The sequence below is a fragment of the Haliotis rubra genome, unplaced genomic scaffold, assembly GCF_003918875.1.
Source record: "Haliotis rubra isolate DU_JTF1 unplaced genomic scaffold, ASM391887v1 Scf1161, whole genome shotgun sequence".
NCBI classification, from domain to species: Eukaryota; Metazoa; Mollusca; class Gastropoda; order Lepetellida; family Haliotidae; genus Haliotis; species Haliotis rubra.
In genome coordinates, this window is record NW_025765072.1 from 140,414 (window position 1) to 274,046 (window position 133,633).

A 133,633-nucleotide genomic window follows, 5' to 3' on the forward strand; every position below is an offset into this window, starting at 1 on the left:
GAATCATTGTTTGGGAGTTTTCCGGCCTTGCTGCAGGCCTACCTTTTGCTGAAATAAATACAACCAAAGTGTTGGTGTTGTTAAGCCAGTTTTAATCTTTGCATGTCACTCTCTACCTACAGAGTCTCCGGCGTCACATTCTATGACATCACCCACACAACCAGTGTTAACAAACCTTAAATTCTGTTGATTCAAATATATGCCAATAGAGTATTAAAGGGGCACTGATGCAGAGCAATTTCCGTGGACTGGTTTTGATTTTTGTTATTGTTTTTTTCCTGATACCACCCGGATGATATCACATAATTTCGTGACAGGTAGTAATCTCTGCTGCGCCACCCGCAAGTGCAATTGGTGGTATAAGAGTGTATCCTTACAATGATCAACAAGGTTGAAATCAAGTTTCGCCTTCAAATTAATTGGAACATGTAGTCATCTTTTGTACCCATTAATATTTCCATCTTCAGTATCATGGCAACAAATGAAAACCATTTTGAAGTTTAACTTTATCTGCCAGTGGTAAAAAATGTTAGGACTGAAAGAAAACAAAGTCATTGTATGTTTTGTATTTTTGCCTTATAATCCTAGCATAATTAATTTAATATTATTATTATATTTTTATGCAATTTGGAACTTCATAATAAAGTACATGATCTGTTTTCTTAGTACTTATCTTAGTACTTAGTACTTAGTGAATCATATGTCAGACACACCCTAATTGTGACCTAGTGCATGTTGTCTGTCTCGCATCGAAGAACTTCACTGCAAAAAAAATGTAGTGGAATGATTTTGTTGAATGTATAAAAACAAAATACAACTATCAAAATTAGACTATAGCAATATCAGGCTATTACCTTGGGAAAATGGGGTAAATGGGAACCATTGTCGGGTAATCTGAGTGGTGTTACCACTAATTATACCTGTTATAAATTCATTAATTGACCATCTAGTGAATGATGAAAAATAAACAGGCATAGGTTTATACCACCAAACATGGGTTACAGCATGGGAGTATAGTAATTGCTGTATCACATGCAATTTTTATTCCCTAGAAACTGTGGGGTCAACACTGTTTCGAGGATATGAACTTCATTGTTACATAAAATATACATACATGTATAAGCATTTGCTGTGTACTAAAGTTTAAAACTGTACATACCTATTTACCTACATAAAATTTTAGATTTTTCTAGCAATGTCAATATGACATACATATTAAAAGAATCAAATATGTTTCATTATCCTAGGTAAAAAAATGACGTTGTTACATGATTACATATCGAGGTAAATACCACAGAAATATTATCAAATTGGATTAGTTGTCAGAACATCTGCAATCTGAAATTCTGCCAAGGTGGGCAGTTGCCCAGTCTGTCCGTCACGGTTGAGGGACCACCTGGCAGCTGGACATCGTGATGAAGATTGTTGGTGCTAAACAAGAATCGCTCTGGATCAGTGCCCCTTTAACAGAGGGTGTGCATGTGTGTGTGTGTGTGTGTGTGTGTGTGGGGGTTAAAGAGTGATTGGGTTTGTTACTGGGGGCTTGTGCATTGGGGTTTGTGTATCGGGGGTGTCTATTATCTTCTACAGTTTTGTTGATGTTGAACCGGGTTCTCCGGTCTCACTATGCTTTTCAAGACTTTGGTTTTACAGCACATAAATTAGGACAAGAAGGGTCGCATATGTTTCCATTCAAAGATGACTGTCACTTTGACACAGCTTGTCGAATATCAGCTGCAGACTTATATATAGTTAGTCAGTGGTAAGCCAGGTTAGTAACTGAGTCATGTTGGCAATTCAGTGTTACCACGAAACCCGATTTCCTCCGGAATTACACTTAAAACGGCAACTAAATAGCTGTGCCGGTACATCTGCCAACCCAGAACTTTCAATAAACTAGTGAATGTTTACGAGTTGGCAAACATAATGAATCAGGGATTGCACATCGACACACAATGCCTCGTTTAGGTATTATGAACTAGCATCAACCTTGCAAAGGTGCTTCGATGACGTCGTCTTTGTGAGTGTGTAAAAGGTCGTTGTTCCCACTGTAACGAACACTGTTTTCGACATGTTTGCCAACAGGAGCACACGCGGAGATACTATGAGAAATAAAACTCCTTCTGTTATACTTGCACGAAAGGTGAATTTGTAATAGAATATATCATTAGAATAGCTTAAAAACATATTTGTAGATATTAAACATATATCACCAATAAATAATGATTTTTTTATATGAGCCCAAAACAAACACAATGCAGTGAGTAGATTTCAATCTTTTTATTATAATAAGTTGTATATCATATGGAATTTTTGTGTAAATGCGGAACTGATGTTTTTATCTATGCAACTGAAATTATTGCTAGTATAACTACTGACCATTGATTTACAACGAATATAAATCACAAATCATTATCCATTAACCCTAAAATAGTTTGCTTGATAAAAGTGTTATTGAAAATTGACCAATGAGCATCGTTCGCTATATTCCATGCGTTGCAAAGATGGCTGTCAGTTTATCGAAAGAACAGAAGAAAACAACATAAAATATTTTGTCTGAAGTAAGTCTTATTTCCCATCTTTAATTGTAACTTGTGTCATCTGTGGGTAATGTTTGTGTTTGTGAACACTAATTAGCTATTTCTGCATGAGGCGAGTTGATAACATCGAGAAAATGGCAAGACTGAATACGGCGCACCCACCCAAATCACGTTCACGTAAACCAGAAAAATACTGCTCAGAACAATTTTAAAAATCATTCGGTAGTACACGAGTTGGATTGCAAATTGCGTTCAGAATGACACCAAAACGGCAGTGTTTTTAAGCTAATACTGAAAAGTTGTTCCGTTCTCTCTCGGATACAAACACACCCAATCTGAAAAGAAGGATTACCATCCCAAGCAGAAATACACTAAAACTAGTCACCATGGTAGCGTTAATATGTAAAAAGCAGATCTGTTCTGTGTCCAGATGTCCCTATGCTGACTTGGCGTGGAATGCATGAAGAATGACTTTGTATGGGAAAGTACATATTCACCCATGCCTCTCTGATGTTAGTTTTGGTTGTGTAAAATCTGTCCTCATCCCCAGTGTTATTCACTGAAAATAGGGTAGTCACATTTGGCATCACAGCTCCTTTGGGAAACCATGCAAAATTAACCCTCAACAAAATATGCAGGTCAGAAGAGGGGACTAAATGGATTGATTGAGTGACCATGCTTAGTGACTTCTTAATTGGAACTGAACAGCTGTGTTGTGGTTAAGTTTGTTTGTATAACTTGTCATTGACATCAACAAAGGGGCGGTGAGGTAGCTGAGTGGGTAAATTGTTTGCTTGTCATGTCGAAGGCCCGGGTTCTATTCCCCACATGGGTACAGTGTGTGAAGACCATTTCTGGTGTCTTCTGATGTGATGTTTCTAGAATGTTGCTAAAATTGACATAAAACCCAACTTACTCACTCACTGACATCAACAAATCAGTGTTTGTGATGTTTTCTTCTGAAAAAAGTGTTTTGACTGAGAATTTGACCAATTTAAGGTAAAGTGTGTTATCTGGGTTTTGATACAATGTCTGCATTATCTGACAATTGGACAGGTGTTATCCTATAGTAGTTTGCAATCTACTTTCAAGTTAAAGACCCAAAATCTCCCCTAGATTTTGAATTTTGCCATTCGCTTGCTCACTCATCCTTGTATGTTTCAGCATCTGCAGCCAGCAACGCACGAGATGGAGGACCGCCTCCTCTCACTCGGACCCGGAGCCAGCGAGACAAGTGGCATGTCCTGGCAGACACCCGTCGCACTACCCGTCGCTATTAAGGAGGTGCGTCAGTCTGTCATGATTAACAAATGGCGTGGTCCTGAAAGAGAGTTAGGCACTTTGACACCAGATTTTGCTGATGTGCTTCAGTCTGTGGTACTTGACACATGGCTAGGTCCCTAAAGATAGCTTGTCACTTAATGTCACCAGATGTTGCTGTTTGAATGGATGTTAACTGTTAAATATATATGTTGAGCAAACCTTGGTTCGTGTTTCTCTTCTTACTAAAACATGTTACATGTTTTGAAGGTTAAAAAAGAAATCAAAAGAAATAGTGGATGATTAATTTCTGTATGAGCCAAATATGTAATTAGTTGGAAGTCTTCAAGACCTTCGATTCAAGAGGAAGAACTAATTTCTTCCACTTTAATCCTTGCGATAGTGGTGATGTTGTCATTGTGACCAAGACATCTTAATGCCTCCTCAAGAACCTTGTGACCAAGATGATGCTTATGTTGTCGATGATAATGTGTGATGTGGTGTCACCATGACCCTGATGTCGCATGGTGTTGTCACCGTGACCCTGATGACACATGATGTTGTCACCATGACCCTGATGACACATGATGTTGTCAGCATGACCCTGATGACAGGTGATGTTGTCATCATGACCCTGATGTCGCATGATGTTGTCACCATGACCCTGGTGACATATGATTATGTCACCATGACCCTGATGACAGGTGATAATGTCGCCATGATCCCGATGACACGTTGTCACCATGACCCTGATGTCGCATGATGTTGTCACCATGACCCTGATGACACATGATGTTGTCATAATGACCCTGATGACACATGATGTTGTCACCATGACCCTGGTGACAAATGATTATGTCGACATGACCCTGGTGACATATGATAATGTCAACATGACCCTGATGACACATGTTGTCACTATGACCCTGATGTCGCATGATGTTGTTACCATGAACCTGGTGACACATGATGTTGTCACCATGACCCTGTAGACACATAATGTTGTCACCATGACCCTGTAGACACATAATGTTGTCACCATGACCGTAATGACACATGATGTTGTAACCATGACCCTGATGTTGCATGATGTTGTCACAATGACCCTGATGACACATGATGTTGTCACCATGACCCTGGTGACATATGATTATGTCAACATGACCCTGGTGACATATGGTTATGTCAACATGACCCTGATGACACATGATGTTGTCAACATGACCCTGATGACAAATGTTGTCACCATGACCCTGATGACACATGATGTTGTCAACATGACCCTGATGACACATGATGTTGTCACCATGACCCTGATGACACATGATGTTGTCACCATGACCCTGGTGACATATGATTATGTCAACATGACCCTGATGACACATGATATTGTCAACATGACCCTGATGACAAATGTTGTCAACATGACCCTGATGACAAATGTTGTCACCATGACCCTGATGACACATGATGTTGTCACCCTGACCCTGGTGAAATATGAATACGTCAACATGACCCTGATGACACATGATGTTGTCAACATGACCCTGATGACACATGATGTTGTCACCATGACCCTGGTGACATATGGTTATGTCAACATGACCCTGATGACACATGATGTTGTCAACATGACCCTGATGACAAATGTTGTCACCATGACCCTGATGACACATGATGTTGTCACCCTGACCCTGGTGAAATATGAATACGTCAACATGACCCTGATGACACATGATGTTGTCAACATGACCCTGATGACACATGATGTAGTCACCATGACCCTGATGACACATGATGTCACCATGACCCTGGTGACATATGATTATGTCAACATGACCCTGATGACACATGATATTGTAACCATGACCGTAATGACACATGATGTTGTAACCATGACCCCGACGACACATGATGTTGTAACCATGACCCTGGTGACATATGATTATGTCAACATGACCCTGATGTTGTCAACATGATCGTGATGTTGCATGATGTTGTCACCATGATCCTGATGACACATGATGTTGTCACCATGACCCTGATAACACAAGATGTTGTCACCATGACCGTAATGACACATGATGTTGTAACCATGACCCCGATGACACATGATGTTGTCACCATGACCCTGGTGACATATGATTATGTCAACATGACCCTGATGTTGCATGATGTTGTCAACATGATCGTGATGTTGCATGATGTTGTCACCATGATCCTGATGACACATGATGTTGTCACCATGACCCTGATGACAAATGTTGTCACCATGACCCTGATGACACATGATGTTGTCACCCTGACCCTGGTGAAATATGATTACGTCAACATGACCCTGATGACACATGATGTTGTCAACATGACCCTGATGACACATGATGTTGTCACCATGACCCTGATGACACATGATGTTGTCACCATGACCCTGGTGACATATGATTATGTCAACATGACCCTGATGACACTTGATATTGTCAACATGACCCTGATGACAAATGTTGTCAACATGACCCTGATGACAAATGTTGTCACCATGACCCTGATGACACATGATGTTGTCACCATGACCCTGGTGAAATATGATTACGTCAACATGACCCTGATGACACATGATGTTGTCACCATGACCCTGATGACACATGATGTTGTCACCATGACCCTCGTGACATATGATTATGTCAACATGACCCTGATGGCACATGTTGTTGTCAACATGACCCTGATGACGAAATGTTGTCACCATTATCCTGATGACACATGATGTTGTCACCCTGACCCTGGTGAAATATGATTACGTCAACATGACCCTGATGACACATGATGTTGTCACCATGACCCTGATGACACATGATGTTGTCACCCTGACCCCGATGACACATGATGTTGTAACCATGACCCTGGTGACATATGATTATGTCAACATGACCCTGATGTTGTCAACATGATCGTGATGTTGCATGATGTTGTCACCATGATCCTGATGACACATGATGTTGTCACCATGACCCTGATAACACAAGATGTTGTCACCATGACCGTAATGACACATGATGTTGTAACCATGACCCCGATGACACATGATGTTGTCACCATGACCCTGGTGACATATGATTATGTCAACATGACCCTGATGTTGCATGATGTTGTCAACATGATCGTGATGTTGCATGATGTTGTCACCATGATCCTGATGACACATGATGTTGTCACCATGACCCTGATGACAAATGTTGTCACCATGACCCTGATGACACATGATGTTGTCACCCTGACCCTGGTGAAATATGATTACGTCAACATGACCCTGATGACACATGATGTTGTCAACATGACCCTGATGACACATGATGTTGTCACCATGACCCTGATGACACATGATGTTGTCACCATGACCCTGGTGACATATGATTATGTCAAGCATGACCCTGATGACACTTGATATTGTCAACATGACCCTGATGACAAATGTTGTCAACATGACCCTGATGACAAATGTTGTCACCATGACCCTGATGACACATGATGTTGTCACCCTGACCCTGGTGAAATATGATTACGTCAACATGACCCTGATGACACATGATGTTGTCACCATGACCCTGATGACACATGATGTTGTCACCATGACCCTCGTGACATATGATTATGTCAACATGACCCTGATGGCACATGTTGTTGTCAACATGACCCTGATGACAAATGTTGTCACCATTATCCTGATGACACATGATGTTGTCACCCTGACCCTGGTGAAATATGATTACGTCAACATGACCCTGATGACACATGATGTTGTCACCATGACCCTGATGACACATGATGTTGTCACCCTGACCCTGATGACACATGATGTTGTCACCATGACCCTGGTGACATATGATTATGTCAACATGACCCTGATGTTGTCAACATGATCGTGATGTTGCATGATGTTGTCACCATGATCCTGATGACACATGATGTTGTCACCATGACCCTGATAACACAAGATGTTGTCACCATGACCGTAATGACACATGATGTTGTAACCATGACCCCGATGACACATGATGTTGTCACCATGACCCTGGTGACATATGATTATGTCAACATGACCCTGATGTTGCATGATGTTGTCAACATGATCGTGATGTTGCATGATGTTGTCACCATGATCCTGATGACACATGATGTTGTCACCATGACCCTGATGACAAATGTTGTCACCATGACCCTGATGACACATGATGTTGTCACCCTGACCCTGGTGAAATATGATTACGTCAACATGACCCTGATGACACATGATGTTGTCAACATGACCCTGATGACACATGATGTTGTCACCATGACCCTGATGACACATGATGTTGTCACCATGACCCTGGTGACATATGATTATGTCAACATGACCCTGATGACACTTGATATTGTCAACATGACCCTGATGACAAATGTTGTCAACATGACCCTGATGACAAATGTTGTCACCATGACCCTGATGACACATGATGTTGTCACCCTGACCCTGGTGAAATATGATTACGTCAACATGACCCTGATGACACATGATGTTGTCACCATGACCCTGATGACACATGATGTTGTCACCATGACCCTGGTGACATATGATTATGTCAACATGACCCTGATGACACATGCTGTTGTCAACATGACCCTGATGACAAATGTTGTCACCATTATCCTGATGACACATGATGTTGTCACCCTGACCCTGGTGAAATATGATTACGTCAACATGACCCTGATGACACATGATGTTGTCACCATGACCCTGATGACACATGATGTTGTCACCATGACCCTGATGACACATGATGTTGTCACCATGACCCTGGTGACATATGATTATGTCAACATGACCCTGATGACACATGATGTTGTTACCATGACCGTAATGACACATGATGTTGTAACCATGACCCCGGTGACACATGATATTGTAACCATGACCCTGGTGACATATGATTATGTCAACATGACCCTGATGTTGCATGATGTTGTCAACATGATCGTGATGTTGCATGATGTTGTCACCATGATCCTGATGACACATGATGTTGTCACCATGACCCTGATGACACATGATGTTGTCACCATGACCGTAATGACACATGATGTTGTAACCATGACCCCGATGACACATGATGTTGTCACCATGACCCTGGTGACATATGATTATGTCAACATGACCCTGATGTTGCATGATGTTGTCAACATGATCGTGATGTTGCATGATGTTGTCACCATGATCCTGATGACACATGATGTTGTCACCATGACCCTGATAACACAAGATGTTGTCACCTTGACCCTTATGACATTTCATTTTATCTGACCTCACACATAAATGTCGCTTCTGACCTTCCGCTCTCCGGGCGGACGCTCAAACCACTACACCACAGAAGCGGTATATGTCAGCATGACCCTGATGACACATGATGTTGTCACCTTGACCCTGATGACATTTGATGTTGAATGATGTTATCCATAACATGTCATGAAGACAGTGTGACCCTCATGGCATGTGATGTTGAACGATGTTATCCATGATGACATGTCATGAAGACAGTGTGACCCTCATGACATGTGATGTTGAACGATGTTATCCATGATGACATGTCATGAAGACAGTGTGACCCTCATGGCATGTGATGTTGAACGATGTTATCCATGATGACATGTCATGAAGACAGTGTGACCCTCATGGCATCTGATGTTCACAGATGAATATACTTGTGTTGGGAATTGGTAGAAATCTCGCAATTCTGTTCTGTACGCTGTTCTGGTTCATTACCATCGAGCAATCATCTAAAAAAAGATTGTTTAAGCGTCATTTTTCAACTTTCCTGTTCTGGGTATTCATATAGATAAGTATAAAGTTTTTTGTTTTATATAGAAACTGCGCAAATTTCACATCCAATGTAAAATGATGCAACTTGATCCTTTAAAGTGATGACTGGCAGATCATGAAACTTAACTTCCCAGAGTCTTCTAGAAATATTCATTCATGACCTTTCAGTAAGTGAAGTGATTTTTCAGGCCCCGACAACTTCTAAGATATGTTCCATCGCCAAGTGTTTCAAACACAGTAAACAGTAGTTCCAAAATCGTTTGTGTTCGATTATGAGAAAATGTGATTGATTGCTTGGTTGTTTGGTCACTGTGACCAATGTTCGATTATTTCAATTGGAACACCACAACAATATACATAATCAGTTTTGTATTTTGAAATAAAATTGTGGACCTTACTCTGATCTATGACAGAGTAAATATCTTTTTCTGGGAACTTTATGCGGGAACCTCCATGTTTTTCAGGATTCTGATGAAGGTGATGAGGAGATTGTCGTTGACGGCAGAGACAAGCCACTGGGTGCCCTCATAACTGAGGGTATAGCTGCTGGGCCCTCTCATGTATCGCCCCCGGCCATCCCTGGACCAACTCCTGTCAACCAGAACTTCGTGGCTGAGCTGAACGCCAGAGCTGAAGCAATAGTGGAAAGGACGATGGGTGAGTCCATCCACTCACTCACTTCCACTCACTCACTCAGGCTCACTGACGTGTTTGACACGTCATTGTATCCCAATTGCGTAGATTGATGCTCATGATATTGATCATTGGATTGTCTGATCCAGACTCGATTATTTACAGACTGACACCACACAGCTGGAATATTGCTGAGTGCGGCGTTAAACAGCAAACTAACTAAATACAACTCACTGTGGGGTTCGATTCCACACGTTGGTACAGTGTGTGAAGCACATTTCTAGTGTCCCATGTCGTTAGATGACTGGAATCTAACTGAAAGGTGTAAGTGTTGCTCACTCACTCACTCACTCACTCACTCACTCACTCACTCACTCACTCACTCACTCACTCACTCACTCACTCACTCACTCACTCACTCACTCACTCACTCACTCACTCACTCACTCACTCACTCACTCACTCACTGATGTCTTCTCTTAAATCCTTGATTTTAAACATTTTATGAAACAGTAGTCCCTAGTATTGTTTTTGGATATCTTACCTTATATGCTTTGTCAATCATATGCCAATCATTGCATGGGATTTAATTATTCAGGATTAACCGGTGGGGAGGATGACATGTGGCACTCAGCGGAAGAGGACATCGATGTTGTATCTGTTGACACTGCCGCTGCTGCTGCTGGTGTCCGATCTGGGCCTAGCACACGGAGTAAGTCATCATTACAGAAATAACAGTCTGCAAAAATGTTTAGATGAACATTGTTTAATGAATGAATAACAAAGTGAAAGTAAATTTTTAGAAAGGAAAGGAAATGGTTGTAATGCCAATGTCCCATTGAAACATCTGTTTGAAACTTTGAAGTGTTGAATGAATACACAATGCAATTTAGAAAGTACAGATTCTAGTTGTAGAATCCCCTGTGGCTGAGCCGATTAGGAGGCTGAATTTGTGTGCTAGTGATTAGGTGCCTGAAACTGAAGGTGTGGGTTTGAATCCAGGAAACGACTCAAACCAACAAACTACTAGAATTGGTACTTTGGTGAAAAAGTGAATTCCCAAATAGAACATAAGTCACTTTGAAGTATTGTTTGACTTTTGTCATTGTATTTTCTCTGACCACCAATTTTGTGTGTTCATCTGTGCAAGGATTGTCAGGAACATTTGCTCACTGTGCCAGTGGTGCCGTTGCTATTCTATGGATTTTATGTATGAAACCCATTCTTGTCATCATATCTCTTCAATATTGCTAAAAGCAGATTTAGAACAAAGTCACTTAAGACGTGTCAAGTCATTTCACCCAGTGGGGATTCCAGGTTAGCAAGAAGGGGGTACCAAGCAACCTATGCTTTGTGTAAAATGCAAATAAATGTATTGTCTGGTGCAGACTCAAGCATTTACATACCACTGTCATATAGCTTGAATATTGTTCTGTCCAGTGTTAAACCACTCAGCAATCTGAAGTCATTCAGAGTTTTACTCTTTTCTTATCTAGGTGCTGCTGGGAATTCTGTTCAACCTAGAGATGGGCACAGTGGCACTCTAAGTGAGAATTTCCGCAGCTATCTTGGTCATTTGTCCAATCTGACTGAAGATTCACACCAAGGACAAGTCTTCTACCCAGACTCTCAACCAGGGCTTGGTATCTGCTCCTCAGATGATGAGAACCATGGCAACCGTGAATCTTGGCTGAACCCTCAACACAAGCACCGCTCCCATCCGCCCGCCTCCGACATGCATGTTGGGGGAAAACAGCCAGGAGCATCCTGTCATTAGGGACGTGCTCTTCAACTGCGAGTCCATGGACGATTCTGAGTCGGATGATGTGTTTCAACCATCCTCCTCCAGTGACATGTTCGAGCCCACGAACCCCTACTCATTGTTTAACCTCCCGAGACCCCAGGTTCTACGGTGTATGAAGGAAAAGGAGAATGGGAAGAAAGGTGATATGTGTAGAAACAGTTCTGCTAGAAGAATTGGATGTGATTCACGACAGCCTGAGTCAGCCATGACACAGAGTACTGCCAGTCACGTGACAGAAGTAGACAGTATCAGTGATGGCGACTCGGATGTGGACATCGTGTCCTTGCCGTGTTCCGAGAATGCCCAGAGGTCTCTGCCAGCAAACGACGAGTGCAGGATTTCTAAAGTTACTCTGTCAGATCAGAGAGATCATGTGACTCTTTCGGAAGATGGTGGTGTTGCAACGTCAGGTGTATCACCATCGCCTGTTATCACCCAAAACATCGACATGGCATCTGTTGGAGAGAGCCATAGCTACCTCAGTAACGGTGTGTCTCAGGATCAGCGAAAGAGAAAGTGTGTGTCCTTGAAACGCGGGTGTCAGGAAAACGTGGCTGGCCACACCAGTGCAGACAGATCAGGGGAGGCTGCAGCCAGCGGGTACAGACAAACAGCTGCTCCTAATGGTGCTCTCTTCGTTGACCCTGACCCCACCGGATTTCGACGTTACCATGGTGATCGGCAGCAGAGGACGTCGCCGATTATCCCTGATGTGCATCTGACAGATGGATCAGATGATAGTGATGTTGAGGTTGTCAAGATAGAGCCAAGGTACCAATATTATCTTTTACCTGTTGTCAGTTTAATGGAGGATCTATTATCACGTCAATTGAGTTATTTAATCACAGTTCTGCAGACAATCCTCACTTTTACATTGTGTCAGAGATCACGGTGTGGAATAAGTTTCCTTTATTCCACACACTTGTCATAATCAGTGAGGTCACATCCAATGATTGCACAGCTGGCTGTATACTTGTACTTGACAGGTAGCATTGTACAGGGTTGCATCCCTTGGCCATCCAAGGAACCATTGATTTCGGGTTCAATTATCTTATTAGCATTGATCATGATTTAGGGCTGGCTAAAATTATCGATAATCAGAAATATCATCGATAGAAAAATTTATTAATGATTATTGATAAGAAAATTGTGTTATCGATAATATCATACATTAACATTTGTGATAAAATTGTTTTTAATTTACTGACACAATCTACAAAGTTAGGTCTTTATTCATAGACTATATCTAAATTATGTTCAGTGATCCGTGAAAAACATACCCACCAATGAATCTGAGTGATGTGAAATATATACATCTTTTTCATTTTTGCTCAAAGTCACTTCTCCTATATTTATCGATTATGTTTATCACTATTTTAGCATATATTTTATTTTGTTCATCATTGTCACTGTTTATCACTGTTCTTGATTGTTTATCATGTTTGTAATGGTCACTGTTTGTCATGGTCTGTCATTGTGTATCATGTTTTTAAGAACTGTGATTATCATATTACTAAAGATCACTGTTTATTATTGTTTATCATTGTGACTTATATATGTCATGTTTATTATGTTTATCATTGTGTTTTATATATTTCTTTTTCCATGATAAACCTTGTATTGATGTTTATGAAAGTCTGATTTTCTTCCAGACCCAGGAAGAGACTTGAATCATCAGGAAGAGCCACAGTTGTTGTTGATCTCACAGAATCAGATGATGGTACAACATATTTTTGTCAAACAAATTCTTTTCCTGCAGAAATGATTGATACTGACATCTTGTAAGCAAGTTCTTCTATCCTTCATGCATATAGCTGGAATATTGCGGAGTGCGGCGTAAAACTAAACTCACTCACTCACTATCCTTCATGCCTTCTACAGGCCTGGTCACCCAGTGTAGGTTACATGGCATTAAACTCAGATGGCCTTGTCATGTAGGGTTGTAAGTCACTGGATCTCGCCATAGCATTGATTGGAGTACCTTATTTCTAGACCCGAGAAGATCCAGGGTTGAGTTGGTCTTCACCAACCCATGCTTGTCCTAAGAGGTGACTAATGCTTGTCCTAAGAGGTGACTAACGGGATCGGGTGGTCAGACTCACTGACTTGCTTGACACACGTCATCGTATCCCGCCATATAGCTAGAATATTGCTGAGTGCAGCATTAAACAACAAACCAACCAACAACCTCTCAGGATGCAGTATTTGGAAAAACATTACATTTTGAGCATTATGCATTGTTTCATACTGCATGATATCACTTCCGGTGAAAGAGGTTGTGGCAGGTTACATAGTGTGGATACTATGTAGGGGAGAATTAAGTGCACCCTGCTCAACACGGGGTTTTTTTTTGTGAGAGGTAACCATGGTTTTGTGTGAGGTAACCATGGTTTTGAGAGAGGTAACCATGGTTTTGTGTGAGGTAACCATGGTTTTGTGAGGGGTTACCATGGTTTTGTGTAAGGTAACCATGGTTTTGTGTGGTGTTTCAGAGACCAGTGCTTCCCAATCTTGTAAGGTGGTTGCCCAGGCCGGGCCAGAACCCAGTACATCTAGTCAGCCAGGGACGTCCTCACAGGCCCTCCCCAACGCCGCTCAACAAACACCAAGTGTTGCTGTCACCCAGCCCTCGCCACATGCTCAAGTTCCACGATCTTACTCCGCCAGCAGTCATCACCATTTCCACCCCCGGCCCCCACCTGCCCATTCCCAGCACGTCCATCACCCCCAGCCAGCACACACATGCCGACTCCATGACCACACCCCCTGCCAGGACCACACCTATACATGCAATGGGGTGAGTACATGTGCACTTCGAAGCAAATTTGTGTTGAATAATTTAGGAAATGCAAAAAAAGCTTGTTCATTTTATGTATTTTGCAAAGGTCTGTTTCATACTGGGATTATAGACTATAGTTACCACTTTTTGACTTGACTATAGTTTCAATGTGCATTCTGATGAACCTTTGAATCAGAATGAGACCTGTGTGAAGCCCATTTATGGAGTCCTCTGTCGTAATATTGTTGGAATATGGCAAAAAGCGTCATAAAAACTAACTCAGTCACTCGAATCCGACCTTTTAGTAAATAAACTATAAAATTGACCATAACTGCCTCCAACTTGGCATGGTTGGCTCAATAACCTAAGGTCATGTTATTCGCTGTGCAGAGTTGCATCCCTTGGGCTTGCCAAAAACCTATGGGAGTGGGTTCGACTCACTGTTGATCCATATGATTTAGATTTGTCAGCATCATACCTGTGGTACAGAGTTTCAGCAGTGTGGTAGACAATTGGGTAAAGAGCATATATGTGACAAATCTGCTGAAGTTAGGCAACTGAATAGTTGGATTCGTGATCTTGTCCGGCAGTTTGGCTTCCAAGAGCGTCTGGGCTCTGTCCCACAGTGAAGCACATGTAGCACAATGTTGAAATATTCCAAAGTCCACCCAGCAGTGAAAAGCAATTGGTTGTATGCTCCTCATGGAACTGAGAATGAAAATAGAATACACACTGAGCCACTGACTAGGGTAATCATCATCATCATCATCATCATCATCATCATCATCCTTACTGCCTTTTCCACAGTTAGAAGGGCTGTTAGGAAGCCTGGTGGTTAAAGCGTCAGTCATCACACTGATTACCTCAGTTCGATTTTGTTACATGGGTGCAGTGTTTGAAGCCCATTTCTAGTGTCCCCTGTCATGATGTTGCTATGATATTGTTGAAAGCAGTTTAAAAGCAAACTCACTCAGTCCCAGTTAGACTTGTTGAACATTGTGTCTGACATGTGAATGTCTGTGTATGTTGCAGCACCAGACAGTGCCAGAGTGCAGTGAGCGGGGTTCCTGTGGACTGCACCACCATGAGCGTGGTCACTGCCGCCTCCACGCCATGACCCCCCACAGCCATGGCCACCATGGCCACACCCATTCCCCACACCAGACTCACCGGGGTTTGCATGGACCATGTGTTGGTAAGTGTTTCACATTGCAAACTGGAGAGTGTTTCACATTACAAACTAGATAGTGTTTCATATTGCAAACAATTGAGTGTTTCACCTTGCAAACTGGTGAATGTTTAAGGAAAACCAGGTTCTATGGATAGTCAACTTCTTTATTACAATGAATGTGACATTTTGGTGTAGATACTAACACCATTATGACGCAGGTGATACTAACACCGTTATCATCACTTGCTTGATAATGGTGTTAGTATCTACACCGAAACGTTGCGTTCATTGCAATAAAGTTGACTATCCATAGAACCTGGTTTTCCTTCATCTTTACAATTTCTAAAATGCCTCTCAAAGAAGTAGTGAGTGTTTGACATTGCAAACTGGAGTGAGTTTCACATGGCAAACTAGTGTTTCACATTGCAAAATCGAGATTGTTTCACATAGCAAACAAGAGAGTGTTTCAAATTACAAGCTAGAGCGTGTTTCACATTGCAATCAAGTGTTTTGTAGTGCATATTTTCTGTTTCTTTTATTAAGCTCTCTGATGATATTCAGTGTGATATTCTGAGACTGAGTTTAATGTCTATCAATCTGAAGTTGTCTGTACAAGAAACAGTTACATTATGTCAGTGTATGAAATAAGCCCAAACCCATCCAGACATCTGGGCTAGTAACTTCAAAAACTCACCAGCCCAGAAGAGGTTTAACAAGTCAGTGCCAGTGGGCATGTTATCAGAATATCTTTTGTTCACCCGTCCATCGGGCTGGCTAGCTGTACAATTAGACCATCGGGTAGAAATCTATCCTGTCTCAGCGGTCGGACGGGTCTTATTTCATACACTGATTATGTGCCTCGTATTGAATTGAGGGACAGTGGGGCAGTGCTTAAAGTGTTTGAAGCACACTGAAGACCTAGGTTTGATTCCACACATTTGTATGAAGCCCACTGTGATAATGCTTGAATATTGTTAAAACTTTTACTAAAACTTACTGTCTCTCTCACTCCCGTATGGAAAATGGGGTGCTTGGATGATCAAATCTCTCTGGGATCCAGGGCAAAATGTGCCCCCTTCACCCGATTCTGAGTCAAAAGAGGTGCTTAGAGTGAATTTCTGTGGTGAATGTTGGTTAGAACTGGCAACCTGTTCTGTATGGAAGATGTGTATTAGTGGATATCAGGCTCAGTCACTTGATAGATGGACTGTACTTGTAGCCCAAAGACATGGATTGTTGCTAATAACATCAATCGACAGATTATGGTTGGTTGTTTGTTTGTTTAATGCCACACGCAGCAATATTACAGCTATATGGCGGTGGCCTGTAAATAATCGAGTCTAGACCAGACAATGCAGTGACCAACAGCATAAGCATTGATCTACGCAATTGGGATGTGATGACATTTGTCAACCAAGTCAGCCTCTCGTAGGTCGCCTCTTACGACAAGCATGGGTTGCTGAAGACCAATTTTAACCCAGATTGTATGGTCATGACTTGTTTGTTTACAGTCAGGCATCATTGAGCCTAAATAACACACACATATATGCACACATACTTCCAATTGGTTGGCTCTGCAGAATCTCTGTGATATTGTTTCTTTGTTGGTCAGAACCATACAGATGCTTATGGTGTTGACAATCTTCCCGGGGCGAAGGAGTTAACTCTCTGACTGGGATTGACACTGACCGTATATCTTACTTTCTACATACTAAAGTACATATTCATGAGTGTGGAGCCCATTTCTGGTGTCCCCTGCCGTGATATTGCTGGAATTTTGCTAGCATCAAAGCGGCATCAAACCATACTCACTCACTCACTCACTCACATATGCATGCTGAGGAACTGCCATTTGTAGTCATGGATAACAATGTAAAACAAAAACTACTTCTATGTTTAGGTCATTATTTCAATCAATTTTAAATTTAGACATAATTTATCTGTGAATTTCTGTGTAGGTTTTACATTTCAAACATTAATTGGACTAGTTACTTATGTTTTTCGAGTATACCTGAACACAGAAGAAATATGGCAATAGCCGGTGTTTGAAAAGCATATTGCAGTTTATGCAATACTCAAACACTGTCGCATCAAGTTTGTTGAATAAAAATTTAGTTTTTCTCAAAAGTGAAAGTTTGGTCCCTCAGTTGTGTCAATCCTTGGACAGTTTGAAGTATTTACCCAAGTCTCTTCAGGTTTGACACAAGAGTATGTGACTGTACTGTGCAGTCCTGACAGATATTTTGATACTAATGTGTTGTTATTGTCCTTCCAGGGTCCTGCAACCACGTGAACCATGTCCACCGCCCCACTCCCCAACCCCCGCGTGCCCATATACACCATCACCACTACCACCCAGCAGCATTTGCCATGCAACCTCACAACGTAGCCATGCCCATTGCTGCTGCTCACCCCCCTCCCCACCACCACCCCCCACCCCCATCAACGCCTGCTCCATCACCACCAAGTGCCTGACCTCGCCTGTGAACCTGGTCCCCCTGGTCCCATGGGAGTCTACAGCCACAGGGACATGCCAACACCCAACCACATGCACCCTGCCCCGCCCCCGCATCAACCAATGCCTGAGGGTATGGGAATGCACCCTTCAGGGGCTCGGAACTCTTGTGCTATGAGTGTCAACACGGTGCCCCCTCACACGGAAGTAGTCGTGCAGACAAACCAAAGGTGAGTCGCAGCATTTTTCCTTATCCTGACTCATGCTAATTATGCTTGTCTCCTTCCTCTTGCGAATGATAGTGGAACACTTGAAATCCCTTGAAGTTCCCTTTTAAAAAAGTGGACGTAAAATAGGCTGTTGCAAACTTGCATCATATGATGTTGTCTTCCGAATATTCTGATAATATTGTACGTGAACTATTGTAATGAAATGATTGTTGAATTTACTCAGAAAGCTCAATGTTAGGTCTTTATTCATGGGCTGCCCCCAAAGTATGTTCAGGACGGCGTTTTGTTGGTATTCCAAAAAATACATATGTATCCACTCATCACTGTTGATTTTCTTTCAGATTTTTTAGTCAGTTTTGCTCAAAGTTACTTCTCAGATATTTATTGATAATCGATAGATATTCATCTGACAATAATCAATCTCTATGATCGATAGCCTGCCCTATCAATTATGTGATGTCAATCAGAGGTACAAATAAGCTGCGTATCTGCATAAATTGCGCAATCTTTTATGTGAAAACTCAATTCCTATTAAGTCTATTGCGAAAAGTACGCTTAAATTTTGGTAAATGCTCGATAAATGTGATCTTAAATGCATACACACGAAAATGTCAAATCTTAGCTTGCGTACCGGTGGATAGATAACATAACTGAGGTATACTAAGAGGTTCTATTTCAGGACATGAACTTGACAACTTGACAATCTTTCTTATCGTTGCTCATACTACAGATCAAATATAAATAAGAAACACTTACATTTAAACTTTTTTGATATTTTTAAAATTAATGGAAAACGGCAAAATACCCAATTGAGTTTGAGTGAGGTGAGAACAAGTTATTTGGTTACTCAAAGTAAAATTGGGATACCCAATGGAGATGAAGGAAAGCGAGTACATAACTCAATGACTCAAAAAGTTACTGTACCTCTTGTCTCTGATGCAGACACTTTTTAGCGAAGGACTCACACAGACACTGTTTTAACATATGTTGTATTTGGGATTACACTTTCTTAGTAAAGTGGGGCGGTGGGGTAGCCTAATGGTTAAAGTGTTGGCTCGTCACGCTGAAGACCTGAGTTCGATTCCCCACATGGGTACAATGTGTGAAGCCCATTTCTGGTGTCCCCCGCCGTGATGTTGCTGGAATATTGCTAAAAGCGGCGTAAAACCCAATTCAGTCAATAAGTCAGTTCTTAGTAAAGTACAGATTCTAGTTCTTTAGGTTTTTTTTCTAGTACTTCATCTAGGATTGGAACCCACCCACTCAGCTGCGGTGGCAAAGTAGGTTAGGAAGCTGACTTTGTGTGTTGGCGATTAGGTGCCTGACATCGAGGATGTAGGTTCGAATCTTGGATAGGACTCGACCCTCCAAAAGTACCAAAATCTGTAGGTTACTAAGAAAGTGTAGTCCCAAGTATAACATGTTAGATTTGACCACTTTCTAAATGGCATTGTGTATTTCTAGACACTGTTTTGTCTGACACTAACACATACTGTTGTTGTTGTTGTCAGTGGTGGCCACACATCTGGTGCAGCTGGCCCAACACCGCCCCAGCATCAACACCTGCACCACCATCTTCACCACTACCACCTGAACCCAACAACTCGAGGAGGGGCTGCCCACAACCCGTGCTGGCCCATCAGGGTACCGTCATTTCTTATGGTGAGATGTCTACAGGAGATTTTTGCTGCATTTTATTTGATGAATACCTTTGGAGATCCTTACCTGTTAACTGGTTGCGTCAAAGTCGCTGCAGAGTAATCTCCCTTTAGTGATTTCAATTAACATGTCAACATGTTTGATTTTGTTCTGCTCTTGACAACATATGTGATTTTGTTCTGCTCTTGACAACATATGTGATTTTGTTCTGCTCTTGACAACATATGTGATTTTGTTCTGCTCTTGACAACATATGTGATTTTGTTCTGCTCTTGACAACATATGTGATTTTGTTCTGCTCTGTTTTAGCCTCCTATGCCAGAAATGCCACCTTTCCCCCCATTTCCTGCATTTCCACGGTTACCAAGAAATATGCAAATGAGGCTTGGTGGTATGGTGTACCATGGACCTATTGTTGAGGTAGGTTCAGCATTCCTCATTAAATCTGTCTTTACAAGTCCTCTGTGTTGCCAGTTATTGAAATGGATATGTATCAAAATACTGACATATTAAAGTTTTTGTGTTACTTGTTGGATATGCTTACATGAGTGACAAGTATTAAGTATGAGTATTAAGAAATTTAGAAAGTAGCAACTGGTTTCTTCGAATGAAAAAGCGAAATTATTTTTCCTTATCCTGACTCATGCTAATTATGCTACTCATGCTAATCAATCTAATTATGCTTGTCTCCGTCCTCTTGCAAATGATAGTGGAACACTTGAAATCCCTTGAAGTTCCCTTTTAAAAAAGCGGACGTAAAATCACTCACCCAAGAGTAGCGTCCCTTTCCGCCCCTTTCCTCACATCTCTCCTTCTTGTCACTCTTTCCTTCTTTGAGAGGACGGTTGTGAGAGCACCTTGGTCCCTATACGGCACATATCCTTTTATATTTTCGGACCTTACATCAAAATTATTGCTGTATACGGTGGTTTTTAGGATTATATTCTACATTATGGTTTGAAATTTGATCTAAATTTTCCGTTGTTTGCCATGTGTTTTCGTCATGTTACAATTGATGAGTGTCTGCGGCTGACCCTTATTTATTATGTCCTAATTGCACTGTTTCATGTTCTTTCAGCTCTCGCTGTGACTTTTGTGTAACTTTAAATTCGGTTGAATTTACTAATTACCTTTTTTCCAACCAAAGACGTTATAAGGACTGGGTACGTAGGTATTCATAAATAAGTCATGTCTAAATCGGGTGATTGCGCTGATAATGTGTAAGCCACATTCTGATAACCGCTGGTGTTAACCACTGCTGCAGATATTCATTTGAGTGAATTGCTGAAGTTTCTTAGGAGCAGGTCGATGTACGAGGTGAACGCCAGAGGCCATAAGAGATCGTCTACTGAGCTGACCTCATCGCAGATAAAGAAGGCCAAATCTTCAGCTTCACAGAAAAAGAAGGCTACTACTATGAAGACTTCAGCGAAGTCTAAGATCAGCTCTACTCAGAAGATGAGGTCTTTCTCAGCCGAGATTGTTCTTCCGGAAGAAGCAGATGTTTATGATGATCAACCAATCCTCATACCTGAAGTCACCATCGTCAGCAAGAAGACAAAGCCTGCTTCTACAGCTACATCGGCATTGGTATCAGTGCAGACATTGACAGAAGACCTACTATCAACGCAGACATTGACTGAAGACTTTCAACGCAGACATCAGGTACCAGAGATAGCAGCAGCGTCAACTCTTCACGAGTGCAGCGAGCCTCAGATGACATCTCTTCAGTATCAGATGCATCATCCCTGCAACAGTCTCTTCAGACAACGCAGAACTTCAACCCGGGACTGTTCATGCAACAGTTTACAGACCAGATGATGTTGATGATGGAACGTTGCTTCGCTCAAGAGAAGGCTGCTATGAAGACCACTACAACGTATACTAGCCTGCATGAAGGCTCTACAGTCTCCCCACCACATCTGGATGAAGAAGGAAGCCTACGTGAAGGCTCTTGGACACGACAGTCTTTCCCATCTGAAGTAGACGCCCCAGAGAGTGTTGCTAAGAAGTCTCCACGCAGGAAGGAATCAAGGGGTTCTCCGAACCCTACAGACGTTGCAGATATGAGTCGTCATCTCCATAGGACTCTGACGCCCATCAAGAGCCTGCACGAAGACACTCCTACAGAGGGGAAACTACGTCCAGGAATCCATCTTCGCGAAGATCTAGGGAAATATCTCAAATCTCCAGGAAAGATTAAAGATTACATCGGGATCGTTCGCCTGCGCAAAGCTCATCTTATAGAACAACCTATAGAGACTCAAATCGTCGTGCATCCTTAGAGTGAGAAATGTCTAAATCAGAGGATGAAGGTGAAGGCGTCTTCTCCGATAATTCCTGGATCGCCAATGGCTTGGACGTTATCATCACATTCTAAGGACACAGATGAGGCGTTTACCTACAAGATGTCCAAAGATGATTTCGACACACTCACCTCTCCACCGACCAACCCGATCTCTCAGGTACCAGACAACCTTAATGCAGGTTTTGATAAAGCCACCAAGTCGCAGAGTCAGCACATCCCGACATTCAACGCCAGGAAATTCCCTCTACATAGGGTGGAACCCTTCCTGAAGGCTCCAGAGGGTGATGATGACAATAGGATTACCACCGATTCCCGTCAAAGAACTTACAAGATTGAAGATAAGAAGTTAGTGCAGCTGGATACAACCACCAGACGTACTTTCTTCAGATTAGCCAGATCGAGGGCTATCAAAGAAACTCTCATCTCGAAGTTCCAGAATTCCTCGTCCGAAGAAGACCGGATGATATACTCCGCTCTACTTATGCAGAAGAGAGACCATCAATTTGTGTCGGAGCACCTAGCATCCACCTCAGCGCGCTAGACTTTCCTGAGAAGACAAGGCTTATTGTCAGCATGCAGTTGGAGTGAACGCTTGACCAAGTCTCTATACAGAACACCATGGTCAGCATCTTACATCTTCGGAGGAGGAATTGAAGAAGTCACCAGAGAAGTCTCTCACGACTCTGGGGAAGCTATGATGACTAAATCCAGCTAATGTGATTCGTCAGACGCCCCAACGCTACTCCAACAAATCTAAGTTTGCAGGAGTCCGGAGAGCCAGAGAAAAGAAGTATTCTAGTATGAAAGGAGGAAGAGGCTCCTAGAGGTAACCCCGGAAGAGGCCGAACACCCAGGGGTGCAAGAGGAAGCAAGCATTGAAGGCCAGATTCAGAACAATTGGAGTCTTCAGCCGTTCCTGTACAACCTTCGACAGTGGGTGGACGTCTTCAACGGTACTGGGAGAATTGGGGGATACTACAGACGACTACGTATCCCAGATACTGCGCAGAGAGTACAAGATACAGTTGGAAGCCACTCGGCCGCTCACAAGCAACCCCGTGGCCTTCAACTACGCAACCGACCAGATAGAGAAACTGGACAATGCTATCAAGACCCTACTCGACAAAGAGGCAGTAGAAGAGATAGATCAAGATCTCATCACGCCCGGGTTCTACTCCCCAATTTTCCTGGTACCGAAGAAGAATTCCAAGGAGAAATTTCGGCTCATCTACAACATGAGGAAGTTCAACTGGGATTATCTACGCAGACCAGCAAAATTCAAGATGATACATCTTCCTCAGCTCAGACACCTCGTTCGTCCATCAGACTACCTCGCCAGTAGAGATCTGCAAGATGCGTACCTCCACATCCCAATACATCCAGACTCAAGGAAATACCTACGTTTCCTTTTTCCACGGACAACACTTCCAGTGGAAGGTTCTACCGTTTGGAATATCGTCGGCCCCCTGGTTTTTTTACTCAAGTGACCAAGCCCATCGTCACATATCTACATCGTCAAGGTCTACACAGTGCTTTCTACCTGGACGTCGGGATTCAAGCTCATCAAGATCCCAGTCAACTCAGACTGCAACTAGACTTCACCATCAGGCTGCTCACTCAACTAGGATGGCTAGTGAATCTCCTTAAGTCGGAATGGGAGCCGAAACAAGATTCCTAGGAATTCGACGTGTCACACCAGTGAATCGTATAGTCGTTCAGAGGACGTTGGGTCAAAATACAACAGATGATATCTCAAGCATTGCTCTCTCTGTTGACACTCGTGCTTGGCAAAGCATGCTCGGTCTACTCACCTCAGCTCAAGCCATGACTCGCAGAGGGAGATTACAGTTGCGCCCACCACAAGTATTTGTGAACGCCCACCTAGACAGCCTAGATCCGTTAATACTACCGGACAGTCTGAAACCATATCTCCTATGGTGGACTCGGAAGTCGAACATTTGCGGAGGGACCTTTTTGTCAGAGCCGGTTTGCAACACTCATATCTACGTGGATGCCTCCCTACAAGGATGGGGTTCGCACTTCAACAACGAAGTGGCAGCAGGGAAGTGGTCGAGTCAGGATCAGAAATCTCACATCAATCTGTTGGAGATGAAAGCAGTAATCAACGCTTTACAACATTGGTCCAGCGTACTAAAGAACGCACAACTCATTGTACACACGGGCAACTCCACAGTGGCATTTTACATCAACAAGCAAGGGTCAACAAGATCAAGTCTGCTACAACACAGCTTTCTCCTGTTCAGCATAGTCGACGACCTGAACATCTACATGAAGGCAGGCCACATTCCTGGAGCAAAGAATGTCATAGCACTACAACCATATCGGAATGGATGTTGCATCCACTACATTCCATCATCAGAAAGACGGAATAATAGATGTTGCATCCAGAAGCAGCTCCAATGTTCATCAGACAGACTTTAGGATCCCCACTACTAGACCCAAGTAATACAGAAAACAAAACTTCAACGTTGCAACTGACAGCTACCAGGGTATGGTTTCCCATCCTCATGCTCTCACAAGAGTGGTCGAACCTACTCTTCCATCCACACACCAAGCAAGCTCATGGGAACCCGACACTGTTCCAGCTACACGCGCGGAGCGATCAAAGCTTGCCTGAAGACTAGAGGGTACTCCGGGCCAGAGCAGAAAGCAGTGACACTAGCTCGTCACGCAGATCAACTCCCAACTTGTACAACAACAAGTGGCAGAGATTTGAACAATATGCAAAGAGGAAAGGCTTTTCATCCTGAAAGCAACACATCCTCAAGTGGCGGAATACTTATGTCATCGACTTGAAACTTTAAGAGGTTCAACACTTTCAACGGACCTTGGCTGCCCTCAGTACAGTTAGCAAAAGAAATTTAAGGCTCCTGCCTGGGATCTCAACGTAGTTTTACAACATCTCACTAGTGATGCCTACGAGCCTCTAGAACGGACATCCTTTGAACTGCTAACTCAGAAAACGCTGTTCCTGATCGCCCTAGCAACAGCTGCAAGGATGTCAGAAATACATGCTCTGGACTTTGAACGAACACGATTTGAATCAAGACATCGTGACATCATACATCTAGGACTGAGATGGGATTTTATCGCCTAAGAACCAACTGCCTGGCCAGCCTGACAGACAGTTCCACATCCCAGCACTATGTACAGTCCTTGGGCCACAGGATATGCAGAATCCATCCTTATGCCCAGTCTTAAAGCACCCAGCACTTAAAGTGTACTTACAAAGAACCAAAACAATGAGACGAAAATTCAAGCACATATTCATCCCCTTATCCACTGAGACCTCACGGAAGTCTCTCAGACAACGATATCGATCTGGATGAGAGCCGTTATACTAAGGGCCTATAAAGCAGCAGGACTTGAGCCTCCACGAGCCTCCAATACACACAAAGTCAGAGCCCTGGCGTCAACACTTGCTCTGCATGGAAACTGCGCGATTACAACTATAATGGAGGGCTGCTTTTGGAGATCGCTCACGGTGTTTGCCAACCACTACCTCAGAGACATTGCCACTGAAGACATCTCAGGCATTCACCAGTTTGGGCCACTTGTTGTAGCACAACTAACGGTTCCACAAAGGCGCTGAGAAAATCTCACCCCTTCTATCACGAGACTTGTGAAAACCAACGCTCTGGAGAGCAATGGCTATAAGTCCATGCACACGTCTAGGACAGACTAGCATGAGTGATAGACCCTGTACTTGTATAGGACATACTCGTACATGAAGAAGGGTCGCATCTCCACTTGATGCGCCCATCAAGAGATGGAGTTGCAATAGATAACTAATGGAATATTAGTATATCTAAAATCCACACCAAAAATTCAAGAGAAGTTTCGGAAGAAATCTGACAAGTTGTGGTCCCCCCAGACTCATCAGACAGAAGTTGAAAGAATCTTCAACAGTGCCGTCATAAGTTTCCAAGGGGGGGGTAATACAGGACGTAAATCTACAACCAGTGAATCCAGAACGTGGCTTGACCCACCACCGTTTCCGATGGATTCTGCAAGCATAATGAGCATGAGTCAGGATAAGGATGTTTTATGCTTATCCTGACTCATCATGAGGTTAGCCTCCCAACCTCCCCTCTTATGGTACTCTGGATTTCCCTGTAAATATTGCTGTCGGGCTTACATACTCAGTCAGTCAGTCAAGAGAGTGACAAATATTCCCCCGATCATGTGACCATTTGGGCACCAAAGGAGAGAGGAAAGGAACGCTACCTTGGGTGAGTGATTTTTACGTCCGCTTTTTTAAAGGGAACTTCAAGGGATTTCAAGTGTTCCACTATCATTCGCAAGAGGAAGGAGACAAGCATAATTAGCATGAGTCAGAATAAGTATAAAATATCAATTTTAGTCAGAAAATTACATATTTGATGTTGCATTTCTGTAAACAGTTTATCAATGATTCATGTGATGGTTATTGCACAGAACAGAGGACACCTACAAAGTTGTCAAAATTTGAAGATAAATTTAGAGCATGTTTTCACATTTCCGAAACATTTACAGATGAAAGGACACGTGCAGGATTGTGTGTTGCATGTCACTGTAATGGATCATTCTAAACTTCTATATAAAAGATCTGGGATAGAATTGGTTTTCAGCAAGCCCTGCTTGTCGGAAGAGGTGACGGGATTGTAACGGGATCGTAATGGGATCAGGTGGTCAGATTCTCTGACTTTGTTGATGCAGTTTGCTTAGATCAATGCTCATGCTGTTGGTCACTGGATTGTCTGGTCCAGACTTGATTATTTACAGACCACTGCTATATAGCTGTGTGCTGCGTTAAACAAACGAGCAAATGCAATCTAAAAGCCAATTATTATCTAGCTGTGTACCATAAGTCAAATTGTTTAGCAAACTGTTTGCTGAGATTTAGTAGGAGTCACTCCAACTATGCTTTTTCTTGTTTCAGTTTAACTTTGATGGGCGTGGAGGAAATGTAAATTGTGGAGCATCACCAGCAGTCATTGAACAAAACACCCTGCCACACAAATACAGGAAGGTGTGTAGTATAGAGTGTTACAGTTAAATAATTGCCGTGACAAAAGGTTTAAGAGTCCCCTTTGAACCAGCAAAATAGAACACAGACAAATCTAAAATATTTAATAATATATTGAGCAAACAATGAGCAAGCTACAATGAATCACAATACAGATTTCTAGTACAATGCAATTGAGTCACAAATCTGAAGTAATGGGTCACAAATATAATATTAACTCACCAGAGTCTTGCATTTACAATGAGAGCAGATATTGAAGGTAGTTTACAATGAGAGCAGTCAGGCTCGCACTGTCTTGAATGTAGGTCAGACGATGGCAGACAGATGTATAACTCCAGTGATGTGAAAAGTCTGTGTGTGATTCCGTGTGTGATCCGTGTGTCAACACAACAACCAGCCTTTATATATACTGACAGTGTCTAGAACATTCGAGCAAACCGTGGCTGTATCATTATTCACTCAGTACTTTCTCGAACGGCAGAAGTCAACAAGATAAGCAAAAGATTGTCAAGGGCAGGTAACTCTGGAGCGCTATCAAAAAGGCGTACAGCTAAAAATAGCATTGCCATTGACCATATATGATGCAAACGAAATGTGACCCACAACCCACACTCAAAACTTTAAACATTGTGACCCATAATAACTATCACTTAATCATTGATAATACAAATTACAAAAAACACACTCTCATAACAAGAGGAAGAAATACAAAGCTTAAACATGTGTTTCTTGTAAATACCTGTGAACCCGAACAGACATCAAGTAAGCTACGCTGTTCACAACATGTTAGAGTTACACTGTTTACATGTTTAAGCTACAGTGTTTACAACATGTGAGCTACCTGTTTACAACATGCGTGAGCTACCCTGTTTACAATGTCATTGAGCTACACTGTTTACAACGTAATTGAGCTACACTGTACACAACATGAATGAGCTACACTTTTTACAGCATTTTTAAGCTACACTGTTTGCAACATGATTAAGCAACACTGTTTGCAACATGATTAATCTACACTATTTACAACATTGTTGAGCTACCCTGTTTACGACGTAATTGAGCTTCCCTGTGCACAGCGTGATTGAGCTACGCAATTTACAAGATCGTTGAGCTACACTGTTTACAACATGATTGACCAACACTATTTACAACATGATTGAGCTACATTGTTTACAAGATTGTTGAGCTACCCTGTTTACAACATGATTGAGCTACACTGTTTACTACATGATTGAGCTACACTGTTTACTACATGATTGAGCTACACAATTTACAAGATCGTTGAGCCACTCTGTTTACAAGATCGTTGAGCTACACAATTTACAAGATCGTTGAGCTACACAATTTATAAGATCCTTGTGCTACACTGTTTACAACATGATTGAGCTACCCTGTTTACAACTTGATTGAGCTACCCTGTTTACAACATGATTGAGCTACACTGTTTACAAGATCGTTGAGCTACACAATTAACAAGATCGTTGAGCTACACAATTTACAAGATCGTGAGCTACACTGTTTACAAGATCGTTGAGCTACACAATTTACAAGATCGTTGAGCTACACAATTTACAAGATCGTTGAGCTACACAATTTACAAGATCGTTGAGCTACACAATTTACAAGATCGTTGTGCTACACTGTTTACAAGATCATTGTGCTACACTGTTTACAACATGATTGTGCTACACTGTTTACAACATGATTGAGCTACACTGTTTGCAAGGTGATTGTTTGTTTGGCAGATGAAGCGGTGTAGTGACAGTGAAAACCCTGATGAAGATGGTCCTGAGAAGTGCACCATCTGCTTGTGTGAGTTTGAAGAAGGAGAAGATGTCAGGTACGACCAATGAATGCTGGAAACTTCATCTGTATTTCCATCCCTAAATGTTTTTACTCCAGTGAAGTTAGTTTCGTTTATTGTTTGATGCTGCCCTCAGCAGTATTCCAGCTACACGGTCGCTGTTTGCAAATAATTGAGTGTGAACCAGAGAATCCAGTGATTAACATCATGAGGATCGATCTGTCCAGTTGGGATATAATGACTTGAGTCAACACAATCAATTGTTACCGAGTCCTCTGAAGATTCAATCACATTGGTTACCTGTTTTAGCGTCTGCTGAACATTCTAGGTTAGAATTGTCGGTCTACTGCATTTCATGATCAGATGTTAGCCTAGTGGTTTGCTGCACACATAAGACTCAGGTTCGAATCCTGACATGGGTACAATGTGTGAAGCCCATTTCTGGGTCTACTGAATATTTCATAGCACTCAGTCAGTCAGTCAGTCATAGCAACAGCCACAGCAGACTGGCCAGCCTGGAGCATGCTAATTGTATGTTCACCTCCAACATTTGTGAGGTGTTGTATGAGAGTAGTATATCTCTCATGTATTAGTGTGGGTTTATTTCTAATCACCAGGAAATTCTGCACATGTGTTGGTGATTAGACACATGAATTTATGGTCACATGCAGGGTCCACTTTTCACAAAAGAGTGCTGTATGCCCTCCACATGGTTCATCACGGCTGAGGTGCGGTGGGGTAGCCTAGTGGTTAAGGCGTTGGCTCGTCATGCCGAAGAGCAGGGTTCGATTCCCCACATGGGTACAATGTGTGAAACCCATTTCTGGTGTTCCCCGCCGTGATATTGCTGGAATATTGCTAAAAACGACGTTAAACCATACTCACTCACTCACTCACTCACTCACTCACCCCTCACTCACTCACTCACTCACTCACTCACTGCTGAAATGGGCGGATGTGTCAGATTAAACCTACCTCCAATATAATTCATTTCTCCAAGTGTGAGGCTTCTTTTTTGGCTGAAATATTGCCAGTGTGAATCTAAATTTTCACTCACTATTTTCATGTGACTTTGCTTGTTTCAGACGACTGCCCTGCATGCATCTATTCCACATTGAGTGTGTGGACCAGTGGCTGTCCACCAACAAGAAGTGCCCTATCTGCCGTGTGGACATCGAGGCTGGATCCAAGGATCAGATATCTCTAGAATGACAACAACTTCAACACCACCAGCATGCTGCAACATCATGGTTCCTTGTTTGATCAGGACTATTTGAACTTGAAGATTTTGTGTTCTTTAGCAACAGAATGATGTACACACAGCTTCAACAATGCAACACCTTTTTCACTGTATGTAACTGTGTGGCTTGTTGTGTGTCATTTCGGGAACTGTCTGTTTATTTGTCTTGAAGGATGATATAATTGTTGGTAATATATTTGCCTAGTGGCCAGATTGTTAAAGTAACTATTTTTGTCACAGACGAAAGTGTAGTGTCTTCAAATTGATGGAATTGTACAGACATCTGTTTTGCAGATACTTTTACTCATTTTAACCCCGTTACTGACATCCTCAGTGCTTAGTGAATATTTATTCCTTCTTACGTTTTGAGTTATGTGGAGCACGCAAATAGAGGTATATTTTTTGTTGTTGACAATATTGTGTTGAGTTTGATTTTAGTTTGAAAGTTTGAGTGTCTCGCAGAATCCAGCCTGATGTTGCTGGGGTAGGAGGAGAATGATGTGATCTTCGTCTCTATGCAAGTCGTAGTTCATGCAACGGGAATGTCAGATGATATCAACAGCTGTGTTATAACATAGGCAGGTGTAATCATGGTCTTGTCCCAGATTGAATTTCTGGAAGAACAAACTATTTTTATAGATTCTGGGCCCTTATTATCGAAACGTTCGCAGCGCCAAGAATTCTTAACTTTGATCGTAGCCAATGTGTTAAGAATGGGCTTAAGAAGTTCATAAGGCTATGAAAGTTTCGAGAATAGCTAGACTGGACAGAAAATATAGATAATGTTTAGAAAAGTCTTAAATGAAAGTATGCTTTTTTCTCCAATATTCTTGACGGAAATTCTAGAACCTAATTCACTAGTGTTCCTTACACCACCACCCTGGAGGAAGTCCATGCAGATTTTGATGTTACCCTAACTAGAGCTGCTGTTTCAGTCCTTTTGACCTGCAATTTTGACCATTAATGTTTTAGGGGTCTTGTAATCCAGTTAGCCATAGTTTTCTGTGCAGAGTTACATCGCATGGGGGTACCAGAATCTTCTGGGTTCAAATCCAAGATTTTACTAATGGTGGTTATTGCTGTATCGTACCAGGGTATTACCTCGACTCACAAACATGGGGGTCCCAGGGAATCCTAACTATTCATTTTAAGGGTCCTTGCTGGCAAAACGAGGGTCCTGTGAAGTAACAGTGTAGAGAACTGTACCTTTTGATAATTTCCTTAGAGCCTGGAATGAATCATTGATCATGTGGACCGATGGATGAAATGATGCACGTAACTGCTCAGAAACAAACAAACAAACGCTTGGCAAAGTCATAGATGTGTTATTGGTACAATAAACAATAATGTCGTCCGTCTTGATGCAGTGAATTCTTTGTCTGCGTCCATTCTCTACATTTGGGTGTACAGGAGGCACATTTGTGTGTCGCGTAAAACCTTGTTGTACACATGGGTCATGAGTGGAGTCCACTACAAGCCCAGCATCATGTCAGTCTCACATCAAGCTGACACATCGTGTTATAAAGGTAATACTTGTCCAAGCATTGCTGGGGGACAGGGTGGCCCTGTCATCTAAGGCACTCCACTTTGCTGTACAGAGTTGCGGCCCTTGGGCGTGCCAGAAGCCGATGATCATGGGTGCAAATCCCCCTCAGTTCTGTATGCAGGTTTGGCAGCACCATTGCTGTGCATTTCTTCCATCATTAGCTGACATGCCATGATGCAGAGATGCCGCCCATACAATTTTATCATGTTCATTACGAAAAAACAACACAAAGTATGCGACTATGATAGCAGTAAAAACATACCATCTTTTAAAAAAATACATTGAATTAAATGATCAAATAGCATGCGTACCATACACAATACATTTTAACTACAGTTTATTCAGTATCAAGCTATATGTGGATACTGACAACAGATTTAGGTGAGTACAATGTTAATAACAAGTTCTTAGATTATCTATGTATTTTTTATTAAATATGAAGACCCTTTGGAAAAGTTAATACTCACTCCCAAATACTAATTTTTGCATCAGTTTTTGTCCAAAGACTTATTAGGCTAAATTAGGGTAGGCACCTCTGCATGATGTAACTGGAATACTGTTCATATGGTGTTAAACCCACTCACTCAGAGCAGCTTCACGCTCATTCACAAAATTACATAATATCTTATCTTACCTCACACATAAGTGTCGCTTTCTGATTGGCCGAGCGCTCTTCTATTATTTTCAATATAATAAAATCATCGGGCCAAGCCGTAGATGCATCCAGGGTATGGAGATTGATCGTAACGTATACCCTGGAGATTATCGAGGATGAGCTCTCGATAACTGATGGATAACTGAATAGAGCAGTGGGGGTGCTGTCACTGTAGATATACAAGCTCCACGGGACACTTCTAAACTTCAGGATTTATGAGCATCTCATTTGGCAATCATTAGCAGAAAACTTGAAATATCAGTTGCCACATGACAATGTCACTCACTGGATTGTCTGGTCCACACTCGGTTATTTACAACATGCTGCCACATTCCTGGAATATTCCAGAGCGCAGTAAAGTAAAAAACACTACCTGGTGTAGTAATAACAATGTCATTAAAATCAGAAAGGTTTTTTTGTTGGAAGAAATATCTCTCATCATATATGAAATGGTGTTTGCGTGTGAAGTATATTTAATGTGTTAAGACGTTATGAGCTGTCCCTCCAGCTGATACGGGGTGGGTAGCCTAGTGGTTAAAGTGTTCACTTGTCACACCGAAGACCGGGTTCGATTCCCACATGGGTACAATGTGTGAACCCCATTTCTGGTGTCCCCTCACAGTGACATCACTGGAATATTGCTAAAAGCAGCATAAAACCTGATTCACTCTCTCACTCCAGCTGATATTTTTTTCATCTTTTCACCAATGTGACTTTTGCAAACACTGCTAGTGTGAGCAGCCACTGATATACACCTATTTATTTACAATTCTCTAACAAGAACAAAGTACACCTGAGATGATTGAACACAAAAGCTAACCTCTAGAAGTGACCAAGCACTAAGTTACAGTGACTGTTTTGGCATCAGGTGTTAGTGTCAAGTGCATCCCCATCTTTGTATATTTTCATTTCATACAATCATTGTCATTAAGCTGGGCTTATTTATATTGTCTGTGTGCATTATACCATGATTGTTCTACAAGTAGAAAACCTGCTCCTGTGACCCTTCGGCCACTTCTCAGTGTTGCAGTGTCCGAGGATATGACTGATGTACATATTTATTATATAATTATTATATATTATAATCTTGTACCTATTCCTTGCAGTAACCCTGTCTTCATATATTCAGATCAAGTTTGAGTATATATTATTATATATCTTGTATTTTAAATGTCTCTGTGCAGTGTCCACGAAAGGTCTGTATTGCTGTAAGCCCTATGTTTCAGCATAGAGCAGTATGACTGTTGTACCTTCTTTACTATGGTATAGAGGGGTACAAGTGTCGTGACTACAGCATTGAGTAATTTGACTAACATAACTCCTGTGCTGTAGCATAGAACATCATGACGGTTGTCACTCTTGTGTTGCAGCATAGAACACTATGACGGTTGTCACTCATGTGCTGTAGCATAGAACATCATGACGGTTGTCACTCCTGTGTTGCAGCATAGAACACTATGACGGTTGTCACTCATGTGCTGTAGCATAGAACATCATGACGGTTGTCACTCCTGTGTTGCAGCATAGAACATCATGACGGTTGTCACTCCTGTGTTGCAGCATAGAACACTATGACAGTTGTCACTCCTGTGTTGCAGCATAGAAAACTATGACAATTTGTTGTCCTGTTTTGCAGCATAGAAACTATGACTGTCCTGTGCTGTTTGCAGCATAGAAAACTATGACAATTTGTTGTCCTGTGTTGCAGCATAGAACACTGTGACAGTTCGTTGTCCTGTTTTGCAGCATAAAACACTATGACAGTTCGTTGTCCTGTGTTGCAGCATAGAACACTATGACGGTTGTCACTCCTGTGTTGCAGCATAGAACATCATGACAGTTGTCACTCCTGTGTTGCAGCATAGAACATCATGACAGTTGTCACTCCTGTGTTGCAGCATAGAACACTATGACAGTTGTCACTCCTGTGTTGCAGCATAGAACACTATGACAGTTGTCACTGCTGTGTTGCAGCATAGAACACTATGACAGTTGTCACTCCTGTGCTACAGCATAGAACACTATGACAGTTGTCACTCCTGTGCTACAGCATAGAAAATTATGGCAGTTCATTGTCCTGTGTTGCAGCATAGAACATCATGACAGTTAGAACTCCTGTGCTATAGCGTATGACTGTTGGTTATTCTGTTCGTTTTTGCTGTAGCATAGAACACTATGAATGTTGTAACATTATGACAGATCTCTTGTGCTATAGCATAGAACGCTACGAACGTCTCAACTCCTGTGCTACAGCAGAGAAGTTGTGACTCCTACACTCAGCATAGGGAAATATAACTCATATCTCCTACACTACAGCAGAGAGCAATACTATTGATAACCATAACAATAGCTTTGTGACAGCCTGAGAGGAGATTTGTGTAATCAGGTTGAGATAATGGAGAGTAAGAAATGCATGGAAACAGTTAAAATACAGGTGTTTGTGTCAGTTCTTACACATTTTTAGTCGATTGAAATGTTTTATGATGTCGTTTCTTAAAACTTTTAGCATTAATATGAACAGTTTACTAATGCTAAGACTTTTTTGTGCAGTGTCGTAACTTGGTTTGAATGGTGAAATAAGACTTGAGCTGTTTGTATTTTGTTGTTTGGGCCTGACTGGTGCTGCCATGACTATTGGCTCTGTGACTTTGTCCTCGTCAGTAAGATATCACAGATGCATTGTCAGTAGACATCCAACAGAGGGCTGACTGTCAGATCTGTTTGTACATTGACCTTTGTAATCTGCCAGTCAAAACTGGATGTTTAGGGTATTATATATATGCTGTAACTTTCATTCTTGACTATGAAAGCTGTTTAAATCTAACATCACCAGCATCAACTGCAAACCTGCAAGTGAGTGGTTACATCACTGACTTATGCAGTTTAGATATGTAATGGTTGGTTTTTGTTTGTTTAGCCTTGAATAATTTTTGGAACATTGGACTGTGCAGGCATTAAAAGAATTCTGTTCCTTCTGTTTGATGTGTCAGGTATACTTTGGCTGTTTAGTCTGCGTTTTGGTAGAAGTGTGTTAATGTTGAAGAGTGTTCTGCTATGCTGTGATTTATGTGTGTAAGAACTGACACAAGGTATGTCAACATGTACCTCAAGGTGTATCACGTGTCTCTGCCCCGGCCCCTTTACTGCCACGCCCCCTTACTGCCACGCCCACTTCCATCCCCTCACCACATGGTCTCAAAGAGCAATCTTGAACGTTTCTAGACCTACATACTTTGAAAATGATTAGGCTTGAGTGTTACAATAAAATATAATTGTAATTAGCATTATCACCTTTTGTCATTTACACAAGTACTGGCAATGACCACTTTATGGGTGAAGTCTTATTAATGTTGGATCTTAGTTCTCGTTACCGCTACATCAAAGAGAGCGCTGAGATCTGATGTTAATGAGGTTGCTGGTACTGGTACTAGTTCGGAGTGCTGACAAACCAACATCATTTCATTATTGCTATATTGTCCATTGTGTGATCTAAAACTGTTTACTGATAAACCGATGCATTGTCTCTTATACAGGGAAAGAAACCTTTCAAAATTTCCCACTAGACCACAGGACCAGTGAGTAGACAATAATCAGTGGTCTTGTCTGTATTTCACTGGTGCAAAATAACATTCATAGATTTACTTAACTATCACTACAAAATTCCCTGGCCACCAGAACCACTGCAAACTTATCATTTAGTGGTCCTGATGAATTTTTACTAGGCAGGGACCACAGGAATAACGTAAATTTCGCACACTGTTATATCTACAGAATACTTCAGGAGACTTTTGTTGGAACCTAGTCTGTTTAGATTGCTGGAGTTTGTGTGAGGCCAGTCAATAGCGCACAGATAAAACAGCCATATTTTTTTATTACCTGTGTAACAATTTGAAATTTCTCAACCCAGCAGAAGTTTGGCAAAGTTGTCAGAAGATGTGATTGTTTGTGAGGCCAGTTAATAACACATGGACAAGCCAGGCATAATATTGTGGCTTTTGATATGATAATCACTGCCATTAAACAATTTATTTTAAGCGAAATGTTCTTGTGAATGACAGACACTAGTGATGATTGGTTGTCAGACTGTTTCATGTGTTCTGCTGTGAGGCCATGTGTATGGTGAAGATGGTAGGTTATATTCAGTTAGTGCCCAACCCCTTCTTGCCCGCCCTCTTTCACCTTCCCTTCCGCCCAGCCCTTGTTTCTACTTACTCCTTGTTACAGCTTTATGACTGTAAGCCAGCTGCCAATCTGCATGGGAATAAAGACATGGACTTCACTCATCTTGTTTGTTGTCTCTCGAGACTAACAGCTAGTCTCAGAAATGAACTTATTTTACAAATAAAACAGTTCATAATAAAATAAAATATACAATGAAAAGGAGCCCTCAGACTTTCTTCATTTTCTGAAACTGTGGAAACCTAGACTTGCCTCATATTATAGACTTGCATCATATTATAGACTTGCACGGATATATTTGTTGGAGAGTCTGCATGACAGACTATTGTCTCTCCAGCAGTGTGGACAGAACCAGGTTAGATTCTAAGTTAGAATCTGTCTTCAGCAACTCATGCTTGTCTTTGGTGATAAACCACATGGTAGTCAAGCTTGCAGACTTGGTTGAGGCATGTTGTCATATATTGATTGATGCTAATGAGGTGAGGTGAAATTGGGTTTAACGTCGTGCTTGAGAATATTTCGCTTATATGACGACCTGCATGCATGTGTATGTGTATGTGCAGCTGCTTGTACTAGCCAAGCCGTAAGCTGGTTTTATAGTGCTAGCCCACTGAGATACCATGACGCAGCGAAGCATGAATACCCCACTCAGACACATTATACTGATTCTGAGCCGACCAGTCCTTGATGTACCCATTAATGCCGAGCGCCAGGCAGGGACCAACAAGTACCATATTTTAATGTCTTTTGGTATGACGTGATCGGGGATCGAACCCGCGACCTTCCGCTCTCCGGGCTAACAGGATACTACAGCCATATAATCGTTGTAAGTAATCACTGTGTATGCCACAAACACCGACCAACCTTAACGTTATAAACATAGTCCTTTAAAAAATCAAGTATCTCATATATGCCACAGACACTGTTTTAATTGCATAAAAATGGATTGAGTGACGAGATGACACACATAACCTTGGTTTGGTGTGAAATTTGCATCATGGAAATTACAGCCAAGACGCACGGGGTGAGATCTTTTCGTAACACGATGGAAATGAGGTATGTCAAGACAGGCCATACTGGTTTCTCTTATTTTCTGTTGGTTTTTTATTTTTCGAACATTAGCAGTGCTTATTTCACTTATTTTCTGTTTGTTTTTCGAAAATTAGCAGTGCTTATTTCACTTATTTTCTGTTTGTTTTTCGAAAATTAGCAGTGCTTATTTCACTTATTTTCTGTTTGTTTTTCGAAAATTAGCAGTGCTTATTTCACTTATTTTCTGTTTGTTTTTCGAAAATTAGCAGAGATTATTTCACTTATTTTCCGTTTGGGTTTGGTTTCTTAAACACAAATAACAATGGACACCCTGTGAATCATCTCATATTTAAAGGTCACATGCAACGTAAAACACAACTTTGCAGATTCTGATACCTTTCGGGATGGACTTACACTTTTCAGAGGGGTACACAAAGTCCGCAGTCTAGACTACCAGTTGTCCGACTTCTATTTTCACGGTACCTATAGTCCGTTTGGCTCAAAATCGGACCGATGAATTGCAATCTAACTCGAAAACTAATAAACATATAAAACTCAATGAAACGCTGATCATAATCAAAACGTCAGACCAACTCTGTGATTCGTGATTCAAGACCAGAACACTGACTGACTGACTGAGTTTAGTTTCACGCCGCTTTTAGCAATATTCCAGCAACATCACGGCGGGGAACACCAGAAATAGGCTTAACACATTGTACCCGTGTGGGGAATCGAACCCGGGTCTTCGGCGTGACGAGCCAACGCTTTAACCACTAGGCTACCCCACCGCCCCTCAAGACAAGCAACAACTCTCCGGTACACAGAAAAAGTCACTCATACTGTTAATGTAGCAGCAGTACACATCTGTGTAAAACACAGGAACTGATATTTGTGTCTCCTTTGTGACAATTTCTCGACAAGTTCTGTTTACCGACTAAAGCAAGACAGTATGTGTTACGGGCATCATTCATTGCACGTTACTGACATCCAGACTTTGAGTTACCGACATCCTCGCGCGATATTAAAAATGCTTATTCTTCAACACATAGACATTAATAAGCAAATTCAGTGCATTGAATGTATTTCCACCATCACAGTTTATCAGTGTGCTAAATAATGTTGATTGTATACACGTGGAAGGCTGCTAATTCGAGGGGAATAATCGCCAAGCGATCTTACCTGCCGCCATGTTGGGATGCTGGTAACGTGCGTTAACAGCATCACCTTAGGTCAGGGGCGGATACAGCTTTTTGAGAAAGGGTGGTGTGTGTGTGTGTGTGTGTGTGTGTGTGTGTGTGCGCGCGCGCGCGCGCGTGTGTGTGCGTGCGTGTGCGTGTGCGTGTGTGCGTGTGCGTGTGTATTGCATGCGTGCGTGTGCGCACACTATGAAAAAGGGAGGGTGCGCTTCATTTTCACCCGAGTTTCAATGGTCATTTAATAAACTTTAAGGAGGGGCACCTGCACACACACACACACACACACACACACACACACACACTGGATCCGCCTATGCCTTAGGTACCGCGATTTTGTGGAAGCCGCGGTGGCTGAGTGGCCTAGGCGTCTGACTTTGTGTGCTAGCGATCAGGTGCCTGACTCTCAGGGTGTGGGTTCGAATCCCGGATGGGACTCAACCCCCGAAAAACTACTAGAATCTGTACTCTACTGAGAAAGTGTAATCCCAAATATAATATGAACTTAATGAACTTAACACCTATCAGGCTATACACCATAAATAAAACGCATTGATTTATGGCTCGTGCACCCGAGTTCGGTCTTTGTCACATGTTATGTAATTACACAGACAGGCAGGTGTGATACTTGTACACATGACATGTTATGATGTCTGTTGATTGCAAAATGTTATACACAAAAAATGAGCATGTATTTACAAAACCCAACATCTCTATACATGTTTACACGCACACAATGAGCCGATGGGGTCATCTGCAAATGAACCAGCCAATTAAAATGCTCGTTACACTTGAGTGCACACCCACCCGCTCTGACTGGGTTCGGTATCCCGGGTGCTTGGCTTCGAGGGAAGTAAACCCAAGTACCAAATATTGCACTTTTGATTTGCGATTGTACGCTTATAATTTCGCTTATTTGCTTTTTCATAATCAGCAATGTATATTATCTGTCATGAATAAGTGATTATTGTGTCTTAATTATGTTTGATTTTTTGGTTGCATGTGACAAGGGGACAAATTGTATTTGAACCTAATCACTCCTCAGTATTTCTATACTATGGAGATAAAGCATTTGTGTGGGTTTTTTTCAAATTAGAGGCAACAGAACGGATTTATGAAAGCTGTAAATTTAGTTTCAAATAGTTCGCGTTACAATTTACTCAAGTCATCCATGGTAGAATTAAATCTATTTGGCAATGTGATTCAGTGACACAGTTTTACTTTCTGTCAAAATCAAAATCACATTCTTTTCTTTCCATTATCAAATATATGACTACGTCTTTTAAACAAATAGCCCATATCTACCTATAATTTACATAATCATAAATTGATATTGGCTGTCCTAAGCCTTCACCTCCAGCTACAAACACAAATATTTTCTCTATTTTATTTTTCGTTTTTATTTAATAATAATCGAATTGCGTAGTTAAAACTTCCTATTGTCCATATCCTTTGCACATATAAAAACAAATCAAAGTAAATATTTATAACAGTTTGAATAAAGTTTATACGGTAGAGTTGAATAGTATGTCGTGGTCTGCCAAGTTTGAAAGGGGCGATTGCCTCCCTTGTATGGTAGATGGCGCATTTTGTAAAATGGCAGCGGTGGAAAGTGGAGACGACGATGATAAGTTGGAGACAGAACATTTCCTCAGAATCGTCAATGCTTTTCGGTTTTACAGGTAGAAAGAAGGAAAATTCTTGTTCGATGCGATCTGTATTCACAGGGAGAGGACTAGTCTGACGACGCTGCAGGCGGGTCTGTTCGACTATGTGTCAATAAGACTGCGTATGATGCAGTGGCCTGGTTTAACAAGTTTGAAAGGTTGTGTGTTAGATTCCCCTGATGACCTCAGGCTTAGTATTTATACAGACGGAGCTAAGGATAGAACTGATTGTAACCCACTCTGATCTCAGCACAACGGACCCAAAGGATCGACGATGTACGCAAGATTCGTGAAGCGAGATCGAGCTACAACAACCAGTGGCCTCAGCCATCATCAGAGCTGTGAGCTGCGCCATGTAAACTGCATTATTGTCAGTCACCCAGCCTTATCTGAGTGGATATCATCGACAGTCTTGCAAAAATAAAAACTCAAACCAAAATAAAACAACGAAAACAGAAAGTCCCCTCCCTCTCATATCGATATGTGGTATCATCTGGCCTTTGCACAAACCTCCACGCGTTCTCGCTGAGTTTTTTTTATCTAACAAAATTTCACCTTTGCATATTTCACCAAATGTAATGCAGAAATAAGAGTATCAACAATAACTTAGTGAAAAAAAGAAAATGGAGATATCAAAGCTTTAAGATCTATGTCATTTTGAGATTTAGGCTTGTTTGAAAGTTTTGTTAATAAAAAATGACCAAGCAAATGTCCTTAGGCCCATTCATTATGACATTTTGAAGCTCACCAAACTAAATTCCAACCTGTTACAAAGGTACTGACAAAGAGTTCACCTGAGAAATTGTTATAAGCTAACCTTCCTAGCTTTAAATAAACAATGCCATGTAGAAAGTGGTCAAATGTAACAAGTTATTTTTGGGATTACACTTTTCAAGTAAAGCACAGATTCTAGTACTTTTACTGGGTGGAGTCCCATCACCCTATTTATAACACCAAGAGTGTATTGTGATTACAGTATGGGTATGATCCTCCACATGGAGCTAATGGGGTAAGACTTACGCCCGTATCCCCCTAAATTTTACCGATTAGGAAAAAACTTCTTCGAGTGGCATTTTCAGAAGTTGGATATGTCTTTCAGTATGTTTAGATACAATTAAAGAAACGTGTTAAAACTCATCCTCATCAGATGAGGAATATATATATATTCAGGTCAATATGATTTGACTAGAATGAAATTTAAGGGGGGTCTACGGGTGGAAGTCTTTCCGCTAATGGAATTCCCATAACCTTGCCTTGTATTTGATATTCTTTTTGCTCTAAACAGTAGATGGAATGTTTAGTTTTATGTTTCACCAGTTTGACTTAAATGTACATAATGACTGGAATGTCTTGGTCATGGATGGCATTAATATTCAACTGCAGGAAAGTCTTTTTAGGCTATCTGTATGGTTTTTTATATTCGATAAATTCAACCTTGACCAGCGCGAGAGAGAGTGAGTGAGAAGAAAATGAATAAAAACATAATTATAAATTAAAAAAAAGGTTTTTCACTACTTGTGTAACTTATTGGTAAATAACTGCGTATTTCAAATCAACAGCAAACACCATTTATAGAAGCAATTATCTGCACTCATTATGATGAATTATTGTGATCATATCAGTGATAATATTAATAAGTAAGATAATGTTTCCAGTTTTCTTTTTAAATAATGTATGTGATTGTCCTGATTTCATTTGTTTATTATTTTTTTTTGGGGGTGGGGGGGTTGGGTTGGGTTGATGAGGTAGCCTAGTGGTTAAAGTGTCCGCTCGTCATGCCGAAGGCCCGGGTTTGATTCCCCACATGGGTACAATGTGTGAAGCCCATTTCTGGTGTCCCCTGCCGTGATATTGCTGGTATATTGCTAATTTGTTTAAACAGTCATTTGTTTATGTAGCTTGTGGGATGGAATACATTAATATTAATGTCGACAATAATGTTTTTGAAAAGATTGTAGAACACTTATAACAGTACCATATATTTCAGCATGTAACTTCTGTGATGTGGGGGAATAACAACTTTGCCGCATCAGACAGAGGTTAATGTTGTGATGTAAAAGCCTCTGATAGACTGATCAGAATCAAGTGGTTTCCAGGGCCCAAACCACCAACTAACAAAGTTGAAAGGAACATGACTGAATTGTGTATGATGGCGTCCTTGGTGCTGTGGTATCAATCAGGATTTGAACCCTTTGATAGATCGCTCAAAAACATGCATTTTTTCAAGTATTGATGTTGGTCTTTAGTCCCGATAAAATACCAAAAAAGTAACGCATGAAGATCTGGGTTAGACTTGGTCTTCAGCAGTGTTGCTTGCTGACTTTGTTGACACATGTCATTGTATCCCAATTGTGTAGATCGATGCTCATGGTGTTTATTAATGGATTGTCTGGTCCAGACACGATTATTTACAGACTACCACCATATGGTTGGAATATTGCAGAGTGCAGCATGAAATTAAACTCACTCACTATATTGCGGCAGTCTGCAAACATTTGAGTCTGGATCAGACAATCCAGTGATGGACAGTATGAGCATCAATGACCAAGTCAGCGAGAATGACCATCTGATCCTTTAGTCCCCTCCTACGACAAACATGGATTACTGAAGATCAATTCTAACCCGGATCTTCACGGGTTGCAGCGATATAGCTGGAATACTGCTGAGTGGCGTTAAACAAGAAACACGAACAAGACAAGTTATAGGCACACCTGAAGGGATTATAGATATATGCCTGTGGTATTTCAGGTCCCACGCTCTGATGCGAGTGGAGAGCGCTGACCGGTACTACAAGGAACTACCTGACCACCACAAGGCTCTGATTCCCGACTTCCGGGCCAACTTGGACCTGATTCGGACCAGCATTGACCACAACTATGAAATCATTAAACTCATCCTGCAGGACACTGAATATATGTTTGAGAACAAGAGTCATGGCTTGGAGAATGTGAGAGTATTGTATTGACTTCCCATATATCATGAATATTGTGATTTCATTATTTATGTGCTTGTTATGATTATTAAGTAAATGTTAAGAATTTTATCATGAATATCTTGAGAAAATATCATGAACTTCTTGTTTACCATGATTCAGGGGTGGAAATAACCCATTGCCCGACGCCCGAGTCCAGTGTTATTTTCTGCCAGGCAAGCAAATTTGTATATCACACTGTACCGGTGTCCAGTTGATATTCCAATGTTAATTATGTTTTTTATTTAAAAATCAACAAGAAAACGGCCGGTAAAGTGGAAAAATTATCCGGGCAAGTGATTTTACATGTGCCACTGTACCGGAGTACACTAACAATTTTAAAGTTATTTCCACCCCAAATGATTACTTTGAGAACATTTCATGAATTATATATCATAGTCATATGTAGTGTGAAAATATCCATAAATTACTTCATATTGCAAGAATATTTCATTAGTTACTGATTTATAGTGAATATTGTGATGAAATAAATGAAGGAATTACCTATACTGACCAACATTAGAAACGCTCCACACTAAAATGCACCGACGATGCTCAGATATCATGGGTACATTTCAGTCTGATGGGGATATTTCGTATCATATGGGTGGTGCGTTTCTAATGTTGTTCAGTATATTTATAGTTAACATAATAGATACGGTATACTGATTTGTGATTAGTGTGAGATTTCATGATTGAATTGTTTATAATCATTTTAAGAAAATTTCATCTACTTTCTGTTTATCGTGAATGTTTTGAAAAGGGTTCGTGAAACGTCTTCGGTATTTGTAACTTACCAAAAGAAAATCAACCCCGAAACAATTTGAACCTTTGCACTTACACACCCAGGTCACTGCAGGTTATGGAGCGCTCTTATTTGGGCACTGTCACACATTCTGTGAATCAAACAGTATTCCTTCAGGAATTAAATTTGTTATTCACTTTTGCTAGAAGTGAATATTCTTGATTTGTTTGAATTTGTGTGTTATTCAACTAAACCAGATAGGCAAAACTGACAAAGACGAGCCAGTCCGTATAGTAGGCAGCATTCCTGTATATTTAATTTGACAGTAAAGTCATCACTGGGTATTGTGGTAAATATAACACTGTCAACAAGGTCAAAACATGTAGAAAAGTATCATTTTGGTATTGTTTCACAGACTATATTAAGAGGCTATTGCATGTCAGCTTTCCTTTCGCCATTCATATCAGCCCGAGGGCTGATGTGGTAGTCGAGTGCTGATATGACTGGCAAAAAGGAAACTGTCTTACAACCTTTTTATCATATACATTGTACCACATCAAGGGACATAACTCTCAAATAACTAGGTAACCAATTTGCATGAAATCAATGATAATGCATGCTTCCCATTTGATAATGATTACGTTATGATATGTGTTACTTTCAATGTCATTAGAATAACGATTGTAAATAAACTGTTTACATATTAATATGGGATGTCATTTCAAACTCAGAAAGTTCTTTCCCAGAAAAAAATGATATTGCGTCCACAAGGACTGACAGGATTTTAGTTTGGGGCTTCTTCACTAAATTTCTGCGTCCAATTCTTAAGCCCCATAAAACCCTGGAGTCTAGTTAATTTTAGAGTTATGTCCCTTGCATTATCTGCTCATCAAGAAATGATGGAAGTATGAGTTCTATTATTGGCGACAATGTTTTCCTTGCTCTTGCCTTCAGAATCATGGAGTTTAATGAAATTTGACTTATTCAATATTTACAGATGTGGTATATGCAGGGTTTTACACAGATGTTGAAAAATGGGAGTCATGGTGACTCACAATATTATTTGGGGGGAGTCATTTTCAATATTTGAGAGTCATGAAAATTTCATATTACTTTGTGTAAATCCTAAAGAAAGAGTTTTGCAAAGATTATATTGTTTTGTGTTGTATTGTCATTTATATGATTAGTTGATAAATAGTTATATTTCCACTGTTAAATTCAATCATAACAAACTCCAGTATCCTGAACAAATAATGTGATTTATTCACTGTAACGTACAGTTATTAACATGAACTGAAAAAAATATCTATTGAAGACCTACAGCATGAAAAACGTAACATTATTTACTGACAACATTTGTGAACTTTGTGACAAGTTATCACTTGCAAAGGCGAGTCCAAACAGATGACTTCATTGGCATGATATTTGTGTTAATCATTCGCAGTATGTAACTGTTTATCTCACACCACCAAATGCAACTACAGCATTGTTCAATTCAAACAACCAGGATCACTGTCTCCTCTGATTTTGCTGGAACAATCTGACAGCTCTGAAAAAAGTCAAACTAACACCGAAATCTATCATTGTTTGTTTATCAAGTTGGTTTTGTTGAACTGAATAGTGAGTGTCACCCATAAGACTAACGTCAAGCTTGACTCGTATTATAATATGTTAAGAATCTTTTACAAAATTGTTGCGTCAAATACGCATGAATCACTCGTCATGTAAAACCCTGATATGATAAAAAGGGTATGATATGACAGCAGGCCCCTTGAGCTGATATGACGGCAGGCCCCTTGAGCTGATATGGCAGTTGAGGGCCGATATGAATTGCGAAAGGAAAACTGTCATGTAATAACCTCTTAATACATCAACTGTTGACTTGTTACTGTATTCATGACCCAATATTTGTGATATATATCATATTCGCCTCAAAGTGGATTTGTTGCAGCCCTAGTTCTTATATGCTTATGTAACTTATATATCATGGTTGAGAAATGAGCAGGTCAGACAGACCGAGGTAAGGGAGGACCTATGTCATATTTTTAACAATCAATGACAAACACACAATATTGTGTATAAGATAACTACTTTATTACCTATGAGGGCGAAAATATCGGGGTTCATATTTTAATACGATGCCCTAGGGCAAAATATCACTTTGTCATAGTGACGTGACGTCCTGAACAAGGCTATGACGTCACGTTTCTTCTGTGACGTTGAGTTCTACATGCGGCGACGGCGGGTAGCCAGCCTATGTTTAAAGTAGATTTGGGGTTTTTTTTCCTTAATTTGACAACTTTGGTAATAAACAGAATATTATATTCGTGCCCATATCATACTGTTTACAACACTCGTGCCAAAACATCGGTATATCCCTCGCTCTCGCTCGAGAAATACCAACATTTAGGCACTTGTGTCGTAAACATAGTATGACATGGGCACTCATATAATATCCTCTAATTATTATGCCACACGCTCTGTTAGCATGTGTGTCTGTCTGTCTGTCAGGATGGAGAGACCATCAAGCAGGTTCCTCCCACAACGTTTGACATGGACAAGGTTACATCAACCCTGAAGCAGTTTGTGCGGGATTGGAGCGAGGACGGGCAGGTGGAGAGAGATGCATGCTACAAACCAGTCACAGAGGAAATAACTCGCAGATTCCCTGCTTCAGAGTGGTAAATATTAGGGGTGACAATTGAGGGCAGTGTTTACAATACTTTAATTTGCCAGTTGGGCCTGGAGGCCGGCAGTTATTTCGAACGCTGATTGAGGGGGAAACAACTATTGCGATAGCGATAGTCTATTGCAATATCCTATTGCAATAGCGATAGTCTTTTGCGACCAACTATTGCAATACTATTGCAATAGTTTTCTTTCTCCTTGAATTATCTCATTTGAAGTCATTTCCCAAATGAATGTGTAGTTTTATATGAACTGAAAACAAGTATTTTCAGTCTCTTTTAATAACTGGGAAGAAACTTGAAACCAGATCAAGTGAACAGTTAAAAACTCAATGAAGCTGCAAGCCTGCACCAAAACAATAAAAAAATACAAAACAACATAAATATTTAATAAAAATATAAAGTTACTAACTAACGATAGTCACACATACTATCGATGCATCGATAGTTTTTCGTTTCTACCATCGATTAATTGCTATCGGAGACTCAACAATTGCAATCTATCGATAGTTCTATGCATCGTTACAGCCCTAGTAAATATTAACAATTATGATTAAAATGACAACCTTTAAAGGTTGTTTGATTGGATTCTAGAAGTTAGCGAGTTCTTACTCCCCATCTGCCCTCGTCCAATTATATTGTTCAGTGACGTGCTGCTGTTAATGTTAGTCTGTTGTTTGTTATAGCAAGCTGTTTTTTCACATTCATTAAGATATTAGTGATATCTGTATTATGTTTAAAGTTGTCAATAATGTATTTAAGATATCAGAAAATAATTTAAGATATCTTTCATGAATGTCTGATATTCAAAATAAAATTACTGATATTAGCGGCGAGTGGCCCTGTGCGTAGAGTTCAGGTCACAATCAGTTGTTAAGCTACGTTGGGCGCGGAGAGTAGTTGGATGGGTGACCGTGTTTGGCAGCTTGACTCCTGACAATTTCTAGTACTTCAGTCCTGCCCCACAATGAAGCACATGTTACACATGTGATCTCACCTTAAGCAAGTGGGTTTGCTCAAAATTGCCTTTGTCCACCCAGCAGTAAGTTGGGTACATGGTATGATACGATATAAGTCTGAATTTGAACCTTGAGCGCCTGACAGGCGACTGGTTGTATTCTCCACAAGGAGTGGTCTGTACTCGTTGATCAGGGGTAATAGTCAGCTCTTTGAGCATGCAGTGTGGATGGATAAATTGGCAATATAAATGGACTATTATATTGTAAAATCTTACTGAGATTGCATGACAGAATAACAAATTCATGCTGTGTGAATTTGTATTTGTCAGAGCAGCACACAAATGCATGATCTAGACTACCTGTTGTTGGCCACCATTATTCTCGAAGGCTTGATGGCTGAGTGGGTTAGATGGCTGACTTGGAGTTACTCTGAGTATCTGGGTTAAGATCCCAGGTGGAACTCAACCCCCCCAAAGTACTAAAATATGCACAAATTTAACAAAGGTTGTGTTACTGTTACATTTATTGTTGATGTTGTTTATGTTTTTACTAACAATTAGACTTTGATGTGTCTGGCAGGGATCCCTCGTCTGTCTACGTCCTGGTGCCGGGAGCAGGGTTGGGTCGCCTGGCCTTCGAGATTGCTAATCTTGGTTACAGTTGCCAAGGCAATGAATGGAGCCTCTTCATGTTATTCGCATCTAACTTTGTTCTTAACAAGTATGTTACTTTCTAGTTCTCATTTGTGCATGCCTTTTTGCGTTGTGGATGTCTTTTATGTTCGTCAGTGTTGAAGATACAGACCTTGTTTTACCTGGCATAATATTGCAGCCGACCCGTAAAGGTCCGGGGTAGAATAGGTCTTCAGCAACCCACGCTTGCCACAAAAGGTGACTATGCTTTGTCGAAGAGGCAACTAACGGATCGGGTGGTCAGGCTCGCTGACTTGGTTGACACATGCCATCAGTTCCCAATTGCGCAGATCGATGCTCATGCTGTTGATCACTGGACTGTCTGTTCAAGACTCGATTATTTACAGACTGCCACCATATAACTGGAATATTGCTGAGTGTGGCGTAAAACTAAACTCACTCACTCACTCACTCATAATATTGCAGCCTATAGAAAAACAGAATAGACTCGAGTAATTTTCACTGCTGAGGCCTTGGGATGCCTAAATGTTTAGTTTTCCCTGAAATTATTGAGAAAGTCGTTTCGGCAAATATCTAATACATGTATTAAACTATAGAAGTTTTACTTAAATGAATATGTTTAGATATGATTCTCTTTCAGTAGCAGATTCTGCTACATCAGGGGAGATAACGCTTGATGTATGAAGGTTCATTCTTAAGCCAACAAGAGTTGCCTCCCATATTGAGTACCTCACTCAACACCTAACACCTATTTTAAAATTCTGTTATCAGTATTAGAGAAAAAAAGATTTTCTCAATAATTTCAGGGAAAACTGTATGTTGAAGTCTTAACAAACATGGTAGCATCCGTATGTAGTAGGTCTGGTTAAAAGACAGATACTCAGAAATATTGGACTGATGTTGGCCCTGAACAGCAAGAAGTTAGCTACTGTTTCTGATGGCTATGGTGTTTAAACAAAGATATTCAGCACCCTATGCTTGTTGTAAGAGGCGACTAACCGGCTTGTTGTTTTAAATGATGGGGTGGTCAGGTTTGTTACATTTTGCTGACACATCATGGAATCCCATGTAGGCTGATTGATGCTCGTGATATCAATCATGAGATTGTCTGATCCAGACTCGATTATTTACCAACCGCCATAATACAGCTGGAATATTGCTGACTGGTGTTAAACAAGGAAACAACAAACAAACTTGCCAGCTGAACACTATTGCCTTGTAACTGAATTGCTTGTTTAGCATGTGCTTTGATCAGTGTGTATTGGTGCATCCAGATGTAAACACGTGAATTCCTTCACCATGTACCCCTGGGTTCACCAGTGGAGCAACAACAAGTTGAAGGCCGATCAGACTCGACCAATCACATTCCCCGACATCGAGACCACCAGCATTGCTCCCACTGTCAGTTTCTCCATGGCGGCGGGCGACTTTCTCGAGGTGTACACCGAGCCAGGTGAGACAGACAGGTTGTCAACTTCTCAGATTTTTTTGGCGGGCAAAAACTTTGTTGCGTTCATATATGACCTGCAAATACAGTTATATTCTGGGAAGGTATTCTCACCAAAATCGAAGAATAATATCCAGACATTTACATATATCGCGGGTCGATTTACGTTTGTCATGGTTGTCGCATGAAAGCAAAAACATTGGTTGTAATATATCATGCCTGTGCACATAAAAATCTTCAAACTTACTGGCAAACAAGGATAACCTGGACCAGCGCAGAGCAGAACGCGTTTATGAGAAGTAGGCGGTGCGGCAATGGCGAACCATTTGGTTTGTGAAAGGTAGTGCAGATGTAGGCTAGTGCACGTGCATTGCTTGACGATGAAATTGATTCCGTGCGTAGCTGCACACGCCTTGCTCAAAAGACTCTGACGTGGGTGTAGCAAGTCACACAACACTTGATCACTAACAACTTTGGGCCCCTTCGCTAACAATGGTAAGCGCCAGTGGACGGCACTCTACATGCTAATATGGGTCAATTGTCAGGCCGGTGCTCAACTTATCCTTGTTTGCCAGTAGTTTCGCTTTTACAAACATTCAACGATGTTAATAGCCATCCTGAGGTACAGATAACTTTTTGGGTCATTGAGTTATGTACTCGCTTGTGTTCATCTTAATTGGGTATCCTAATTTTACTTTGAGTAACCAAATAAATTGTTCTCATCTCACTCAAACTCAATTGGGTATTTTGCCGTTTTCCAATAATTTTTAAAATATCAAAAAGTTTAAATGTTAGTGTTTCTTATTTATATTTGATCTGTAGTATGAGAAACGATAAGAAAGATTGCAAGTTGTCAAGTTCATGTCCTGAAATAGAACCTCTCAGTATACCTCAGTTATGTTATCTATCCACCGGTACGCAAGCTAAGATTTGACATTTTCGTGTGTATGCATTTAAGATCACTTTTATCGAGTATTTACCCAAATTTAAGCGTACTTTTATGCAATAGACTTAATAGGAATTGAGTTTTCACATAAATAATTGAGCAATTTATGCAGATACGCAGCTTATCTGTACCTTTGATTGAGATCACATAATTGATAGGGCAGGCTATCGATCATAGTCTAGATTGAGTAACCAAATAAACTGTACCCACATCAATCAAACTCAACTGGGTATTTTGCCATTTTCCATTAGTTGTAAAAAAAAAAAAGTTTAAATGTTGTTTTACTGGTTTGTTGTTTATTTGATCTGTATTATGAGAAACAATATGAAAGCTGGCAAGTTGCCAAGATCATGTGCTGAAATACCTCTCAATCTACCTCAGGTATTTTATTTTATGGATCCACAGGTACGCAAGCTAAGATTTGACATTTTACTGTGTATGCATGTAAGATCAAATTTATTGAGTATTTACCAAAATTCAAGCATACTTGTACGGAAGAGACTCAATGGAATTGAGTTTTCGCATAAATATTTGTATAATTTACACAGATGCGTTGCTTATCTGTACGTCTGCCATCAAGGTGGAAGGAGAAGTCAAGGTGTAATACAGTTACTGGAGTTTCAGATCATGATGATACAGATTCTCTCACCTGCCAGGTGTATTTCCACAGAATCCTGGGACTGCGTGGCCACTGTTTTCTTCATCGACACAGCACACAACATCATTGCCTACATAGAAACCATGTACAAGATCATCAAACCTGGGGGCTGCTGGATTAATCTGGGTAAGGTTGACAGAGTTGTGTCCCTTGGTTTTCAGAGCCCGCCAAGAGTGCGGCGTACAATTTGCTTGTTTCATGTCACACACAGCAATGTTCCAGCTCAAGGGCAGTCTGTAAATAATCAAGTCTTGCACAGACAATCCATGACATCATGAATAGCTGAAGACTAGTTCTAATCCTTCACTTCATGACTGGTTGTTGTGTGAAACAACTATAATGTTACAACTAATATGTACTGAAAGTATTTCTGATTACCTGAGCATGATGATTGCTTTGTACAGCAGCACCGTGCTCCACAAAGTGATGTTATTGCTGTGATTGCCTAATGTTAAAGGGACAGTATTTCAAACATTCTGAAACGTCTGTTAACAATAGATGAAAAACCCTGTGCTCACTTACCTCTGCTGGCCATTAGTGTTGGGGATTAGTTTAAATCTCATAATTGATGAATGGTTCATTACAGCCGATCAATCATCGAAAATAATTGGTTAGCGTCATTATTAATTTTTTTCTGGTTATGTTTGTTAATGCACAAAAATAAAGAAAAAACGTAGTTCTTTCGTTTTTTTGCAAATTGCACAAAATGCATTTAAAGGATGACTAGTATGTTAAGAACATGAACTTCATGGAGTCTTTAAGATAAATTCAATCATGAATTGGAAGAGCTTGTAGTGCTAATGAAATGTAACAGACAAAACCAACCTTGTGAAAAACATCATTATTCAAACATGTGTTTCAAAATTGTTTGTGTTCGATTATGAGAAAACATGATCGATTGATTGGTCGTTTTGTCATTGCGACCAATGGATTATTTCAATTAATCAGACCACCACTACTGGCCATATATCCTGAGAGAAGTTTCTGCTCCAGTGCCTACACTGGAAGTCTATGCTTATGGGTTTGAACTTTGCTTTTGTTGTACAAATGTACCTATTCTGAAGTAAGTATTGTTTGTTTCTTAAATAAAGTACGTTTAGATTTCCTCAGGTTCAGAATCTCTGGTCTCCCCTGGGTTTCCTTTTCAATCTAATGTTTGTTACTATCAAAGTTTTATATATTCAGAGACTAAGCTTTAGTCTAGTGTGTCCCTTGTACTGTCCAGACTAAGTCATGGAAACATCCGGGTTAGAGTGAGTGAGTGAGTTTAGTTTTACGCCACACTCCGCAATATTCCAGCTATATGACGGCAGTCTGTAAATAATCGAGTCTGGACCAGACAATCCAGTGATCAACAGCATGAGGTGAGGGGAGGTGATATTGGGTTTAACGTCATGCTTGAGAATATTTCGCTCATATGACGACGTGCATGCGGGTGTATGTGTATGTGCGGCTGCTTGTACTAGCCCAGACTTAAGCTGGTTTTATAGTGCTAGCTCACTGAGATACCATGCCGCAGTGAAGCATGAATACCCCACTCAGACACATTATACTGACCCCGAGGCGACCAGTCCTTGTTGTACCCATTAATGCCGGGCGCCAGGCAGGGACCAACAAGTACCATATTTTAAGGTCTTTTGGTATGGCGCGATCGGGATCGAACCAGCGACCTTCCGGCTCTCGGCGGACGGCTCTCTTTCCACAACACACACGGAGGTCACAACAGCATGAACATCAATCTATTGAAATGTGATATTATGAAATAAAATGGCCCTACTGTGTCTCGTGGTCCTATTCTGAGTTGTCCTTGGTTTTCAGAGCTCAGAGTCGCGGTGCACCATTGGCTTGTTGTTTCACATACATGCAACAATATTGCAGCTCTATGGCGACAGTCTGTAAAGAAATAGAATAAACAATCTGTGTTGCAGGTCCCTTGTTGTATCACTACACAGACATGGCCAACGAGAGCTCCATAGAACTCAGTTATGAAGAGCTGAAGAATGTTATTACAAAGATAGGCTTTGTTTTAGAGGTAAGACCCAGTGTTTTTCTCATTTTCCTGTTTCCATTTGACAAGTGTCACATGACCCCGGAACTGACTGTTCATAGCTTCACACTTTGAGATCAATTAGGGTGCAACGATTCGGTTCGATTCATCGAAAACAGAATCTGACACCTTAGTTTCGATTTTCGATAACCATTATGACTATTTTGATTCAATGTTTGACAATTGAATACTTACTTGAATTATTTCCACACAGCCAGAATGTAATGTTGACTTCAACTTGGGCAGTTTCGAGCTCTGAAATAAAGGGAAAGGTGATTGGTTGATGCCAGGCTAATTATCCAATCAGAATTGTTGTTAGTAGACATTGCCAAGTTGACGATGGATTTCACGCTAAAAAGGCCGACACTGAGAGTTAAATGAAATCTGATGTTTTTACTTGTATGAAGAATCGAATCGAATCGAAAATGATCAAATCGAGGGTCCAATATCGAAAATCGACTCGACTCGAATCTGGGTGAATGATTGCAACCCTAATATTAATACATCTTCACTGTCATTCTTGTAGTGACTATGTTTACTTCCTTAGTCCCAGGGGAACCACTGGAAAATCCCTAGCATTGATAAATACTAGTGTTGTTCTGATCATTTAGACCCTGTATTTAGTATATATCATCTATTTGAAAGCATCCTATATCCTTACACCACATTTTGTCTCCTGTGATGATTCCGGTTAGAATTGGTCTTCGGCAACCCATGCTTGTCGTAAAAGGCGGGTAACGGGATCGATTGGTCATGTCATATGCGATATCATTCCTTTATAAAATGCTGTGGTTGGTTTGGTTTTTGACGCCTCACTCAGCACTGCAGTGATCAACATTCATTAGCATCGTTCTACGCAATTGGGATATGCTGACATATGTCAACCAAGTCAGTGAGGCTGACCACCCGATCAGTGGCTAACCAATTTTAACCTGGATCCTCACGGGTTTAGACAGCTGGAACGGAACCTGAGCTGAGAAACCTGTTGACTGTTAATGTGTTTGATTCTCTTGCTTTCCGAAATCATTCAGTAATTAAATGCTGTGAAAATTAAAGTGCGATAGATCTTACTGGCTGTGATCAGGGAATTTTGTTTTGGCTAAATATAGATTTAGGATTTGACAGTCACTTTGTGAGTTCATTTAAGTATAGAGAGAGGGACAACCACTGTAAATGACAAGCACCAGCCTTCAGATGGCCTCCACTCATTGAGGTTCGTACACTGATGAACTTTCAGTCAGTTCTCAAATGAAGCACTGAACACAGTATCTTCAAGGGTTCTCTTGGTTGCAGGGGTGGTGGGGCAGCCCAGTGGTTATGTGTTTGCTCGTCACGGCAAAGATCCGAGTTTGATTCCTCACATGGGTACATGTGTGAAGCCCATTTCTGGTGCCGCCGTGATATTCCTGGAATATTGCTAAAACGGTGTAGTCACTAAGTCACTCCCTTGGTCCTTGAATGATTTAAAAAGTTACCATGGGTTTTCATGAATACCGACTTTCACTGTTATAAATAATTTGAAAAATGTCATGAAATAAGTACTTCATATGTCAGATGAACCTTCAACCTTCAACCTTCAGACCTTAATTACTGTTCACAGTTTTTTGATGTCATGTGATGTGGTCAACCTATCAATCAGTCAAGTAAAATAATATTCAGTGTGAACGAGCCAATCAGTTGAAGCCAGAGTTATAACATTTGGTCAGAATGTATAGAGAATCTCACCTGAGTGTCTTTTGATATCAAATATATCACCACGAGTTGATAAATTTACAAACATCCGTGGCTTGCCGACGATATTTTTACTTTTATCAACAAGTGTTGATATATTTGATATCAGAATACACGAGGGTGAGATTCTATTTATCATCGAAAATCATTCTTCATTAGTTTTCAATGAAAAATGTACATCTCTGAACACAGAACTCGCATTAGACTTGCAGTGTGGCGATGTCATGGCATTGTGACATCATAGCATTGTCAGGGCATTGTACAAAATCTACTGTCAAATTGATATCTCCTAGGAGATATTGTTTGATCTTACACAAGCAATATCTCCAGTGGAACACAGTTTTGGATGATAAATCAGCGTATATGTTGGATAGCCTTGATGTGAAGTTATGTAAACTTGATACAAGGCTCACCATATGATATGATTTCTAAATCCTCTATCCCAATACACCTGATTCAGTATGTTAAAAGTTGTGTTTGAAACAGTTCTGTTCTACAACCAGTTTATGCCGATTTGCTAGTATTTCCTGGTTGACTATATGCAGCAGCAGAATGTATACCGTGCCCCTAACCTCATATGTTTCTCTCTATATATTATATAATATCCCATCATTGCTATCTTACATTTGAATACCAATGATTCAGTATTCTGACTCAACTTAAAAAATGTGAGTGAGCGAGTGAGTATAGTTTTATGCCACTTTTAATAATATTCCAGCAATATCATGGCAGGGGACACCAGAAATGGGCTTCACACATTGTACCCATGTTGGGGAATTGAACCCAGGCGTCTTCGGTGTGACAAGTGAACGCTTTAACCATGAGGCCATCCAATCGCCTTGTAAAGAAGGAGAGAATATGAACTTATAAAATGGAAATTCTGTATTGGATTACATGTCATATTTCAGCTTTACCACATCATCACACTCCATTGATGTCCTGGATTCTGAAATTATATTTTCCAGAAAGAAGAAGTTGATGTGAAGTCGACGTACACCCAGAACCGCCTGTCCATGTTACAGTATGAATATCAGAGTGTCTTCTTCGTGGCCACTAAACCCTCATGAGAGAAGGCGTACTTTCAAGCCTGTAGGAGTTACCTCCCCTTGAAGACTCCGCCATGTTGTAGATGGGTCTTCCTGCTACACAGACATCTGTAGAATGAGTGTGTTAATGGAGACAGGATGTGAGCTGCACTGGAATGTGGACATAGTTCCTGATCATCGTCATCATCATCATCATCATCATCATCCAAAGATTTATGTAGTGCCAGTTCCAGTCCAAAAGTACTGCTCAGTAATGCTCCCTGAACAACTTAAGAATTAAAAGTTACTTTACAAAGCTCTACCAAGGAATCCATATGCTGTATTGGGGGAATCTGGGTAGATGAAAGACCCAAACAACCTAGACGTAATGGATTACAGTGTGTACCAAAAACTTGCATGAAATTAGTACTGGGTACGATTTAGTTTTTTACTGCCTGCACAATTACAACTAAGTGAGTTTTTCAGGTTGCACAATCAAAATATTGCATATGCCATGTTATACACGTTATGATTCTTTATCAGCAGAGTGAGATGGATAATCGTAACCAACTTCATCTCCAGAAAGAACACATTACTTGATGTTTGAAAAGGATGTTTTGATAGATTGTTGCATTTTAACTGATATGTTCATTCGTGAATTTTATTTCTTTTCTGCTTGTCCAAATCAACTGTCCACCATTACACGTGATGTATTACACAGTGACCTCTGACCTTCCATGAAATGTCACATGATTGTGTAAAGTGTGTGGTCTATCCTACTAATTAATGGGTGTGGTCCACGTAAGTGATTAACGACCAGGAAAACAGACTTGGTTTGTTTTGTCCTCTGATTACACAAGGTAGGTGAAGGGGGGCAGTGGCCCCTGCTGTAATATTGCTGGAATATTGGTAAAAGCGTTGTGAAACTAAACTCATTCACTCACTGGTAGGTCAAGACTTATTTAAAAGTGGAGAATTGTTTCACACCAGTCATGCACTGGTCGTGGGAAAATTTACCTTCAATGAGCTCAACCTGACAATAAAAGTTGCTTGCACTAGTAATGATTTCCTGTGCTGGGTGCAACCTGACAATAAAAGTTGCTTGCACAAGTAATAATTTACCTGTGCAGGTGCAGCTTCGATATATATCAAAATGTATTTCTGCTTAGTACAACTTGATAGCAATCCATGTCTGTTTCAATACGCAAGCGATTTTTATAAATATATTCCGTACGCATTTGTTTTAAACATTTTGCGTACCTAACATTTTAAATGCCTACTTGGTACGCAACAATTATTTTTCAATGCGTAACTGGAAATTTTCTATGCATATTTTACCCGGATACGCAGCTTATCTGGGCCTCTGCAGACCAAACAACAAAACTGTACCAAGACTTATCCATGGTGGCTGAAGTCACAGACTCAGATCTAGCTTAGAGGCTTGGGAATATGGTTAACTGTGTGTCATGTTTCTCTTCCAGCATGTGTCATTGCTCATAATATCCATCACTGGCTTGTCCAGTCCTGTGTCAAATGGAGCGGTGGGATAGCCTAATCGGTAAAGGGTCTGCTCGTCACGGGCTCGATTTAACCACATGGGTACAATGTGTGCAGCCCACTTCTGGTGTCCCCTCCATGATATTGCTGGAATATTGCTAAAAGCAGCGTAAAACCATACTCACTCGCTCACTCAAATATATAGAAGAGTTAAAGATGAAATACTGGTTTCAAAAAACAAATAAGCTGTAAGCTGTTATGTTGTGGTGGTGTTTGAAAAGTACAGAATCAGCATTGCGGAAACCTCTTCCAAATAACCACGCACTTCAAAGAGGGGTTAATATGACAGATGCATGTTTTTTAACATTAGAATATATCTTAAGATATCGACTCGTGCGTTTTCATTGTAATGAGTTGGAGAAGAAGTTACGTCGTCATTATTACTAGGGGTGGCTGTCGATATAGACCATTAAGATCTATAACCGTTAGCTAAGTATCAATCGATTATCAATAAATATAAGAGACGTAACTTAAAGGGAAAATGTCTGAAATAAATAAATATATTTTACAATGGTGAGTGGTGACATATTTTTGCAGTTATCATTAACAAAGCATCCTTAACATGAGTTAGCAGCAGACCTTGAATTACGTCATATATTTATATATTGTATAAAAAAATGATTTTTTTTCTCTCTCACAGTAGTTGTATTATCAATAACACAATTTTCATGTTAAAAATCATTAATAATCTTTCCTATCGACGATTTTTCCAGTTATCGATCATTTTAGCCAGTCCTAATTATAACCAGCATGGACCGTGGTAATATACATGACCTTCACCTTCATGAGGTTTCAGTTTCATACGAACTGCTCTGTATCAGAACATTAAAGGACAGAATTTGTATGCAATCAGAAATTTCTCGTGCTATGTGAGGTTTCAGGAAAGATTTTCAGTTGTTGTAAAGTGAAACAGAAACTGGATTAGATGTGCAGGAAGTTGAAAATACCAAACTCTTCACGTCTTTCAGACGATTTCTTCCTCGTGGGCCGTTTTACCGTGATGTTCAGTGTATGTGGAGTTCTTGTTACTGTACAGGGAATCACGGCAGTAATAGCGTTTTAGCTATTGTCATCTGTCACCCGTGATGATCCAGCTTAGAACTGGCCTTCAGCAGTCTGTCTTCAGTAACCCATGCTTGTCATAAGAGGTGACTGAGGGGATCGGGTGGTCAGACTCGCTAAGTTGGTTGACACATGTCATCGTTTCTCTATTGCGTAGATCGATGTTCATGATGTTGATCACTGGATTGTCTGGTCCCGACTTGAGTATTTACATACCGCCGTAATATAGCTGGAGTATTCCTGAGTGTGGTGTTAAAACAACAACCAATTGTAATCTGTCATTTGTTACATGTTGATTCCTAAATTTTAACTAAAATGTTTATTTGAATCTGTCTGTGAAAAAAGTTGATGTGAAACCAACAAATAACAAAGAACTGTGATGTACACAGAAACGTAACCTAAATTCGTGGACAGCCATGGTTCGTGGATCGCGGTAATTATCATGATATCTCGTAAATTGAATCTCGTATGACGTCACGAAGCGGTACATTTGATGTACACACAATGCCACGCCTCGCAGTCAAAAATGTTCCGAATCTCTGCATTACAAGTAAATACATTAATCTAATTGTCCAGCACTGAGATGAATAGCCCAAGATCACTAGTGCCACTAATACCAAATTTTATATTTACAAAATCATCTCGTCAGCTTTTCCAAGTGCAATACTTACTGCAATGGGCTGTCGTACATAGTGATAACAAGTATTCAACTCCGTAATCCACGAAACATTTTGTGTGCACACGAATGGTGATGATTGCAAATGGCTTCGGTAAACAAACGTTTCATTCACGAGTGGAATATTAGGCATTTTCAGTTTGCTGAATCAATGAATAAAATAATCAGTGAGTATAAAATCGTGCATTTTCGCCGCACTTCCCTTATATCCACGAATCATGGTTACGGGAGTGAAATTACCACTTGCATTGTAAAACTGACAAATCAGTACAAAGGTATCACTATGACAGTACAAGACAGAATGGCCGTACACATCCAAAGGTCATATACAAGAACAGGAATAGTGACAAAAAAGACAATCATCACTCCCAATACTTAGCTTGTGGTGACCTGAGATGTCATGTGAGATAAGAGGTATGAGCTAACTCCCCTTACTGAGTGCGTGTGTGTGTGTGTGTGAGTCAACAGCTACAATGTATTTCACTATGAACATTGTTCCGTAATGATTGAAAATGCCGTGTATATAACACATTTTTGGGGACTGACAAAATCCCAAAGGATAAAATTTCTTTGGTCAAAATCCCACACCAAAATGACCAACCTTGCTACCCTTTTTCACCAGTTTAAATTTGATTGTTTTCATGACAGAGGCCAGTGAGATAAGTTGATTAGATGTTTTCGTAACAGGCCAGTGGCTGCATTGCTAAATTGTATGAATGCGTCTGTGATGATAAAGTAGGAGTTAAAATAGCATTAGATGGATTTTGTTGCACTAAGAAGGTTACAAATAAGAGTAGTACTAGGTGGGAATGTTCAAGAAAAATTGCATGAGAATGTCTTGAACTCATGAACACATTGTTGACAACGGAGAATCCGGTTCTTGTTACATCTGATAGTCATCCAGTCATACATCATTAAGATGTACAAAATTATGATCAATACTGCTTAATTCATGAGGAAAAATAAAACATCAAATTTTAAAATTAATTGTTTGTCATTTTTCACACTGCGGCGATTCTGTCCGAAGTGTGCAGACACTTTGCCCTATGGGATTTTGTCTGGATGGGATTTGTCTGGGTGGGATTTTGTCCGGATCGGATTTTGTCCTACCCTCCACATTTTATATGTCTATCAGCGATTGGGTAGCCTAGTGGCTAAAGTGTTCGTTCGTGACGCTTAAGACCCCGGTACAATGTGTGAAGCCCATTTCTGGTGTCTACGCCCGGATATTGCTCCATTATTCCTAAAATCGGCGTAAACGTAAAACACACTAGTTTCATTGCTGATTAAGCTCAGAGTAATGGGACAGAGTCTTGCAATTAATATTAGATTATTAATATGGTTGTTATAAGCGTTGAAGGACATGCATATGTTCTTGTATTGGCAGCAATTTATGCTGCTTTATCTGACCAGGACTAGGGATGCAGAAGGCAACTTCTGTTGCCGTGGCAGCAGGACGTCTTTGAAGGGCATGAACGTCCTCAGTGGTAGCAGATGCTTGAGGAACCCCTGCAGTAACATTTAGTTTTTCATAATGTTCCATTAACAGAGACACACTGTCGTCTACCAGGGCCCAGTTGTTCAAAACTCGGTTATCTTTTAACCAGCCGTTAAGTACATTTAACCGATTGTTACCTAATAACAGAGGGTTATCTTGTTGTTCAAAACTCTGTTAACTATTAACAGGCTGTTAACGTGATGTTAAGTTAACACACCTAAGGACCGCCGCTAACTTTTTAACAGTGTGGGTAACTCGCAAATGGCGTTCATGGCTAACACTGCTTTCATGATGCCAGTTCAGCAAAGAAAGGATAGGGTGTATCGTGGACTGGACTTCGATATTGGAAATTATTCTGACGAAGAGTTACATACGAAACTGTATCTAAGCACATCATAGGAACTAAAATACATGTTGTACAAGTACATGGTGCCTACGTTCTATCTTTTAACACTTGTGGAAAGGTTTATATATTCTTTACTACACTAAATGTGTGAATTTCTTCTGTAAATATTATTCAACAAACACTTTCAAAGAATATAACTCGTACTCCCTATACCCACGTATGATATGATATTGAACAAGGCTACATGTAGATAATTAAATTAGTTTCATGAAAAAATATCCGAACGATTACATTATGATACTGAAAGTGTAATCGGCGGGATATGGTGATTGTGTATACTCTTATTCTACCGACCGTCACCTCAGAGAAACTGCCAAATACACTCCCATTTTAAGAAAGAGAAGAAGCCAGGAATGCCGATTATTACCGTTGTCGTTCTGCGTGATTTTGCGTCAGTCATGGCGTCACGCAGCACAGAAACTTGACAGTTTCGTGTAAACACATCACATTCCTGTATTGTATCTATCTTTAATTTCCTATTTCTTGCTACTATGCTCTTTCCATGTAAATGGGTGTCTGAAAATTTGAGAAAATGCTACACAGTGTAAAGTCTGAAATCTTCTTTGTTTACATTTCAAACAGGTGTTGTCTTTCGAGCACAGCAGTTGTTTCCACCCCCAATATCTTTCGTTTCACTTTATCTAGACACTTGGTATTGGTGCCAAAAAGACCAGTTGTAATTAGATGCTAAAATGTATGAGGAATTCAGTAGGGCTGGGACGAGTAGGAAACAATGGAATCGAGTACCCGCATGTACGTACCCGAATCGGAATCGAGTACCCGGAAATGTAAGAAATACATTCGGGTCAACTTTCTGAATATTCAATCACGATTTGACAGAGATTATTATAGAAAACCTGAACAGTTGGTAATAAGACATTAATAAGGCTATTTAATTTACGTCTGTTTAACCAATATAGAGGGTGACACCATTACTTACATTCCTCGTTATTACAACGAACATTTCGTTCCTGCTGCTACTGTAACTTAAGTACTCACTGCTCATGCACAGATAAATTACAGTCTTTAAAACTATGCTCCAGTAATCGGACAATACCAATGATGTAAAAACCCGTGAATTTCCGGGTTAGAATATGGATCTTCAGTAACCCATGCTTGTCGTAAGAGGCGACTAACGGGGATCGGGTGGTCAGACTCGCTGACTTGGTTGACATATGTCATCAGTTCCCAATTGCGCACATCGATGCTCATGTTGTTGATCACCGGATTGTCCGGTCCAGACTCGATTATTTACGGACCGCCGCCATATAACTGGAATATTGCTGAGTGCGGCGTAAAACTAAACTCACTAACTCAATGATGTAAATGTGTGTTACGTCAAAAATGAAAAGACAAGCTATTGTCTGCCCTTGTCATTACAGAGCTCTCTCCCTTTCCGGATACTCGATTCCTAGAAATAGGACTCGATTCCAGCTGTACCCGACCCGATCCGACCCGGATTCGAATACCCGAGTTAGCATAAACATTGCTCTCGCAACTGATGTGTAGGAAAATAAACATAACATTATTATGTATCTATTTCTGTTGTGAGTGATATGCAGGCCTACTTCGTAGTCACTTTGATTAAATGTTTTATTTGAATATCGAAACCTTTTTGTCACAGCGAACACAACACTTTCTCTTTTCATATTACACGATAAATTTGGAATTTTTAACTTATTTTATAACAATATCTGAAAGCTAATGTTATACACTGATAGGTTCATATAAGGAATAATATGGCACAATAGTATTTCTCTGCCGAATCGCAGCAGCGTTCTATAATACACTTATGAAATATAATACATGTTTTCCGTCCTTGAAGACATTGAAAAGAACTATCTATGCATTAAATGGAGGTTCACCTGATTAATGAGTATCGAGGAAATTATGTTTATCTACTGTATACAACGTTCTATAATGCACTTATGAAATATAATATATGTTTTCCGACCGTGAAGTCATTAACAAGAATTATGCATTTTCTGCAGTTACTTGCGAATTGAACTAAATGAAGGTTCATCTGATTAATGAGTATCGAGGAAATTATGTTCATCTATAAATTAGACGCAGCTTCATGTTTTTCAAGACATCTTTCCGGAATATGCGTCTGTGAAGGCGTTCAGATAATGACGATATTGCACAGTAATATTCATGAGATTCTTGTCAAAAGTAAGGTCGGATAATAGGTCGATTGTATTCAGCAGTGTTGGCCCTGGGGCCTATAGTACGATTATAGTTTGGTTACTTGCACGTGGTGCTAGTAACATATTAAGTTTCTATTGGTATTGAATGCATATTTCAGATAAAAGCTATGGTATTAATTACACAACATCTATATTGTTTGATGTTAAAAGATTTGGCAGTGTGTTTTCATACATTACAATTTTTGACAGACTTGGCAAATAAATGATATTGATAGCATCTTCACGACTTGGCCATACAGTCATGACAATTTAAGGAGTGAAAAGTGAGCGATAGGTCTTGTGGGAATTCAAAGATTCATTAAGACTGTAGCCGTCTAAGCGAAACTCTGTAATATTTATACATTTTCTATCCACGGACAACATGCTTCTAATATTAATATTATTTTCATGGATTTATCATATTTTATCTATAGCTGTGCTATAGTTTTTCATTCAACAACGTCCAAAATGTCTTTTCTGTTGCTGGAATTGAAGTAAGTCCCACACAGAGCTGGGATCATATGTCTTTGAAATATAAATTATGCAAACGGCTGAAACCTTGTGTTCAAATACAAAACGTTCGTAACGCTACGACATTCGCATGCCTATGATAAACTATAGAGTTGGCCTCAACCATTGACTGGATTACATTCTCTTCGTCAGCAGAGAAATTTCGACTTCTCTTTTTCCTTGGGGTGCAGGCGACATTTTGCTTTTCCATTATTGTTAAACCGGAAGTAAACAGAAAACGGAACTATGGGATATATGGAAGCTAACCAGTGACGTTAACCGCACTGTTAAACTTTGACGGCGACGTTAGCTAACGGCATGACTAACCATGTTTTGAACGACGCATATTTAACTTTTCGTTACCTAACGGCCGGTTAAGGATTTAACTGGCCGTTAGGAGTTAACCGGCGGTTAAGATAACCGAGTATTGAACAACCGGGCCCAGATAGATAGTTAGTTAACCAACTAAGTACGTTTCCACGGACACCATCATTTCTAATTTGTGCAATAAACCTTTATGCCCTGCCCTGTAAAAGCTTTTGAAATATCACAAAACAGCATACAGTAAAGGTGATGATTATCTAGGACTGAGCATATATTTTGATAAATGTCTATGTTGAGATGTAGTAGAATGACTAGCAGTAAAACCTGACTGGAATTTACTTAAAATGTTATGTTCATGGAAATGGTCGTGCACATGCTTTACCATTATTCTTTCAAGGATTTTCCAAAGGACAGGTATTAAACTAATAGGTCTGTAATTAGTGGGAGGGATGCATTTCCTTCTTTCAAAATAGCAGTAACATTACCCGTTTCTCACAATGTAGGAAGTACAGTAATAGTCACTCAGTGATATATTATACAACAAACAAAGAGGTTCAGCTATAGATGTACAAATTCGTTTTAACACTCTCATGTTAATGCCATCAGGTCCACTAGATTTGTTTGCTGGCAAGGTCTTATCAGATACCTCCTTTTTTGTTGTCGCATACTTTTGCGTTAGTGAAACAAACGTGGACAACTTAAAGCTGATGTATGGCGTTATTACAGTAAAGGCTGAGCGGAAGGAGAAATAACATGGTTCCGGCACTGTGAGACTATTAAGGAAGGTCACATGCAGCGCAATAATATTCCAATTATGTACTGCCAAAAGATATTTTACAGTAGTGAGCTGAGTAGACTTAAGAATTACGAGTTGGTACGTGTGGCATATTTGGCTGTGCTCCAAGAGAGACATCCTCGATAATCTCCAGGGTATACGTTACGATAACTCTCCACTACACCCTGGATGCATCCACGGCTTAGGGCGATGATTTTATTACCTCCCTTGGCTGGATCAGCATTCTCACAGTAGCCAATCAGCTAAGCCGCCGTTACAACCGATCTTGCCAGTGTCAACAAGGATAGCGGTCGCATTCGCGAAGGTTTGTTCGCAGTGCCACTCAGATTTTTGGGGAAGAAATAAACACAAATTGACAGATCTGAAACTTAATATGAAAAGATATATGGCAGAACTCCGTCTACTTCTTTCAGAGTACCTCTGCATCAATTGTGTTGCCAAGTTTTAACGGTTAGATAATTTAAGAAGCGAAAGTGGGTTGTGATTGGTACGCTCAACTTCCCAGCGTAGGTACCTGATTTCATAAAAAGCCAGCCAACTGAGGTAATAAAATCATTGCCCTAAGCCGTGGATGCATCCAGGGCATAGTGGAGAGTGATCGTAACGTATACCCTGGAGATTATCGAGGATGTAAGAGAGATAAAGTGCTATTCTATTGGGACAGCTAGGGACACTTGAGAGGACAAAGAGGGACCTCATCGCCCTTTGTTCACCACTGAACCTTTTAATCCCTCGAAACAAGCACCTCACAAGATCTGCCAACACCGCAGACAAGACGTAACTGAGACTGGTAGCAAGAGCGAGTGCAGCAAAATAAGGCCTGTTAGCTTGCGTAATACTGCTTTCTTTGTCAGGCTCTTTTGGTGATAAGAATAATGAGTTCACGTGGACGTGCAGCACATTGAATACTCGGATTATATACTCCAGTAGAAAAATAATATAACTATATAACTATACATATAACTATATATATATGTCTGCGGATCTAAGTCGACCATATCAGATTAATGTCTATTAATATATCGCTCATCTCCTTCGTATATACGAGACATTAAGTCCTACGTAGGAGAAAATATGCCTTACGTAGGAGATATTAAGTCCTACGTAGGAGATTGTGAGACCAAACATTTTTTTCACCGTGGCCCTACTACGTTTTCGTAGTACTAAACCTTAACTTGAAACTCTACATATTACTGTAAGAGACAGTTATCATGAACATAGAACCGTTCATAGAGAACCGTTCTCTGTCAAGTTTGTACAGGAGGTGGTGCGCGTGTAAACGTATGAAGTAATATCCGTTACATGTTCAACACGAATGGCGTTATGAATTAGCTAAAAACAAAATCATCTGCGACTGAATATCTTCGATATTCACTGCGCGATCAAAGGTAACGAGAGTTTTTAAAACTCCCAGCGTTGTTGAGTGAGTGACTCAACATGGATTTATGCATAAACACCATACAGGGCATTGATTAAGTTGTAGAAACGCTACACTTCAAAGAGTAAATAAGCACAAGAACTTCCGTTTGATTTCCGTTGTCAGATCACATAATGCCAATGTCAACGCTGGGCGTGGGACAGGAAGTGACTGAAAAGCAAATCAGCTCGGAATACTTTCTGTGTTTCAAAGACAGCTATTTAACATTCATGGCTGGTGTAAATCACATAATGCCAATGTCATCGCTGGGCGTGGGACGGGAAGTGACTGAAAAGCAAATCAGCTCGGAATAGAAGCTGTGTTTCAAAGACAGGTATTTAACATGAAGGACTAGTGTAAAGGACAAGGTATGATAAAGGCCCTTATTGGCCCACAAAATTTCATGATATTCAAAGTTCTACAACATGATAATTTTAGCATAAAAAATGCTAAATAAATTCTTGAAATTACCTCCATATGTTTTTTTATATGTTTTAGTGCTGTTTTTTTTCCTCTTTGAAGACCTCAAAGTTAACCTATTTTACAATATCTTCGAAAAACCTGCATTTTCATATTTTCAGAGTGATAAAAAAGTGTGAGCAAAAGCTTGACCCATCCCAATTTTTTCACCTCACATGAAGAGAGTAAATTAGAATGCACTCCTAAAAAATTGTGGTGGGTCACGCTTTTGCTCATATCAAAATGTTTAAAAAAGTACATTTTTATTATAACAACATGTTGAGAATGAGATGGTTACTGTATATATTTGGAAGAATGTTGTAAATACTGACTTTTAACACTTACATGGTGTTAAATCAAGCTGTGCCAAGAATGTAATTTCACCTGAAATAGGCCCCTTTGAGGTCAAAACCTGTGATTTTTAGTGCAACATGATTGGTTATTGTAATAACATGTTGTGAATGAGATGTTTACTGTATACCGGTTGTAAATACTGACTTTTATCACTTACTTGTTAAAATGAAGCTGTGCCCAAAATGTAATTAGACCTAAAATGGGACCCTGTGATTTTTCGTGGGACATGATTGGGTATCATAAGTACATGTTGTAAAATTGACCTATAGTTTATGTTTGCAAAGAAAATAATCAAATGGCAAGTAATTGAATTACTGTCCACAATGTATTGCAACCCTAATTGGGCCCCTTGAAGTTAAAACCTGATACCTGATACCTGATACTATTTGTATGTAAATAAACTTGTTGTATATAAGTCATTATGGCACACTGATGTCTCAGATTTCTTGTTATTTTTTCATGGGAACTGATAAAACCCATTTTGGCCCCTCTGCATTGAAATTATGGCATCAGATCATTTAAAAAATAGCTTTTTTATGCAAAGCCATCTTGTCTCTAAACAAATAACATGTGTTCAGCCAATTCTGTTTGTGGCCAAAAACCACCCTTATCATACCTTGTACTTTTGCAGAAATGACTTTTTAATAACGATCGAAATGGGTTGACCAATATGAATAATCTCTCCATATATGCCTATGAGTATGAAGTCAAGTACATGCAATGCCTTGCAAATGGTATTATTGATAAATATAACTTGACAAACGTTCAGCCATTGTTTGGGCTGTGGGGTAGCCAAGTGGCTAAAGCGTTCACTCGTCACGCCGAAGACCCGGGTTCGATTCCTCAAATGGTTACTATGTGTGAAACCCATTTTAGGTGTCCCCCGCCGTTATATTGCCGGAATATTGCTAAAAGCGGGTAAAACTAAACTCACCCACCCACTTCATTATAACCGACACTGTCCATGTATTTCATGCTGCCCCGACTATTTTGCCGTCGCCCATGTCCGTGTATGAACCGTACAGAGACACATACAAATTGCATGTTACAATAATGTCATCTAAATAATATCATCTAAATGCGTTTTCACGCAAGATTAAAGAGTTACAATGCCTTTAAGGAGATATGCAAATAAACGATAAGAAGGAATCTCGTAGCATGCTGTTACTCTGTAATCAACGAGTGAGCGAGTGAGTGTGGTTTGCGCCGCTTTTTGTAATATTCCAGCAATATCTCGGGGGTGGCCTCACACATTATGCAAATATGGGAAATTGACCCCGGATCCACGAGCGAACGCTTTAACCACTAGCCAAGCAAACCGACCCTCCATGATCAACGAGGACACGTGACCAGAACATAATTAGTTAAACATCAAGCACATTCCTATGGTTGTTTTTCATATATGGACACAGCAGATAATTTCATATATGCTTCATTCGGAAAGTGAAGTATGTGTATATATAAATTTATTTTCTAGCATTGCCATTGAAAAACATAGTTTTATTACTTCCTTTTTAAAACTGTTCATGAAGAGAGAATACAATGCAACCATTCTGAATAACACATATAATAAGATTCAGATTTAAGATTCACAAATCGTAATCGAGACGGGAAGCTATATGAGGACCTTAGGAGAACGCATAACTTGTCAGTTGACACTATTTATCATCAATGAAGATCTTACCGGACCCGAGCAGCGCAAGTCGAAGGGCCCGCCAACTGGTCTTGTATAAGAAAGTTGAGGCGTCATCGGTGACCAGCGGGGTCATGCATCCTCATTAAGATGGGAAACGGGCCGGCGAGAAAGGTGGCCAACAGCACTTCGATGAAGTGTGCGAGTCTACTAAACTCAAGGTGGTGATTAATCTGAGTCAAGACAAATGAATACTATTACAGTCATGAGATAACTTGTTTCAAATACCCATAATGCCCTTGCACGATCTCATGAACAGTTACTGTCGATAGTCATCATGACTCCATGCTTTACATATGTTAACATCAGTATAACTGTGCATAAAACTGTGTTGTTTACAGTAACATTGCGCTTTTGCAGAGATTTACATGTGATGTAAATGAACAATTTATATGATTTAGATAAATATGATAATATGCGCTCATGAAGTTGTCAATGCCTCCCTTCACGTCTTCAGTCAGTGACACGCACCGCCAGATGTTAACGGTGAACGCGCTGCGAATGTTGTGAAGCACGTGCACGTGAGTGTGTGGGATGCACGAGCAGTGTATCCGTGTTCTACATGCTATGTAACGGTTCTGTCTACTACAGACAGACAACACGTACTTATAATAGATCGCCCATACAAGTAAACTGTGAGCTTCCTCCGATGATAACGAGTCCCAGTTTACCAACCTGATTTTTATGCATACTATGATTTTGCTTGCTTGGTTCCTCATTTCATTAAAATGCACATACGAATACACATTTGTTTGCATCTCTAACCAGGTGAAATCTTGTATACGAGTGGACGTTGCTAAGCATAGCACTGACTACCTGCATAATACGTTGTGTAGTATATGCGCAACATATACAGTATTGCAGTATGCATATTACAGTAAGGGCTGGACAGAAGGGCAAATAATATCGGTCTGTCACTATGATACAGACTGGGACAAGGTATGGAAAACCAACAATTTGGACAACAGACCATTCTTTGGGTCCTTTAATTGTAAATATGATTCAAATAGCTTAACCTAGATTTCGATATCCTTCGAATGTACATTTGGTTGAAACTGGAAAATATATATTTATCCCGAGACAAGAACGAATGGTTACATATAATTCAAAATATGACAGCACGGGTATCCATTTTGTCTTTTGTCTTTTACCCGTCCCTACTAGACTAACAACTGGTCTCTGAAATGAACATATTTTACAGAAAACAAGTTCATAGTAAAAAAGAGAAATATAATAAAAAGGAGCCCTGAGACATTCTCCTGAATCAGTGGAAATCTAGACTTGCCACATTTTCTAGACTTGCGTGCTTCAGGGTCTGTATGACAGACTACGTCCCTACATACGCTCAATCACAAGTGTCTCCAGGTCACGGAGAATCATTGGTGTAGGGGCTCGTATTGCAATTCTCGTGCGTATGCATGGACGCCTTGTAACATCACTATTTGATTATGATTCACAAACACATGCTCATGATATGGTCGGAATCATGCCACGGATTAGCAGATATTTATCATGAAAACAGGTTTTTATGTAGGTGGCTTGAAACTTGCTTTTACAAAGGTCAATAGATTCGATAACAATACTTTTCGTTTGGAAAACAATAATCCAATGAGATATTGCATTCATGTCGGATTCAACGCAAGGTCTGCGTCTATGTCAGACTAAAGGTCTACGAGTTGTTTAGCAGCACTGGGGCGTAATAGTCATATAGGCCTGCTCCAAAAAACGGAATATATATCTTTAGAGAAAGACTTCTCCGACGGGTAAAGGTACAGCAATGCAACATTTTTCACTATTTTTCATTTCATGTCTCACAGAATATATAATTTGACGGGCGAGAGTTTTTAAAATCGTTCTAACTTAGTCGAATTAAGTCAAAATGAGCTGAAAATTTGTGTCATGATGCTTATAAACATACACTCATTCATTTACAACCTTCAAACCATGAATTATGAGCGAAATTAAACATTCTCGCCCATGGGCCAACATATTTTTCGCCCATGGGCGAGATTTTTTAATATCGCCCTAAGTTAGTCGAATTAAGTCAAAATGAGTTGAATTTTGTGTCACGATGCTTATAAACATACACTCATTCATTTACAACCTCCAAAACATGAATTCTGAGCAAAATTAAACATCCTCGCCCATGGGCCACTGTTCGCCGGCGAACGAGTTTATATCTAAAGTTTTCGCAATTTAAAATAAAAAAAATTTCATCCTTGGCATATATTCAAAACAACTGCATGTTTAATTTGGTCAAATCACTTGTCAGAAAGTACCCACAGTGCGGAGAGTTTCTGGACTTTTGTGAGTCCAGAATTAAATTGTGACGTGTTAATGACATTTGTTATACTGTTAACACAGCGATGGCTAACAGGTGGCAAAGTCTTGCCGCCATCAATAACATTTGAAACAGATACAAAATATTCATTTAATGTTAATTTAATCTGTAAAAACTGAAGGTATCCCAGAATCATCAGTGACAAGAAGGGGAGTGGGCCCCGATGAAGTACTAACCACCTGATTGAGTAGACTGAGGTGATAAATAGTTATAAAAATTAGAATAAAAGTTTCCCTTGGCTATTCTTTTCAGATTATTTACTTTATTCCTTTGCTTTTTGGATTTAAATAGCTCAGACGTATTCAGAGCTCGAAATGCTTTTTTCCTTACACGTTCTCATTTCTTTTAAGTATGCTACGAGGGGCGTTGAAAAAACAGTCAAACTAACTATATTCTCCATGTCAAATGTTTGAAAAGAAGATTCATTTTATTTTGAAGGAATCATTAGCAAAGTCATATCCAAAATTTCATGTGGGTAATGTGGTTAACGAGATATTAGTCATCACATCATTGGGGTATTATGTTTCCTGCAAATTTGCAGAAAATGGAAAACGATCTCCCATTTGGTATCTAGTAATAGTAATAGTCCGCTTATATGGCGCTCACATCCAGGCACATTGCCTGCTCACGGCGCTACGTACATTACTATCCCCGATCATAGGACACTCTCGTAGTTTCCGATACTTTTTCAACTCCCTGGGGACTGTACAACCCTGCGGCCCGTTAGGCGCAATGAACTAAACACTCACATCGCCAGCACATACTCACGGGTAGCCATTTTACAGCTGGGTGAACTGAGACAGTGTAGATCTAAGTATCTTGTCCAAGGATACAACGCAAATGTGCCCATCTCGGGAACCGAACCTCGGTGCCTCCTCGAAACAGGGCCTTCAGCGTGATAGGCAGACGCCTTACAACTGCACTATTGCGCTATCCCTTGGATAATGGTATACCCTCAGATAGTATCATATAAAATATGTTCAGCATAGTATTGGATGACTTCCCGTCATCATCAACATTCAAAGATTTGGATTGCTTGATTTACATTTAGACGGGGACCGTTTTTTTTAGGACTTTTTGTGCAGTTTAATATCTAAGTTTGATTTGATTTGATTTGATATACCCGTTAGAACACCCCCCTCCATCCCACCCCACTTTATATTTATACATATCAAAACCTCAAAAGATATTTGCGAAAACACATGATACAGAGGACAGTCAGAGATTTTATATCGATTATATATCAGGACGAATATCATTTTCGTCATTTGGCTAACATTTGTCAATTCTTGCTTGGGTTATCGCACTAACAATCTTTATATTGGCAAAACCCTCAGATTTTAGCTGTGACCTTGAAAATTATCTTAAGGTCACTCCATTTCACTTGTGTCGGTGAATCTCGCCAATATACCTTGGTACCAAATTTGAACAAAATCCATCAATTCTTTCTTGAGTAATCGCCCTACAAGCTTATTTGATGTATGAAATGCAACGAAAAACAAACACCCGCGTATTTACGAGTTAATAGTAAATTCCGAGTGATTAAAACTGTTATTACAATTTACGTAAATATTTATTACATTTTACCTCAACGAAAATTATTACAATTTACGTCAATTTTTATTACAATTTGCGTATTACAATTTACGTCAATTTTTATTACAATTTACGTTTTTATTACAATTTACGTCAAGTTTATTACAATTTGCTGCAAGTATTACAATTTGCGTCTTGATTACAATTTACGTCGTAACACCTTTCCTGTCTAGGAAAGTGTGTCCCTAGTCTGTCTCACAGCCGCTGAACCACATTATTTTCCTTCAGACTAGATCTCTCTGCAATGCTAAAGCTCTAAATGAAGTAAGTCTAGATTTCCTCACGTTCAGAATCTCTGGTCTCCCTGGGTCTCCTATTCAATCTAATGTTTGTTACTATCAAAGTTTTATATATTCAGAGACTAAGCTTTAGTCTAGTGTGTCTTGTACTGTCATGGAAACATCCGGGTTAGAGTGAGTGAGTGAGTTTAGTTTTACGCCGCGCTCCGCCATATTCCAGCTATATGGCGGCGGTCTGTAAATAATCGAGTCTGGACCAGGTAATCCAGTGATCAACAGCATGAGCATCGATGTGCGCAATTGGGAACCGATGACATGTGACATGAAGTCAGTGAGCCTAACCACCCGATCCCGTTAGTCGCCTCTTACGACAAGCTTGGGTTGCCGAAGACCTATTCTACCCCGGATCTTCATGGGTCGATCCGGGTTAGAGCTGTGTCATGTTGTAAGAGGCTACTTACCAGATTGGGTGGTCAGAATCACGGACATGGTTGACACTTGTCATGGTATCCCAGTTACGTAGACCTACTGCTCATGCTGTTAATCACTGGTTTGTTTGAGACCAAGCCAGATTAATGCGTATAATGTTTTGAGTTTCGTTTCGGTAGCGAGCTGGCACAAAAGATATACGTACTTAGAGATCATGTTTCTAATGGAGGGATTGCGTTTCGGGCATAATTTCCTTTCATGGCTGCTGTCGTGGGAAGTCATGCATTGGAGCTCTGGCGTCCATGTATTTGATAGATATCGACACAAGGGGTCATGCGGCCCTGTGTTTACGTTCAGACGAACAATTGTCTAGCCTTTGCATGTGTTTATGGAGTGTGCCATCGATGGGGCAGGATGCGGTCACCTTTTAGTGTACACATGGTTTCATCACCTAATAATGATTCTCAAATCACGTGATCATAGGAAGGATGTTGTATAGTCGACTCTGCTGTTGGCATCCTGATGTTGTATAGTCGACTCTGCTGTTAGCATCCTGATGTTGTAAAGTCGAGTCTGCTGTTAGCATCCTGATGTTGTAAAGTCGACTCTGCTGTTGGCATCCCGATGTTGTATAGTCGACTCTGCTGTTGGCATCCCGATGTTGTATAGTCGACTCTGCTGTTGGCATCCTAATGTTGTATAGTCGACTCTGCTGTTGGCATCGTGATGATGTATAGTCGACTCTGCTGTTGGCATCCTGATGTTGTATAGTCGACTCTGCTGTTGACATCCTGATGTTGTATAGTCGACTCTGCTGTTGGCATCCTGATGTTGTATAGTCGACTCTGCTGTTGGCATCCTGATTGTATAGTCGACTCTGCTGTTGGCATCCTAATGTTGTAAATTCGACTCTGCTGTTGGCATCCTGATGTTGTATAGTCGACTCTGCTGTTAGCATCCTAATGCTGTATAGTCGACTCTGCTGTTAGCATCCTGATGTGGTTGGAGCAGTGTTGCTATTATTTTAAGCACATGAGTGAGTGAGTGAGGTGTAACTGGTGAGCAAGCATTGCCATTGGTGTCTTTGATTTGTTTAATGTTATGAAACATGGGCTTGTTTGGTTTTATGACAGCAGACTTGGAAAACTGGACAATTCAGTCAGCCTAGACAACATCGTCACTGTTGCCACTTCCGTCAATGTTGACAGTGTTGACACCGTACCTGTCTACGCCATGAAAGAGGAAGGTTAACGCACGTACGTGCCACATCAGGATGTAGATGGCGACCCGTCCGTCAGGAAGTAATGAGTTTGTTTCGATGCAACTATATAGTGTTGTCTGTAAATAATCGAGTCTGGACCAAACAATCTAGTGATCAACAGCATGAGCATTGACCTACGCAGTTGGAATACGATGGCACGTGTCTACCAAGTCATCCCGTTAGTCGCCCCTTATGAAACGCATGGTTGCTTGCAGGCCAATTCTAACCTGGATCTTCACGGTGACTATTCAGAAGGAAAATGGTGACCCTGCCAGTCACAGGCAGCAATGATATTTGTCTGTTGTATATTCGTGACTGAACTTAGTCACAACTGAACAAACGGACACGAGCGTTATCGTGCACAATGACACAAACGGGCAGTTTCCGATAACACATGTATTAATAGTAACATATCAGCTTGAAGTATCTGCCTGTCTGGGTTGGTCACAGTATAGCGAAGCTGTTTTGAAATAATTCAAGATCCACTTGATGCTGAGAGTGACAGGTAGTATATAATACTTCAATGTCACTATTAGTTTAGTTGATGTTTTATACCCAGAAATAACATGATAAAATGTTTGGGATATCTGCCTTTGACCATGTAAATTCCAGCTTACTAAACCTGTGTCGTTGCGATATTTGCCTTTCACCTTCCTAGTCACAACACCTGTCTCTATATACGTACAAAGTCGCCAGTCTGACAGCATAGGACATAATATCTTGATTAGCCCGAAAATATTTCATATGAATTTGTAAAATGTGTACATTATTTAAGTTTACACGATTATGGATAAGTATTGTATTTTACCATCTGTTAGGATGATTTGAACCAGGCAATGGTACACAATTTAGTGGTAACTATCAGTTAAATCAAATTTACAGCCATTATAATTTCGTTTTGTACCACTGATTTTCCAACACAGCATAATCTCATAATTTTTGACACACGAATTAGAAGCCAACTATATATATGGAGTATTGTCAAAGGGGGGTAAGTTTGTGATCAGCTTATGTTAAGAGTACTGACGAGTCTTGATGTCACTGGATGAATGTTGTAGCATTGGCAACACTCGAAGCGGTGCGACACCGCGTGCGCGCAGTGTTGAGACAACGCTATCTAATACAGCGGTGTGTAAACCGACACTACTGATCGTTACCTGACAATTACTATTGATTACTTCCCAACAACACCAGGCGCTCCTGTAGTGACGTAAACACTGCTGTGTAACTACCCGTACACTGGGTCTGTCTGACATAGCTGCGACGCAGAAACACACTTTCAGTACATTGCCAAGTACGACTGAGGAGTTTTGATGTTGAGAACGACAGGTAAATAAGGCGGCTTTTTGTAATCTGATAGCTTATATCAGTGTGTCTGTGTGAAATATATGTGTTTGGGTCATTTTCAAAATTGGTAGGACTTTCAATTCTTTATTACAGTAAAATCAAACTCATGAAAATTGATTTAGGTTTTATTCAAATGAAATCTCAAATACTTAATTATTCAATAATACAAACATGCAGGCTCAAATTTACTAACTGGCCTTTTAATTGATACATAAGTAATTAATAGGGTGAGGGAAAGTCCTGACGGTTACCACTTCTTAATCAGAATAAGGATTTTATAATATAATTCATAAAAATCTTTTAAAGATGGCATACACAGCTTTTACACCGACTTAATCAAACTTGAAGGTAAAAACTATAATCATTATTTTTGAAAGTGTTATTTTGTATCTTTCATTTATTTACCACAAAATAATTGCATTTTTCTAAAACATTATTATGCATATAGCTTTCCGCAGGTAATATTGTCTAAAAATCACATCAGCTACTAAGCCCAGGACATCTTTTGATGACACCAGCATAAAGAAGAGTGTTTCATGTATTATCATGAATTAATTAGAGTAGTCAATTAACACCAGTAACGGTTAGGACAATAGTGGTAACGGTTTGGACAGGAATGGTAACGGGCTGGACATAGACCTTAAACAATTTAATTCAACATAGAAACAGGTAACATGAAAGGAAATAAATATATTATTTACTTCAACTGCTAACCCCAATTTTGGACAGACAGTGAAATGAGTATTAGAAATTGTAACTTGTAACAAATGTGACAAGTTTTCTTCCATGCTGTGGTAACGGTTTGGACATTTGTTATATCAATATGAAACTTGTGAATGAACTTAGGCTTTTGAATAAAAACAAACTGTAGCTTCTAAAGAATAGAAAAACACACCTGTCTAGGTTGAAATCACTTTTAATCTAAAGAAGAGTGCAATTTGGGAACAAAGATTGAATGAATAGTAACGGTTGTGACATTATTGGTAACGGTCAGGACATCAGTGTAACAAACAAATGTTATCCCTCTAAAAAGTTGCAAAAGATTAAATTCTGAAAGGTACTGCAACAACTATGATACTGTACACATGGTCATGCTACACAGGCCACTGCATAGATATCATTTTCCTGTTGATATTATGGTGCAATATTAGTCTCCACGAAATATACTTCTTTCATTCACTCGGATACCTTTAGTTTTTGTTAATCGTGAGATGGTAACACATATTTATCAAATACAAAGGTTTGGCCAACATATTAGCACCTAGCAAATATTCAAAGTAAATGGTAGCCTTATATCTCACAGTTAAAGTTAAAACAGTTTACACCCAAAAAATCTTTAAAGGTTGGAATACTGAAAGTTGTTTACCGTTTCTACATTTTGTCCAAACTGTTACCATAGATGTCCTAACCGTTACCTCTAATTTATAAAGACTATAGATCTTATAGAAAATAGAAACTTAACGTGATAAATTCGTTTTGGTTTTTATTATTTAAAGCAGATAGATAAGTAAATAAAAAAATTATTATCACAGCATGGAACATATTCTTTAAAAATGAAATTTATTAAAGATATGTCCAGACCGTTACTATTATTTGTCCAAACCGTTACTAGAGAGAGTTTTTTATGATACTACATCAAAACTCCTTTGAACAGTAAAATTCCATGCTTAAACTTATCTTAACCCTTAAAATAATTATAAATTTGTTATATTTCAAATATTAATGAACAATTTTTTGAAATACAAATCATTTTGTCCAGACTGTTACAAGGACTGTCCACACCGTTACTTTGCATAATGGTAACGGTTTGGACAGTAACGGTCAAGACAATTTGTAAATAAATCTAAAATAAACAAATGAATGATCCCTAAAAGATTTCAAAGGACATGCCTTCCACCTCTTCCATTTCTGGGCAACATATCCATTGAAGAAATGTAAAAAACCAAAGAGATATATTTGACACAAAAGACATTGGTAACGGTCTGGACAATTAAGGTTGACACATAACATTTATACTTATTTGATGGTGTCAATTTTCTGCAAAATGTGTTGAATTTCATTATTTCATCTGCTGTCACATCCACAGGGGCTAGCTCAAGCAGACACAGGAAGTAGAATTACAATCCAGCTCCAGGGGGAAATTATTGCAGGAATTGCATACACTGGTAACGGTCAGGACACAAAATCACAGGACAAGCATGTTACAATTTGTAGAAAAAAACTTTTTAAGTTAAAAAAAAAATTAAATGCAGTTTGAGTATGCCTGTTCAATCCTAACTGGCATAATATGAATTAGTTTGTTTATTTGCATTTATATTTACATTATTTGTGAACATTGATGTTAGGACCGTCACCTCGGACGGAGCAAATCTGCCAATTTTGACCCTAAAATGTGGCTAAATATAAATTTCAAAATGACAAGACTAATGATATACCACATTTACTGACGAGTAAACTTCTAAATATGTTTTCTAGCACAAAAAAAAAATCCTTTTAAGTTAACAGATTTTTTAAATATTTGGAACGGACAGAAAATCCTACCAAGTTTGAAAATGACCCGTATATACTCTTAAAAAGAAGTAGGGGGACTTAATTTTCATTTACGATTGAAAATAATTGTGAAATATACCGGGGTCAGTCAATGCTGATGTGATAATAATGAATGTTGAGAGAGTGTATCACCACCAGCACTTCCTTATGATCATAGTTGTTTGTACAGTAATCGCTCTTTAAAGATGGTATGGTGTATGACGTACAATTTGCATGTGAACGATTTCATTTCCAAAAATAATGAAAAACAACGGCCAATGGATGGGTGTGTGAGTGAGTGAATGAGTGAGTGGGTGGATGGCTGGGTGAGAGAGTCAGTGAGTGGCTAAGTGGGAGGGCGGATGGGAGGGTGAGTGAGTGAGTGGGTGGGTTATGGGTGAGTGTGTGATTGAATGAGTAGGTGAGTGAGGGTGGGAACTGAGTCTTTTTGCATAAAAATAAGGCGCCAGCAACACGGTCAAGGACACGATATACAGGGGCCCATGGGGCCTTACGGTACGTCAGATACACAATGCCATAGCTACACTTAATACATGAATACAAATGCAAATATGCACACAGATATTCACATCATATGCATTGCTCTATGATATGTGTGTGACAAACGCGGTACTGTTTCTTATCAGCATAAACAAAGTCCACCGTCGCATGTGACTTAAGTATTCATGACTAAGTCGGTGACTTGTGATATTGTACTGAGCTGACAACTCAATAGTGAAAATCAATATATACGCATGGCAGAGCATATTTTCCTGGTGATAGTTTGCTGCAGGATGTAATGAGATACGATACATGAATGGTGGGCGCGAACGTTATGGCATGAAGCCAACAAGAAGCAATATTTCAGTGTGATGTATTTCGTCCTGGAACATGTGAGCGCTTCTACCCCATAAAAACCTCTACATGTTGTGTAAGAGCAGCTAGTTGAACACCACGATCGATAAAAAGTAAGAGTGGACAGTAACAATATCCATAAATAAGGTATAGCGATTGCCACATGTTTAAAGCTGCCACGCTTGAGGTCAACGTGACGTGTGTAGTTCTATATGTGCATTGAGATTGGCATGCACTAAAGCCAAAGCCTGGGCTGTCTTTAAATGAGAACGATCTATGGCATTGTTGGTGTTATAGATCCTTGTAATCGCAAATAGTACGCGGAGTATTCCAAATTAATATTGTCGTAACTGCATTCGGGCGTCAGTAAACCTTACAACAGTTACCTACTACTTATCCGTGGTCCCTAGCATGGTGATCAACCTTCAGTTGTTGGCGATCTATAGCCTGTTTTTATATTGTATCGTCCTCTATAGTTACAGTATTTCAGTGTTAATTACTAGTGTTTAATTGAAATATGTGATAAACTAGTTGTTTTACTGTCCTTCGCTGACAGTTGTTTTCATGATTTACTTTTATCTATTTTAACTTGTTTGTAGTCACGATAAGGCTGAAATATTGCCGATGTGATTTAAAATTTTAACTCACTCACTCACTTACTACTTGTGGTCGTTCAACATCGTCAGGGGAGATAGTAGCTCAGGCTCTCCACTCACATGGACCGTTGCAGGATGCTAAGTCTCGGGATGACGGGTCAGATGACCACATTACATTCATGTACTGGCACACATATATTCGCAGATAAACACAACATCAGGTTCTATACTCACATAGGTGTACTACTCTGTCTCAGTCCATCTCCCTAACTACAACTACACCACAAGACTGGGTCTCCATGTACCACAAATGTAGAGCTTGCACTACTCGCTCTGCTCTACTAGTGTTAAACATGCCTTTCTAACTGTTCGAACCTAGCCTGATCTTGGTCAAGGGAACAGGACAATTGCCACCAAGGACAACTGCCACCCAGGACAATTGTCACTCAGGACAATTATCACCCAGTTATTTTTACTATCATAGTGAGACATATCTACTAATATAATTGAGACAATGACAAAACTTAAGCATTGAATAGATAAAAAAAACGCTCAAACTTGAAAACCTGTTAAATTAAATTCCACACACAGACTTTAACAATCTGTGGGTAATCAATGCAAGAAAAAGACTACAGGAATTAAATAGACGCTTGCACAATGGGGAAAAAGACACTTGACTCTGATTGGCAAAATAAATGTAATAAAATGTTTTGGTTTTGTCAAAACTTGTTCATATATTCAATACTTTGCCTAATCCTCCAAAGGATTTCATTACTTCATTAGAGAATATCGTCTTCAAATTCATATGGAATGACAAACCTGGCGCAAACAAAACGGATGCGCTGCAACTTTTTGTGAAGCATTGAAACAAGCTAATCTGAGATCACATTGCAGAAAACCAACCATTGAAGCCCCCTGTAATATTCCTTTTGATGTCATTTTAAAATCTGATTACAAACGTTGATCAAGTAACTCACATTGGTAACCCTTATTGGAAGGATGTTTTGAAGGTATGAAACAAATATTGTCATGTTTCTGGAGATATTTATGAAATCTTAGCCCAACCACTATGGTTTAACCATAATTACAAAAACTTAACACATTGCAACACAAACAGGGCAAGTGAAGGAATTCTTACAATTAAGGATCTGTGTGCTAAATCTGGTTTCTTATCCTTTGACAAGTTGAGGGCAATTGATGGTATTAAAGGCACGTATTTGGACTATTTGCATGTTTTTAATATACTACCTGATTCTTGGAAATATATATCATTAGACACTCTAGAAACATCCCAGCTTTTGATTCACCCATAACTGAATGTCATTTGAATTTACTGAAATCATACACAGGCTCAAAATGATTTAAATGATGCCTTGACTTCTAATGAAGAGTTACCTCAAGTGTGACTTAAGTGGCAAGCATCTTTTGCTTACGATACTTTTGATTAGAATATGATTTTTATGACTGACAGATAATGTTTGAAAGATGTCAAACTGCTTGATTACAGGTTTTCACATGGTATTATCTATACTAAAACAAATTTTTAAAAATTAACATTGCTGACGATTTAGTTTGCTGTTTTTGTAATGAGCGGAATGAGAGTATTTGTCACGTTTATTGGGAATGTAGAAAAACACATTCTAGAATGAACTTGAAGTTTGGGTCAGCAGTCATATAGAGAACACAATTGAAATAACAAAATACCTTGTTTAGTTAGGAACAATATACATTGATAGATTATTGAATCATATTATCTTATCTTCAAAACAATATATCCATTTATTTGGGAATATTTGCATCCACCAAAACTTCAAAGGCTTAGGTTGTTTTGAGAGAAAGTTTCAATGTAGAAAAGTTCATTGCAAGTGAAAATAATATTCTTCAGAATCATGACAAAAATGGCTCTCTATGTTTCCAACTCAACAATATACCTTGACTCACTATTGGTATGTATGAATTCTATGTGCCAAACTCGGAAAATACTCTATAACGATGTACTCTTGCGAACAATAAAACTAACAAAAACTCAAGCCCCCAACAACTTAAGACATATTTACTAACATAATTGAGGGAATGTATTGAAAGCACTAAGAATGCTTAACATTTAAGTGCAAAGAAGATCAAGTGTTCAGAAACCAATTTATTGACCAACTGTCTTAAATATAGAAGAAAAAGAAAGAAGAAGAAAAAAAGAAATGTTTATTTAAGTGCCTGGTGATAGATGATTGATAAGTACGACATTGATCAGTAACAATCGCCTGGCCATCTGGGTCCTATTAGTCCAAGGCTTGCTAAATGCAATGTTTATTCTTAATGCAGGGTATTAATCATACCTAAAACACACTCGCGTGATAACCTACGAGGAGTGTTCCTAAAGCAGTCGGCCTAACAATATTCTCGATGTCCAATGTTAGAAAACTTCCATTTCATTTTGAAGGGTACATTAGCAAATCCATATCCAAAATTTCACATATGTGGGTAATGTGGTTAACGAGATATTACTAATCACAACACATTGGGGTATAATATTTCTTTAAAAATTGCAGAAACTGAAAAACGATGTGTCATTTTATACTTCTTGGATAATGGTTTGCTCTCATATATAATACGTTCAGTATAGTATTGGATGACTTCCGGTCATAATAAACATTAAACAATTTAGATTGCTTGATTTATTTTTAAACTGGCCTGTTTTTAATGGAAACCTCCATTTCGATCTTTCAAAAACATTGATAAAAAGTCCAACAAGAAGGAGATCGTTAGGCTGGAACATGGCAAAAGCAATTTGCTTGAGGTTGACAGATAATATGTAGAAAAATAAAACATAAAAACAGCTGCATTTGTATAATTTTCTAGGTGAGGCCGGCTACTTTTGGAAACGCCCCTCGTATATTTGTCATACAATGGATAGCGTTCTCGGTAGGATGAAGCCAACGGATGTTTTCAGTATCCGTTGGGGTCGTTTACGGATGTCGATGCAAGTTTGAGAGGTCATATGCAAATTTTATGGACTACTTTCACAGTGTAAACATACATGGCGTCACGCCCATCTATCGGCGATCGTGTCCGGATTGACGGCTTGGGTTACGGTACTGTCAGTGCTTTGAGCCAAGAAAATTCATGTCTGGCAGTGATAGATGGAGTGGATTACGAAGTGAAGATAAAACTTCATGGGCTTACGAAGATACTAACCCCAGCTCCACGATGTCAGTGTTAGCGATCAGAACATGTCACACGAACATAAAAGTGTATTTGTTGTTCAAATGGTTAATTGAAGGTTTCTGAAGTTCCACACGAGTTTGTTGTTATTTTTCAAACGTAGGTAAGATTTGTTGACAACAATACGTGCTTTAACACACAAGCTTTAGCATTAGGATTAAACACTATGTATTTATCTCGCCAAGGCTCGGAAAATACAACATTTATTCCTAATGCAGGATATTAACTATTGCACAATACAGCCGCGTGATAACCTATATGTATCCGTTTTGCGTTTCTTTTTGGGGATAGTATATGATTTTGTTCGAACGGGAAAAACAGTTTTGTATCGTTACATTATTTCATGTGTAAACGTTTCTGGTTTTGAGGCTGTTTGAATATTTATTGATCGAGGATCGAGGTTATGAATCTGACCAAACGCATTCGTTGGAGAGCTCTCGGATGGTAGTTGAGGATGGAGGAATGACGGGAGACAAATGTCAGGCATGAAGAGTTGATGATGACAGCAGCCATGTTTATTGTAGTTGGGGAATAATGGTCGAAAGTTGATGGTTAACACGTGGCAAAAGGCACACCGGACCGAGTGGCCAATACACACATGCAGAAGTCGGACGGCGATTCTTCATCGTCGACGTAATCGTTGGTGAGGCGTTGACCTTGGCCGACGCCCCGACTTGCCGCACAATCCCTCCGCTTTTGTCGATGAACTGGGCCCGTCGTCTTGACTGGAGACCGTCTCTCCGGCTCGTCTCTATGAATCGTCTCCTTGACTAATCATGTCAGTCAGGTTTTATACATAGAGACTTACGCCACGTTGTGCAAGGTCACTGACCTATGCTTATGTACACTCGTAAGATCCGCCGACGTAGGGAAGTGTTAATTGACATCTACCGATAGCATTGATAATTAAGGGTCCTGCCCGTGTGCGTGCGTCCGTGCGTGCGTGTGTGCGTGTGTGCGTGTTTAATGTCAGATTATATACACCGAATGTTACCTGAATACTTTAAACAGACAAAAGTGATAGAATTTCAGTGTGTGTACTTGTTGGGATTCTGTTTAAGCATTGTTCATGTGTGTTTTAAGCCCGTCTGTGATTGTTTCGATATATATCAAATATATACAGACCGCCAACATATAGCTGGAATGTTGCCGAATTCGGGGTTAAACAACAAACAAATCATAATAAACAGTGAATGTGTTCGTGCCATTAGCTACCTAAAGAGATCAAAATGAGCTACGAATTTAGCACACCGAAGATCGAGCTGACTTTCTGGTTGAATTGTCCAGTTAGTTTTATGCAGTTCATTTGTCAGTTTGACATCCTTAAAACGTTCACTATGTTTACAGAACTGGACATGGAGTGTAACTGGTGGCGCCATGCAGGCTCCAAATGACCGTGAGTATCCGCTGACATTATCACAAAGTACGAACCCATGCAGATCCGGGTTAGAATTGGGCTCCAGCAACCCATGATATTCCAGTAATATGACGGCGGTCTGTATTAATCGAGTCTGTAGTTATCAGCATGAACATCGATATACGGAATTGACTTACTATGCCATGTTTCAACCAAATCAATGAGTCTGACCACCCGATCACCTTAGTCAACAAGCATGGGTTATTGAAAATCAGTTCTAACCGGGATCTTCACAGGTCTCGTTTGTTGTAAGGGTATTGGATATCACCATACCTGCACCATACTACCTCCCGAACTATCATAAACATCGACATTGTATGCCTTCCATACCTAACTGAGACTGTATGCTTAAGTTATTTTCAAATATTATATTTGTCTTTTGCAGACTGTGAAACCTGCTCTGAACTTTTGAAGTGTATAGAGGATTTCGACCTTCCAGAGGACAATGTGTTACTAATTGATGTAGATGTTAAGGTAATAAACACACCTCTTGGTAAATTTAATAAGAAGGAACGACAAGACGAGAGGAAGAGTTTTGTTAACAAGCTTAAGAAAAATATATCAGCTCTGAGGAACACAGCAGGGGGTGTAGTGCTGGTTCACCTACAGGGATTAACATCAGAAGACAAATGCCTCGACTACTTCCATGAAATAGTCGATGTGAAACTGAATGATATGATCGAAGATGGCAGTCTCTTTGTGCAAAGTTACCAGAAGGATTGGCTTCAGGGCAACAAAACAAACAATGACAATAACAGTCGTTTTCAAGGATTTGTTGCCATCCATGTAACAGGTTCTCGCATTGTGACAACGCTCGACTTCAATTCGTACGTCAATTCGGGACATACCACAGATCAATGAACGGCGAAACATTCAACTAAAACGTTTTGACACTGCCAAGGAACATACATTGCAAAGTGTTGACACATTCAAAGACTTTCTTTGGAAAGAATGTCGGTTAGGTGAATATATAAGTGCCTTTTCTAAGTTAAATGGTGGTGGGTCTTTCTTCCTTGGCATCAACGAGAACGAAGAACAATACGGTGCCTACACATCTAAGACGTTTTCATCAACTGGCATAAAATTCAAAGATTCGAATTTTCGTCAAGAGACCGAAGCGGCCATCTTCCAGTCTTTGCAGGAGAATACTGTTATCGTGACATACAGTGGAGAGCAACTGGAAACTCCTCACAACACTATTCAAGTTGCATTCCATCCCGTAACGGCAGACAGGTTTGTGCTGGAGGTTGCTGTTGCAGCAGTAGATGGTTTACTGTTTTATGACAAGGAAGGCCCAGAAGCTTACGAGTATGAAAATAGCAGACTGAAGAGGTTATTGATCACAGATTGGTACGAAAGGTAAGGTAGTTATATTTGTTGGCATTTGTTACTGACAAAATAATGAAACACGTTTTAAACTTAAAGACAAAACACTTTCCATATTCATACGATTCCTCTCAAAAAAAATGTGAGTTCCTTGAATGATTCCAACTATACCAAGTCACGTGTCAGGCGGCCGAATTCCGATGATACCTGGCATTCGCGAAAAGGTGTGCATGTTTTTTAAACCATGACTGTGTAGATTATTTTCAGCGTAACAACTATATATATATGCATTGAACGTAAATAAGCACCGACGTATATATTTCATCAAAGGGGACCGTTCATTATTTATGGTGGTGGTGGTGGTAGTGATGGGGCTGATGATGATGGTTTTAAGGGGGGTTACCCAGTCTGTTGTCGATCCCTCTAACAAAAAGGCTCGGAGCATAGTCGATGGAGGATGGGGAGGTGGAGGGCACAGACGGAGTAAATTTGGAACGCTTGTCAGCAGGTGCGTGTGGCGGTCCTTGATGCATACCAGTCCTTGTTAGAGTGGGCCGCAGTCGTGTTTCAATTAGCGTGGTCTTCCTCCATCCACTGACTGGACATTAGGCCCACCTGACGCGAGACTCGTTGCTGTCAGTTGCGTCTCAGGCTATGTGTGAGGTTAGGGGCCTGTGCCGGCTGTGGCTGGGCTCGACCTTTTTTCCTGGGGTTCAACAGGATATTCCGGAGGCTGTTAAAGCAGCTGCGGCTTGCTCGCACCTGTAGCTCCTATGACTGGCTCTTCCTCAGTGATACTGCCTAAATCCGACTCTTCTTCCTGGTTACTGCTGGGTAAGAGTAGCAGGGAGAGCCGTGCTAAGGGAAAGTGCAAAGGGCATTGTGCATCCTTTTTGCAGTGGCGGGGGTTCTGCCCTGACCCCCCTTCTAGGTCTGCAGAGGACCCATGTCGTCTAGATTCTGCCGTTGCTTGGCACCAAGAGACCCACTCGCTCTTATCCAGTGTTCCTGTGGACGCTCATCTATGTTATTTACCACAGTGGAAGGGATCAGACCGGGACAAGGCGACAGTTCTTCAGGATGAAAAAGTTGCTATAGACTATGTACCGTTGGGTTAGGAACACCGAGGTCTCAATCCACGTACACCAAGAGAGATATCCATCCCATACACCAAGTCAACCAGCTAGTCTTGACTCTAGACATGAGGTGCTACAAATTCTAGTCCGACTGTGGTGGATCGTTGACCTTCCTCTCTCGCCCAATCGTATTACCAGAGTACCGAAAATTGTTTTGCGCCCCCAGGCCCCGGCTCAGATGTGGCTACGTTTGCTGCGTCCTTCAGGTGACTTAGGCGTTCCTACTGTGGTGCGGCAGCTTGGCTACTTATGCTTCTGGCAGTTCTTTGGCTGCTGCAGAGCTGGTTTCCTGTAGTCCTGTTCTATTAACTTTATGGCCGGATGTTCTCATTCGGAATGGGGCACCAATTTTGAACATGCTTTTCCAGTCTCGATCATCCATGTCTATTTCCGCTTTTGACATCCCTGTCAATTGTACTCTTCTGGGGCAGCACCCTCTTGTATACATTGTTTTGTTGGCTCTTTACCGAACCAGCCCATCTTGCGAATTGCTATTCTCGAATTTCAAGTCTATGGTCTCTCTCACTTCATTTGTTGATGTTAGAGACTGCTTTCGTTGTGGCACTGGCCCCTGGTACAAGTGTCGGGAATCGAATCAGTATTTACCTCCCAGATAACTACCACCCTAAGATTGATCATACTTTCCACGCGACATTTCCTATCCAGCTTGCAACTTTTACCCAACCTTCCACATCAGGGACCGCTCCTTTGAGTGTTCACTCGTTTTATGTCCTCAGAGCCCCCAGGGTTTATCAAACTCCAAAGGGTTCTGCTGTGATGGTGGCGGGAAAGACTTGTGTAGACTTCCATTTCTTGTTGCAACTGCCCATTGCGTCAATGAGCTCTGTTCCACTGCTGTTTATTGCCACCCGATAATGATCGTGCTTGGTCATTCAGTTTTCTCCAGTGGACAGTGTCTTGCCACCCTGATCAAGTGAGTCTGGTCATTGGTGTCGGATCTGTGTTCAATCTCTGTTATTGATATATCCAGTGAAGGGTCATATCACTACATCATGTAGCCTTACCATCCTTTCATGTCGGGGATTGGGTGTATGTGCGTCTCTTACGTCCTCTTCGCCTAAAGGAATGAGAGGGCGGGCTGGGTTATGAATGCAATCACAAGATGTATGATATTAATACATCTTATGATGGAAATGGGTACGAACCCCAACAGGTCACCGCCTAGGATACCTCCCTTCGAGCTGCCCATCACGTGACAGGGTAAGTGTAATGGCGGGCCAACACTAGTTTGTTTTTGTATGCTAAAATAATTACCCTCCTCCTGAGCCTTCGGTCTTTGGGAGTATGTGTCAATACATATATGTATCTCAACGAAGACCTCTTAGCCAAAGCTGTAGATGTTTTCAATTCTTTGAAGAGAAATCTCCTTGTGATAGGACCTCCCACCTCCCGCGAATTCTGTTCTCTGATGTTTATCTTTAGCAGAAGGAAGGATGTTTGGGGGCTGGAATACACTTGGCGACTCCCGAGTTTTTATTTATACAACATATTTTATTAAAACATTCAAACTGTCACAGGACATTTTCAGCCTCAGAAGATTTATGTACCCAGGGAAGACTCTAGTCAAAGAATATAAAATCCTTACAGGTTTGGCTAATCTGCCTCGGGAACGTATGCAGGCTCTCATGAGGAGAAGGGTGGAGGTTGTCATCCAGGCATGTGGAGGATACACGAGACATTGATTTCAAACGCCTCCGATGATTTCAAGGGGCCTATACATACATCGATCATGTTTCTTGCCAGGACAATATTTATTCAATGGACTGCTTTTTCCCCCAATCCCCCAAAAAGGAAAACAAAAACAAATACAAAAAACACATGAAAAAACCCACAACAAAACAAAACAAAACAAACCCCAAGAAAAAACCCCAACAAAAACAAAACAACAACAAAAATACAAACCAAACAAACCAAAAATAAAACAAAACAAATAAAAAAATCCCCATGAAAACACTAGTGTGGATATTTCTTAGGTACAAAGTATACATATTGTCAACATTCCGTTGCTTTTCTGTACTCAATTACTCAATTACTCTTCCTTCCATCCGATAATCAGGCATTACAACCCCACTGGAAGTATGAATTTCCGACACCTTTCTGTTGATGTCATTTTTCTAAAACAGGTGGTGCTTAGTGTGCTTAATGTGGTGCGTATATGACTTGGTAATGATTCCAGATTGTGTATCGAGACTGATGGCGATGCTGAAAACTAACATGGCACTATCTGAAAAAGACAGTAACCAATGTTTAGATGGTATGTTGGCGTTTTTACATTTATGTTACAATGGTATTTGGTGCATAGTTGTCAAATATTGACAACGCCTAATAATTCTTTCCGTCAGGAGATTTCGTTTGATTTAGTGACTTCCTGAAAACTTGTACAGCACAAATCACATTCAGTTTCCTATTCGATTAAGTTTCCTGGCAGCAGCCACATCGATATTGTAAGTTTACTAACTTTTGTCAACGCTCAGAGAAAGTCTTTTGCATTTATAGCTATTTTTTGTGTGTCTAAATGGCAACCCTGCTGTAGTGTAATTATTGTTTTTTGTGGTCTAAATGTCAACCCTGCTGCAGTGTCATTATTGTTTTTTGGGTCTAAATGGCAACCCTGCTGCAGTGTAATTATTGTTGATTGTCTAAATGGCAACCCTGCTGAAGTGTAATTTTTTTTGTCTAAATGGCAACCCTGCTGCAGTGCAATTATTGTTTTTTGTCTAAATGGCCACCCTGCTGCAGTGTAGTTATTGTTTTTTTTGTCTAAATAGCAACCCTGCTGCAGTGTAATTATTGTTTTTTGTCTAAATGGCAACCCTGCTGCAGTGTAATTATTGTTTTTTGTCTAAATGGCCACCCTGCTGCAGTGTAATTATTGTTTTTTTGTCTAAATGACAACCCTGCTGCAGTGCAATTATTTGTGTGTGTGTCTAAATGGCCACCCTGCTGCAGTGTAATTATTGTTTTTTGTCTAAATGGCCACCCTGCTGCAGTGTAATTATTATTTTTTTGTCTAAATGGCAAGCCTGCTGCAGTGCAATTATTTGTGTGTGTGTCTAAATGGCCACTCTGCTGCAGTGTAATTATTTTTTTTGTCTAAATAGCAACCCTGCTGCAGTGTAATTATTGCTTTTTTGTCTAAATGGCAACCCTGCTGCAGTGCAATTATTTGTGTGTGTGTCTAAATGGCCACCCTGCTGCAGTGTAATTATTGTTTTTTGTCTAAATAGCAACCCTTCTGCAGTGTAATTATTGCTTTTTTGTCTAAATGGCAACCCTGCTTCAGTGTAATTATTGGTTTTTTTTTGTCTAAATGGCAACCCTGCTGCAGTGTAATTATTGTCCTTTTATTTTGTCTAAACGGCAACCCTGCTTCAGTGTAATTATTTTTTTTTGTGGTCTAAATGGCAACCGTGCTGAAGTGTAATTATTGTTTTTTTGTCTAAATGGCAAACCTGCTGCAGTGTAATTATTGTTTTTTGTCTAAATGGCAACCCCGCTGCAGTGTAATTATTGTTTTTTTTGTCTAAATGGCAACCCCGCTGCAGTGTAATTATTGTTTTTTTTTGTCTAAATGGCCACCCTGCTGCAGTGTAATTATTGTTTTTTGTCTAAATGGCAACCCTGCTGCAGTGTAATTATTGTTTTTTTTGTCTAAATGGCAACCCTGCTGCAGTGTAATTATTATTTTTTTGTCTAAATGGCAACCCTTCTGCAGTGTAATTATTGTTTTTTTGTCTAAATGGCAACCCCGCTGCAGTGTAATTATTGTTTTTTTGTGTAAATGGCCACCCTGCTGCAGTTTAATTATTTTTTTTGTCTAAATGGCAACCCCGCTGCAGTGTAATTGTTGTGTTTTGTCTAAATGGCAACCTTGCTGCAGTGTAAGCTGATATTAACATAATGTGACATACTTTTGTTGCAAGCTTAGGCCCATTGTGAAGAGATCTGGATGACACTCGAACAAACTTGGTTAAGTTAGATTACTGTTTCACAAAGGCTGGCTTTACATTTGCATCCCTGTGTGAAATGACATTTGATTTTCATTGCTGCCTATTTCATTTTCTGTATTGCCTATTGTGATAGTTTACCTTCTGTTTCAATGGTATACGTACAGAGAACCTAACGGACCTTCCTGTCGAGAGGGTAGACACAAGGGGCCTGTATCAGAAGAGGCCTCCCTGCAAGCAGATTGAGAAAAGTCTTGAGGATATTGAAGCCATGGTTTTGCAAGGAGGTGAGGGCTTGAGTTTAGAACTAAAGGTTTAGTTGTGTGATAACTCTTTTAGATTTCGATTTTATCGCTGATTCTGTGTCATTTATAAAAATATCACCATTCATGAAATATGACGTTTCATTCACAGGCCCAGAAACAATCAAAATATTTCCCAAGAGTTTTCCAGAAGAAGAGGCTTATACTAATTTGAAGACAAGACTCAATGAACTGTCGACAGTGGACAATGTTGGTCTTGCATACATCGCAAATTCTCTCCCGGTTACTGCTAATATGGACATTAAGTACAAGACTCCCGGAGAAGTTATTATGGACGTGTGTCTGTTCAGACAGCGAAGTCCGGCGGTTATTTTTTCTGTTGTGACAGATGTATCCAAGAATATGAAACTTAATCAACGATACAACTCTGCTGTCTCGAAAAACGTTACAAAGAACGTTCGGAAATTTACGACCATGACCTTCAACTCTATATACGGGTTAATGCATGAGAAAGACCTCATGTCGAAGGAAACATTTGAGTCATCGCTAGCAAGAATAGAGAAGGAACGATCTCGCCTCTGTATTCCTGATTCTTTGAGTATGAACAACAAGAAGTATAAGCATGTTGTCCGTGCCTTTCTCTCTTCTATGGCAGCAACCGAGTTTGTTAGTGACGAAAACGATGAAACTCTATGGTTTTTGACTCATAAACAGTTCTGTATCCTGACAGAGAACATTGATCACACTGAAGTGCATGTTGATACCTTCCCTGCCAGCGGTGGTCGAGTCCTGTCTCTCACCGTATGCCAGCGTTTACAGAAACTTGGACGAACATTGCTCATATCAGATGATCTCAAACTGATCGAACGTGCAAGGTAATGTTTAATAACATTTCTTACGTAGTACTGTTATTTTGTAAATATGATTCTTCGTCAGTGGTTGTTTGCAACAATTACCATCATATGTTTATATTCTTAGAAACAAATATAAATATATCAGGCTGACCACAGCATGTCCTCAGCATAGTCTGCAAGCGCTGAAAACAGTAGCATCAAACCCTCGTTCGTAGGATGGTATTTCTGATTTGAACACGATTATTGTATACTACATGGGTATAGAAAGATGACAAATAAACAATGTACTAGAATGTCTATAACTTTTCCCCAGAAACCATAATATTGATTGCAAGACGTTCAATGACATTGGACAAAAGGTTCTGGTGGCTGAAGGAAATCACTTCCCTTCCATTGTGATATACCAAGGTGAAGAAGATTGCTCATCTCAGAGTCCACACCTGCCCAAGCTCTTGTCAAATGCACAAAAGTGTTGGATTTTCCATAGACAGAAAGGTAATTGTGAGCAGCTTGCTCCAATGATGTTTGTTGTGGAAGACTGAGTGCGGTGACAATAGTAACTGGCAGGTTAATATATGAAACAGGCAAATTTAAGAACTGCAAACGACTTTATGTATTGTTCAAGCAAATAAAGATCATGCCTTTATGATTAGCATCTATCTTTTTCTACAACCTGCAAGCAAGGTTGGATATTATCAACAAAAGAAGCATAACCATTGTTACGAATTCAAGAGATAATGAATCTAACATTAACTAGTCATGACGAAAGATCTATGTAGTATATGTTGGGCTGGAAAGAATATATGACGTTTTACAGGATCGCTTGAGAAGGAAGATATGCCCAAAAGTCCTGAAAGTGTGACCCATTCACCAACACTGCTTGATTATGGTATGTAAAATCAGCATAATCCTAATACTTGCAAAGAACCAACTGTATGTTTAGAGCTTGATATAAGCCAGGCTAATCAATGCTGTGTCAAATGACAGTAAGATTGACACATACACTCTGTATCTTTATGCGCCCGGGGTGTACTTTTGAAAAGAGAACATTCTGGCAAGGAAGACTCTCAGATCTACTTCTTGTGATAACAACTTAAAAAACATAAATAATCATTTTACAGATGCTGATACAATGGACAAAGTTCGTAATCTTTTAGGTAAGTGGATGTTGTTAAGTCAAAGCAATCCCGATAAATTCTGTTTTAAGCTAGATTCAGTAAAACTCTGTGTTGTTTCATATAGTCGAAATATCTATGAACAATTGCACTGTTATGCTTTGTATGTTGTTTATGATAAAGCTCAATTCATGTACAGACTATGCAATTAGAAAGATTACTCCTTTCTTGTTCCCAGATGACAGCTGCGCTGAAATAGCAATGGGCACCAAGGACGTCCATGTAACATCAGCTGTTGATGAGGTCATCAGCATGTTGGAAGGGAACAATCAGTGGATCACAATCACAGGTCGTCCGGGAGAAGGGAAAACAACCCTTGGGTATATGGTTCTGGAGCAGATGAAGGCTAAAGGAGCGAGAATTTGTATCATTGACAGTCCCAATGATTATGCACTTTTCTCAGCTAACGCATTGACCAACCACGTGTTTATGTTCAAGGATGTTTTGACCTATGCTACTTGTGACCTACAAACAAGGAAACGATGGGTTGAGTTTGTCAATAACTTACATAAAAGCATCAAGGGTGAATGTGACACAAATGTCTGTTTTATCCTTATATGCAACAAACATGACGAGGAATGGAAATATTTGGGTGGATATGCTATGGAAATATTCTACTGGAATGTTTTCAACCTAACCGATCACTTCAGAGAAAATCCTGATGAACGGACCAAAGTTCTTACATACTTTCTGCATAAATACCAGAATACAGACCAAAACATTGAGACAAATATTGCATGTGCTAAGCATGGATTTCTACTCTGCGTTAAACTCTTTTGTGAATTGCGAAAGACAATTCAGACAGAACACGTCCATTCATTTTTCTCAGATCCTATTCTTTATGTAACGAATTTAGTCACTGACCACGCACACGACGAAGGAACCATGACATTTCTTCGCAGTATGCTACAACATGATGAATTCACCTCAACAGAAGAAGCTGTTATTCCAAAGCCCTTGTCGCAATTTCATGGTGTATTCCTACAAGAGGACAATAACATAAGGTTCTGTCATCCATCTGTTCGCGTGGCAGTAGCAATGGTAATGGGAAAGGTAGATCTACTATTTGTTCTTCAGAACTGTAGCTCTACCTTTGTCATTCCACGACTGAAAGTCCAGGCAACAGAAGAGGAGGCAGGATTCTTATACGTCAATGCTGAAAACAAAGAAGTTTTGCGAAAGGTCACATCTACCTTTGCATGTGCTTTGCAAGAGGGCTACTTCGATGTTCTAAGACATGACATGCTCCTTGATGAAACATTCTTTCAACAAGTGTTGAGAGAAGCTAAAAACGTAAGCACTAAATGCTCCAATATCCATGAACTGTTTTATAGATTTGGTGACGAAGTTTCTGTTCTCCCCGATAGAGCAAATGTAAAAAGAAAGATATGGAGGTTTGTTAGTGTTGATATGAGCTGCATTTTATTTGGATTTTTAAAATATAATTTCTAATGTGTTAGGGAGGTAACAAGACACAGATTCTTGTAAAAACGAGTGATGATACTTACGACACATATTATAACAATAAGATGGCCCATCAATCAGGATCCGGTTAAATTTGGTCTTCCGTAAACCACGCTTGTCGTAAGAAGCGACTAACGGGATCGGGTGGTCAGTTTCGCTGAGTTGGTTGGCACATATCTCAATAGCGAAGATCGATGCTCATGGTGTTGACCACAGGATTGTCTGGTCTAGACTCGATTATTTACAGACTACCACCATATAAGTGGAATATTACTGAGTGCCAATCAACCAAACATCAATCAGGATTACCTGTGATGAACATACCCTTCAACCATTCTGTCACTGAAATTAGTACACTGATTTTCAGACACCTGGAAATTCAGTCAGATAAGAGTATTAAAATACGACATATCCTTACCTGTGTTGTCATTTGTATTGATATTGAACTGTCTTTCTATTTTCAGACCTCTTCAACTTTTCTGAACGAGTTGAACACCGACGGGTATTCGTTGCTACACGCAGCCTTGAGACATGGCAACAAAGTTGCGGTACAGGTCCTTCTTGACATGGAAGCAAATGTAAAAGTGAAATGTCACGGCAAATCGGTGTTGCATCTCTTGTGTGAAGAAACTGAATTTGACAAAGATCTCTTTCTCTTATTTTGTGAGAAGGGTGCAGATATCAGTGCAGTTGATGAAGATGGACAAACCATTCTTCATTATTTATGCATGAAGTCAGGAAGCGACACTACAATCCAACTGGTGTTAAAAAGAGGCTGTGACGCTACGGTGACAGATCACAGTAGGAAGACAGCACTACATTACTTGTGTGCTAAAAGACACATCGATAAAGACTTGTTTACAGCACTAATCCAGCGTGACTGTAATGTTAACATGTGTGACAAATGGGGAAAGAACGTTCTGCACTACTTATGTGAAAGTTCAGTGTTTGATCGGGAGATTTTTCATATTGCGTTTAGCCACAGGGTTGATGTTTCAGCTATAGATATCTTCGGTAACACGCCGCTGCATTATGCTGCTGAAACGAGCCATCCACTCAAGGTCATTGATCTTCTCATACAAAATGGATCAAACATCAACTGTAGAAATGCGCGTGGAGACACCATATCTCTTCGGCTTTGTAAGTTCAATGTATTACAAAGAGATCTGTTGGAGTATTTGATTAGACATGACACTGATGTAAATGCTGCAGATGAGGATGGAAAGACAATCATTATGATTCTTGCCGAAAATGGGAATCTAAATGCCGAAATGCTAGATTTGTTAATGAAGGCTGGCTGCGATGTCAACAAACAAGATGCACTCGGTAACACACCACTACATTACTGCTGCATCAGTGGTGATGTGAATGAAACCCTACGCTGCCTGCTGGAGTATGGTGCAAATGTAAACCACTCCAATACTTATATGAAGACCCCACTTCATTATGCTTTTGAACGCATGGTTCCTCGGGTCATTGAACAACTGATCCACTACGGTGCTGACACAAATGCTACTGACAAGGATGGAATGACACCATTGCTTTTTCTTTGCGAAAATACAAGAACAACGATAGACATATTCACGTCGTGTTTGAACGCATTGTTAGAAGGGAAATGTGACTTGAACAAATCCGACAAGGAAGGAAAAACTGCTCTGCATTATGTCTGTGAAAGGCAGAAAAACACAGATATGGCATGTGTGTTGATTCAAGCGGGGGCTAAGGTCAACATGAGAGATAACCATGGTAGTACACCACTGCACTATATCTGTGCATGGGAAGGCGTAAAGGATTTATCAGTGATGGTGAATATGCTGATCAACCAAGGTTCACGCACGAATATTTGTGATGAGTGGAAACGAGTCCCACTTCATATTTTGTGTAAAGCAAACGATATTGACCAAGATACTCTTAAGATCTTGTTAAACAATGGCGGTACCGTAAATGCGAGGGATGTTTTCAAGAAGACTCCACTTCACTACGCTTGTGACCATACACCTGTCAACAGAGAGGCTATAATGTTGTTGATACATGGACGTGCTGATGTGAACATTGCAGACGGAAACAAGCGAACCCCTCTTCATGTATTGTGCATGCAAAAGCATATTGACAAAGAAGCTGTGAATATTCTTTTGGAGAAACGCGCCTTTGTTAACACTACAGATGAACACGGTAAGACAGCTCTTCATTATGTAAGTCAAAATGAGTCGTCAACGAAAGAAATTGTGTCCCTGATATTACAAAACGGTGCTGATTTAGACAAGACAGATGGTTTAGGCATTTCCGTCTCAGAGTACCTTTTGAAACGGACAGATCTGAAACAAATTGTACCTTTGGCCATCTTGAAGAAGAGACCAGCGGTTGAAGACTACAGCTTAAGGTTTCAACAACCAAATGGGAAACAAGAAGTATTCGCAGAGATCGTCAGGACTGGCGCATTTGACAAAAAAGACAGGCATGGGAGGACATTTCTGCATTACGCTTGTGCTTTGAGCACTGAAGATGATGGCATCATTGAACAAACATTGCAACTCGACTGTGACGTCAACCTAAAGGATCCCGATAACATGACAGCATTACATATCATTTGCAGACGAACTAATGAGAACGTTCACAAATACATAGCACTGTTATTGCAGAAAGGTGCTAGAGTTGACATGACTGACAGACATGGCAATACCCCACTTCACTATCTTGGAATGACCTCAATCATAGCTGAACGGAATGCTACTCACCTGGAACTATTGTTAAATAGGGGATCTGATGTCAAAAGTGTTGATGGCAATGGTATAAGTTTTGTTCACTATATGGCTATTGCAGGAATTTGTGATAAAATTAAAGTTGCCTTGGATGAAACAAAAGATGTTGATGTTACTGTGAAACATGATGTCAGTACATTCATCCACAAGGGACAGACAGCACTTCATTTAGCGTGCATTTCCTCCAAAGCTGGAGCAGGTGTTGTGAACGAGTTGCTGAAGTCTAAGGCTAATATATGTGCAACTGACAGGAGGGGAAGAACGCCTTTGCACTACGCCTGCCGGTGTCCATGCGAAATTGCATATGATGCAACCACAAATGAACTGACCAGCAAACCTTCTTCAGACAATCTGGAGCGGAAAAAGGTTGTAGAACTATTACTTGCCCAGCATATGAAGAAGAGGAAAAGGGGCCAGAGGCCGGTTGATGAGAACAGCACTTCTGACTCTGTAAGTATGAGAACGGCATTTCTGACTCTGTATGAGAACAGCACTTCTGACTCTGTATGAGAACAGCACTTCTTACTCTAAAAGTATGGGAACAGCACTTCTGACTCTGTAAGTATGAGAACAGCACTTCTGACTCTGTTAGTATGAGAACAGCACTTCTGACTCTGTATGAGAACAGCACTTCTGACTATGTAAGTATGAGACCAGCACTTCTGACTCAGTAAGTATGGGAACAGCACTTCTGACTCTGTTAGTATCAGACCAGAACTTCTGACTCTGTAAGTATGAGAACAACACTTCTGACTCTGTATGAGAACAGCACTTCTGACTATGTAAGTATGAGACCAGCACTTCTGACTTAGTAAGTATGGGAACAGCACTTCTTACTCTGTTAGTATGAGACCAGAACTTCTGACTCTGTAAGTATGGGAACAACACTTCTGACTCTGTAAGTATGAGAACAACACTTCTGACTCTGTATGAGAACAGCACTTCTGACTCAGTCAGTACCATCTCACATCCTTGACTGAAAGACAGCTAAACTGATAATGCACAAAATTCCCGAATTCAGTAGAATTTCGTATTTAGTCATATTCGGCTTTGAGGTGTATTGATACACATTGTAATCCAATTCAAATTTAAATTGAATCACTGGTTGCACAGTAGTATTTGTATGATATTGTGTGTAATAATGATGATGATGTAATTGTTCCAGGGTCTTGGAGAATTTAGTGACAGCTCCAAAACAACAACGAAGAGCACATGTGTCCCTGTTCCTCCTGCTGTCAAAGATTATGTTGCCATGACAGACGATAGCGGAAGATCTGCTTTCCACTATCTCTGTTCCAGAGCAAACATAGACAATGACCTATTCCATTATATGATTTCACTGGACCCTACTGTGATGGAGTCACTAGTCAACAAAAGTGACTACAATGGCTTAACGGTTCTACATTCGCTTGTGCTCTCAGGATCACGCCACGCAGAGAAGATTATTAAACATGTAAAGAATATTAACGACACTTTTCACGGTGGAAATGAGGAATCAAAAAGCTTCTTTGTTATTCCGCCTGGTCAAACTGCTCTGCATTTAGCTTGTAGAACTGTAAATGCTGACTTGAAGATTGTACAACTGTTGCTTCAGCACAAGGCTGACGTCAACGCAACAGACTGCAATGGCCGGACACCGCTCTACTACATCTGCGAGGATGCACAGAACATCTCATGGGACCAGACCAGCAATGAACTTGTCATAAAGTCGGATAGCAAGGCCTCACACAATCATGAGGTTCCCCGATATAGCATTGCTGAAGCCCTGATAGATGAAGGGGCACTGAGGGATAATTCGGGTGAGGATGGTGTCCTACATCTGCATGGTCAGTTCAGAGCACGGTTTGCTGCAAATATCACAGGAGTGTCTAACTGACCAGTTTCCACAAGGATGGTGTATAGTAACTTCTTTAAGTGGCATCTAGAAGCTGGGATGATGAAGAGACAAGACAACTTATTTATTGCAATAAGTGCGATAACAGTGTTGATAACAGTGTTGATAACAGTGTTGATAACAGTGTTAGCATCTACACCGAAACGTCGCATCTGTTGCAATAAAGAAGTTGTATATCCATAATAAGTGTTCTTCCACATGCCCAGTGATTGACGGGCTGACTGACTGCCTTTAGAAATGTTGCAGCAATATCACGGCGGGGGACATCAGAAATGGGCTTCACAATCGGTCTACAGCGTGATGGGTAAATGCTTTAAACACCCGGCTACCCCACTGCCTAGTGTTTGATGGAGATAGTATCAGATGTCTCAACCGATGTGTGCTTTCAGTTTCCACTGAAGTCTCGAAACTGCCAAGGATATTGTGTAAATATGACCCAGTAATTTTGTTTTACGCTCGTCCAGTTTGTCCAATATTTTGCTAATTCCATTGTTAATGTCTTTACCTTAACATTACAGTCAAGTTGTTTCAGTTCCAATGAAGAATGTTTCAGTTCGATAAATAGGCCACCGACGCATTATATAACATGTACTGTATAAGCAATGTACATTTCTCGGGGAGGTGCACACTAGTTTTCTATCTTTTAAAAATGCATTGCGCTTTTTATACCTAAGAAATTTATATTTAGACTAAGCTTGAAAATTGTGAATAATGCGGGGTGCCAGCAGATCTACTTTTGTAGGATATACAATATAATATTTGGAAAGAAGATGATTGTGTAAATGTGTACAAAATGAATAAATGAAAAAATCCCAAAAATCAATTCCCTGTTTGACCATATTGATAAGAATACATATGTGTAAGTATAGGAATATTTTGCTCAATGCGTTCTCTCGTCCTGTAATAGTCCTCAATTAACAGAACGTAACAGGATATCGATAATCATATCATTGTACATATCAAAATTGTAGTTAAATCTGGATGTCTGTAGTGTCATTGAAATCATATACTTGAGCGCCTTGTCAAGGATTAAGTCACATAAGTCTCTCTTTAACGCGTTCCATTTGGAATGTTGTACAATTTAAAATTCTGGAGGGATGGTGGGGAGGCGATGGCGTTTCTGTAAGAGCAATGCTGAAACATTGCCCCCAAAAATGTCAACATATGCAAAACATGTTACATATGATGTCATTGATGTGTCTAGTGAGAACATCAGGTCTGCTTGACTGGTCTGCCGTTAATACGTATTTTTAGTGCCATTCAACTCTCTGCTTGACCAATGTTTTCCTGAATATTGTACTTCTCGTTGTCATTTATGTTGTACATAGTGTCACACACGTATCTACATAAGAAATATACCTTGAGTTTTGTATGTAGAGGCATTTTTGTCTTCATTTAGTCTTTATTTTGTCCAATTGTCACTTTATACAAATTTCAACTGGAACTTATATGCATTGGCTGTCCTGTCTACTTCAAAGATGTATCGAAGATGTTCTAAAGGAAAGAACTTGTGTATCTGCATATCAAATATACAGCAACGCACAAATCTGTACTGTCTGCCTTTTGAACAGGGTGTTTGTAATATGTGATATATCTTTGCTTGACCAGTTTGCCCTGGTGGTTATATTTAGTGTGATTTTAACCTTTGATTGAACACGTTTCCCGGATTGATGTATATTGTGTAGTATGTGCCTTTGATTGACAAGTTTGCCCCGATCGTTCTAGATAGTTTGATTGTAGTCTCTACTTGACCAATTTATTTAAATAATATTGTGTTTTGCATATGTAATCACTACTCAGATATATTTGCCAGGGCTGTTCTCAAATGGGTTTTTACTTATTCTTTAAATACATGTGTCAAATATATTTTAATGGGTCCAAGTAAGTGTGTATATATTTACTTAGAACATTTTGTCCAGGAAGTACTGCAAGATATGTCTCTTTATTATCTGCTTAAAAAATTATTCCGTTTTTTCTTGTTTTAAATATTTCTTGTTTATGATGTCCTTTAAGCGTCAAATGTGATCAGCATGTAGAGTAAACTAACATAAATCACTCCATGATGTTTTTCGTCCTCAGGGCGTTGTGTTCATTTAGAAAAGACTTCAGTATTCAGAGACTTTTATGGAATCCTATTGGGTATGAAGTCACCTGAGTCTCTTCTTACCCACGTTCCCAAGTTGTTGTATTTAAAGCACTTAAGAGTCTTCTGTATATAACGCCATAAAGGATAATTTTGCATGATGTCACATAAGCGATAACGGCTTGTTTGCGACAGTTCACAAAATATAGTATAAATTAATGATGCGCTGTACTTTCTGATTTTCAACATTGTTAATAATAGCACTTAGCTTCAATAATTAGCTCAGCGTGTGTACATTATTTTAGAATTCTAGAATTTGAGTCAGTTAAAACTGCCCCTTACCCAGACAATTATTACTGCATGACATGTGATAGTATGAGGTATGTTGCCTATTGAAGATACCACCGTGAAATCCGGGTTTTATCTTCAGTGACCCATGCTTGTCGTAACGGGATCGGGTGGTCAGGCCCGTTGACACATTCCTTCTTATCCCAATTGCATAGATCGATGCTCATGCAGTTGATAACTGGAATGTCTGGTCCAGATTCAATTATTTACAGACCACCGACATATAGCTGGAATATTGCTGAGTGCGGCGTAAAACTAAACTCACTCACTCACCCATATACCACGGCTTATAACAATAACCTAGTTTATCTCATTGCTTTATTGTTTATTACCAACTGAAGACCGTTAAAACCAAAATGATGCGAATGCTAGTTTTACTGACAAATATTCAAAACTCAACATGACTCCACTTTTTCAATGACATTGCCTGTAGAGGCGACATGTCATTCAGATGATCCTGTCCACCCATTCCCGATAACCTCCTCAATCCTGTAGTTAACTGACGCCAGTATCTTGTGCTAAAAAAGGTTACACATTAGGTGTCCTCCTGAGAGTGTACGTAAGTCCCCAAACTTTCAAAGTCAATTTAAACTTAGTACTTTATTATCCGCAGTATATACGTCTTAATATTTTATGGCTAGATTGTCTAAAATTGCTAATAGCTGAAGGGATGGTGTAATTCCAGCTGGACCCATGGAGGAAGCAAATGTACTGTAAGTACCCATCGTCCCTAGTATGGTAATATACCTCTATTTGTTGGCAATCTATAGCCTGTTTTTATATTGTATTGTCTTCTGTAATTAAGCTGTTTTAGAGTTACATACTAGTTTTAAGATTCATATCTCTGATATTCTAGCTGGTTTTACTGTCTTTCTCTGGGAGTTTCTAAAAATTTTTTAAAAAATACGTTTATTTATTCTAAAATTGTTACTTGTTTTTAGTCACAATATGGCTGAAATATTACCGATGTGACTTTAAATCTTAACTCACTCACTACAAATTAGGTCATGAGGTATTGTATCATAACCACTGTGTGGTTCTTACTAACAGATTTCAGGGGCTCATTTCACGAAGCAACATTTACTAAGGTTAACCTTAACTCCATTGTTTAACATTGCACTAAGGTTATCTTAGTGACTTACGATCACCTTAATGCTTTGTGAAAGGAGGCCGAGATCAGGCTTTAGATATGGATCTCGGATTGAAATTGTAATTACCACCACACGCAGAGACATTTCCGTGCAGTAATAACACATTTGATGCATAGGAAGTACTCGATATATAACACAACACATATTTTATTGAAGCTGTTGTGTGGGTTTATTGTGACATTTGCCGGCGCTTCCCTCTTTCTCCAATAAACAGTCCGTATTATTTATGGGTTTCCCATTGCCCCCCACGTCCCGCCCTTCCTTCAATTTCATTCCAACCTGAACTTCTAAAATGTTTTCTGATCTCAGTCCCCGCTTGGTGTCAACAATTCTAAAGACTATCACCAAGTGATCTACTTTTTACAATTTCAGGATATAATTTACACAAAGAGTAAAAGTATATACGTCATTATATTTTTTCAGCCAAGATTGTAACACAATTCTGGTGTACCCCGCCGTGATATTGCATGAATACTGCTAAAAGCGGCGTACAAACATACTCACTCACTCTTGCCGGTTGAGGCTCGAGATGAGAAATGCACCGAAAATAAGGATTGATTTACACAGTGTTGTTCTCCGGTACGAATTCCTGCAAATCAAAGAATATATATGTCTCCGAGCAACCTATGCTTGAACGGAGGTCAAGGTTGTTGGTCGTTTGTCAAAACAACAGACAACGAATATGGATTATAACTCGTCTGATCCAGGCAGGAGTATATACAAACTGTTGTCACATAGCTGAACATTGTTTTAACTGCCAGCAACGCCAAGTCGGACTGTTATACGAAAAGCGGGTAGTGCTGGTATGTAGTTTGAGTCCAGATATTTCTTTTAAAAGTGAAACGCCTAGATAATTACAAGCAACAATGAGCAACAATAAGACGGATATCTGCCTTTGTTATTTACAGCCTTAAGAATATATTTGTTTTCTGAGACGATAACCGGCGGCCTCCCTTCCAAGAATATCATGTTAAGTTCTCTCTGTGTATATCTTCCCATGTCATTGGAATGTCATAAACTAAGGATCAACGAAGTTTGATCTACTCCTACAGCCTCAGCTTGCTAGGACCAATCTTCCCCGAAATCTTGTACTTTATGTAATTAGAAATTACACACATTGCTTGTTCTATTTTTTAACTGTGATTTCTCAATAAACATTTCACACATCAAAGACCGTTATTTTATCTCTCTTCTCGGTCTTTTGGCTAAGATCAAAGTGTAAAGGGTAGTATCTTAAACGTTTTCAGTCGTGTAACGTTAACACCCGTTTGTGTAACCTCCAACCATACATGGTACCAGTTTGTGTAATCTGCAGTTGTACATGGTACCAGTTTGTGTAACCTCCAGCCGTACATGGTACCAGTTTGTGTAATATGCAGTTGTACATGGTACCAGTTTGTGTAACCTCCAGCCGTACATGGTACCAGTTTGTGTAATCTGCAACTATACACGGTACCAGTTTGTGTAATCTGCAGCTGTACATGGTACCAGTTTGTGTAACCTCCAGCCATACATGGTACCAGTTTGTGTAATCTGCAACTATACACGGTACCAGTTTGTGTAATCTGCAGCTGTACATGGTACCAATTTGTGTTATCTGCAGTTGTACATGGTACCAGTTTGTGTAACCTCTAGCCGTACATGGTACTAGTTTGTGTAATCTGCAGCTGTACATGGTACCAATTTGTGTAATCTGCAGTTGTACATGGTACCAGTTTGTGTAACCTCCAGCCGTACATGGTACCAGTTTGTGTAATCTGCAACTATACACGGTACCGCATTGTGTAATCTGCAGCTGTACATGGTACCAGTTTGTGTAACCTCCAGCCGTACATGGTACCAGTTTGTGTAACTTCCAGCCGTACATGTTACCAGTTTGTGTAATCTCCAGCCATACATGGTACCAGTTTGTGTAATCTGCAGCCATACATGGTACCAGTTTGTGTAACTTCCAGTCGTACATGATACCAGTTTGTGTAATCTGCAGCTGTACATGGTACCAGTTTGTTTAACTTCCAGCCGTACATGGTACCAGTTTGTGTTATCTGCAGCTATACACGGTACCAGTTTGTGTAACCTCCAGCCATACATGGTACCAGTTTGTGTAACTTCCAGCCGTACATGGTACCAGTTTGTGTAATCTGCAGCCATACATGGTACCAGTTTGTGTAATCTGCAGCTGTACATGCTAAAGGTACATGGACTTAATCTATACTCATATTATAATCCATAATTTACACGTAATACAAAACAGAAATCCACATTTACACGTCTGTACGTTTCATATGTGAATAACGTGTATTATGGATAATGCTAAAATAATAATAACACCATTTATATCACGCCGACTTCCAGGACGTAAGGGCATGTACTAAGCGCCTACAACATAATGAACATAATGCACCTCTGAGGCGCTAGGAGGTTCATTGTCATATGAGATCCCACCGGGTACCCATTTTCTGCTGGGTGAACTTAACTAGGCAATTAAGTACAAACTCACTTGCCTAAGGTGAGACAACATGTATCATATGCGTGACGTGTGCTTCTACAGAAGTCCTAAAAACTCTCAGGAGTCAAGCTGCCTTTCATGGTCGCCCATCCAAGGACAGCGTTGTTCAAAATCAACTGATTTGTGACCGGGCTCTGTGCACAAGACCATACGCCGCCTCTGGATATATATAAGCAAAAACAAAAAAATGTAAAATAACGACACTCACGGAGGCACGCAGCACGCACACGCTTTTTTATAGCTAAAATAAGGATGACTCTATCTTGATATATATCCCAGAAAACAGAAAACACTGTAAAGTCTGGTATTACCTTGGAGTTGCATTAAATTAATGTCTCAACATGCGTTAAATAGTTCACATTCATGTCATCAAATTCTAAGTGTTGTTCAAACAGAAGTGTGGCGGGGGGTAGCCTAGTGGATACAGTACGCCAAAGACCCGGGTTCGATTCCCCACATGGGTATAGTGAGGTGAGTTTAAGTCACATCGGCAGTATTTCAGCCATATCGTGATTAAATCAAGCTATAAATATATTAACAATTTAAAGTAAATTACAAAAATTCTGTCAACGAAGGACAGTAAAACAACTAGATTATCACAGATATAGATTTAAAACTAGAAATTAAATCTAAAATATTTTAACTATGGTTGACAATACAATATCAAACCAGGCTATAGATTGTCAACAACTGAAAGTAGATCACCATACCAGGGACCATGGTGACTTACAGTACATTTGCTCACATGGGTATAGTGTGTGAAACTCATTTCTGGTGTTCCCCGCCGTGATATTGCTCGAATAATGCTAAAAGCAGCGTAAAAACCATACTCACTCACTAATACAGAAGTGGATAAAGTTTGATCGGCAAATCTCAATTTAGTGCGCTAATAATGAAGCAAACGACTTCAAGCTTGAAAACGGTGTAAGAATCTTCACCGAAACGTTGCTCTATGCAATAAACAAGAACTTGTTTTCCATCAGGTTTTGATTTAAACATATTTTAATCAGTGAAGAATTGGATGAGGAACAAGTTATCCAACTTAGGTAACCATCTCCCGAGTATTTACAGCATGATAAATATACAACAAACATGTAATATAGAAAGAAATATAGTACATAAATGGTAGAGACCTATGTACGGAGATAGTTATTAAGACATATGAAAATATTTACAGCATTCAAGAAAAACGGGTTGTATACTTTATTACAGAAGTAGATATCCTTCCTATGTTTTTGCGTCGAGTCAATATATTAAGAATACTGGGATAATTCCCCTGGAGCCTATATTATGTTATATTATATGAGAGCTTCACTCAAGATATTTTTCACTGCAAGCGTTTATCTGGCGTTCCCGTCCCTTGGCTCTCCAACAACAACGCGCGTACAGACACATTGTTCAGGTTTAAAGCTGGGGATGGGTACATTTTTTCAGAAAAATCAATTATAGTAAGTTTAAAAAGGCCGCTTTCTATACGAGAGGACGGCGATTCGAGTCAACGAATATTTCCCTACTCACCGGCTGAACCGCATTATCAGTGGTTCAAGGGGAGGATACTCTCTTTCACTAAATCGGACATGCGACACAATCTAAAGCCCTTTTTACATGGACACATATACTTACGTAAGTATATTTGCTTACATAAGTAAATATACTTAGGGTAAGTAAATATGTCATGTAAATGGTTTTGCTCACATGAGTATTTTTACTCCTGTAAGTAAATTCCTTCTCCCCAAGAGGTGTAGTAAAAGTATATTTACTCCTGGAGTATTTTACTCCACAAGTATATATTGTCATGTAAACGATCTCAAGGTTTACTCTCATAAGCAAATCTATTGCATCACGTTTATAAAAATCTTACTACATCACCTAAATGGCTACACAGTCACATCACCTGTCTGGATTCTAGTACAGGAGCTAAGCCAGGAATAAATAATTTTGTTCAACACCTTCTATATAAAAGATCTGACTACACAGTTTGATCCAGGAGAGCCAAGTACTATGTAATCCCAAATTATAGGGTAGGTAAAATGTTAGAGTCATTTTATTGGAAGGTACCCATTGTAAAACATATGTTCATTTTATAGATACATCTGTATTGTGAGATAGATACAACATCTATAATAGCTGTTACATATGTCACCGCATTATGAAACAAAGCACATAATTACTTCAGTGACCAAGAAAGATTTCTAGTTGTAGAAAAATGTTGTTTTCAAAATGGCCGACATTTGACAAATTAACCATTCTGAAAAGGGCATGGTACATACTAATTATGACCTATGATTGCTTTTATATGTGTAATTCACACATACAACTGAGCACACTTACTGTATTTGAGTGTTTTAATAATTTCTTTTATGTAAATCCAGTCAAGACGTAATATCTGTTTGTCATAATAGACATTTTACATACTGGTCGCCATTCACCATCTAGTTTTTATCAATGAAATATAGGATGTCCATTCCAACAGTCCTTTGAGTGGGATATGCTTTGTCATCAACACAGGCTGAATTATACCATCTTTTGTCTCTCAACCATGGCCATCACAGAAGGGAGATCATGCATGGCTTGCAATGCCCTTCTCCAGACATAGACTTGGTAGTTTGCTCGTTTCATGCGCTGGATAAGGCTGTTTGAGGTTGGCGGTAATCTTTCATTGTTGACTTGCTTCTTACAGTAAAGCCAGTACCTGACACCATCTGCCTTCTTGCCAGCCCTGTCATCAACTGTATAATTCCTCACAAAGCTAATTCTTCCCCTAACTCAAGGGATTCACCAAGCTGTGCTAATCTGATTTGGTGAACATCACTGTTCAGTAGAAAAGGCAATGTCTTTTTCTTTCCAAGTCCTGACGGTGAACTGGTCGAGTCACATCCGGTGAGCACATGCAGTGATGGACCTAGATCTTTGCAAACGTTCGTTCTTGATTCTTGAGCAAAGAGAATGAACAGGTACAAACCTCAACTTGTCTATAATGCCTGTATGGAACCGAAGGTCTTGACACTCGAGATCAGCAAAGAGAAACGTACAAACCATAGCAACATCTGTATCTGGTGACTGAATCACAACCCTCTGGTTTTCAGAAGAAGCATGTTTGGCATGTAAGAGGAGCCGAGTGTCTACTTCCTCGTGGCCTGATGTCAGATACTGGACATCCTCATAATGACCCTTTGCTATTTTGTTTGATTGGCATTCTAGAAATTAGCGAGTTCTTACTCCCCATCTGCCCTCGTCCAATTATATTGTTCAGTGACGTGCTGCTGTTAATGTTAATCTGTTGTTTGTTATATCAAGCTGTTTTCACATTCATTAATATATTAGTGATATCTGTATTATGTTTAAAGTTGTCAATAATGTATTTAAGATATCAGAAAATAATTGAAGATATCTTTCATGAATGTCTGATATTCAAAATCAAATTACTGACATTGGCGGCGAGTGATCCTGTGAGTAGAGTTCAGGTCAAAATCAGTTGAAGTTAAGCAGTGTGGATAGATAAATGGGCAATATAAATGGACTATTATATTGTAAAATCTTACTGAGATTGCATTTGACAGAATAACAAATTCATGCTGTGTGAATTTGTATTTGTCAGAGCGGCACACAAATGCATGATCTAGACTACCTGTTGTTGGCCACCATTATGGTGAGTGGGTTAGATGGCTGACTTGGAGTTACTCGGAGTATCTGGGTTTAGATCCCAGGTGGAACTTAACCCCCCTAAAGTACTAAAATATACACAAATTTAACAAAGGTTGTGTTACTGTTACATTTATTGTTGACGTTGGTTATTATTTGACTATCAAATAGACCTTGATGTGTCTGGCAGGGATCCCTCGTCTGTCTACGTCCTGGTGCCGGGAGCAGGGTTGGGTCGCCTGGCCTTCGAGATTGCTAATCTTGGTTACAGTTGCCAAGGCAACGAATGGAGCCTCTTCATGTTATTTGCATCTGACTTTGTTCTTAACAAGTATGTTACTTTCTATTTCTCCTTTTTGCATGCCTTTTTGTATTGTGGATGTCTTTTATGTCCATCGGTGTTGAAGATACAGACCTTGTTTTACCTGGCATAATATTGCAGCCGACCCGTGAAGATCCGTGTTCGAATAGGTCTTCAGCAACACATGCTTGCCACAAAAGGTGACTATGCTTGTCGTAAGAGGCGACTAACGGGATTGCGTGGTCAGGCTCGCTGACTTGGTTGACACATGTCATGAGTTCCCAATTGCGCAGATCGATGCTCATGCTGTTGATCACTGGATTGTGTGGTCCAGACTCGATTATTTACAGACCGCCACCATATAACTGGAATATTGCCGAGTGTGGCGTAAAACTAAACTCACTCACTCATAATATTGCAGCCTATAGAAAAACAGAATAGACTCGAGTAATTTTCACAGCTGGGGCCATGGAATGCCTAACTGTTAAGTTTTCCCAGAAATTATTGAGAAAGCCGTTTTGGCAAATATCTAATACATGTATTAAACTATAGAAGTTTTACTTAAATGAATATGTTTAGATATGATTCTCTTTCAGTAGCAGATTCTACTACACCAGGGGAGATAACTCTTGATGTATGAAGGTTCATTCTTAAGCCAAAAAGAGTTGCCTCCCATATTGAGTACCTTAGTCAACACCTAACACCTATTTTAAAATTCTGTTATCAGTATTAGGAAACTATATCCGTATATAGTAGGTCTTGTTAAAAGACAGATACTCAGAAATATTGGACTGATGTTGGCCCCGATCAGCAAGAAGTTAGCTGCTGTTTCAGATAAATGGGGCTATGGTGTTTAAGCAAAGATATTCAGCACCCCATGCTTGTTGTAAGAGGCGACTAACCGGCTTGTTGTTTTAAATGATGGGGTGGTCAGGTTCGTTACACTTTGATGACACATCATGGAATCCTATGTAGGCTGATTGATGCTCGTGATATCAATCATTCGATCGTCTGATCCAGACTCGATTATTTACCAACCGCCATAATACAGCTGGAATATCACTGACTGGTGTTAAACAAGGAAACAACAAACAAACTTGCCAGCTGAACACTATTGCCTTGTAACTGACTTGCTTGTTTAGCATGTGCCTTGATCAGTTTGTATTGATGCATCCAGATGTAAACACGTGAATTCCTTCACCATGTACCCCTGGGTTCACCAGTGGAGCAACAACAAGTTGAAGGCCGATCAGACTCGACCAATCACATTCCCCGACATCGAGACCACCAGCATTGCTCCCACTGTCAGTTTCTCCATGGCGGCGGGCGACTTTCTCGAGGTGTACACCGAGCCAGGTGAGACAGACAGGTTGTCAACTTCTCAGATTTTTTTGGCGGGCAAAAACTTTGTTGCGTTCATATATGACCTGCAAATACAGTTATATTCTGGGAAGGTATTCTCACCAGAATCGATGAATAATATCCAGACATTTACATATATCACGGGGTCGTTACACGTTTGTCATGGTTGTCGCATGAAAACAAAAAACATTAGTTGTAATATATCATGCCTGTGCACATAAAAATGTTCAAACTTACTGGCAAACAAGGATAAGCTGGACCGGTGCAGAGAACGCGTTTATGAGAAGTAGGCGATGCACGGCAATGAGCGAACCATTTGGTTTGTGAAAGGTAGAGCAGATGTAGGCTAGTGCACGTGCATTGCTTGACGATGAAATTGATTCCGTGCGTAGCTGCACACGCCTTGCCCAAAAGACTCTCACGTGGGTGTAGCAAGTCACACAACACTTGATCGGTAACAACTTTGGGCCCCTTCGCTAACAATGGCAAGCGCCAGTGGACGGCACTCATACATGCTAATATGGGTCAATTGTCAGGCTGGTGCTCAACTTATCCTTGTTTGCCAGTAGTTTCGCTTTTACAATGATTCAACGATGTTAATAGCCATCCTGAGGTACAGATAACTTTTGGGGTCATTGAGTTATGTACTCGCTTGTGTTCATATCAATTGTGTATCCTAATTTTCCTTTGAGTAACCAAATAAACTGTACCCACATCAATCAAACTCAACGGGGTATTTTGCTATTTCCCATTAATTGTAAAACAAACAAAAAAGTTGAAATGTTGCTTTACTTGTTGTTTTTGTTTATTTGATCTGTATTATGAGAAACAATAAGAAAGCTGGCAAGTTGCCAAGATCATGTGCTGAAATACCTCTCAATCTACCTCAGTTATTTTAGTTTATGGATCCACAGGTATGCAAGCTAAGATTTGACATTTTAGTCTGTACGCATGTAAGATCAAATTAATTTAGTATTTACAAAAATTCAAGCATACTTGTACGGAAGAGACTCAATGGAATTGAGTTTTCGCATAAATATTTGCATAATTTATGCAGATACATTGCTTATCTGTACCTCTGCCATCAAGGTGGAAGGAGAAGTCAAGGTGTTATACAGTGACTGGATTTTCAGATCATGATTATACAGATTCTCTCACCTGCCAGGTGTATTTCCACAGAATCCTGGGACTGCGTGGCCACTGTTTTCTTCATCGACACAGCACACAACATCATTGCCTACATAGAAACCATGTACAAGATCATCAAACCTGGCGGCTGCTGGATTAATCTGGGTAAGGTTGACAGAGTTGTGTCCCTTGGTTTTCAGAGCCCGCCAAGAGTGCTGCGTACAATTTGCTTGTTTCATGCCACACACAGCATTGTTCCAGCTCAAGGACAGTCTGTAAATAATAAAGTCTAGCCCTGACAATCCGTGACATCATGAATAGCTGAAGAGTAGTTCTAATCCTTCACTTCTCGCCAGGTTGTTGTGCGATACAACTATAATGTTACAACTAATATGTAATGAACATATTTCTGATTACCTGAGCATGACGATTGCTTTGTACAGCAGCACCCTGTTCCACAAAGTGATGTTATTGCTGTGATTGCCTAATGTTAAAGGGACAGTATGTCCAACATTCTGAACAATAGATGAAAAACCCTGTGCTCACTTACCTCTGCTGGCTATTAGTGTTGGGGATTGGTTTAAATCTCATAATTGATGATTGGTTCATTAAAACCGATCAATCAACGAAAATAATTGGTTAGCGTCATTTATTAAATGTTTCTGGTTATGTTTGTTAATGCACAATAAATAAAGAAAAAACATGTAGTTCTTTCGTTTTTTTGCAAATTTCACATCCTTAAAGGATGACTAGTATGTTAAGAACATGAACTTCATGGAGTCTTTAAGATAAATTCAATCATGAATTGGAAGAGCTTGAAGTGCTAATGAAATGTAACAGACAAAACCAACCTTGTGAAAAATATCGTTATTGCAAACAAGTGTTCCAAAATTGTTTGTGTTTGATTATGAGAAAACATGATCGATTGATTGGTCGTTTTGTCATTGCGACCAATCTTTGATTATTTCAATTAATCGGACCACCACTACTGGCCATATATCCTGAGAGAAGTTTCTCCTCCAGTGCCTACACTGGAAGTCTATGCTTATGGGTTTGAACTTTGCTTTTGTTGTACAAATGTACCTATTCTGAAGTAAGTATTGTTTGTTTCTTAAATGAAGCACGTCTAGATTTCCTCAGGTTCAGAATCTCTGGTCTCCCTGGTTCTCCTATTCAATCTAATGTTTGTTACTATCAAAGTTTTATATATTCACAGACTAAGCTTTAGTCTGGTGTGTCCCTTGTACTGTCCAGACTAAGTCATGGAAACATCCGGGTTAGAGTGAGTGAGTGAGTTTAGTTTTATGCCACACTCAGCAATATTCCAGCTATATGACAGAGGTCTGTAAATAATCGAGTCTGGACCAGACAATCCAGTGATCAACAGCATGAGGTGAGGTGAAATTGGGTTTAACGTCATGCTTGAGCATATTTCGCTCATATGACGACGTGCATGCGTGTGTATGTGTATGTGCGGCTGCTTGTACTAGCCCAGACTTAAGCTGGTTTTATAGTGCTAGGTCACTGAGATACCATGCCGCAGTGGAGCATGAATACCCCACTCAGACACAGTATACTGACTCCGAGCCGACCAGTCCTTGTTGTACCCATTAATGCCGAGCGCCAGGCAGGGACCAACAAGTACCATATTTTAACGTCTTTTGGTATGACGCGGTCGGGGATCGAACCCGCGACCTTCCGCTCTCCGGGCGGACGCTCTAACCACTACACCACGGAGGCGGTCACAACAGCATGAACATCAATCTATTGAAATGTGATATTATGAAATAAAAATGGCCCTACTGTGTGTCTCGTGGTCCTATTCTGAGTTGTCCCTTGGTTTTCAGAGCTCAGAGTGCGGTGCACCATTGGCTTGTTGTTTCACGCCACATGCAACAATATTGCAGCTCTATGACGACAGTCTGTAAAGAAATAGAATAAACAATCTGTGTGTTGCAGGTCCCTTGTTGTATCACTACACAGACATGGCCAACGAGAGCTCCATAGAACTCAGTTATGAAGAGCTGAAGAATGTTATTACAAAGATAGGCTTTGTTTTAGAGGTAAGACCCAGTGTTTTTCTCATTTTCCTGTTTCCATTTGACAAGTGTCTCATGACCCCAGAACTGACTGTTCATAGCTTCACACTTTGAGATCAATTAGGGTGCAACGATTCGGTTCGATTCATCGAAAACCGAACCTGACACCTTAGTTTCGATTTTCGATAACCAGTATGACTATTTTGATTCAGTGTTTGATAATTGAATACTTACTTGAATTATTTCCACACAGCCAGAATGTAATATTGACTTCAACTTGGGCAGTTTCGAGCTCTGAAATAAAGGGAAAGGTGATTGGTTGATGCCAGACTAATTATCCAATCAGAATTGTTGTTAGTAGACATTGCCAAGTTGACGATGGACTTCACGCTAAAAAGGCCGACACTGAGAGTTAAATGAAATCTGATGTTTTTACTTGTATGAAGAATCGAATCGAATCGAAAATGATCAAATCGAGGGTCAAATATCGAAAAATCGAATCGAATCGAACTCTGGGTGAATCATTGCAACCCTAATATTAATACATCTTCACTGTCATTCTTGTAGTGACTATGTTTACTTCCTTAGTCCCAGGAGAACCACTGGAAAATCCCTAGCGTGGATAAATACTAGTGTTGTTCTGATCATTTAGACCCTGTATTTAGTATATATCATCTATTTGATAAATACTAGTGTTGTTCTGATCATTTAGACCCTGTATTTAGTATATATCATCTATTGATAAATACTAGTGTTGTTCTGATCATTTAGACCCTGTATTTAGTATATATCATCTATTTGATAAATACTAGTATTGTTCTGATCATTTAGACCCTGTATTTAGTATATATCATCTATTTGAAAGTATCCTATATCCTCACACCACATTTTGTCTCCTGTGATGATTCCGGCTAGAATTGGTCTTCGGCAACCCATGTTTGTCGTAAAAGGCGGGTAACAGGATCGATTGGTCATGTCATATCCGATATCATTCCTTTATAAAATGCTGTGGTTGGTTTGGTTTTTGACGCCTCACTCAGCACTGCAGTGATCAACATTCATGAGCATCGTTCCACGCAATTGGGATACGCTGACATATGTCAACCAAGTCAGTGAGGCTGACCACCCGATCAGTGGCTAACCAATTCTAACCCGGATCTTCAGGGGATTAGACAGCTGGAACGGAACCTGAGCTGAGAAACCTTGTCAACTGTTAATGTGTTTGATCCTCTTGCTTTCCGAAATCATTCCGTAATTAAATGCTGCAAAAATAAAAGTGAGATAGATCTCACTGGCTGTGATCAGGGAATTTTGTTTTGACTAAATATAGATTTAGGATTTGACAGTCACTTTGTGAGTTCATTTGAGTATAGAGAGAGGGACAACCACTGTAAATGACAAGCACCAGCCTTCAGATGGCCTCCACTCACTGAGGTTCGTACACTGATGAACTCAAACAGACTGAAAGTCAGTTCTCAAATAAAGTACTGAACACAGTATCTTCAAGGGTTCTCTTGGTTGCAGGGGCGATGGGGCAGCCCAGTGGTTAAGTGTTCGCTCGTCACGCCGAAGACCTGGGTTTGATTCCCCACATGGGTACATGTGTGAAACCCATTTCTCCCGACGTGATATTGCTGGAATATTGCTAAAGCGGTATAGTCACTCAGTCACTCCCTTTGTCATAGAATGATTTCAAAAGTTACAATGTGTTTTCATGATTACCGACTTTCAGTGTCATAAATATTTTGAAGTGTCATGAAATAAGTACTTCATGTGTCAGATGAGCTTCACAACCTTCAGACCTTAATTACTGTTCACAGTCTTTTTTTATGTCATGTGATGTGGTCAACCTATCAATCAGTCAAGTAAAATAATATTCAGTGTGAACGAGCCAATCAGCTGAAGCCAGAGTTATAACATTTGGTCAGAATGTATAGAGAATCTCACCTGAATGTCTTTTGATATCAAATATATCACCACAAGTTGATAAATTTCCAAACATCCGGCTTGCCGACGATATTTTTACTTTTATCAACAAGTGTTGATATATTTGATATCATAATACTCAAGGGTGAGATTCTATTTATCATCGAAAGTAATTCTTCATTAGTATTTAATGAAAAATGTACATCTCTGAACACAGAACTTGCATTAGACTTGCAGAGCGGCGATGTCATGGCATTGTGACATCATAGCATTGTCAGGGCATTGTACAAAATCTACTGTCAAATTGATATCTCCTAGGAGACATCGTTTGATCTTACACAAGCAATATCTCCATTGAAACACAGTTTTGGATGATAAATCAGCGTATATGTTGGATATCCTTGATGTGAAGTTATCTAATCTTGATACAAGGCTCACCATATCATATGATTTCTATCCCCTCTATCCCAATACACCTGATTCAGTACGTTAAAAGTTGTGTTTTAAACAGTTCTGTTCTACAACCAGTTTATGCCGATTTGCTAGTATTTCCTGGTTGACTATATGCAGCAGCAGAATGTACAGCATGCCCCAAACCTTTTATGTTTCTCTATATATATTATATAATATCCCATCATTGCTATCTTACATTTGAATACCAATGATTCTGACTCAACTTAAAAAATGTGAGTGAGTATAGGTTTATGCCACTTTTAATAATATTCCAGCAATATCATGGCAGGGGACACCAGAAATGGGCTTCACACATTGTACCCATGTTGGGGAATTGAACCCAGGCGTCTTCGGTGTGACAAGTGAACGCTTTAACCATGGGGCCATCCAATCGCCTTGTAAAGAAGGAGAGAATATGAACTTATGCAATGGAAATTCTATATTGGATTACATGTCATATTTCAGCTTTACCATATCATCACACTCCATTGATGTCCTGGATTCTGAAATTATATTTTCCAGAAAGAAGAAGTTGATGTGAAGTCGACGTACACCCAGAACCGCCTGTCCATGTTACAGTATGAATATCAGAGTGTCTTCTTCGTGGCCACTAAAACCCTCATGAGAGAAAAGGCTTTATCTCCCTCAAGCCTGTAGGAGTTACTCTGCCCTTGAAGACTGTTGTAGATGGTCTTCCTGCTACACAGACATCTGTAGAATGAGTGTGTTAATGGAGACAGGATGTGAACTGCACTGGAATGTGGACATAGTTCCCGATCATCATCATCATCATCATCATCATCATCATCATCATCATCAAAAGATTTATGTAGTGCCAGTTCCAGTCCAAAAGTACTGCTCAGTAATGCTCCCTGAACAACTTAAGAATTAAAAGTTACTTTACAAAGCTATACCAAGGAATCCACATGCTGTATTGGGGGAATCTGGTTATAAGAAAGACCCAAACAACCTGGACTTAATGGATTACAGTGTGTACCAGAAACTTGACTGAAATTAGTACTGGGTACGATTTAATACTTTTACTGCCTGCACAATTACAACTAAGTGAGTTTTTCAGGTTGCACAATCAAAATATTGCATATGCCATGTTATACACGTTACGATTCTTTATCAGCAGAGTGAGATGGATATGCATAACCAACTTCACCATCTCCAGAAAGAACACATTACCTGATATTTGAAAAGGATGTTTTGATAGATTGTTGCATTTTAACTGATATGTTCATTCGTGAATTTTATTTATTTTCTGCTTGTCCAAATCAACTGTCCACCATTACACGTGATGTATTACACAGTGACCTCTGACCTTCCATGAAATGTCACATGATTGTGTAAAGTGTGTGGTCTATCCTACTAATTAATGGGTGTGGTCCATGTAACTGATTAACGAGCAGGAAAACAGACTTGGTTTGTTTTGTCCTCTGATTACACAAGGTAGATGAAGGGGGGCAGTGGCCCCTGCTGTGATATTGCTGGAATATTGCTAAAAGCCTCGTGAAACTAAACTCACTCACTCACTGGTAGGTCAAGACTTATTTAAAAGTGGAGAATTGTTTCACACCATTCATGCACTGGTCGTGGGAAAATGTACCTTCAATGAGCTCAACCTGACAATAAAAGTTGCTTGCACTAGTAATGATTTCCTGTGCTGGATGCAACCTGACAATAAAAGTTGCTTGCACAAGTAAAAATTGACCTGTGCAGGTGCAGCTTCGATATATATCAAAATGAATTACTGCCTAGTGCCATTTTCAGTTCATGTTACTGTCAGCATAGGCGTTTTATTAGTATTCTTACCAGACCAAACAACAAAATGTACCAAGACATATACATGGTGGCTGAAGTCACAGACTCAGATCTAGCTTAGAGGCTTGGGAATATGGTTAACTGTGTCTCATGTTTCCCTTCCTGCTTGGGTCATTGCTCATAATATCCATCACTGGCTTGCCCATCCAGTGTCAAATGGAGCGGTGGGATTGCTTAATCGGTAAAGGGTCTGCTCGTCACGCCAAAGACCCGGGCTCGATTCCCCCACACGGGTACAATGTGTGCAGCCCACTTCTGGTTTCCCCCGCCGTGATATTGCTGAAATATTTCTAAAAGCGGCGTAAAACCAAACTCAGTCAGTCAGTCAGTCGTCACGCCAAAGACCCGGGCTCGATTCCCCCACATGGGTAGTACAATGTGTGCAGCCCACTTCTGGTGTCCCCCCGCCATGATATTGCTGGAATATTGCTAAAAGCAGCATAAAACCATACTCACTCGCTCACTCAAATATACAGAAGAGTTAAAGATGAAATACTTGCTTCAAACAACAAATAAGCTGTAAGCTGTTGTGGTGGTGTTTGAAAAGTCCTGAATCAGCATTGCGGAAACCTCTTCCAAATAACCACGCACTTCAAAGAGGCGTTAATATGACAGATGCTTGTTTTTAACATTAGAATATATCTTAAGATATCGACTCGTGCGTTTTCATTGTAATGAGCTGGAGAAGAAGTTACGTCGTCATTATCACTGGGGTGGCTGTCGATATAGACCATAGAGATCTATAATCGTTAGCTAAGTATCAATCGATTATCAAAAAATATAAGAGACGTAACTGAAAGGGAAAATGTCTGAAATAAATATATTTTACAATGGTGAGTGGTGACATATTTTTGCATTTATCATTAACAAAGCGTCCTTAACATGAGTTAGCAGCAGACCTTGAATTACGTCCTATATTTATATATTGTATACAAAAATGAATTTTTTTCTCTCTCACAGTAGTTGTATTATCAATAACACAATTTTCATGTTGATAATCATTAATAATCTTTCCTATCGACGATTTTTCCAGTTATCGATCATTTTAGCCAGTCCTAATTATAACAAGCATGGACCGTGATAATATACATGACTGATTTTGAAGTAATTTTGTTGAATGAATTATAACCTTCATGAGGTTTCAGTTTTATACGAACTGCTCTGTATCAGAACATTAAAGGACAGAATTTGTATGCAATCAGAAATTTCTCGTGCTATCTGAGGTTTCAGGAAAGATTTTCAGTTGTAGTAAAGTGAAACAGAAACTGGATTAGATGTGCAGGAAGTTGAAAATACATAACTCTTCACGTCTTTCAGACGATCTCTTCCTTGTGGGCCGTTTTACCGTGATGTTCAGTGTATGTGGAGTTCTTGTTACTGTACAGGGAATCACGGCAGTAATAGTGTTTTAGCTATTGTCATCTGTCACCCGTGATGATCCAGCTAAGAACTGGCCTTCAGCAGTCTGTCTTCAGTAACCCATGCTTGTCATAAGAGGTGACTGAGGGGATCGGGTGGTCAGACTCGCTAAGTTGGTTGACACATGTCATCGTTTCTCTATTGCGTAGATCGATGTTCATGATGTTGATCACTGGATTGTCTGTTCCAGACTTGAGTATTTACAAACCGCCGTAATATAGCTGTAGTATTCCTGAGTGCGGTGTTAAAACAACAACCAATTGTAATCTGTCATTTGTTACATGTTGATTCCTAAATTTTACCTAAAATGTTTATTGGAATCTGTCTGTGAAAAAAGTTGATGTGAAACCAACAACAAATAACAAAGAACTGTGATGTACACAGAACCGTAACCTAAATTCGTGGACAACCATGGTTCGTGGATCGCGGTAATTATCATGATATCTCGTAAATTGATCCTCGTATGACGTCACGAAGCGGTACTTTTGATGTACACACAGACAATCAATGCTCAGCTTCTGTTGACCTGAGGTGTCACGTGAGATGAGAGGCAAGAGTTAACTCCCCTTACTGAGTGTCAACAGCTGCAATGTATTACACTTGGAACATTGATTCGTAATCATCAAAAATGCCGTATAACACATTTTGGGGGCTGACAAATACCCAACAGGGCAAAATCCTATAGGACAAAATTTCTTTGATCAAAATCTTACACCAAAATTACCAATATTGCTAGCCATTTTAACTAGTTTTATTTTAATGATAATGTTTTCATGACAGAAGCCAGTGAGATAAGTCGATTAGCATGTTTTCGTAACAGAGGCCAGTAGCTGCATTGATAACTTGTATGAATGTGTCTGTGATGATGGCAGTTTGTATCAGTGTTCCGAAATGGAAGACTTGAAGGGCAATATAAGGAGGAGTTAAAATAGCATTAGATTGATTTTTGTACACTAAGAAGGCTACAAATAAGAGTAGTATTTGGTGAGATCTCTATCATCGTTCAAGACAAATTGCATGAGAATGTCATGGGTCCATGAAGACATCGTTGACAACGGAGAATCCGGTTTTTGTTACATCGGATAGTCATCCAGTCATGCATCAATGAAGATGTACACAATTATGATCAGTACTGCTTATTCATGACGTCTTCAAAATAAAACATCTTTTCAAAAATAAATTGTTTGTCATTTTTCACACTGTTGAATTCTGTACGAAGTGCAGGCAACTTGTCCTATGGGATTTTGTTCGGGTGGATTTTGTCTGGGGTATGGTTTTGTTTCGATGAGATTTTGTCTGGTTGGGATTTTGTTCCGGTGGGATTTTATCTGGTTGATTTGTCTGGGTGGGATTTTGTTCCGGTGGGATTTTGTCCTGGTGGGATTTTGTCCTACCCTCCACAATTTATATGTCTATCAGGGATGAAATGTTTACAATTCGGATAGACCAAGTGATCCGTTGTGGATCAGTTTTGTGAATGGAGTGTGAATGATAGACCACGACATGCTTAACTTTGTTGTGAACACCCGATGTCATCACTGATTTCCAGTGATCCTTTCCTAATTACCACAACGAAGCACATGTGATACATGTGCTCTCACCTTAGGCAAGTGAGTGTTCAAATTTCCTCTGTTCACCCAGCAGAAAATGGGTACCCGGTGGGATAAAGTCATGTGACTATAACCTTCTAGCGCCTAACAGGCTAACTATTTTCTCCTTTACGCCAAATGAAATTTGTTTCTGAGGATAGTCAAAACTGAGAACATTCATTTGCATTGACATTCTATACTGCATTAATATCTTTTCTCAGGTATAGAAGGGGGCGAGGGGGTAGCCTCGTGGTTAAGGTGTTGGTTCGTGACGCTGAAGACCCGGGTTCGATCCCCATGGGTATAATGTGTGAAGCCCATTTCTGGTGTGTACGCCCTGATATTGCTCCGTTATTCCTAAAATCGGCGTAAAAGTAAAACATACAATTTTCAGTGCTGATTAAGCTCAGAGTAATGGGACAGAGTCTTGCAATAAATATGTGATTATTAATATGGTTGTTATAAGCGTTGAAGGACATGCATATGTTCTTGTATTGGCAGCAATTTATGCTGCTTTATCTGACCAGGACTAGGGATGCAGAAGGCAACTTCTGTAGCCGTGGCAGCAGGACGTCTTTGAAGGGCATGAACGTCATCAGTGGTAGCAGATGCTTGTTCGACGAAGATTGGGGAATAGAGAAATGCAATAATAAAAGAAAACGATTGTAGAGAGACTGTACAATTGACTCAACTCTCTATTGTGGTCACCCATTGCTGCGCACACACATTCTGACATACTCAATTTGACGCGTAACAGTAACACACACACACACACACACACTGGAATATTCTACCAATGTTCAAAGTAACTGGTGTCTTTTTAATTTTAGTATGAAAATATTATGACCTGTATATTTTATGTAAAAATCAACTCGTCTTGCTTGATATTGTGTAATGTTTAGTAAATATGTTTTTGTTCTTTTCCATCTGACTTAAATGGGACCACTGTAAATATGGAAATTACAGGACATTGGATATCATACCCATGTGAGAAAATAATGTCCTTTTCTGTCCAGGAAAGTGTGTCCCTAGTCTGTCTCACAGCCCCTGAACCACATTATTTTCCTTCAAACTAGATCTCTCTGCAATGCTAAAGCTCTAAATGAAGTAAGTCTAGGTTTCCTCAGGTTCAGAATCTCTGGTCTCCCTGGGTCTCCTATTCAATCTCATGTTTGTTACTATCAAAGTTTTATATATTCAGAGACTAAGCTTTAGTCTAGTGTGTCCCTTGTACTGTTCAGACTAAGTCATGGAAACATCTGGGTTAGAGTGAGTTAGTGAGTTTAGTTTTACGTCACACTCAGCAATATTCCAGCTATATGACAGCGGTCTGTAAATAATCGAGTCTGGACCAGATAATCCAGTGATCAACAGCATGAGCATCGATCTGCGCAATTGGGAACCGATGACATGTGACATGAAGTCAGTGAGCCTGACCACCCGATCCCGTTAGTCGCCTCTTACGACAAGCTTGGGTTGCCGAAGACCTATTCTACCCCGGATCTTCATGGGTCCATCCGGGTTAGAGCTGTGTCATGTTGTAAGAGGCTACTTACCAGATTGGGTGGTCAGAATCACGGACATGGTGGACACTTGTCATGGTGTCCCAGTTGCGTAGATCTGCTGCTCATGCTGTTAATCACTGGTTTGTCTGAGACCAAGCCAGATTAATGCGTATAATGTTGTGAGTTTCGTTTCGGTAGTGAGCTGGCACGAACGATATACGTACTTAGAGCTCATGTTTCTAATGGAGGAATTGCGTTTCGGGCATAATTTCCTTTCATGGCTGCTGTCGTGGGAAGTCATGCGTTGGTGCTCTGGCGTCCATGTATTTGATAGATATCGACACAAGGGGTCATGCGGCCCTGTGTTAACGTTCAGAAGAACAATTGTCTAGCCTTTGCATGTGTTTATGGAGTGTGTCATCGATGGGGCAGGATGCGGTCACCTTTTAGTGTACACATGGTTTCATCACTTATAAATAATTCTCAAATCACGTGATCATAGGAAGGATGTTGTATAGTCGACTCTGCTGTTAGCATCCTGATGTTGTATAGTCGACTCTGCTGTTGACATCTTGATGTTGTATAGTCGAATCTGCTGTTAGCATCCTGATGTTGTATAGTCGACTCTGCTGTTGGCATCCTGATGTTGTATAGTCGACTCTACTGTGGCATCCTGATGTTGTATAGTCGACTCTGCTGTTGGCATCCTGATGTTGTATAGTCGACTCTGCTGTTGGCATCCTGATGTTGTATAGTCGACTCTACTGTGGCATCCTGATGTTGTATAGTCGACTCTGCTGTTGGCATCCTGATGTTGTATAGTCGACTCTGCTGTTGGCATCCTGATGTTGTATAGTCGACTCTGCTGTTGGCATCCTGATGTTGTATAGTCGACTCTGCTGTTGGCATCCTGATGTTGTATAGTCGACTCTGCTGTTGGCATCCTGATGTTGAATAGTCGACTCTGCTGTTGGCATCCTGATGTTGTATAGTCGACTCTGCTGTTAGCATCCTGATGTTGTATAGTCGACTCTGCTGTTAGCATCCTGATGTTGTATAGTCGACTCTGCTGTTGGCATCCTGATGTTGTATAGTCGACTCTGCTGTTGGCATCCTGATGTTGTATAGTCGACTCTGCTGTTGGCATCCTGATGTTGAATAGTCGACTCTGCTGTTGGCATCCTGATGTTGTATAGTCGACTCTGCTGTTAGCATCCTGATGTTGTATAGTCGACTCTGCTGTTAGCATCCTGATGTTGTATAGTCGACTCTGCTGTTGGCATCCTGATGTTGTATAGTCGACTCTGCTGTTGGCATCCTGATGTTGTATAGTCGACTCTGCTGTTGGCATCCAGATGTTGTATAGTCGACTCTGCTGTTGGCATCCTAATGTTGTATAGTCGACTCTGCTGTTAGCATCTTGATGTTGTATAGTCGAATCTGCTGTTGGCATCCTGATGTTGTATAGTCGACTCTGCTGTTGGCATCCTGATGTTGCATAGTTGACTCTACTGTTAGCATCCTAATGTTGTATAGTCGACTCTGCTGTTGGCATCCTGATGTTGTATAGTCGACTCTGCTGTTGGCATCCTGATGTTGAATAGTCGACTCTGCTGTTGGCATCCTGATGTTGTATAGTCGACTCTGCTGTTGGGATCCTGATGTTGTATAGTCGACTCTGCTGTTGGCATCCTGATGTTGTATAGTCGACTCTGCTGTTAGCATCCTGATGTTGTATAGTCGACTCTGCTGTTAGCATCCTGATGTTGTATAGTCGACTCCTCATGTTGGCATCCTGATGTTGTATAGTCGACTCTGCTGTTGGCATCCTGATGTCGTGTATAGTCGACTCTGCTGTTAGCATCCTGATGTTGTATAGTCGACTCTCATGTTGGCATCCTGATGTTGTATAGTCGACTCTGCTGTTGGCATCCTGATGTTGTATAGTCGACTCTGCTGTTGGCATCCTCATATTGTATAGTCAACTCTGCTGTTGGCATCCTGATGTTGTATAGTCGACTCTGCTGTTAGCATCCTGATGTTGTATAGTCGACTCTGCTGTTGGCATCCTGATGTTGTATAGTCGACTCTGCTGTTAGCATCCTGATGTTGTATAGTCGACTCTGCTGTTAGCATCCTGATGTTGTATAGTCGACTCTGCTGTTGGCATCCTGATGTTGTATAGTCGACTCTGCTGTTGGCATCCTAATATTGTATAGTCGACTCTGCTGTTAGCATCTTGATGTTGTATAGTCGAATCTGCTGTTGGCATCCTGATGTTGTATAGTCGACTCTGCTGTTGGCATCCTGATGTTGTATAGTTGACTCTACTGTTAGCATCCTAATGTTGTATAGTCGACTCTGCTGTTGGCATCCTGATGTTGTATAGTCGACTCTGCTGTTGGCATCCTGATGTTGAATAGTCGACTCTGCTGTTGGCATCCTGATGTTGTATAGTCGACTCTGCTGTTGGCATCCTGATGTTGTATAGTCGACTCTGCTGTTGGCATCCTGATGTTGTATAGTCGACTCTGCTGTTGGCATCCTGATGTTGTATAGTCGACTCTGCTGTTGCGATCCTGATGTTGTATAGTCGACTCTGCTGTTGGCATCCTGATATTGTATAGTCGACTCTGCTGTTGGCATCCTGATGTTGTATAGTCGACTCTGCTGTTAGCATCCTAATATTGTATAGTCGACTCTGCTGTTATCATCCTGATGTTGTATAGTCGACTCTACTGTGGCATCCTGATGTTGTATAGTCGACTCTGCTGTTGACATCCTGATGTTGTATAGTCGACTCTGCTGTTGGCATCCTGATGTTGTATAGTCGACTCTGCTGTTGGGATCCTGATGTTGAATAGTCGACTCTGCTGTTGGCATCCTCATATTGTATAGTCGACTCTGCTGTTGGCATCCTGATGTTGTATAGTTGACTCTACTGTTAGCATCCTAATGTTGTATATTCGACTCTGCTGTTGGCATCCTAATGTTGTATAGTCGACTCTGCTGTTAGCATCCTGATGTTGTATCGTCGACTCTGCTGTTGGCATCCTGATGTTGTATAGTCGACTCTGCTGTTGGGATCCTGATGTTGTATAGTCGACTCTGCTGTTGGCATCCTCATATTGTATAGTCGACTCTGCTGTTGACATCCTGATGTTGTATAGTCGACTCTGCTGTTGGCATCCTGATGTTGTATAGTCGACTCTACTGTTAGCATCCTAATGTTGTATAGTCGACTCTGCTGTTGGCATCCTGATGTTGTATAGTCGACTCTGCTGTTGGCATCCTGATGTTGTAAAGTCGACTCTACTGTGGCATCCTGATGTTGTATAGTCGACTCTGCTGTTGGCATCCTGATGTTGTATAGTCGACTCTGCTGTTAGCATCCTAATATTGTATAGTCGACTCTGCTGTTATCATCCTGATGTTGTATAGTCGACTCTGCTGTTGGCATCCTGATGTTGTATAGTCGACTCTGCTGTTGGGATCCTGATGTTGTATAGTCGACTCTGCTGTTGGCATCCTCATATTGTATAGTCGACTCTGCTGTTGACATCCTGATGTTGTATAGTCGACTCTGCTGTTGGCATCCTGATGTTGTATAGTCGACTCTGCTGTTGGGATCCTGATGTTGTATAGTCGACTCTGCTGTTGGCATCCTCATATTGTATAGTCGACTCTGCTGTTGGCATCCTGATGTTGTATAGTTGACTCTACTGTTAGCATCCTAATGTTGTATATTCGACTCTGCTGTTGGCATCCTAATGTTGTATAGTCGACTCTGCTGTTAGCATCCTGATGTTGTATCGTCGACTCTGCTGTTGGCATCCTGATGTTGTATCGTCGACTCTACTGTTAGCATCCTAATATTGTATAGTCGACTCTGCTGTTGGCATCCTGATGTTGTATAGTCGACTCTGCTGTTGGCATCCTGATGTTGTATAGACGACTCTGCTGTTGGCATCCTGATGTTGTATAGTCGACTCTGCTGTTAGCATCCTAATGTTGTATAGTCGACTCTGCTGTTGGCATCCTGATGTTGTTTGAGCAGTGTTGCTATTATTTTAAGCACATGAGTGAGTGAGTGACGTGTAACTGGTGAGCAAGCATTGCCATTGGTGTATTTGATTTGTTTAATGTTATGAAGCATGGGCTGGTTTGGTTTTATGACAGCAGACTTGGATAATTGGACAATTCAGTCAGCCTAGGCAACATCGTCGCCGTTGCCACTTCCGTCAATGTTGACAGTGTTGACACCGTACCTGTCTACGACATGAAAGAGGAAGGTTAACGCACGTACGTGCCACATCAGGATGTAGATGGCGACCCGTCAGTTCGAGTGTCAGGAAGTAATGATGTTTGTTTCGATGCAACTATATAGTGTTGTCTGTAAATAATCGAGTCTGGACCAAACAATCTAGTGATTAACAGCATGAGCATTGACCTACGCAGATGGAATACGATGGCAACGCATGGTTGCTTGCAGGCAAATTCTAACCTGGATCTTCACGGGTACCATTCAGAAGGAAAATGGTGACCCTGCCAGTCACAGGCAGCAATGATATTTGTCTGTTGTATATTCGTGACTGAACTTAGTCACAACTGAACAAACGGACACGAGCGTTATCATGCATAATGACACAAACGGGTAGTTTCTGATAACACATGTATTAATAGTAACATCAGCTTTAAGTATCTGCAGGTTGAGCTGGTCACAGTAAAGCGAAGCTGTTTTGAAATAAGTCAAGATCCACATGATGCTGAGAGTGACAGGTAGTATATAATACTTCAATGTCATTAATAGTTTAGTTGATGTTTTATGCCCAGAAATAACATGTTTGGGATATATGCCTTTGACCAGGCTTTCCATGTAAATTCCAGCTTACTAAACCTGTGTCGTTGCGATATTTGCCTTTCACCTTCCTGGTCACTACACCTGTCTCTATATACGTACAAAGTCGCCAGTCTGACAGCATAGGACATAATATCTTGATTAGCCCGAAAATATTTCATATGAATATGTAAAATATGTACATTATTTAAGTTTACACGATTATGGATAAGTATTTTATTTTACCATCTGTTAGGATGATTTGAAGGAGGCAATGGTACACAATTTAGTGGTAACTATCAGTTACACGTTCGGTTTTAAATCACAGCCATTATAATTTCGTTTTATACCTCTGATTTTCCAACACAGTATCATCTCCTAATTATTGACTCACGAATTTGTGGAATGCCGACCAAACAATTACAAGCCAACTATATATATGGAGTATTGTCAAAGGGGTAGGTTTGTGATCAGCTTATATTAAGAGTACTGACGAGTCTTGATGTCCTGAGGCCCTGAATGTTGGCAACACCCGAACCGGTGCAACACCGCGTGCGTGAAGTGTGGAGATAACGTTATCTAATACAGCGGTATGTAAAGTGACACTATTGATCCTTACAGCTAAAATACATGGACTTATCATGAAACGGCCCCCCCATTATCAGAAAATTTGCGGGCCGCTGCGAATGATATTGGACCGCACACTCCGGCACAGCGATGACTTAACATAACATCCCTGCCACAGACTAATTTGCATATCACGTGACCGGACTTTTCTCTTGTTTGTAATCAAACGCGCATATTCATAATAAGAAGAGACTGGACTCACGAAAGCTTTTCGGCGCTCTCTTCATAATGTTTTACATTGTTACATATATATTCTTCCACAACTGCGACAGTTAGGTCTATGACAGTACATATTTAGCTATCAAACTGGCGGCATCGTTTGCTCTCCATCAGCTTCGATGACAGCACGTGGAACCGTACAACCTATGTAAACAAAGGATCGCCACGCAAATCGAAATAGTGTTACATGTTTTTGGATATTTTCTCAGTGAAACTAAACCATTCTATTAAAGATGTTTAGTTAGATGTGTAGACTCGTCAAAAATAAAAGAGTAAAAGAAATCTGTACAATATATTGAATGGACATTGCAAGATGTGATGAATCGTCACATTTTTCTGGCCTGTGGCAGAGGTACTATGCTGGAACTCTGGGTAGGAGTGTGATTGGACCGCTCAACCTTAACGACGGGCCACTGTCAGTTCTGTTGTCAAGTGGCGTCATAGTGGATGCCGGGCTTTACGGTTCATTCGACATTGGCTTTGGACTGGCAGGTCAAAGCAGCGAATATCCGCTTTATAAAGCGCTTATGTTGGCTTTCTTGCTGGTGCTTACCTTAACAATTGCACTATTAACGTTGTTGGACCAAAACCGAACACTGACATAGTTTGACATGTTGCAGGCTATGGTCTTGTCAAAGGCCAAGGTCGAATATCGTCACTTTCTGTTGTGACGTCACTGAAATTGTTCGATGACGTAATTGCATGCGGACAGTCAACTCCGTCAGAAGTTGGTTTTGAGTAAACGTACAGTCATATTCCTTCATTGTTTCCTTTTTCTTTTCAACACAAATTCCATGTATTTTAGCAATAATAACGGTAATCGTATTTTTTAAGGCATTATCATTTGCAGAAGCCCTCGGTCTTTTTTAACTGCTCTCCTTCGTCGGGCAGTTAATGGAAGACCTCGGGCTTCTGCAAATGATAATGCCCTAAAAAATAGCATTACCCTTATAATATCAGGGAACGTTTATGTTTGTTTGTGTGTGTGTGTGTACGTACGCGCGTGAGGAGTGCTTATGCGTGTGTGTAAGGCAAGTGCGCGTGTGCGTATGATATATACACACATATATATATATATACATATACATTGGAAAGGTTACCTAAAGTTCACAGATATTTTTTTTACGTAGATTGAAAAATAAAACAGGGTCAATTTTACTCCTAACTTCTTCAGGGGCACACACGCACGCACGCACGTACACACACACACGTACGTGTCTGTCTGCCTGTGTGAAGTATTTGTACATGCTCTTAACAAAAGTATGGGGACTTCATCTTAATTTGCCAGAGTCAATCAATGTTGCTATAATAATAATGAATGTTTTGAGAGTACATTGTCACTTGCACTTACTTATGAGTGAGTGAGTGAGTGAGTTCATATTTAACGTCACATCGGCAATATCTCAGCCATATCGTGACAAAACAATGTATACAATATAAAGACAAAACGTTTTGAAGATTAAAACCTGTCGACGATGGACAGTAAAAATACTAGAGAATCACAGATATGAATAAAACTAGCGAGCAAAGCTAAAACATTTCAATTAAAGAGGACAATACAGTATAAAACACGGGCTATAGATCGCCAACAACTGAAGGTAGATCACCATACTAGGAACCATGGGGACTTACATTACTTTTGCTACCTGCATGGACCCTAGTTGGATTTACACCATCCCTTCAGCCGCTGGCGATTGTAGGAAAATGCAGCCGGCAGTTAAACGAACAAAGATACTACGTTTAAAATATGGTAAATTTACATTTTACTTTCAAAGTTTTGGGACTTACGTAGCCTCTCAGGAGGACAATAATTTTTCAGTACTTTAACCCCCTTTGAGGGTACAGCCACTAACAATCTAAGTTACTAATCTAAATTACCAATCTTTAAAATATGTCTATTTACAAAATACATTAACCAGAATTTATCAAACAAATGAATTTCTTTTAAAAAACAAAAATTAAATGATAATTAACATTTTTAAAATGATCCTTCATTGTTTTTACATTGAAATATTTATCCCTTATGATGGCGAATTCAACACAGTCAAGCAGGACATGCTTGACCGTGGTTCTCTCATCACACGGTCTACAAAACGGAGGACCTTCACCACGGCAAACGGGTTGGTGGACCAAATATACCCCCGGGTCCACAACGGGGGGTTGGATACAGTTTTCAATGACAATTTATGTAAATGCAACACAAGGATATGTTTTGCATTACTGTTTACAGCATTAATATGTAAAGTACTCAAATGCAATGGCGTTACATAATATTTCTGACAGGTAATAATCTAAAAAAATGTTAGAAAATCAAAGTCTGATTTGGTAAAAAAAACACGTTACCTACAAATACCATTAAATATGTTGCTGTTTCCACAAATGAACACATTAGTGAATGATATCCTAAGTTAAAGTGCAAAGGGCCACAATATATACGTGTGCTACATCTGAACATTTTCTGTGCTGTTTTTACGAAGATATCACAACCTGTATTCGTAAGTAAACTCCCAAATGTTACCTACAAGTACCAACAACTGATCACATTCAAATAGAATGGTGGAATGACGTGACACGTGTTCCATTTGGAAGTCATCATAGATGAGACCAGACAACATATTGGTGATTAGTAAGTTTAAAGAACCACTAAATTTTGTTTTTTGTTACTCTTTTAACCATTACATATGAAAGATTTGTGGTTAGTCTTATGCGGAACACCAATTTATTCTTTAAAAACTTAGGGTTAATTAATACCGAGCGATTAAAAGTGGCCAAAAAGTCGCCTGCTTCCCTCTCGCCCGCCAACGAAACCACAGACAGGTTACGTCCCAGCAGGCACATCAACGTTGTTTCAACGTTGAGAATAGGTTGATCCTCAACGTTGAAAATAGATTGAAAAAAGGTTGTATATGAAAGTTTTTTTGACGTAGATATCCGACGTGGAATCAACGTTGAAGTTTGACCTATTATCAACGGTGAGAATAGGTTGATCCTCAACGTTGAAAATAGATTGAAAATAGGTTGTATATGAAAGTTTTTTTGACGTAGATATCCGACGTGGAATCAATGTTGAAGTCTGACATATTATTAACGTTGAAAATGGGTTGTTCCGTGGTTGTGTCTGGGAGGTATTACGCTTTCCTGTAAATAGACTCGCATTTCATCTTTTAAACTACAATAAAGTAGCACCAAACTCTTTGCATCCAGCTAAAATACCCAAAGAGCTACCAGCAATAAACAGTGTTCAAACAGAAAAATTGCAGTGAAAAAATATTTACCTGATAAAATACTTGGTTAAAATTCCACATTCAATATAATGTTCATTTAAGTTTTATGTCAGTTAGACGTATAATTCCAGTAAGAAGAAAAGAGTATTCCAAATTAAGAAAACTATTTACTGTTGTATTGTTACCTTGAAAAGGTGAAAATTGTCCCGAAGACATTTTGTCTGAATTTCAGCTCTTAGACAGACCCCTGAATAAAACACAATGCAATTACTTTTCACCATGAAAGGGATCCAAGATGACCATGAACTATACCTGAAGACAGCACATAAAACAAGTCACTTTTCATGAAATCTTTATGAACACACACGCACACAGAAAACGTGGTTTAATGCATAATGTAAAACATCACACATGACATAGTCTGTAGGTGATCTCTGTTGTGCTAATAACACAACATCATCTGCATATAGCATCAAAGGACATTTACGCCACCAATTTCAATACCACAGTTCAGATTTTTTCAACACAATTACAACTCCAAAAACACAATTATCAGCTCCTCTTCTCTCTGCCACTCCTGCTTAGCCTGGCGGTCAGGTGGATACTTCAGAAACGTTCCTAACTCTTTCTTGAAATTTGCTTCGGATGCATTCCCATCTCATTCCCTTGAGATAGGACACATTCTGAAATTTTATATTTAAATACATGAATAAGTTATATGGAAGATATATTGTCTTTAAATGATTCAAGTATTTGTTTAATCAATCACTTGAAAGGTTCATTTCACTGCTGTAACTTGGCATGTGAACATATGAACAGCATCAATACAAATATGACGAAAAGTGTAAACAATTTATATTATCAACTGAAGGAATGGAAGTTTTCTTTAAACATTTTCAAAGAAAATCCTCAATTGCAAGTTGATTAT

At 40.0% G+C, this 133,633-nt stretch overlaps 7 protein-coding genes across 10 annotated transcripts in view; 6 read left to right on the forward strand and 1 right to left on the reverse strand.

Annotated features, from left to right (window-relative positions):
• LOC124256395 (UDP-N-acetylglucosamine transferase subunit ALG13 homolog) overlaps positions 1–2,105 on the reverse strand; it is a 9,276-nt gene extending 7,171 nt beyond the window's left edge. The window contains exon 1 of the mRNA XM_046690403.1: positions 1,990–2,105. Coding sequence (XP_046546359.1) covers positions 1,990–2,073 — 84 coding nt within the window. The 5' untranslated portion in view covers positions 2,074–2,105. The remainder of the gene's footprint in view (positions 1–1,989) is intronic.
• Positions 2,106–11,892: 9,787 nt separating this feature from the next.
• Positions 11,893–18,519, forward strand: LOC124256403 (arginine-glutamic acid dipeptide repeats protein-like). The gene is made up of 5 exons (XM_046690418.1): positions 11,893–12,865; positions 13,747–13,814; positions 14,587–14,891; positions 15,906–16,068; positions 18,320–18,519. The coding sequence occupies exons 1-5, from the start codon at positions 12,030–12,032 to the stop codon at positions 18,517–18,519; spliced, it is 1,572 nt and encodes a 523-aa protein (XP_046546374.1). The 5' UTR covers positions 11,893–12,029.
• Positions 18,452–32,530, forward strand: LOC124256412 (E3 ubiquitin-protein ligase Arkadia-like). Its single transcript, XM_046690421.1, has 6 exons — positions 18,452–18,729; positions 20,241–20,391; positions 20,698–20,808; positions 27,639–27,728; positions 29,471–29,565; positions 30,615–32,530. The coding sequence occupies exons 1-6, from the start codon at positions 18,551–18,553 to the stop codon at positions 30,739–30,741; spliced, it is 753 nt and encodes a 250-aa protein (XP_046546377.1). The 5' UTR covers positions 18,452–18,550; the 3' UTR covers positions 30,742–32,530.
• An 8,433-nt stretch (positions 32,531–40,963) lies between these two features.
• On the forward strand, positions 40,964–57,972 carry LOC124256456 (carnosine N-methyltransferase-like). The gene is made up of 8 exons (XM_046690450.1): positions 40,964–41,056; positions 43,790–43,988; positions 47,269–47,438; positions 48,983–49,123; positions 50,331–50,509; positions 52,120–52,233; positions 54,036–54,139; positions 56,851–57,972. Exons 1-8 carry the CDS (start codon positions 40,971–40,973, stop codon positions 56,950–56,952), a joined length of 1,095 nt encoding a protein of 364 aa, XP_046546406.1. The 5' UTR covers positions 40,964–40,970; the 3' UTR covers positions 56,953–57,972.
• Positions 57,973–76,937: 18,965 nt separating this feature from the next.
• On the forward strand, positions 76,938–87,808 carry LOC124256478. The gene is made up of 5 exons (XM_046690470.1): positions 76,938–77,043; positions 85,608–85,656; positions 86,063–86,504; positions 86,845–87,036; positions 87,724–87,808. The coding sequence occupies exons 2-5, from the start codon at positions 85,638–85,640 to the stop codon at positions 87,806–87,808; spliced, it is 738 nt and encodes a 245-aa protein (XP_046546426.1). The 5' UTR covers positions 76,938–77,043; positions 85,608–85,637.
• On the forward strand, positions 86,510–102,814 carry LOC124256427. 4 transcript variants are annotated; one of them, XM_046690435.1, is made up of 11 exons: positions 86,510–87,036; positions 90,337–90,414; positions 92,275–92,394; positions 92,522–93,245; positions 93,538–93,719; positions 94,042–94,113; positions 94,346–94,381; positions 94,578–95,692; positions 96,328–99,072; positions 99,788–100,075; positions 100,686–102,814. In XM_046690435.1, exons 2-11 carry the CDS (start codon positions 90,354–90,356, stop codon positions 100,749–100,751), a joined length of 5,409 nt encoding a protein of 1,802 aa, XP_046546391.1. In that variant the 5' UTR covers positions 86,510–87,036; positions 90,337–90,353; the 3' UTR covers positions 100,752–102,814. The 4 variants fall into 4 exon arrangements, 3 of the variants coding, with proteins under 3 accessions (XP_046546391.1, XP_046546383.1, XP_046546398.1); XR_006892917.1 differs by lacking the exon at positions 100,686–102,814 and having other exon boundaries at positions 96,328–99,238; positions 99,788–99,867; XM_046690427.1 differs by having other exon boundaries at positions 99,788–100,773.
• Positions 102,815–110,401: 7,587 nt separating this feature from the next.
• LOC124256490 (carnosine N-methyltransferase-like) lies at positions 110,402–118,115 on the forward strand (the record flags this gene model as incomplete). Its single annotated transcript, XM_046690481.1, has 5 exons — positions 110,402–110,580; positions 111,728–111,906; positions 113,092–113,205; positions 115,000–115,103; positions 117,981–118,115. Coding segments are annotated over 5 exons (711 nt in total), but the record flags the coding sequence as incomplete, so codon positions are not given.
• Between the last annotated feature and the right edge of the window lie 15,518 nt (positions 118,116–133,633).

What these genes read in the sequence shown, in the direction of transcription:
- LOC124256403 (XM_046690418.1), top strand. Translation starts at nt 12,030, where the DNA reads ATGTTGGGGGAAAACAGCCAGGAGCATCCTGTCATTAGGGACGTGCTC. An exon ending in ACACCTATACATGCAATGGG is followed by an intron (nt 14,892 to 15,905) that starts GTGAGTACATGT and finishes TGTATGTTGCAG; the next exon opens with CACCAGACAGTGCCAGAGTG. An exon ending in TTTGCATGGACCATGTGTTG is followed by an intron (nt 16,069 to 18,319) that starts GTAAGTGTTTCA and finishes TTGTCCTTCCAG; the next exon opens with GGTCCTGCAACCACGTGAAC.
- LOC124256412 (XM_046690421.1), top strand. Translation starts at nt 18,551, where the DNA reads ATGGGAGTCTACAGCCACAGGGACATGCCAACACCCAACCACATGCAC. An exon ending in GTCGTGCAGACAAACCAAAG is followed by an intron (nt 18,730 to 20,240) that starts GTGAGTCGCAGC and finishes TGTTGTTGTCAG; the next exon opens with TGGTGGCCACACATCTGGTG. An exon ending in GAAGAAGGAGAAGATGTCAG is followed by an intron (nt 29,566 to 30,614) that starts GTACGACCAATG and finishes TGCTTGTTTCAG; the next exon opens with ACGACTGCCCTGCATGCATC.
- LOC124256456 (XM_046690450.1), top strand. Translation starts at nt 40,971, where the DNA reads ATGGCAGCGGTGGAAAGTGGAGACGACGATGATAAGTTGGAGACAGAA. An exon ending in AGAGTCATGGCTTGGAGAAT is followed by an intron (nt 43,989 to 47,268) that starts GTGAGAGTATTG and finishes TCTGTCTGTCAG; the next exon opens with GATGGAGAGACCATCAAGCA. An exon ending in AGATAGGCTTTGTTTTAGAG is followed by an intron (nt 54,140 to 56,850) that starts GTAAGACCCAGT and finishes TATATTTTCCAG; the next exon opens with AAAGAAGAAGTTGATGTGAA.
- LOC124256478 (XM_046690470.1), top strand. An exon ending in ACAACGCTCGACTTCAATTC is followed by an intron (nt 86,505 to 86,844) that starts GTACGTCAATTC and finishes CGTGACATACAG; the next exon opens with TGGAGAGCAACTGGAAACTC. An exon ending in ATCACAGATTGGTACGAAAG is followed by an intron (nt 87,037 to 87,723) that starts GTAAGGTAGTTA and finishes GGGGTTCAACAG; the next exon opens with GATATTCCGGAGGCTGTTAA.
- LOC124256427 (XM_046690427.1), top strand. Translation starts at nt 90,354, where the DNA reads ATGGCGATGCTGAAAACTAACATGGCACTATCTGAAAAAGACAGTAAC. An exon ending in AGCCATGGTTTTGCAAGGAG is followed by an intron (nt 92,395 to 92,521) that starts GTGAGGGCTTGA and finishes TTTCATTCACAG; the next exon opens with GCCCAGAAACAATCAAAATA. An exon ending in AGAACAGCACTTCTGACTCT is followed by an intron (nt 99,073 to 99,787) that starts GTAAGTATGAGA and finishes TAATTGTTCCAG; the next exon opens with GGTCTTGGAGAATTTAGTGA.